The sequence below is a fragment of the Calypte anna genome, chromosome 2 (genome assembly GCF_003957555.1).
Source record: "Calypte anna isolate BGI_N300 chromosome 2, bCalAnn1_v1.p, whole genome shotgun sequence".
In the NCBI taxonomy this organism is placed as follows: domain Eukaryota; kingdom Metazoa; phylum Chordata; class Aves; order Apodiformes; family Trochilidae; genus Calypte; species Calypte anna.
In genome coordinates this window covers 85187604-85309499 of record NC_044245.1, presented here as the reverse complement: position 1 = coordinate 85309499, position 121896 = coordinate 85187604, and the positions used below count along the sequence as shown (strand labels likewise).

General features: G+C 38.9%; 2 protein-coding genes and 1 long non-coding RNA gene across 3 annotated transcripts; all 3 read left to right on the top strand.

Moving 5' to 3' along the window:
* Positions 1 to 498: 498 nt before the first annotated feature.
* On the top strand, positions 499 to 7717 carry LOC115597926. Its single transcript, XR_003987257.1, has 3 exons — positions 499 to 571; positions 3082 to 3164; positions 7597 to 7717. It is a non-coding gene; the product is annotated as an uncharacterized LOC115597926 (long non-coding RNA).
* Positions 7718 to 8896: 1179 nt separating this feature from the next.
* On the top strand, positions 8897 to 16040 carry FRRS1L (ferric chelate reductase 1 like). Its single transcript, XM_030445519.1, has 5 exons — positions 8897 to 9104; positions 10784 to 10868; positions 11347 to 11485; positions 15154 to 15400; positions 15868 to 16040. Exons 1-5 carry the CDS (start codon positions 8897 to 8899, stop codon positions 16038 to 16040), a joined length of 852 nt encoding a protein of 283 aa, XP_030301379.1.
* A 16126-nt stretch (positions 16041 to 32166) lies between these two features.
* On the top strand, positions 32167 to 113838 carry TMEM245 (transmembrane protein 245). Its single transcript, XM_030445493.1, has 18 exons — positions 32167 to 32784; positions 44015 to 44132; positions 44532 to 44633; positions 45490 to 45597; positions 50353 to 50565; positions 55513 to 55682; positions 60454 to 60477; positions 66865 to 66969; positions 68258 to 68340; positions 70489 to 70579; positions 71362 to 71460; positions 74539 to 74670; positions 83577 to 83699; positions 87459 to 87604; positions 103190 to 103290; positions 105135 to 105309; positions 107744 to 107938; positions 108948 to 113838. The coding sequence occupies exons 1-18, from the start codon at positions 32167 to 32169 to the stop codon at positions 108991 to 108993; spliced, it is 2649 nt and encodes an 882-aa protein (XP_030301353.1). The 3' UTR covers positions 108994 to 113838.
* The last annotated feature ends 8058 nt before the right edge of the window (positions 113839 to 121896 follow it).

The following is a 121896-nucleotide window of genomic DNA, read 5'->3' as shown; positions in this document are numbered from 1 at the left end:
CAATGCCTGTGAGAGTGTTCCTCTGTGAAATGGGGCAGGATGACTCTCTCTGTTAAAACTACAGTGCTGGGGAAGAGCTGGAAAAGCTCCTTCTTCCCCCACAAGGCTTAAATACCAGTACTGCATCTCAAGCCTATTGGGTCTTCCAGTTCCCTTATGAGAAAGGCTACTGGGTCCCTCCTTTAAATAATGGGAAAAGTAAAGCTAAAAAGTATTTTACAAAAAAAAACAAACATGTGACTTCGCTTAGCTGTAGTTCTGAAGGTCAGTTTCATAAGCTTGGAGCCACTGGAAGCTGGAAGAATGCATGCAAGTTTTTAAAGGTAAGTGGTTAAATTGCCTTTTGACAGTTGCTCCCAAAGTAGAACTCAAATAGAAAAGAGAAGATAAAAATAAACATTGCTCAGCCTTTCATTCATTGCAGGCTGTCAAATGGGACAGGTGCTGTGGAAAAACACATGTATGATTGTGTCAATAGAAGCTGAGTCACCATGCAAGGGCAGGGAACTGGACGGAGGGGCTGGCGTGACCTTAACTTCAGCAACCTTAACTTCAGCAGAGCTGGTCAGAGGTAGGAGTTTCTTGTGCTTTGAGAACTTTCTTTGAACTGGAAATGGAAACCCAAAATTTCCCATGGATAAAACTTAAAGTATCCAAATGGTTTTATGATGCTGCTAAAATGATTGGATACTGGAAAAAAATAATTAGGAATATAATAAGAACTGTATTATGTTGAGACTGAGCAAAAGGCTAGAATCAAACAAGAACTCTGATTCCCTAAAGAAAGTAAGAAGGTGAAACCACTTTAAAAATATTACCAATATTACTTCACTACACATGAGAGTTTTGATGAGTTCTAGGGTTTTTTTGTTGTGTGTTGTCTTAGCAAATGTCTCTAAAAATACTCCAACTAAATGCTGTGACATTTCATGAGCAGTGCCTTTACTTGCTATGGCCAGGAAAAGCTGTGCTGCTTTGCAAGCACTGGTGCCTCACAACTTTAACTCCATCCTTGAAGGGCTACCTACAGCTGGAACTGTAGCAGCATCCAGTCCCTGCCTGATAGATACCATCCCACCTAGAGCCTGCACAATCACAGTGTTCCTCAGCCAGTTGTACAGACCTGTCCATCTGGGACACCTCTCTTCAGCATGTGGCCAGGGTACAAAAGGGAAAAAAAAAATTCTCTTAGGGGATGTTCAGAAGGAAAATCAGAGGGCAGATTCCAAGTGTCTTCTTCATGTAGCAAATACCACCTGAGCTGCTTTCTTGTCTGTGTTCAGGGGCTGTGCACATCTACTTATACTTAGAAAAAGGACCTAACCCCAGCATCACCTGCTTTGGTGAAGCTGTTGGGTACCAGCACAGTAACACTGTCACTGCCTGTGAGGAGCAGTGAGAAAGCCTCAGCTTAATGATTTTTTATTGCCTGCTGCCACCTTTCAGGAATGTTGACATGTGAATATTTGACAATGGCAGGGAGAGGGCTCTGTGAACATGCAGGTGAATTGGATGTCAGAACAAGGGAGTTTAGATTTCTCTCCAAATACCAGATTGATGTCTGGATTTTTCCCCTTGTTTTCCCTCCCCTCCTCCCCCCTTGATGAGCATTGTTTTCAATAAATGCTGTAAAGACTGTTTTCCTGGTTCAAACTGGCATAGCAACAGCATCAGAACACAACTCAAAAGCATCATCTTAACAACATACTGAAATGGATTCAGCATTTATAAGATGCTCTCATTTGAAGTCTAAGGGAAGGGGTTATTGTGTGGAATACACCTCAGGCTGTTGGAAACCTTTTCTCCATGCACATGTTGACTGCCAAATGAAGATAAGCCAGTTAAATACCTGTTCTATAATTAGGTTATTTTCCTTGTAAACATTTGTACGAAAAACATTGCAGTAACCTTAGGATATATTATGTAATTGCACAGTAGAAACAAGAAAAGATAAGTTTACTATTATTTATTGCTGTTGTCACATGAAAATCTCAACAAGAACATCCCATTTATCCATGCTACAATCTTCTTGGTTAGTAGAAACAAGACACACAACTGTGGTTAAAGCTCCTCTCTAAAGTAGGCAAATTCTCCCCTGATAACCCTCAGCTATGATGTTTTTACCCACATACTGATTGTGATAAGTGTTTCTAACTTAGCCATTATGCAATATTTTGTTCTGTTCAGTAAGACTGTTTTATAAAACATTCCTGCATTCTAGTATCTCTGGATAAATAAACCACGTTGACCTCTGTCTTCACTGGCACTGCGCAAAATAAAATCTGACTAATTTAAATATCAGTAATTACTTAAATTACTTATGATTACAATATCAATTTTTTATAATAGAAAATTATTCCGATATAAAATATTACATATATATTTAGAAAATGCCCTGATATATGATATACATTACATATATATAGAATATCTATTATCACGCAAGTAATATGCAATACACTATATTATGTATTATATAAATATATACATTGTGTATTATCATATAATATTGTATTATGTTTAATATTATAGCATTAAATTATTACAATATTAATCAAAATGTCTCTTTTTTTACTTAGTTTACAAGAATCTCCGAAGTATATATCCAAGATCCCCCAGGTTGCTTGCTGCTATTACTCCATCAGCAGCCCTATGGGGTTTTCTACATCAGAGCAAATTGTTTTATGCCGAGTTCACCCCTATATCCAAGGTTCAAAGACCCTTATGCACCTCGTGGATGTTAACAGATCCTGCAGGCAGGCTTTTCAGAGGCTCCCTGTGACCAGTGCACCCCTTTGGTACTCAAAGCCTTCAATATTATTAACTTCCACTTGTTTCAAACATGAGCACTAGAACAGATTATTTTAAAGTCATTGAGGCCATTTGTGCACCTGACTCTGCCATCCAAAGTAGAGAAGATACGGAGCATGGACATCCCTTCAGGTAATTATATTCAAAGAGAATGGAGTCAGACGATGGTCAGAATTTGCTGATTTTCCTTCAGCTCTGTGTAATTCACCCTCCTCCTGAGAAACCTTTACCTCTCTACAGCTTAAACAAAGGCAAATCTGTCTCTCGCAGCCCCACAGATGTTTTCCAGTCATTTGGGTGCACATCTGGCTGAGCCCATTCCTCTAATGGCCGAGGACTTTCACAAAGTGAAGGTAAAGAGGCAGGGGTGCAAGGGTTGCCTCAAGCTCCCTCGGACTGGCTGCAAGAGTTCATCTTTCGGGTTCCAGGCTGACCGTGGGGCCCTGGACTGTGTCCCCTGTGTCCCCGCTCCAGCTGGCAGGCGGGGATAAGCCCCGTTTCTCGCCCGGGCGAGAGGGAGCAGCTCGGGAACCCCGCGGTGCCCAGCTCCCTGGTGCCCCGCGGTGGCGGGCGGCTGCCACTGCCGGAACCGGCGAGGGGCCGGGACAGCCGGACCGGGCCCCGCCGCAGGACTGGGCGACGGCTGAGGGCTCGGGAAGGTGCCTGGAAGGGGGGACAGGAGCCCAGCCCCCGACAGTGACTGACAGCACCTTCCCCGGCTGCATCCTGCCCACCGCAGGCCTGGGTGCGGGATGTGTCCTGGGGAAACTCGCCTCTTTTTGCCCCATTTCTTCTCTCTCCTCCTCTGCTCGCCTTCCCCTTCCGTCAAAATAGAAAAGTTTTGCTTGTAGCTGCGACCTAATCTGCATATCTCATTTGTAGATCAGATAGAGCCTGTATTGCAACCCAGCCCCCCCCCCCAAAAAACAACAACCCAAAACCGTGGAGGAGGCACTTGAGTGTATATGGGGAGGGAGTAGCAGGGGAAAATGGGTGTGCTCCATCCCAAAGCCAGACTTGGAGTGTGTCCCTGGAGCCTGGGGCCTGCCCTTCACCTGAGCTCTAACATCCCGAGGAGAAAGAGAAATTCCCCTAATCCAGGAGTCTGGGCTGTTTGAAGCAAAGCACCCACCCCCATAGCTTTTATCAGGAGGGGACAAGGTTTGAGTGATGGTCCCTGGGTTCCTCGGCAGGAGCTGCCTCAGTTAGGAGATACAGAAAACAACTTCACTGCAGAAGTGAAAAGCAAGACAGAAGGAGCTTCTCTGATGATTTCTCACACCTGCTTACATTCACCTGGAAGACAGGGGCATTATTATTACTATATAGAATCAGAGTAGTCTGAGTATGAGCTGGGGAAAGGCTATTTGAAATTACTGGTTTCCAACAGACAGAATTTACAAAACTTTTTATCACAATTCTTTGGATGTAGTCTCATGAAGAAACACGGTTTTATATATATATATATATATTTATTAATTTTTTCCTTATTTCCAAGTTCTTAACTAATTACAATGAAATTACATTGTCACACATGGAGTTAATTGAATTCCGTGAGTGCTAAATTCTTCAAAACATTCCTACCTAAATGAGCTCTTTGCTAATACAAGCTGAATTTTTCAGCTGTCCAGGCCAATTTTTGCACAATAAGTAAATGGTATTTATGCACTGGGAGGCCTCAATGTAATGCCCTCTATTGCAAGTTCTAATAAAAGGCTGCTCTATTTTGGCTCCGTATTAGAATAACACTATAAATAGCCTCTTTGTAACAAGAACTGTTTTAAAAATGTGAAAAGTTTTGCTCCAAAACCTCCTGGTGCACATTGTGCCACCATCTGGCAGATCTGGCTTTCAGGAGAGATTTACCTCTCAGAACTGCATTCACGCTGGGGCAGCAAAGGGTGCCAGAGAGGTAAAAAATTGCAATCTTGGGAGAAAATACAAGCTGCCTGATGTAAAGGAACACACACACACACAAAAAAAAAGAGCTGCAGAGTTTTAATATACCTTGGGAAGGGTCCATAGTGCTTACTGAAGCAAAATGCATGCTGATATAGTGTGATATAGTGTCTTAAGATATTGCTGGACCTAGCCTTAGTCTTTAGATTGCTGTATGCTATGCTTTCGGTAAAGAATCTGGAGACATTGCTTTTTTCCTACATTAAATTAATTTTATAGAAAGAGTGCTGTTGTGAGCAATATTGGCAACAGAGGCACAATTGCCCTTGGAGCAAGACCAGGTACAAAACTCAGTGAAGACAGAAAAAGATTTACCAGTGATGAGCAAAAGATGATCTTATGATCTAATGCAGTTTTTATTTGGTTTATAACGAAGTTAGAGTTTATATTTTCTTGCCTTTCTCCAGAAAGCAGTAGCAGTTCTCTTGAAGCAGTACCATCCCTCCAAAAAGCTGACTTATCTCTTTGTTTAGTAGCACACACCATTTTCCTCTGTACTGTCTTGTTTTTTCTAAGGCATTTACTTAGTTTTTTCTTTTTTCATAGGTAATATTCTTAGTCAACTGGCATTTGACATTTTTTTCTTTTGTCAATCCATTTTGTACAACATTGTGAATAAGGTCCACATGCAAGACATGCCTAGCATATTTTCTCCCATATCTTAATCTTACTAACTAACACAGCAAGCATGTTTCTGTAGAGTCACAGGAAGTTAACTAGAGCACATGATAAATTACTATTAATGAAATCAGGTTGATTTCTCAATTTCTAAAATTTGTATTGTTTAATACATGAAAGCTCAAGATAAATTACTGGCAGAGTTGATACATTCCCCATATTGAACAAGATTGTGATAAGGGTTTGAGAAAACTACACACAAATTACAAATTCTGCTTCAGGGTACTGCAGTTATTGTAAGAAAACTTCTGTCTCAGGAGCCATTTTGTTATCAGCACTGGTGGATACATTCTGATTTTTCAATGCATGTCGATTTGATGGAAATAACCAGGAGCACTAAGCTTGAAGGAGCTATTCCTGAGGCACAGATATGCTGAGAATGGGACAGGGCAGTATGAACTTAGCCAGCTTCAATTTTTTGGGGTGAGGCAGGATGAACTCATCAAGAGCTGAATAAGGAATTTGAGCCTCTTGTAAGAGAACTATCAAAGGGAGAAAACCTCATGCACAGCAGCAGAAATCAACTAGATGGATCAGGGATCCAGCCTAACTGGCCACAGCAGCAGGGGGGCTGGCAGAACTTCACATGGATAGTCCCAAAGGAAGAGTGGGCAAAAAGGATGCAGTGTTAGGGGTTCCTGTAGCCTAATGGTCTGCCACCATCATTGGCCTTTCCCCACTCCTCCCTTCATTAGTCAGGCCATCATCTTACGTGACTGCTGAGATTTTACCCTTCCATGGGAGCTGCAGTCACACCTAAGTAATGCAGTTAGAGACTCTGAGACAATATTTTTTCCCAAGTGACTTATTTCTTAAGCTTTAATTTCTAGTTCAAATACCACAAAACATGTAAGCCTCCAGGAGAAAGGTGAATGTTGGGTGACAGAGCCAAGAGAGGAGGTAGGATGAGCACCAAGAGATGCCTGGGGATAAGTGCAGTCTCCAGCTCTGGGAAGATCATTAAACTAAGCCCTAGCAACAGATAAATGACCAAGTTAGGGAACAGCTTTAACTGTGTAGCAACTTTGACTGCTGGGTTCTCCTAAGGCAGGAGATGATGGCACATGAAGTGGTGTAAATGAAGACATCTCTACTTCATCAAAAGCAGGAGGACTCTGGCTGTCAGAGTGAACATGATCTGGCGTGTATGTCCTAAGAAAGGCATTACCAGCATGTACAAGCTGCAAAGCATGGCATGCAGAAAGTATAGATATTAGAAGATTAAGGCTGCTCATATAAATGCATCTTAGTCTGCTATTGTTTGAGGTTTTTTTTTTATGGCAGCCTTAATCACTTGATCAGGTAAAGACCTTCCCCACAGAACTGCTACTGCGTGGTAGCAGTATAGTTGCAGTGCTTCCTGCTTGCTGAAAAATGAAGGTACTCATTAGTGCTCCATCAGTCTCTATATAACATTGTTTCCTATAAGCAATCTGTTTCTGCAATATGGATAACTTTCAGGAAAAATAAAGGGGCTTTAGGTGAAAAAAAAGGTGTCTGGAATTACTTTAATTTCTAAGGATTTCTTAGGAGGTAGTCACATGCAACAGGGTCAGTGTCTCAGCCATACCTTTACCTTAGAAAATCATTGTAGCTCCACTGTAATATCAGACATTTAGCTTAGCGATCAAATTTAAACTGATAGGTGTCATGTAGGTACACATAAGATATGATAAATATCCTAAGTGTTCACTAGTTCTGTGAAGCATCACCTCTATTGTAGTGGGCTAAAGCTGGTTTCCAGGGAGGAAAAACCAGCATGCAGCTGACAGCTGTTTCCTAGCTGAGCAAATGCTTCTTCACAGGCATCTCAACTCTCAGCCAGCTATCTCAAAAAGGAGACAGGGGGCCTTCATCAGTCTTGATTATTGACAGAAAGAATAAGCTGTAGTCATATTTTCCTGTTAGCCCAGTTTATAAGGGTTGTCCTATTGGCTTTTTTTTTGTTCATTTGTTTTCCTCTGGCTTGGTACAGTTTGCTAGGCTCAGTGAGGTGGGAAGAAGGGAACCATTACCTGCCCTTGATCTTGGTGTTGCTCTCCTATAGCTTTTCCATATGCTACTATGGAACATGTTGATTTTCTATTACACCAAAATTGCTTTTACACCTTATTTTTTACACCTTTGTGGATGTTCCTCTATTTGCAGTGACAGACAGCATTCTACTCCAGTGGACTAAAGTGTGGAGATGTGAAGTAATCTCCTCCACCTAATGCAGCTGAGCACAGTCTGGTATTACAAGCAATTACTTAGCCCAAGAGAATGAATTTATCCCTAATGCAGCCTAGGTCTTGGGCAGTCTCAGTGTCCCATCAAAAGTTAACTCAGTTCAGATATTAATACTAAAAAGTAAATATTTAAATTGAGGGTTATTTTAATTTTCATAACATTGTTGACTGTTGCATCTTCTGTCTCTCATCCTCAGTCCCTCCCTCCTTCCCCCACGATGTTTTGCTGAATTTTCTTCCAGACTGTCAGAGTATAACCTTGCATAGCAATATAAAAAAAGAAATTATAACCAGAAGACAGTGATCCAAACTCAAGGAAAGTGCCATTTCAGTGAACATGAGGCACCAAAGGTCACTGTTTCTCCACCAACCCGAAGATATCACAACACAATGAGAAAGCAAGCATATCCCCAAAGCCAAGCTGTAAGTCCTGCATCAGACATGAGTCCAGGCAAGGCTGTGGGGGCACAAGCCAGGTTTTCTTTCAGGTCTGCCAGGTTTTGAACATATTTGTATCACTGCAGTTACATATAGCATGAAGTACAAAGCAAGAACACACAATCGGATAGCGAATGCTTTCTAGCGTTGGGGTTTACCTGAAATGATTAAGTTGCACTGTGCCTTCAGTCCGGTCTCAGAAGTCATTAAAAGTAAAAAAGAAGAAGAGAGATGAGTTCGCCCAGCAATTACCTAGGAGGATTTACGACCTCCTCTCCAAGCACATGCTGGGAGGTTTTGGTGTATCGAGGCCACGGGGAGGTGGCCAGGGACGGCTGATTCTGCTCCCCTGGGGGATTGTACACTGGCCTGAGGGAGGAGATGCCCCAGCGCCGGAGGGGCTCCGGCTGGCTGGGGTGTGCTCCCGGCCTGGGGATGGGGAGAAGCGGGGATCTGGTAAGTGGGAAAGGCCGTGGTACACCCCCTGGTCCAGACGGGAGGGCTGAGCACTGCCAGAGCTCTGCCCGGGACGGGCTGTGTGTGACACCGCACCGCCCTCACGCACCGCTACCCCTGGCATCCCCCCTCACACACCGCCCCCGCACCTTGTCCCCCAAACACCCTCCCGCATCATCCCTTCAGCCACCCCCACAGTCCCTCCGGCACCGCCCGATCCCGGAGTCGGCTGCGCTCCGCCGCCTCCCTCGCTCCGCCGCCGGCAGCGCAGGAGGCGCGTTCGGGCGCTGCCGGCGCCGCCGCCTCTCCGCCCCGCCGCCGCCGCCATGGCGGTGCGGAGCCGCGGCTTTTGGCGGCGGCTGCTGCTGCTGCTGCTCCTGGCCGGCTCAGCCGCCAGTCCGGCGGAGGAGGGCGGCGGGCGGCGGGAGGCGGGCGGCGGGGAGCAAGGCGAGGAGGCGGCGCAGCCTCACCACGACTCCTCGTACAGCACCTTCGCCAGCGAGTTCTACGACCTGCGATACCTCTCCGAGGAGGGTGCGGCGGCCGGCGGGGCGAGCCCGGCGCGGGGAGGGAGGTGGGGGGGGAGGGCCGGGCCGGGCGGTTGGCGGTGGCGGCTAGCGGTGGCGGTGGCGGTCGGCGGTGGCGGCGGTTCAGCACGAAGGCCAGCGCCCGCCGCCATCTTCCGCCCGCCGCCGGGGCCCGGGCGGCCTCCAGCCCTGTCTAGGGCCGGGGCCGAGCCCTCGGAGAGGCGTCGGTGCCCCCTTCCCGACGGCCAGGCCCTCCGCAGGGCTGGCGCCTTGCTCTCCCCAGGCCCCGGCATCTCCCCCAGGCGGGCCGGGACAGCCCGCGCCGGGAGGCAGAGCCGGTGAGCGGGACCGGCCGGTGGCGGATCAGTTTCCAAGGTGCAAAACCCCGCTTGAAAAGCCTTGGCTACTGACTTAAAATGCGACTTTTTTTTTTCTTTTTCTTTTTTTTTTTTGGTGGTTTTCAAAATGCCCTATGATGCTTAAGTAGCAAGATATATAGTAGTTGAGTCTGGGGTTTGTAGCTTTTTTATTTTAAATTACAAATGTCGGAATGCTAGAACTCAAATTTTGTGGCTAAGCTGTGCTGAAAATCAGTTTGATACATTTGACAAAAAGGGAGGAGTTAGAATATAGGATGTCCCTTGGCCAGTCTTTTGTTGATGCTCTGCTACAGGCTGCAGAGAACATTTTGCCAGCTTTACACGTTTATGCTGGGTAATTCACCGAGGTCCCTGACATGGTTAATGGAGTGGTAATTACAAGATACTTTCTCTCTCCATCAGCACTGTCAAAAATCTAGGAAAGCGTATCAGGGCTCCCAAGTGGCTAAAGTTGTGTAGGTTTAATGTTTGTTTGCAGGTGCTGTAACTAACAGCAGTGTTTATGTCCTATTCAGTGCACTTTCAAAAGACTTTGTAGTTTCACAGACTAGCTCTGTGTTTTCCAACTGGCTAAGTAGAATGACATCTGATTAAATACCTATGTTCATGCAACAGACATAAACTTCTACAGGTCAAGACAAAAGGTCTCTTCAAGTGTCTGTGCTATGATACAGGAGACAGGGGACAGCTTGGAGTCATAATTCTGATTGTCCAACTCTTCTCAGATGTTGTTGCAGGTCATCACTGCAGGCAGTTCCCCATTTTGATACTTTTACCTCTTAATTTGATGCATGTTTTATTTTACTTCTTAGTGGAGAATGTATTATGAGGTCCTTTCAAGTATCCTACAGGTCTCAATCTGGTGCCCTGCATTTATACTTAATGCTGTCACTTACAGCTAAGGAGTCAGATTTAGTTCCCTTGATGGTTTTTCTGAGGGCACTAAGAGTGCACAAAGAGATAGCTGAGGAGAGATCCCGAATTGTTATCTGACTGTGCTATTTCATGTTCCTGCTCCTTTCGGTTAGCTTTTGTTCTCAGTGTTAGCAAAGCCATGCTCCAGTATCCTTTCCTCTTCTTGGCTAATGGAGGAAACGTGGGAAAAGTTTTGTTTTCAATTATCAGTGTTATTTTTGTATCTGGATCCAGGACCACCTGAGCAAGGGAATGTGTATGTGACAAAGTAGTCCCTTATCTGAACAGCTCAGTTACCAACAAAGTAAATCATGTTGGAATCCTTCGCTTTGGCATTTTTACTTTTTATTCTTTGTATTTTATTTAGTAATTATTTATCCTCATTGCACAGGTTACCCTTTCCCTACTGCCCCTCCTGTGGATCCATTTGCAAAAATCAGAGTGGATGACTGTGGAAAAACAAAGGGATGCTTCAGGTCAGTCTGAGATACGAGTGTAGACACTTTTATTTTTGTAGATGCTGACCGATTGCTTTAGAGACTATATAAATGTCCATATTAATTGTAAGAAATTTTTATTTTTTAATAATGTACTTTATAATGTTATGTACTGTCTTATTTGAGGAAACTGGGCTATTTAGGAATATACCTTAGTTACAGACCTGCAGTTATTCCATGTGTCTTGTATTTTCATGAAGCACTTCTGAAATCAGGACTAGGAAGGTCAACAGAGTAATACTGTGTTATTAATTGCTTGCTATAGTGTTTAAATACTATACATTTAAGCACTAAAAGAGTAATAATCACAATTCATGGTACTTTTGTTTAGCATAATGTAGTGTGCTTTACTATCTTTATATAGAAATACTTTCTTTAGGTTTTTTTCTTGCAGAAATATGATTCAGTTCCCCAGCAGGAAATTGCAAAGCAAAGTTACCTCTATGTTTCCCTGTAGGTATGGTAAGCCGGGATGCAATGCCGAGACTTGCGACTATTTCCTCAGTTACCGCAGAATAGGAGCTGATGTTGAGTTTGAGTTGAGTGCCGATACTGATGGCTGGGTGGCAGTGGGATTTTCCTCAGACAAGAAAATGGTAAGAGATGTACAACTCTTCCTGTTGACAGTGTGCACACTTTTACATGCTAGGATGTAAGTGGTTTATTTTTGATCTGTCAGAAACAGAGCATGTAGGGAAAAACTGACTTGCTGAAAACCGTCTCTGTTGCCTCCCAGAAAACTACTTCGTCCTTCTTAACATGCCCTTTCCAATTTTCAGTCAGAATTACAGAAGTATTCTGGTTCCCTTCTCAAAGTTCTCCCTTCATATTCATAAAGCCCTCAGGAATAAGCCAATTCATGTGGAAACATCCTGTCAAGTTTTATGTGAGTAGTGCTTGGACAAAAGGAACACCAGAAACTAAATGGCACATAATTTTATTCTTAAGTAAATCATCTCTGGCTTCCAGTAATATAGATACAGCTTTTGCCATTAAACTTTGGAAATACTTTAATATTTTGGGGTTTTTTTTTCATACCTGTGTGTTTATTCCAGAGAAGCCACAAACAAGTGACAAAATGACTACCGCTATTTTAAATGTACATGCTCTAGACAGCAATGTTGTTGAGATTTATTCTTTTGTCTCTCCTAGATTTTATTTGAATTGGTTTTATGCTTACCCCTGTACTTACTGTTCCATTCAATAGCTTCCCTTTTCATTGTTTGTTAGTGAGAAAAAGAAGAGCATATACTGTACAGACTTTAAAAAAATGATCAACAGTTGACTGATGTAAATATGTTTTGTCTGTGATCTGCAGTAAAATGTTCAGGATAAAAATGCAGTTCACAGTGTAGGTGTTCATATACAGAAACACTCCTGGGTATTTTAAAAAATGCCCAGCCTATAACCTAAGCCACAAATCATAGGGCAGGAGTGTTTCTGGTATAGTTGTAAGCAGTAGTCTGAAAAAAATACAGAATTTAGAGGTCCTAGGCTAGGACCCACAGAAGTCAGTGACAAGACGCACACTGGCTTAATAGCAGTGTTATTAGACCCAAAATAAGAAACAGAAAGAAAAAGTGAAGGCAAGTGATGTTTTTCAGTCATTGCTGTGTGTTTTAATGTAGCAAGATAAATAAACCAAATAAAGCTGGCAGTCTTTTGTGTCATAAAGGACAATTCGTAAGACACAGTTTATTTTTGATGTTATAAGGAGCATTTTTCAGCCAAAATCTGGGAAGAGTTCACATAACTGGCAATGCAAGTAATCAACAGTGTTTTTAAAGCATCTCAGCATTTTTAAGTATTTGGCCACAAGCTATCAGAGGTTGTATTACTGGTTTATAACTGCTAATAAACTGATTATAAGCTGATTATAACTGATTATCCCAGGGTCCCACTGCCTGCACCTCATCAGTTCCTTGGAAAGCACCCATTACATTCCATCCCAGATACACCCAGCATCATGTTAGGTCTCTGCCTACAGTAAGAAGAATAAAGTAAGTATAAAGTAAAAGGCTTTGCTTCCAGTTTTGCTGCATGTGCAAATTAATGCCTATCAGTCAGATGGGCTAAACCAGCTAGCACTTGTCTTCCTTTATTGTTCCTCTGCTGACTTCATGCTTTTTCATAACTTCCTGGATGTTTTGGTGTCCTGGGATACAGAGGCTGCAATGGTAAAATGGCTGTGGATCAAAACAGCTTGGCTGTGAGAAGTGGGCTCTACCATGGAGGCTCTGATCAAAATGGTGTGGCCTGGATACCTACAGAAATTCAGGAAAAAAACTGATTCTGTGTCCTCAATAGACTTTTTTTTTTCAAATTCATGTGACCTATTTCTCTGTCTGAAATACCAGCTTTCTTTGCTACTTGCAGGCTTTTGTGCCTAGACAAGGTTTTGTAAAGTCAATCTATTAATTGCAGTTCAGAATGCTTTTTTCTTGCCTTCTTCTTTTCTATGTGAAAACAGCTTTATTTTCGCTCCTGTACTTACGAATGATGGATTTGTACTCAGATGTATAAAAATTAAAATTGGGAAATAGGTTCTGGAAAGCAAGGATAGGCTCAAGACAGAAGCTGAAAAGGTTACCAGCAGTAGTGCTAAGGTGCAGAAAGTGTTCAGTTATGTGTTTAACCTGGTTGTCCCCTTTTTCCCTCATTTTCAATGCATCTTTTACAAACCCACACAGCAATATTCTCAGAGAGCTGAACTGCACCCTTTTGCTCTCTTGTTGCTGTAACAAAAAACTCAGAAATTATGCTAGCAAGGATTGTATCTATCATCAGCAGGACATATTAGGAAGATTAGTATTGGAGAAGTAGGACCTATATTCAATATGGCACTGATACCTGTGGCAGTGGTGTTCAGTAAAATGCCATTCACCCAACCTGCAAAGTGTTTTTATGGCTCTAGATGTAAGTGGATTCTATGAGGTAGTACTCCTAAACTTCATACTAATCCCTGCATGATGCAGTGGGTGCTTTACCACTTTGGCAGTGACCTTGCTTGACTCTTCTAGCAACTGGTTTAATATTTCTGTGAATGATTTCTACAAGCAATTTTCTACACTTCCTGCTGTCCATTGTTTCTTTGCTTGATTGTAATGCTTGGTAGCTGTTGATACTCCACGAAGCAGCACATACTGATTGCTCTTTTCTTGTATCTTATGATGTTCTTCTGTATTCTGTTACTGTATGCTGAACATGTTTCACTTTATCTTGAGATACCAGAAGAGATGCTCCCTTACTTGAATGTGAGAAGAGATTAGAAAAAAAAGACCACAATTTATGCTATTATTTGCCCTTATTTAGTAGGTTCATCTCCTATATCTTACCAAACTTTGCTGGATTTCTGGCCATGATTTGATGCAGTGGATTTTGCACATATCAGTGGTTCAAGGCCGCCAGTTTATGAAGCAAGATCCCAGAACTTCACAAATTACAATAGAAAACAGCCTTCCACCAATCAATGGTGTGATGACAGGGTGATATAATGTCTTATGAATATATATATGTAGTGAAATAAGGCAACCAGGTGCCACTAATTGCCAGGTAGTGGGCATGAGCTTGTGTTAAGCCCACCTGTGCCTGATTAGGGCGGGCCCCCACTGTGCATGAGCAGGATTAGGGGGCCAATAAAAGGTGAGGCCTGAGACACAGGCTCAGCTCAGTCCTGAGCAAGACAGCAGAGAGGTCAGTTGCTCTTGGAGCAACAGCACTGATCCAGGCTGGTTAACCCTGAGGGCAATAGACTCAGAGCACTATTCGTGAGTCTCTGCTGGAACACCTGGTTAGACCTTGGAGCGCTGTGCCCTAAAAGAGGTTCGTCTTGCTACATATACATGTTAGGTAAATTAACTCTCTGAAAGATCCAAATGAGAATTCGAGATAGTAAGGGTAAGTAAATAATACTATTTGCTTTAATATGATTGAAGACACATGGTTAGGGAAACAAAAATTTAGGTATATGTAACTTAGAAGGAATGAGAGCCCCAGGTCTTGGTTAGTTTTTAATAATCATAAAAATCATAGAATTGTCTAGGTTGGAAGGGACCTTTGAGATCATCAAGTCCAACCCTTGATCCACTACTGCTGCAGTTACTAGACCATGGCACTGGGTGCCACATCCAGTCTCTTTTTAAATATCTCCAGGGGTGGAGAATCCACTACTTCCCTGGGCAACCCATTCCATAAAAATTATATACATAAATGAGTCTTTGTGAGACTTTTGTTCTCTTTCTACCAATATATTTTTCCCATATAGGGAGGAGATGATGTCATGGCTTGTGTTCATGATGATAATGGAAGAGTCAGGATACAGCACTTCTATAATGTCGGTCAGTGGGCTAAAGAAATCCAGAGAAATCCTGCTAGAGATGAAGAAGGGGTTTTTGAAAACAATCGTGTAACGTGTCGATTCAAGCGTCCTGTTTATGTCCCCCGAGAGGAAACCATCGTAGACCTGCACTTGAGTTGGTACTATTTGTTTGCTTGGGGTCCAGCAATTCAGGGTAAGTTGATTTCCATGCTTCTGACAGAACTGGGGAGCCAAAACTGATAAATGTCTTTCAATTACAGTATTCTTATTGGACCTCCTTTTTTTTAAATGACCTAAAATTCTGGTAGCAGTAGGATTAAAACAGGCACGAACAAAAACCCAACAAATAATAATCCTACCTGTTGTGGGTTTTTTGTTATGTAGCTATCATTCCCAGTCCCAAAAGATAAATTTAATTAAGGATAATTCATAGCACAAAGTCCTGATTTCCTTTGAAGGATGTTCGTCATTTGCTTGAATTCACTTTATTTTATTTAGAAGTTCAGTTTCAGAAAGCAAAGAAATTATCCTATTCAGTGACAGTGTAATATTGCATGCTCCAGTAGATTTGAAAATTACTTGGCTTTCTACCTGTTTCTTTGCTAAAGTTATACAAAAAATGCACCTGATGTTATTTATTTCTGCCCTTACCTATTGAAGGTTCTATAACTCGTCATGATATAGACTCACCACCTGTATCAGAGCGTGTTGTCAGCATTTACAAGTATGAAGATATTTTCATGCCATCAGCTGCCTATCAGACCTTCTCTTCTCCATTCTGCTTGCTTCTCATTGTTGCACTGACCTTCTATTTATTGATGGGAACCCCATGACCGATGGAAAAGAGCAAGAATTTGTCAGTGGAATTTTCTCAGGATGGACTGCTATACAGATGGACAATGCATTTTTCTATTTGAATTTATATCACACTGCCATCATCATCTAGCTGCTTTTGATCATAGTTAGCTTCTCAGAAGAACGAAATAACCATCTCCTTTGAGTGGCAGAGTGATGACAAATCATTTAGGAATAATCAGTGAAAAACAGAAGAATGTTTTCCATGCTGTGACTGCTCACTTAAAGGAGACTTGTAAAATCAGTATGCATGTGTGTGTATGGGAGGAGTGTCTGTATGTGTGTCTAGGCAAAATCAGTGATGGACATCTTATCAAATAACAAATTGCCTTTCAAATTGCTCCCAAAAAGCAAATTTGCAGAAACATAATGCTGTTTGGTAGTTCTGGTGCAGATCGCACAACTCCAAGTGCAATTTCTGAACTTTAAGTCAGGATACCAACATTGCAGCATAACACCTGCCCTTCGGTAGTGGTCAATTCTCCCAGATTTTTTCAGGGTTTTCAGGGTTTGCTTGCTCTGATACTTGCCAAAACTAGGCTTGCATAATCAATCATTAACAAGATTTTTTTTTTCCACAGAAAAGAGGTGATGAATGGTTTTGTAACAATAATGTTTCAACAGCCTTCTTGACAGAAATGGCTACTTCTTTAATGTTTTATGGTGGAAAGTTATTTAAGCAAGAGGAGGGGAGAATACAGTACTGTAAATTCTCCATACATAAGAAAAACACATGTACACCACAGAGAATATAGAAGTTCTTAACAAGCCATTGGATGCCCTCACAATGGATTAAATTAATTTTGCTCTTTTTGTGAAAAAAACATTAATATTGCCAACACATAAATATGTCTTTAAGCAGTTGTGTAGTACTACAAAGTAATCTGGTTTTCTGTGTTGTATGTCTGTATATCCTGATCTTATTAAAGATTAATATGGGCAGCTGGTACTAGCTTATAAAGAAATGGAAATATAATTGAGATTTTTTTTTATAAGGAAAGAGAGGGATTAATAAGAAAACCACTATCTTTAGTTTCATCAAACCATTGTTAAAATGTAGTTACTGTGAAAAAAGATGAGCTAAAGAAGAAATACCTTAGACTTTTTTTTATTAAAAAAAATATGAAAAAAGGTAAGTGCTAAATATTACCAAAACAGAAAGTATCAAAAGGGGTTTATGAGCCACAGAATATTATGAAAAACATAGATTTCTTGTAGAGAATTTGTTATTCATATAATAGGAAATGTACATGTAGTAGTCAGATGTGCTTAGGTAAAGTTGCTCTTTCATTTCACAACTTGCACTAAGATTCTATTTACATAGAATTAAAATTTGGATTGTGCCAAAGTTCTATCTAATGTGGTACACTTGAGGACTCTGTAATATCTGGTAAAGTATGTGATGGACCTAATTTCTATTTTCATTGCTGCACAGAGTAAAAAGATTAACTAGCTTTGGTGGGTTTGGATTATTATTCACAGTCTGAAGTTTGTAGACTAATTTTTAGGCTCAGCATTCTTCAAATCTATGCCTAAATTATGAATTGGGTTTGAAGATTAATTTATCTCCATCATAAACGCTATCCTTATTTCAATTGAAAGATTGCTTAGAAACATACATTTCCATACATTTCTTTAAGAATTTATTCACGTAAAAGTTCAGGAGGATGAAGAGAAATTTGGAATGGAGTGAACTTTAGAACTGCATACAGTAGTTTTATTTAGTATAAATTATTTCTCTCAAGTTGGATAACTTACTCATCTAATAATCTAATGAGGATTACTTTGTCATAATGATGATCTTACTCATCTATCATCTAATGAAATATATAGTATAGACCACCTGAGAAAGAAGGTCTGCTTTGGTCCATAATGGCTGTAAAATTTAGCCTTAAGATGGGCTGAAGCAAAGAGCTGAAGCCTTGGATAATGAGTTTTATATTCTGCAACCAGGTTCAGTGAAGAAATCATTAGGGGAAATTCTTTGTGCTAATTTGTAGGCAGCTGAGGTAGTGCAGTCCCTTCTCAGAGATCACAGCTATTTAAAGTAGCCTCAGGGTTTCTTTAGTTTCTGGCCTTGTATTAGTTTCATATATTTACCTGATTACCCCCTGAAGGGCTAATCTAATAATTGAAAGGTACTGAAGTAGGATAGTAACCCATTTTGGCTCCTCATTTCTTTTTTAATACACTTCTGGATTTAGGATAGTCTGGCTGGACCCAGGCACAGGGGTATAATAAAGTTAACACCTGTAGAGCTGCTTTTTGCTTACATGGAGTCAGGTAAAGTTTGAAGCTCAGGCTCTAAAACAACATCACATTCAGAGCAGAGGCAGAGCTGCTTAAGGATATGTCTGCTGTAAAGAATAAAGTGGTTCAGTCTATAGCCCTACCCATGTTTTCAAAGAGGATGAAAAACACTTTTTTTTTTCTTTTCCTTTTTCCAGTTTGTCAGTGTGCTCTTTGGTGGTTTTGTCATTGTATTTTTCTCTTGTTGAAGTATTAGCAGAAATGTGAACTTGTGTAAAAACCCAGGCTTCAAAGTACTTAATTAGCACTAATTATTTTTAATCAAATGGGAGGAAATAAAAGGCCAGCAAAGAGCAGAACTAGCTATTGTTTAGCATTTTAGTATTGAGTTCATCAGAGAGCAGCTCTTCTGAGTGGGTAACAGCAGGAATATGAGATTGAAGTTGACAAAGAAGGTACAGTGTGTAAAAGTTACTAATCGGGAAGAAATGTAAGATGAAAAAAACATAAATGAAAAGACTTTAACTCAAGTGGTGTTTAACTTGGAAAGCCTTTACATTTGAGTGGACATAGTAACTTGTCATGGAAGATATTTTGGTTTTTGTGTGCTTTGTTGTTTGTTTTTTTCTTTTTGGTATTGATAAGCAAGACTAATCTCTATTATACAAAGCTACTGCAAAGTAATTTTTTTTCAAAGTAATTTCAGGTGATTATGGCATTTCAAATAGGTTGGGGTTTTTTTTTTAGTTTTTCTAAAAAGCAGGTGCCAACACAAACTAGAGGAAAAAGTCTGCTTTGGAAAAGGAGGCAGATATTTCCTTCCCCAAATCTAGTCATTTTTAGGTTCTTTATGGTGACTACTAGCAAGCAGCTGTTAAAGAACACTTTTCCAAAGTGCTTTTATTTTAAGAATTACTTGCTGCTGAGTGACCTAATACAAAGGTACGGTGGTTAGAAAGTGTATGTGTTGAGTATTGTGTCCTTTGGAAATTTAACTTTGCTAATTAGAAAGATAGGACTGGCAAAGATTGTAAGGCATTCATTGATATTCATGAATTTGGGCTCTCCATGCAGAACAAAATCCAGATGTTACTGTTACTTGTTACACTGACCATGTTATCACCCTCTGCTCATTCTGTACATCTTATCTGGAATTTTTTACACATTCTTGCTATCTTGTTAACCTGAGAAACCCAAGTTTGGGTTAAATGCTGTCACAGCTGTGCTTGGCACTGACTTTTCCAGTCTTCAGGGATTAGAGAATGACAGGAGCATGCTGTACATTAATGAAAATAGCAAACAGTATGACCCATCCTACCACAAACCTTCAAACAGGTGTATATTGTTTTGCCAACCTGTGGAGAGTATTTTTACTGAGTGTTAATATCTCATCTTCCCCTGGACAGTACCATGCTGCTTGTCACTAACCTATGTCCTGTCCCTTTTTCCTCAGATGCCTTATGCTATTTAGCGAGATGATTCTGAGAAGTTTTAGCCCAGCTGTGAGGAGGAGTTAGTGGGTAAGGAGGGCTGATAGCTGTCTTCATGATTATCCAGGTCACAATTAAAAATCTGTGTCATTGATGATACTCCACTTTTCTGTATGCAAATGATTGCTAGAAATTTAAAGGAAGATGCAGGTCTCCCTATTTTTTGTCTGTCTTATCCTTACTTTCTCATCTGTTTTGTGCATGACATGTACAATGAAGCAAATTATTCTCCTTTGAGAGAACAGACCAGACTCTGGGTCTTTCTGATCTCTTCTGGGGCCGCTTGAAGTTTGCACAATCATAGAATCATAGAATTGGCTGGCTTGGAAGGGACCTCAGAGATCATCGAGTCCAACCCTTGAACCACCATTGCGGTTGCTAGACCATGGCACTGAGTGCCACATCCAGTCTCTTTTTAAATATCTCCAGGGACGGAGAATCCACTACTTCCCTGGGCAGCCCATTCCAATGCCTGACTGTTGTACTTATACGCAAACTTCTTAAATTTAATTAGTGTTTAAATTTGTGACTGGTTTACTGGTTTTGTTGATTTGCTGCACCGATATGTAAGCCGGTGCATACCTCCTGCCCCCTCCCTCACTCCCTTTTTTTTTCAAATACATTTCCAAATATTTTCCCCAAAGAAAAATATTGGGTAATATCTGTAGGAGACGGAAACATATTTCACATAATTCAAAAAGGTCTAATGTCACTTCAGAGAAACCTATTGTGAGAGAGCTAATATTTTATAGAGAGTGTGACTTTGCATAGAACCTTAGGTTTAGGATAGACATGGAACAGGCTTAGATGGTACAGTTCTTGTGGTGTTTCATGGAGCTGTGTATGTGCATAACTTGCATGAATTGGCATCCTCTGTTTCATCCCTGACTTCACAACATGTGATGAACCAGCAAAGCTTGAATGCTGCACAGTGAGGTCTAGGTGACAACAAACAGGTTGAGACAGAGGAGTAAAGAAATTGGTAGTAAGGCTGAATGACAAGGAAGGGTTAATGATTTTGGTATAGTGCCTGGTTTTGCCTGAGTTTACACGTGGCAGAGTACATCTGGCACTCTTTAATCACAAGAAAGTTATTACTTGATGTGAATGAAAGGAACAGAGTCTGACTTAAATGCAAATGTAACTTTTATAGAGGCCCTAGCTGTGTAAGGGCTGGTGTGAGCACAAGGTCAAAGCATGCCTCAAGATGTCTATTGCCATCAAACTGCCAGGTAAGAGCAGGAGGCTTGATCTTGCCTTCAGAGGTATGAAAACCTGCCAAGATGCTGTGGACAGAAGTGGCATTCAGCTGCAGTGATGTACCTACCTGCTGGCTATTTGACAGACTCCTGCTTCAGCAGCTGGGATATCAGAAGGTGGAAACTCTACCTATGTCTTTTCATAACAGCTTTCATTGTATGTTGTTCCCTAATTAAAATTTCATGCAGTGTGTTAATGCAGATCTCCCACAATCTGCTCAGTGCAGATATGGATTTAATTGGAAGGCTTTAAAAGAAATTTTCCCGTTTCCTGAGTAAAAAAAATTAATAAAAAGAAAATAATTTAGTGACTGTATGTCAACTTTTCACACTTTCTAAATCTAGTTATGTCTGTGCAATTTATATGTTGAGGGCTTCTGACTTTTCAGATACAGAGTAAGATATATGTAAACCTTCATTTTCTAAATGTTTTATTAGTATGCAAAAATGACTTAAGTAACTTTTTTTTTTTTTACAATGGAATTGGTAAAAATTTGTATGCTTGAACTTGGTTATTAGCTTATCTAATTTGGGCTTGGATAGTGAGGCAAAACAGTATAATTTTGAAATGTCAAGGAGGATGTGTGCAGCTTGTGGAGCTGATAGGTGTGAAAAGGCAGACTGAAAAGACATTTTCTTTGAAAAGCTGATCTGAATTGGCAATAGCAATTTATCTGCCATAAGGAAAGGGGCAGAATTTTTACTTGCAAATAGATTAAATTGCACTCATGGAATATCTCATGTTGGAAGGGACCCATGAGGATCACTGAGATCAACTCCCTGCTCCTCTCAGGACCACCTGAAACTAAACCATATGACTAAGAGCATCATCCAGATGCTCCTTGAACCCTGATAGATGTGGTCCTGCGAGCAGAACCTTTTCTTAATGTCCAACCTGAACTTCCCTGGCACAGCTTCAGAGTCATTCACAACTGTTGCTTTTGCCCTAATTCTGTTTTTCCTAAGTAAGAATGTTCCTTCAAACCAGCGTGAGGCTGGAACATGTGCAGGACTTCACAGCCCATATTTTAGAACAGCTGCTGCTCTGTATAGGTTAGTTTTGATCAGCCATTGGTGTCTATTTAGGAATGTCCTTACAAGGTGAAATTTTATATGGCACTCCTAAGAAACGTTCTATCAAGGTCTTGTGTCAAAGAATTACCTGCTAGCAGTATTTTTCTGAGCTGCTTCTTACAGAAATACTTACAAAAATTCATGTTTACATACTTAAAGAAGCAAGTGAATTTTTCAAAAGTGCCAAGCAGCTGCAAATCTTTTGTGGCTCCAATGCCTACTCAGGGCAGTGAACATTTTATGGCAAATAGTGATTGCAATGTGTTGCCTAATTTAGCCTGACATCATTCTTCCATTTCATAACATGCTTATTAGTAGAGGACTGAACAATGGAACAGTTTTCTTAGGTTGTGTGCCAAGGAATGAAAATATTCTTGCTGATTGTTCACAACAGTGATTAGCAAAGCTTAATGGAAAATACTCTTCTCAGAATTAATATTTAAGCAATGTAAATTTGCTAGGTATTTTTGTGTGTGTTCAGTCCCAGATTTACATGAGAGTTGAAAGCAAAAGGGTAGACTCTGCTTTGGTGATAAAAGAAGACAAACCCCCAAATCCTGTATGTTCCCTAACTCTTACCTTATTTTAGGGAGAACAAAGTGATCCAGAATATATAGAAACCCGAGATGTTCCCTGCTAGAGTGTTATGTTTGCAGTTTTTATACAGTAAATTTGTGTCACCTTTTTTGGTAACAAAATTAGTCTTAGATTGTTATTTTTACAACATTTTTTTTTTCCAAAACAGATAAAATAAGGGTAAGTTCAATAAGTCAAGTAAACACTGCCGCATAGAGTATTAGGGTAAGAGGAAGGGAAGCACAGATGCCATATTTAAATGTAGAGGGGGAAAATCTTGTTATTTAAGTACAAAATTGGATATGTGGTTCTGAAATACTGGACTGATCACATATTAAGATATGATTTCTTTTTAATTTTTTCAGAGTGCATGATATGAAGCCAGTGATTAAAAAGTGGAAATAAAAAGAAATTACCACAACAAGTTTTTTTCTAAAGCTGGAAACATCATTCAAGTCTTGACACACATAGTGAGAGCTGAAATTCCAAACCTATTAACTCACTAGAAATATGTAATTGTGGGACCTTGGTATTTGTACATGATGTCCCCAGCTTTTCATTAGGCAGATATATTTTGTTAGTGTATTTGAAGCATCATGAGTTCTGTTTAGGTTGGAGAAGAGAACTGGTATGCCTTGGTATTTCTGATTAATATACTCTGACATCTGGTTTGCTTTAACCTCTTTGCCAATAAGCAGGCTGTTGTAACTGTGTTAACTCTTGCCAGTTTGTTTTGTATTACATGAAGCGTAATGTTTGAACCTGAAATGTCATCTTTATCTTTTGGCTTTGTTCAGCCTTCTTAAGACTAATCATAGGTGAAATAAGCAACTTGTAACTGTAGTGCTGAGTGGTGTTCTACGTTCTTTATGCTAGGCTCTGTTCTGTATGCCAGTATCCAGCATCCATGTGGAGTCAATGAGCATTTGGTCTGGGAGGAGTGCAGAACTGGGGTTTTGTAGTCCTGAAGCAATTATCAAGCTCCTCTGTATTTGTACACTAGTCTTTTCAGAAGGATAATACTTAATGAATACATAATGGAATTATGGTGACCTACAGGACTGCTTTACAATCAGTGCATGCCCTAAAATACTGCTTTGTAACATTTGTTTTATACTAAGTGTTGGTGTTCAAGTGAGCCTTGTCAGCTATTTGACAGTGACAGATGACAATATTTATAAACCTGTTATAATAAATGCCTTTTTAGTCTAAGGAAATGTGTGGTATGGTATTTATAAAGGGGGGAAAGGAGAGGTCTCTGGGTCTGGAGAAGTCTGCTGCTGCTCTGGCTTAACAATTCCTTTCTGTGCCATGGGTCAGAATTTGTTACCCTGAGTAATTCTGCCTAAGTTGGGTGACTCCCTTCTGAGGGGGACAGAAGGCCCCATCTGTCGACCGAACCCATCCCACAGGGAGGTCTGTTGCCTCCCTGGGTCTCGGATTAGAGATGTTAAAAGGAAACTCCCTAATCTTGTGGGTTCCTCTGATTACTATCCACTGCTGATTTTTCAGGTTGGCAGTGATGAAATTATCTCAGGAAATGTAAGGACAATGAAAAGGGACTTCAGGGCCCTGGGACGGCTAGTTAGGGGATCTGGAGCGCAAGTAGTGTTTGCCTCCATCCCTCCTGTAAGAATGGGTGGGGAGGTATATAGGAAGAGTTTACAGGTCAATGAGTGGCTAAGAGACTGGTGCCAAAGACAGGGTTTTGGTTTTTTTGATCATGGAATGCTGTATGAGACACCTGGCCTGGTGGTGGCAGGTGGGATGCACCTGTCCCAGAGGGGGAAGAGGCTTTTGGGGCAGGACTTAGCAGGGCTCATTGAGAGGGCTTTAAACTAGATGTGAAGGGGGAAGGGGAGAAAACTGGGTCTGTTAGGGACAAACACAAGAATGAACCAGTGTCCGAAGGCAGGTGGTCTAGGGAGGATTTAGTCCCACCAGTGTGCTCTGCTTGTTTCCTGAAATGTCTGTATGCTAATGCACGCAGCATGGGGAATAAGCAAGAAGAGTTAGAGGTCTGTGTACGGGCTAAGGGTTATGATCTGGTAGCGATAACAGAGACATGGTGGGATAGGTCACACGACTGGAATGTGGCCATGGATGGTTATGTGCTTTTTCGGAAAGATAGGGTAGGGAAGCGAGGTGGTGGAGTTGCTCTTTATGTGAGGGAGCAACTAGAATGTGCTGAGTTTTGTGCAGGGGCTGATGAGGGGCAAGTTGAAAGTTTGTGGGTAAGAATTAAGGGGCAGGCTGGTGTGGGTGATACAGTTGTGGGGGTCTACTACAGACCTCCTGATCAAGGCGAGAAAGTTGATGAGGCCTTCTACAGGCAGCTGAAAGTAGCCTCACAACTTCAATCCCTAGTCCTCATGGGTGATTTAACTACCCTGATATCTGCTGGTTGACTCACACAGCCAGCCTTTCACAGTCTAAGAGGTTCCTCCAGTGCATTGACGATAACTTCTTAATGCAAATGGTGGACAAGCCGACTAGAAGAGGAGCGCTGCTGGATCTTGTACTAACCAACAAGGAGGGCCTTGTTGAAGCAGTGGTGGTCAATGGCAGCCTTGGCTGCAGTGATCATGAGATGGTTGAGTTCAGGATCCTGTGTGGAAGGACCAGAATGCCCAGTAGGACCAGAACCCTGGACTTCCGCAGGGCAAACTTTGGCCTCCTCAATCAACTGTTAAGAGAAATCCCATGGGACAGGGTGTTAGAAGATAAAGGGGCTCAAGATAGCTGGTCAATATTCAAAGACCACTATCTGCAAGCACAGGATCAGAGCATCCCTATGGTTAGGAAATCCAGTAAGGGAGCTAGGAGGCCTGCATGGTTAAAAAAGGAACTGCTGGGAAAACTTAAGTGGAAAAGGAAAATCTACAGATCATGGAAGGGGGGGCTGGTCACTTGGGAGGAATACAGGACTGTCGTCAGAGGATGTAGGGAGGCAATTCGGAAAGCTAAGGCCTCCTTGGAACTTAACCTTGCAAGTCAGGTTAAGGATAATAGAAAGGGCTTTTTCAAATACATAGCTAGTAAAACTAACACTAGAGGCAATATTGGCCCACTAAGGGATGAGATGGGAGCCCTGGTGACAGAGGATATAAAGAAGGCAGAGGTGCTGAACACCTTCTTTGCCTCTGTCTTTACTCCTGCAGGGTTTCCGCATGAGCCCCAGATTCATTTAGCCCCAGAAGTAGTCGAGATAGATGAGGAGCTTGACATAGTAGATGAGGATTGGGTTAGGGATCAGCTGAGTAATCTGGACATCCATAAGTCGATGGGTCCAGATGGAATGCATCCAAGGGTGCTGAGGGAACTGGTGGAGGTCATTGCTAGGCCACTCTCCATCATCTTCAGTAAGTCATGGGTAACAGGAGAGGTGCCTGAGGACTGGAGAATAGCAAAATGTCACTCCAGTCTACAAAAAGGGCAAAAAGGAGGACCCGGGTAACTATAGACCGGTCAGCCTCACCTCCATCCCTGGAAAGGTGATGGAACAACTTGTTCTTGTCGCTATCTCCAGGCATATCAAGGACATGGGGGTCATCAAGAGCAGTCAGCATGGTTTTATCAAGGGTAAATCATGTTTGACTAACCTCATAGCCTTCTATGAGGAAATTACTAGGTGGATAGATGATGGAAGAGCGGTAGATGTGGTTTATCTTGATTTCAGTAAAGCATTTGACACCGTCTCTCACAGCATCCTTGTAGATAAGTTGACCAAGTGTGGGTTTGGTGATCAGGTAGTGAGGTGGATCAGGAACTGGTTGAAAGGAAGGAGTCAGAGAGTTGTAGTCAATGGGGCAGAATCTGGTTGGAGGTGTGTGACTAGTGGAGTCCCTCAGGGGTCGGTACTGGGACCAGTGTTGTTCAATATCTTCATCAACGACTTGGATGAGGGTATAGAGTGTACCCTCAGCAAGTTTGCTGATGACACTAAGCTGGGAGGAGTGGCTGACACACCGGAAGGCCGTGCGGCCATTCAGAGAGACTTAGACAGGCTAGAGAGTTGGGCAGAGAGAAACATGATGAAGTTCAACAAGGGGAAGTGTAGAGTTTTGCATTTGGGGAAGAACAACACGATGTCCCAGTATAGGTTGGGGGCTGACCTGCTGGAGAGCAGTGTAGGTGAAAGAGACCTGGGGGTCCTGGTAGACAAGAGGATGACCATGAGCCAGCAATGTGCCCTTGTGGCCAAGAAGGCCAATGGCATCCTGGGGTGCATTAGGAAGGGTGTGGTTAGTAGGTCAAGAGAGGTTCTCCTCCCCCTCTATTCTGCATTGGTGAGGCCACACCTGGAGTATTGTGTCCAGTTCTGGGCCCCTCAGTTCAAGAAGGACAGGGAAGTGCTTGAAAGAGTCCAGCGCAGAGCTACGAAGATGATTAAGGGAGTGGAACATCTCCCTTATGAGGAAAGGCTGAGGGAGCTGGGTCTCTTTAGTTTGGAGAAAAGGAGACTGAGGGGTGACCTCATCAATGTTTTCAAATATGTAAGGAGCGAGTGTCAGGGAGATGGAGTTAGGCTTTTCTCAGTGATTACCAGTGATAGGACAAGGGGTAATGGGTGTAAATTGGAGCATAGGAGGTTCAAGTTGAATATTCGAAAAAATTTTTTTACTGTAAGGGTGACAGAGCCCTGGAACAGGCTGCCCAGGGAGGTTGTGGAGTCTCCTTCACTGGAGACATTCAAAACCCGCTTGGACACGTTCCTGCGCGATGTACTCTAGGTGGCCCTGCTCTGGCAGGGGGGGTTGGACTAGATGATCTTTCGAGGTCCCTTCCAACCCCTAGGATTCTATGATTCTATGATTCTATGATAAGTGAGGCTGGTCATAGTAGCAAAGTAACAGATGTGGGGGACTGTTTTTTTTCCCCCCATCATCAGATTCACAGCAAAGCTGCAATTAAATGTATTGATCTGTATTTTAACAAAGTATTCATCCAATTGTCATTTCCTGTAAGTAAGCTGAATGTAGAGTCCCTGTGGTGACCTCTATGCTCTGTTTTTGCAACTTATTTGATGCAACTATAATTAAGCTGCCAATATTGCAAATTTGGGTGTTCTTTAGCTACTGTAGTCACTGCCCTATTTTTTGGCCAGACAGAGCATCTCCTGAAGATGTCAGAACAGACTATGGAGAAAAGATGATGAAATTATATTGGAGATGGGAACACACAGGAAGCAAAATCAGCTGGAGAAGTCTCTCAAACAGGGATGCTTCCATTTCTGAGAATTCTCAAGGTTTGAGTAGATGTTTTAGCTCAAACAGCTAAGAGGTGGCTCAAGGCACCAAGAAATGAGTTGCCTTTGCACTTTGTGCTCCATTTCTTGTTTCTAGTTTTGTTACCCTGTAGTTGCAAGACTGCAAGGGTAGCTGCAAGAAAGGGTCTCATGAGTGTCAGCTACTTGCGCGCTATCTAAATAAACATGATTAGCAGAGGCCTTAAATACACTCAGTTGAGGGTCCTAAATTTGTCCTGTGCTGCATAACATTTGACAGATTGGTAAGGCATTTTGTCACAAACCTGATGAGGCTAAAATATCCTTCTGTTATTCAGACCTGTATATTCCACTCTTCTTCCATGCATGGAGCTGCCATGTGGGATAACCCTGTGGGACACTGCTCTGGGTTTTGTTCATAGCAAGGTCTTACTGGTGCTGTGCTTTGCATGCTGGCCCACTGAGTGAGTGTTTTCATAGAGGAATCATAGAATCAACTGGGTTGGAAGGGACCTCAGAGATCATCAAGTCCAACCCTTGATCCACTATCGTTGCAGTTACCAGACCATGGCACTGAGTGCCACATCCAGTTTTGTGTTGCTGCTGTTGACTGCTCTGCCATAGCACTGAGTACTTCATTCTGCCTGTGAACTGAACAGTTCATAGTCTTCTACCTGAGTCACTCAAGTTTCAAGTATAACACTGTGGAAAATATACCAAATACTGCAACTGAGACACTGAACAAAGTTTTATTTGCAATAATGTTAGTCACTGACATAGCCACAGGGTACAACCAAGAGCTGGTTGTCACTTTCCTTTGACCACTGTTTAGTAAATGAATGTTTAATTTGGAAACATTTAATCTTGGCAGTTGATACATATAAAAGACTTCCTTCTTTAGCCCCAAATGCAAAGGTATGTGCTATTGACTGAGATACAAAGTTTGTATCTTAATGATGAACTTTAAGGATTTTATTTTTTTTTTTCCTTTGGGCCTGCTATTATTGAAACTATAGTTGTTTGGATAGGAGTATTTTTCATTCATCTGAAAAGGATATTACTTTTTTATTTAGCTGAGGTGAATTAATGAAGGGAGATTAACCTCAGCTGAATGTTGAGTAACGGGTTAAAATAAATCCCAAGCGTGCCTCGAGCAGGCAGACCGATTTTCTAACCACATAGGTCAGTGCTGACACCTTGTGGCTTTGTTAGTGAGTTATTTCATAGTTTTGCGTGGTTATTGCAGTTAAAAATCATCACTAACTTGCTGTTGCAGCATTGTCTGTCTCTCGTTGTTCATGTCCACCTCTGTAACCAGTATTTTGGGATCAAGAACAGTTTATAACTCTGGGCTGTGCTGACTGTACATCGAGCGACCAAGAACTGTGGGTAACTGGGATCTTTTGGAGGGGACTCAAGCTTCAGTGCACAAAATCACTGGTGTTAGTGCAGCAGCAAAAGTTACAAGTTCTCTCCTAGAAGTTAGAACCTCATATTTTCCTCTACATGAGAGCACCAAAGATTATCAATACTTACCACGCAGATGTATACTTTCAGACACCATGCATGTTTTCTACATCAACACAAAAGCATTCCTCTGCTTGAGAAATTCTTCACCCTGGAAGAATTACTAATAGCAAAAATACACCTAAAGGGACTGTTGGAGAATTTCTGTTAGTATAGGACCCTGAGGTGCTCTACTTACCAATGTCCATTAAAAATGCCTAAACCACCATGCATCTGTGCAAGTTACACCTAAGTTGGCATTTAGTCTAAAATAAAATATAATTTCAAATTGTAAGCAATAGCAGCTGTTAAGACTGCAGTCACTGCTTGAAATCTGTTGTGGAATAAAGTTTTCAGAGCCTAAGGGGTGTGTCTTGTGAAGATCATGCATCCTCCCTCAACTATCACCTCAGAGACAGTTTTCTGATGTTTACGGTCATGTCCCTCTTAATAAGTGTTCATGTTGTGGTTACAGATGAGTTAGAAATCTTTATTGGATTGTGGATTTGTTGTTGGTTTTTTGGTTGGTGTTTTGTTGTTTGGGGGCTTTTTTTGTTAAGGTTTTTTTAGATTTTATTTCTGATATGTTTAGTTTTTAATACCGAATAGTGAAACTCAGAATTGCAAAGGAAAGGTTTTCTACAGTATGGATCAAATCCTCAGCTTACATAAATCATTATTTATAGCTTTACTCAAATCAAAGAGGTGACATTCATTTCCATTCCTGAAGAACATGACTGCCTGAGTCTGTTAAGAAAAAGCAAAGAAAAAAGGATTTCTCCATGAAGACTTGATTTGCTGGCATTTCTGTTTAACCAAAAAATCTGAACTCCCATCCATCTTCCCTTGGTGTAAAACTTAATTTACATTTGCTAATTACACTTTAGTGCAATAAATGCATTATAATGAGCCATAAGAGTATTTTTTTTTTTTTTTATATTTCCTCTGCTCTGCAGGAACTGGAAAGGTTCAGGTAGTGATGCATGCTTGTTACCTATTTCAACACCCTGTCAGGAAGCAGATCTATTGGATCAAAGAGCAGGGAGTGACCATAGCATTTTAAGATGCAGTAAATGTTTCCCATGTGGACAAATGCTTGTAATGCCTTGTCACCATCGGGATCAAACAAGGTACCTGCAGGTATTTACATGCCTTGAAGTACTTTGAACCTACACATGATATGTTCAGCAAATGAAAACCAACGTGCTGCAGGAACCAAGAGACACTTTTAACAGCATGGATGTGTGTAACTGGCAGGAAAAGCTTTGCAACACAAGGAATTTGGGACTAGATAGCAAAAGCTCTAGGAAACCAGCAGCACACAGTTCCACCTACAGCTGTAGGATGTAACAAGATTACAGGGAATGAGTGGAAAAAACTCTACCTTTCCTCCCTGGGATGATGATAGGGAGAGGTCTCAACTATATTCTATTTGTCTTTGTATTACTCTGCCTTTAAAAGCTGGGCTGACAGTTGTGTATTCCCTTTTTATAAATAAAAAACAATTGGGCTCAGGAGAACTGCAGCTTTTAGACATCTGTATTGTGCAAGAAATGTTCCACCAAAGTCCTGGTATACACAAGTCTACCATGAAGTTATGTAATTTTAAATGTTCATGTAAATTCTAAAAAGTGGGGGAGGTGGAATAAAAATCCCTCATCTCTGCACTTTTCACACGTTCAGACATATGCAAGCCTTGTAGTATGAAGAAAGAGGAAGGTATCTCTGTGGGGTTTATGATAGTATTACCAATAGCTTTAGTACCTGATGAAGTGTTGTGTTACACTGTGAAAGGAAAACTTTAAGTAGCACAGAGCCAGCATTACTATGCTAGTTTAAATGTTGTGGGTTTTAGCCCCTAGAATACTTGCTCAGACAAAGCACGTTTAGGAAAAAGGCATTTGGACTACCTGTAAAATGTTAACTGTCCCCATCACGCATGGATACAGAGGTCTGGTTTATGTCAGATGCAGGAAATTAGCTCCTTTGTAGAATATTCGCAAAAAAGCTCCCAACATTTGATTCAAATAATATCATAAACATCAGGTCTAAAAAAGAGCAGAGCAGCTACTTTTTTTCAGTGGGCCTAATTCCCAGTAAAAGTGCAGATGCCTCCTTGTTACTTAATTTGATGCCAGAGCAGGTTCAGACAAGCCAGAATTCTCCAGCCTAACCAGTTCTGCTCTCCACCTTGCAATGACACTGCAAATTTCCAAATATTGTCAACTTCCAGAAACTAAAGCAGCAGTAGGGATGGGAGAGCATTTAAACAGAGCTGTTTAAACAGCAGACTATCGCTATCACTCCTGGGATGAGGACACGAAGCAAGCTGCTGGGCACTTGGAAGCTTCAGCCTATTGGCAATTTTCTTCAGCAAAAGTAACCCAGGCGCTGGAACGCCTCAGCCGGCACTCCGTCGGTACCCCCAGCGAGAAGGGAGGAATTACGGCTCTTCAGGACACTCCGTCAGGCCCTGCCGCGGGGCGGGGCGCAGCCGCCGGTTCTCTCCGAGCAGAACTACATTTCCCAGCACCCTTCCCCGCCCGGCTGGGCGCACGCCCGTGCCCGGAGCCGCACGGCAGCACTACAGCCCCCGACAGCCCCGGCCGGCCGCCTCTCCGCGCCCTCGCCCGTGGCGGCGGCAGGAGCGGCGGTTTCCCCGCTGGCAGCCGCGGCCGGAGCCGCGTCCGTGCCCAGCGCTGGGCGGGAGGGGGCGGGCGCCATGGCAGACAGCGGAGAGCTCCCGGCCGCAGCCCCTCCGGGCTCTCCGACGCAGAAGCGGCAGCCAGGAGACTCCCCCAACTCGGGTGCCGCCAGGGCGGAGGGCGCGGCGGCGGCCATGCCGCGGCTGCCGCTGGGCGGCCCGGGCGGTGCGGCGGGGATGTCTTTGCCGCGGCTGGAGAAGCCGATCAAGCAGGCCTTCTACAACACCGGGGCACTGCTCTTCGCGGGGCTGTGCTGCGGCGCCGCCGTCCTGGTCTACTTCATCCTGGAGGCCTTCCTGCGGCCGCTGCTCTGGGCTGTGCTCTGCGGCACCTTCCTGCACCCCTTCAAGAGCTCCCTGACGGCGCTGGGCCGCCGTTGGCTCGGCCGCCTCCAGCGCTCCCGCACGCCTGTCCTGCTGGCCGCCCTCCTCCTCCCCATCTGCTTCGCCAACTACGGGGTGGAGGCGCTGGGCGAGCAGGTGCTGCGGCGGCGGCGGCTCCTGCTGCTCCTGGGTGCCGGGGGACCGCTGCTCTACGGGCTCTACTGCCTGGGCAGCTCCCTGGGCGTGCAGGTGCTGCTGGCCCAAGCCGCCCGCCTCATCTGCCAGGGGCTGGACTACTTCAGCAGCCAGTGGGTGAGTGCCCGCCTCGGGCGGGAAGGGGCTCCGGAGGTGGCCGAGTCGCCGGGGTGGGGGACGCCACTTTCCTCCTTCGTGCCTGGGAGGGGAGGCGAAGGGTGGTCTGTGGCCCTCACTTCCCTCTTCCCGCTTCCAAGCCTGACGGCGGCCGTGGAACTGCCCTGGGGGGCGGCTGCAGCGCCGGCCGCCATCTCACTTGTTGCTCCGGGGAGGAGGAGAGGGTGGGGGGGCGAGGCGGTAGTTTGTAGTCGCAGATTTAAAACCGTAAGGCACCGGTTTGAAGTTGACATAGCCTTTTTTTTTTTAATTATTTTATTTTCCTAACTGTAAAGGAGGCAGAAACTCTCCTCACGACATGTGGGTGTGACTTTGGCCGCGGCGTTGCGTTGTGTTGCAGGGCACACGGCTCTGCTCCGGGGATGCCGGGGCTAAACCGGCAGCTGTCACGGCAACGCGGCGGTGTGGGGCAAGGCTAGACTTCACTGTAAAAACTCTGTGTAAAAGACCTTTAGAAAAAGCTCCCGAGTTACAATCCACGGCGTGGAGAGCTGCTCTGTGTGAGTGGGTGCAGCTGGAGCAGATAGGTTTTCTCGATCAATACTTCATGTCCGTAGGTTAGCCATGCAGCAGGTTTGAGATGCTGTTAAAGTCAAAGGTAATTCTAGTGAGGTCTTGGGCAAACATCGCCTCTTGTTGAGCTGTGAGACGCGTTTTAAGTGTGGAGGAAAAGCAGATCAGCTCCACACGTGAGTTGGGGGAGGTGGGGGAGGAAAGACATCGTGAGGCTTGTTTCTCATAGTGCTGATTTATTCTGAAGGTATCAAACTGCAAGCTCCGCTTGAACGTTCAGAAGTATAGCTGTTTGTTTAACTTTCAATTTTTACTTACAGTAATAAAGATTGTGGGAGATTGCTTTTTCCTGTGTTGTTCGGTATGTAGATGAAAACCTCTGGCAGTACTAAATTTTAGTTATAAATGAAAGTGCAAAAAAATGCAACATAACTGAAGTAAATGACTATGCTGAAAGCACAGAAGATCAGAAGTTTGTACTTTTGACAAGGGGAAATGGCGTCAAGTTGCATCAGGGGAGATTTAGGTTGGTTATCAGGAGAAGCTTCCTTACAGAAAGGGTTGTTAAGCACTGGAACAGACTCCTCAGGGAGGTGGTTGAGTCTCTATCCTTGTTTAAAAGTCACCTGGATGTGGTGCTTGGGGACATGGCTTAGTGGTGGGTCATCAGAAATAGGGTAATAGGGTTAGGATGAGGTTGAACTCCATGATCTTGAAGGTCTTTTCCAGCCTGAGCAATTCTATGATAAAGACCGATGTAAATGTAAAATGATATACGAAGTTGGTTTAATGGAGATACACATGGAGACAGAAGTCGAGAACTATCTAAGACTGGTCTCTTCGTCAAGAGAGAAAAACTGCCAAGAAGATAAATTACTCTAGAAAGATTGTCCAGGCTTCTGATTTTGAATTATACATGTTCTTTGAATACTATTTTTATTTCTTTGGTGAAGCCAGCGTAGTCTGATATCTTGCAGAATTTTGGAGCTGTATACTGGAAACAAAAAAAGTAATAGGTCTCCTGAATGTACTGAGGAAGGGTATTTTTAGCTATTTCTGATGTGAATAGGATTGACTGGAAATTGTCTTATGTATCTTGAAGGTAAACAATGAAAGAGAAGATTTTCTTGGCTTCATATTCTGAAGTGTTGCCCTATGCTGGAAAATATCAGGGGAGATGAGTTTCTGGTCTGCTTTGTCCTCAGAAAAGTATTTAATACTGATTAGACAGAGACAGACACACTGTTTTCATAAAGAGGCAAGATACAGCCATCTTTACTTTCAGCTGAGTGATGGTAGAATCTAAACATGGCTTTATTACTAGTGGGAAGTTTAGATTAGTTGCCACACCATTTACTTGGTAAGCTCAAGACTTTCCGTAGCATTGGCCTACCCACTTTATTTTTAACAGATCAGTGACAATGCTACACTAATGGACATCACTTAGTTGTGTCCTTTCTTCAAACAGGGTTAATTGAGCTAGACTTAAATTTAGTAAGTAAAAGGGTACTAAGGGAAATGGCACTGATTGAGCCTCTTAACTAGGGTTGTAATGCACTGCTGGATGCCTGTGCCTGCTCAGTGCTATTACTGTAGCAATGTCTACTTTTTCTTGTGTATCCAATACAACACTGACGTTCATTGGTGTGCTGTAACATTTTAACTGGGCAAAGATAGTGAGCTCCCAGAACACTTCTGATTTGAGTTTCCTGGGAGGATTTTGGATTTGTGTCCAAATAACTGACCGTGGACTTCATTATACAAAGTAGATACAGTGGCTTTCTAAGCAAGCTGTCTGTGTCTCTTTCTCAGGCCCTATATGAGAGAAGAGCTGTGGGATTCCCTTTGTAAAGAGCCTCAACTCGACCTGGCATCACCTATACTTTTTACACAGTATTTTCCTATTCCATTTTTTGTTTTAACTTGGCTGTTACTTGATTTGTATTATCTCGGAGCTCTTATGGTATAGCTTAATTTTATCCATGCTGCTGAAGGGCCTTGAGCTGGATCAGTTAATAGTATCTGCTTTAACTTCAGTTAATCTTTTTTAAGCCCTCTAATTGCTGTGTTATAGTATAGTGCAGGACTCAGTTTCCATGTGTACTGGCTGCTTGTTAGCTGTGCAGAACTTCTGGATATTATGAATCAGCTTCTTCCATTGTACTGTTCTTCTCTGGGATCTGAATCTTCCACAGTTCCTTCTGTATGTTATCTTGCATGATGATTACAACTGTTCTTGCTTGTGGATACTCTGTATGATAAGCAAAAAGAATGGTAATTTAATTTTTTGCACTGTTTCTTTTAGCAGCCCACTAACCTAAGCTAGATGTCTGTGTTTTGAAATATTTTGATATGGAATAATTTAATTAGCATAAAATAAGTAAATTTTACCCTTAGAAACCAAAGAACACTTTCTTGCCAAGAATATGGCATATAAATAATTCATTAAAAGCATAGAAGAGATGAGCTAATGTGGCATGTTTTAAGTGTGAGACCAGTATCTGACTAGAATAGTGCATTTATTTGTTCTAATTTGCATCTCATGAACTATGAATATCTGTGCTCCAGCCACCAGCAATTCTGCCTTGAGCCATATATTCTTATTTGAAGCTTTGCCCCATCTGGATGGTGCTTCTGCTTACCGAGAGGAAGAACATGCATGGTTGCCTTCTCCCTTTCTGATTCCCTCTGACGTACTAGAGAATGCCTGTCAGCCTGTGATTTGGGCTACAGCATTTGAAGAATAAGTCCAAGAACTTAGGATTCTTGTTCCATCATCTCCCTTCCTTTCCCTTTGTGCTTTACAGTTCCTGCATCATCTTTGAAGGAAGTTGCTCAAGAAGTGTGGTGAGCTGCTGGGCCTTGCAGCTGGGAGCTGGTTATAAATCCCAGATCAGTTCCTTGCTCTGGCTCTGTGGGTTGTTTACAGGAGTTTTGTCTAGAGAACATGCACTTTACATGAACATGTTACACATAATAGAGAAGGGGGATGTTTTTTTCTATCTTTATTTCTTGGAAAGGGAGCTTGTCCCATAGTGGACTGAATGTACCTTGACATGTTTATATGCTATGGCAATTCCAGCATGGTTACCCTTGCGGTTAGTGTAACTTCTGAGGACTAATCATGGTCTGCTTCCTTGTCCTAGTTTTGTAGGAAGTATGTTTGTAGCCATCACTGTATCTAAGATATGGAAATTCCTCTCCTTTGTAAGTGAGAGTTCAACCTACTTTTGCCTGAAATTTTACACACTGGTAGTAATATACAGGAAATGCCTCAGCTATTGGTTGCTTTTTGTTAGTTGGGTTTTTTTGTTTGTTTGCTTGTTTTTTCTTCAGGGTTCACATGCTCATATTAATTTAAAAAATTATTAGTTTGTAATCCTGGCAGAAATTAATTATACAGCTGCTCTGTATGGACTTCGAAGTTCATAATGATAAATTGAATCTGATATAATCATAATTGGCAGAATTCTCTGGAGTGAGCTTGGTTACAGGGCTGTCAGTCTTTCTCCCATGCCTACTCTTCTTGTCAGAGTTAGTGGTGAGGATCAGAACTGTGTGTGGTCAGAATGGGAGTGAGGGTCTGCGTAGTTTTGTATTTCTGACTGCACTAGGTAAAAGTACTTTTGTTCTGGTTGTGTGTGTGCAGTTGGAAGACTTGATCAGTGGGCAAATCTAGAAACACTGTTTTCTGCAGCAGCTACACTGGAATATTGTCAAAGTAGGAGTTGTCTGTTTTGGCAGGTCAACTGGACAACCACCAGGGAAATCTCCATTTGGGTTGGCACTGGGTATCAGCAGTCCCCAGAGTAACCCTTGCAGACTGAAATTCTCAGACATGCTTTGGCAAACATTTTTTGTTAGAGGCTCCAAGATGCTTGACTTCCTCAGTGCTATTCAATATAACCTGTGGAGGCAAAAAAGCATCTACATTTTGTCACGTTCACCTGATGGGGCAATTTCTTTTCAAACCAAAAAAAATATTGAGTTTGACTATAATGTGGGAATACCTCTAAGTGAGAAAAACACCATTCTGATTTTTGAGGTGCTTATAATTTCTGGGTTTTTTTTAATAATATTCTTTTTATTTCAGATCGTGTTGTTGTTGGTTTTGTTTTGTCTTATTTGTTGGTTTGTTCTGTTTTTCTTACCATTCTTTTTAGAGCAGGCTTGTGGTTTTCTAAAACTTTCCCATAATAAAGAAAAAAACAAGCCCAAAAAACCAAAACAAAGCCCAACAAAAACAAAACCAAACCAACCAACTGAACAAAGAAGCCCAAAACCCACACCTGGAAAAGTCCTAAAGTATACTTTCTGCTGTTTATAATAATCCTTTCATTATCTGGTATCATGGCTTCTAAATAATACAGCCAAGTACTGGCTGTAAACACATCTAACCAAAAGCAGAGTTTTTAATTTCTTTTCACAACTTGGTGGAGATCAACCATGTAGAGACCAACCAAGTGCAGCTTATTTAAAAACATGATGGGGAGGAAAGGGGAAAACTGAAATGCTGAGTGTTTTCCACTTTTGTTTTTCCCTTCCACACCCACCCTTAGTTTTAGAAGAAGCTGCTGTGAGGTACCTTTCTTGAAATGGCTTAGGAGCTTGTTTAGATTTCTATGCATTAAGAACAGCCCTAGGCACTAAGCTGATGCTAGCCTTAAGCCTAATGTTATATGCTACATTACTTAGTTTTGATGTTTATATGCATGATCTGAACACAGTGCTATTTCTTTTTGTACTGGCTCTGAAGGGAATGGTTATTATGGAACTGTCCAGCTAAATTTTAACAGTGTTTTGTGTAATTGAGGAGGTGAAGAAGTTCCTATGTTGAGGAGCCTTCTCTTGTGGAAGTGTCCAGATGAAGCATGTCAGAGGAGTGGTGCTGTGTCTTCAGGGAGAGCATACGATGTGCCCTTTACAAGTGAATCTTGAAAAGTTTGATTTCTGAACAGCATTTGCATTGACAGGAGTTTCTCATAACTAACATTTGTATTAAGGCACAAAAAGTGAGCTAAATGAAAAACATTTTTAACATCCAGAGCTGCAGTCTTCTGGGTATCTTGGATTTAATGCATTTCCTTAAGTTCACAGTGTAGGAAATTAACCCTTGAGTGGCAGCGTTGATGTTGATGGGTGCTTCCCTCCTAGCACAAGATTCCAGTTTTAAGTGCTATTATCCCTTCTAAAAGCTGTAGTCTTGCTAAACACCAGGCTTGTGTTTCATGTGGTTTAGCAGTCTGTGTGTTAATGCCAAGCATATCCACATGAATATATGTCACAGTTGGGAGTTCTAGAAGAAGCAGAACTGGTATGCTGTTCCAGTCCTTTGCATTTAGGACTAGGAGTAACCCAGTCTGTCAGGTTTAAGGTTATTTGTGTTCAATTAGGAAAACAACCCAGGATGTTGTTTACCTTCTTAGGTAAGTGGTGGCTTCCTTAGTGAAGGGAAGAGGTGGTTGAGTTTGCTTTGAGATGGAAAATAGAATAAAGAGTGATTAGTTGGTCATGTTTTGGTGGGGTATTTTTATTTTATATCTGTTTGACAAGAACTGCCTCCATGCTACGTGAAGGGCTGTTACAATTCATTCATTCTGCCAAACTCTGCACATTACAGGATATTTCCTCTTGTGTACTGTGGAATATACAGTCACATGGAATCTATTTGGTTTCTGAAAACTGGATTCAAATTTACATTTACATAATTTCTCACCTGTTTCCTTATAACTTTTTAATTGTTTTGAAAACCTGTTTCAAATGAGCAAAGAAAACATTCTTTGTGCATAAGGGCAAGCACTGTTTGGCTTTTAGTAGTGAATTTAATGCCTCGTGTTGCTTCATTTTTCACATCCAACACTGTCCTGCTCAGCTTTTGTGATAGGTTTATCTCCTGTCTCCAGGCTTCATTGCTACTGAGAGAAAGGTAGAAATAATGAACTGCTGTCATATGATCACCTCTTCAAACAGCTTTGCTCTGTGCAACACTGTTTCAAAAGTTTGCAAAAGTGTCAAGTGAATGTTTGGTAATGTTTTTTAAGGATTTCCTATTTTAAGAAAAACGAATGAAAATCTCTACAGATGAAAATTTTATTTTCAAATGTTAGAGGAGTGGATAGATAGTGAGGTTGGGCTGGTTTTTGTTGATGTTGTTGTTTGGTTGTTTGGTTGTTTTGTTTTTTTGTCCTAAGCTTGGAATAAACTGGAAAACAGGAAACTCTTTGAATTGGATTTGTCATTTCATCAAAAAGCTTTAAACTGAAATCTCAATTAAAACAAAACAAACCAGAAAGCTGTACCATGGAAGTCTGTACTAGACGTGCCCAAGAACAGACATTTTTCCACCAGAGTCACAGCATGGCCGAGTATATGCCTGATCTTTTATCTCTGAACTAAGAGGAATGACTCTTTCACAGAAAGAAAGCTCTACAGAAAAAAGCATGATCTTTCAAGAGCTTTCAGTGTCAAGGGACAACATTGTTCTGTATTCAGAATACCTTCAGATGTCATGAACTAACTTCACACCAGCATTTGAGTTCAGTTACTTTGCTTTATCATTCATTTAAGGAAATAAAAATTATTGAACCCAAAAAAAAAAACAAACCCCAACCCAAACCAAACCCCAAAAAGACCACGCCTAAACCAAACCTTAAAAAAACTTTGCTGTATTATTTCCAAGTGGGAAAGAGAGCCTGCAAAAAAGCCAAAACTTTGGACTGACAAAAGGGAGAGATTAGGTAGCTCCTGACTTCTGAAAAACTGGACTCTCTTGGAAGGTTGGCCAAAGAAGTAACTTCAAAAGAAGTAACTGCTGGCTAGTCTATTGAGTCTTCACTGTTGTGTTTACCAGGGCATGGTTTACATGAAGCAGGTAGGAAATGCCTTCACTGCTGGAGGCTGAGTTGTTGGGGCAACATTCCAAAGAAGGCTGAGTTGTTCTGACAGCTTTGCTACCAGTGAGGAGCTGTTCTTGCTCATTCCACTTCTGACACACACTTCAGTTGCCTTGTGGTTGATGCCTGTCTTACCAGTTTGAATCTGTTTAGCTGTAAATGAACTGAATTACAAACTCTTGGGTTTTCTTCCAGGTAGTGATTTTTTAAAAATTATTATTTATTTATTTTTAAAATCAGCTTAGGGAGCTTAAGGTGGCTGGCTGAATGTTGAAGCTGGTGTGCAGAAGAGGTGGAACTGCCTGACTGGGCAGCGGGAGAAAACGAGCTGCTGTTTTCAGAAGCAGTGAGCTATTACATGAGCTCATCTGTAAAACCTCTCCCTTAGAGATGAATTTGCTGATAGGAAAAAAAAAAGGGAGTGAACTGTGTAAATAAAGAATTTTACTCTTCAATATAAATCAATAGACATTTTGTCAAGAGTTGAGTAGTAAGAAAGAACTTCTCTTCGAAAAACGGGGCTGTAGTCAAAAGAGTGCCTCAGGTTTTCAAATTGTCTCAGCTTTAACTGGAAACTGACTTTCATTAACATTTTGATACATTCATACTGATAAATCCTAGTCTACTCAACACTAGAATTTGAAAGAAAAGTCAAAACACAGAAGCAGATGCTTGAGCTTAATAGGGAAGCTGCTAGGGCGTAATTTTACCTCCAGCTGGCAATTTAAAGAGAACTGAAGCCCTTCAGACTTGCCTAGAGAACTCTGAATCTGGCCTTTTATATTCAACACTGCAACCCAAAAGTTGCAGTGTTTAACCTGGTATTTAACAGGTATTTAATCTAGGAAGCAGGCATTTTTACTTTTTATGTCTAAAAGCAAAACAGAGTTTTGTCTCATTTGCAAGGGGCACTACAAAATGCAAAGGGTGTGTGAAAAATGAGGTCTATGCTGTCTGTTCAGACAGTGAAGATGTGATGGAAGACAGAAGAAAAAGCTTTACCGTATTAAACCATCCTAAATCTCTCATATATAGGTGTTGTGCATGTCTGTAAATATAATTGTGATTTAACAGGCATTAAAAACCTCAGTGTACATGGTGAAAGTTGGGTATTTGCAACTGACTCCAGCTTGATAAGTTGTTCATGGCTGCTAATGCATTCTGCAGTATCTGAAGTGTATTAGTTACCTGGTTAGCTGTATGCTCTTATACACCAAACTTAAAAAATTATAGTTATTTTGGTTTAGCCTAGAATTTGTTTTCAGTGCAATAATTACAGTAGCATATTTTTAATGCAAGAAAGCAGCATCTTTTTTTTCTTCATTTCCATGGTGTCATTTGTTGAGATGAACATGTAGCAGTCAAGAGACTTTGTATGCTCATGCTCTTGGAGCCAAAACCTTTGGAGACCATTCAGAAAAAAATTGAATGGGAAAGGTTATATAATGTGCATTTAAAGGGTTAAGAAGAGGAAGAAAAAAAAAAAGCAGGCTGTTGCCAAGTTAGTATGGGATGAAATCCTAGTCCATGTCAATTTAAAGTTAATTTGCTTTGTCACTTGCTTTCAGCTATGAATTGTTGGAGGCAGGCTACCCAAGTTAGAGAAGTAGGCTACCCTAGTTCCCATGCAGTGTGTTTTTTGTAGAATAGGGAAGTGCTTGGCCATAATACTAACCAAGAAAGATCTGATTGCTCCTTATTGTCACTGAAATTAAACCTCTTGCACCAGTCAATTGGCTACATAGTTTTGGGGGTTTTTTCTTTCTTTTTTTCCAGGCTTCAGAATTGTTGTTGTTTGATCTCTCAAACAAGATGACTTATTTTAAAATAAGCTGTTTCTGTACAATAGCAATGACATACCTTTACTTGAGTCATGAGAATTTCTGAATTTTTGTAACTTACAAAACAAAAAATACTGAATCCTAAACACTCCAAAGCTAGCTTTTAGGTCAGCTACATGCATGACTGAAAGTCGTGCAACATGTTTTGCTTTGTTCACTGTTAAATGAAGGTATGTGCTCTGTTAGCCTCCTACTTTGGGCATACTTTTACTCAGAAAATTTAATTTATCAAGCTCACTGAGTCTTCTATTTGTTATTTTTCATTAAATTTAAAAGCTAAAAACTGGTTTCCTGCAATATTGAGCATACTAAGATGCTGTGTGGCTGATGTTAGGGAATAGGATAGCATCTTCATGCTGAATTATCTCTTGGAATTATAGTTCTGCAGTGACATGCCTGGCGACTGAATTTGCTAGGAAGCTAGAGTGTTAAATGAGTGTTGCTGTGCATTTCACATCTTTTTTTTTTTTTTTTATACAGTTGTTTATGACTAGTTTGAATGTCAGAGTTGTGTTAGATTTAGAAGTTTGTCTTAAGTTCACATTTGCATTACTCAGCTCTGTTGATGCAAAACTGAAAATAGATAGCAGTGAAAAGCTGGACTGATCAAGCTCTGATGAGAAAGATGAATATGAAAAGGGTTTGTTCACATTTCTTAAGTGATTTTTAAATTACCTTCTGTGTATGATCATTCGTCTGAAGTTAACAGGGTTCTTCAGTGCTTGTCTGCTGAATTTGGTACAATCAAATTTTCCTCTACACTGATTAGATACATGGCAGTAGTAACACAAACCTGCTTTTTCACAGGGTCTGTTGTTTCTTCAGCTTGAGTGGTACAGTGCAAAGAGATGAGAGTGCTTTTGGTATGTTCTGTGTGACTGCTTTTTCTGTGTCTCCACCAGTGTATTCTTCTTAAAGTGACATCTGTCTGGTTAAGCAAATGCTGTTAATACAAGTTCTGTTTAAACTTCATTGGGATTTATGGATTTATTAATGTAAATTTGAAGGTGTCCTTAACTGGTTTTGGATGGGTAATATTTCTTGACTTTGGTCCAGAAATGTTAGGATTGCTTTGATATGTTTTTTTCTTTAAGAATGCATTAACGAGCTTTTATTTTTACGTTCTTTTATATTTCTTATTTCCTATCTTTTGTTGAATAGCAGTTTTTCACCTCTTTGCCTCTTCTGGATTCTGCTTTCTTCTTTTCAGCATTTTTAATCCCAAATTCTTAATCTTGTGATTTATGCAGCAAAACCAAATGACTGCATCCGCCTCTTGATACATTGTCATGGTCATTTTTCTGTTGTTTTTTGTGGTTCTAGTTAAATACTTGATAAAATTACTTCTCACAAGTCACTTAAAGGCACGATTCTTTTGTGGACCAGCACTGGTGAGGAACAGCAGTTTTTATTGTGCTTCCTAATGACTATCTTTGTCTTAAAACCCCTTTTGTCTCTTTGGACTGAAACACAGGAACCTGGCAAGCTGCTCTGTGTAGGAAGGAGTGGTGCTCTGCTGGCTTTCTCTCCCTGTGGCTTCACTGGTGCCACTGGTGGCCCTGTTTCATTTAGGTTCCCACCTTTCAATAGTAGTTCCAGAGTAGTTGCTTGGTCTCCTCTTCAAAAACATCTTCCTTTGTGGTTTGTGTCCAGCAAAGTGTGTGTCCCCTCTCACACTGGAGCCATAGTGAGGGCAGACCAAAGTCAGCCTCTCCTTATGCTTCACACAGATTTTACATTTCTCTTAAATGGAGCAAAACCTCTTGACAGATCTGAGATGTGGGCTTCTTAAAAGAGTTAGAACCTGACTTCAGTTTTGTGTGTGACAGGGGTGCATGCATGTTTGTGTATACACATGCATCAGAATACAGCTCTGTTGTACTCCTGTATTTATTCATACCTCTGTGTATCTTTTTGTTAAAGATATGGACATTGGTAGTTGGTTACCTGCTGATGGTTTCATTCAAGTGGAATATAAGCACTGAACGATACTTAAAAGCAGTCTCTGTCCCTGTCTGGATTATGCTGCTCTTTCATCTAGGTGAGTAACAAGAAGTTTTTAGTCTAATGTGTCCTCTGGAATTCTGTTGTATTGGAAAGCTACCTGCTTGCTCTTTTTAAGTTTCTATAGTGGAGTCTTAGCTGAGATACAGGCCATTTTATCTGCTCAGTAATTCTGGCTGTGTGTGGCCTAATGAGAGTGTTTAAAGATAGCTTAAAGTCACTGAAGTTAAGAATAGTCACTTGGTTTACTCATTGAGGAACCTGTTCACCTGTTTTTTCTATTCTTCCTTCCCATTAAGGTAGAAAACTTTCCTTTACAATACTTTTCAGTTTCTGCCCAGATTGTTTGTTGCTGATATTGTGCTTTTGCTTGGGTAAATGTAGACTTTATTAATAGCGTAATTTCTCGTGTAAAAAAGTCCTTTGTATCTTTCAGCTTCTGTGGCAGGTTCTTGGAGGATTCCTGTGTTTCTGGTAATAGTTTTTCTGATGACTGTAGGCATGTTACACGAACAGCAGAGTGGAAAGGACTCTTCTGGTAAGGAGAAAATCACTAATTTATTTATTTGTTTGTTGATTTATTGCAAGAATTTAATGTAAGATTTTTTGTATGTTTGTTTCAAAGAGGTTTACGCATGTGAATGCTTTACAGAAAATCATCAGCATGGACTTAAGTTTCTTTTCCATTGCAAAGAAGTGGCTCTCATTATCACATGTGAAGTTTCAAGCATAGAAGAAAGCCTGCAAAATTTAACAACACGGGTTAATTTTGAAAGCAATGAGCAATATAGGTTTAGTAGCTCCTATGATATTGAATATGAGAGAAACAGATATAAACCCATTGAGCAAATTTCTTATATCCAGTCACTCATTTTTAAAATACCAGTTTCTTGAAACTATGGTTTGTGTTTAGACTTTGAGAAAAATAGGTTTTACCTGTTGGAGTCAATTCAGCATAGAAGTAAAAATTGGATGTTCCTTTCTTGTACTAGCTTTATGATTATTTTGGGAAACTTTTTCCTACCTCACTATTTTAGGTTTTTTGAAAGTTGTCATAATCTTGGTTAGTAAAATTGATTATCTGATCTAGAGATTTTTAGATTAATCAGACTGCCATTAACTGTGAATGACTTGATTGGTAGCAAATCATTAGCAAGCAAGGTGCTAAGCAAGTAACTGGTTTCTTGTTTTGGCTCCAGGTGTATTGTAGTACTAAAATTAATAGCACTCATTCCTGTGTGCCTGTATTGACTGCATATAATACATAGTAAAAATTAACAGTGTCTATCCATATAATTTCTGTTGCTTGACAACTTCAGTGGTTGCCAAGCAACAGATACAATATTTTAACAATTAATCTTCTCTATATTTACATACATGTATATATTTTACAGGAGCAGAGCTTCCTGGTCAGATGATTTCCATTGCTGCTTCAACAATTGCCATGGCAATTTCAATGACAGAAGATGAGTCCAATAGTGAACGTTCCTCACAACCCTCAGGTGACTGAATACTCTGTAAGAAAACATTTGAATTTGCTTTCAAGACATGAAGTTGGAAAGAGTTAAGAACAAATTTCAGAACAGCCCCTCTTGTCTTCATCCTTTCAAAAATAGCTCATTTATACTTACCTTATCAAACATTCATATCTGTTACTTTTTAAAACGTTGAGAAAACAATAATATAAAAGCTTTCAAATTATAGTTCACATGACTGTATATTTAGAAGGCCTGACTAGAAGAATTGTTTGGCTTTTTTTCAGAACGAGGGTATTTTTTTCCTGTTTTTTTATTTTTATTTTTTACTTTTCCTAGCCTTCTTTTGATCTGTTAGCATCTGCAAGATATAACTGGATTTCTGGACCAGGTACATACAGACTAGAATAATTTTTGTGTACATCACAGTGAGAAAAAACCACATTGTTCTCTGCTTAACTATGGCGTGCTCAGAGTCTTTCTTATAGTGAGTTTACCTGACATTGTAGCTTGAGTCACGATACCTTCACTTACAATAACACATCTGGAAATCTGTAAAAAATTACTTGAAAATTGCAAAGAATGTGTTGAGATGTCCATCACTGGTTTTGGATCTTACCACCATTTTTCTGTGTAGGCCTTGGATCAAATTAAATACTAGAAAAAGAAGCAATTACGCAGATCTCTGGAAATTGAAAGGTTTCACCCCTTTCCCATAAGTAGATGAAGCAGGTCATTCAGCCTGACAGAATATAATTTCCAAAACTTCAGTCTGAAATTGACTGTGTCTAAAGTTGCTTTTTGCATCCTTTTGGTCATCTTTGTGTGGGTCTTCTGTGTGAATGGTGAGGAAATACTATTTTTGTAGAGCAAGAGTTTTTACCTGTAGGGTTAAGATACTGTTACTCATTTAGTTTACTTCTGCAGTGATTTTTGGATGTTTTATCTTTCTTTGGAAGATTTAATGTAACGTGCATATTTTATGTAGTGTAAGATTTTGAAAGTTTTCATATCTTCAGGCAGGTGGATAGCAGATTTCAGGATGAGATCTTCTTTCTATTCTAGTTATGTTAGTGATTGTCAAGGTTGATTGTCAGTAGCAATAACAATGCTTATATTGTATTAAATCAGTTGCAGAACAATCAATGCTTCATGTTTTTACTGCTCTCTTTATTATTAAAATGGTTAAAAAACAGAAGGGGAAACAAGCTGTATTGATTTTATAGGTTTTTCTGAACACTCATATTTTTCCTTATTTTGTTGCTGAATGTTGTTATTGAGGGGTGAGGAGTTTAAGGATACCACTGTAAGTAGTCTGACTTGTTCTTCCTTGTGTCACAACAATTTTCAGAGTGTAGAGCATATGAGAAGCCTGCAACTTAAGAAGCAGATCCTATTGCAGTATATTGTTCCTTCTTTGTAGGCAAGATTCTGTTGTCTTGTTGGCTCAACATATGGAAGATACTGAAATCTTCAAATGCCACTTACTCTTCCTTCCCTGCCAGCACCCTTTCTTTGGTTTCTCAAAAAAAAAACACCCCCAAAACACCAGCCTTACTTTTCTCTTGAAATTACAGAAAGATGTAGTTACTCATTAAGGGTTACCTTAATCCTATTTTTCCTATCCTATTTTTCTGTAAGACTGTTTCATTAAGAAGAGGAAAATCACTGTTTCATCTAACTCTGAGGCTTTTACTCTGATACCCTGTTCCATAGAGATACAGATAGTTGCCTTCCTGTTTATGCTGCTATTCCTTTTATTTAAGGAGAGGGAGAATAATAATTCAAGAAATAGACTTAGCAGAGAACATACCATGTAAAGAAAAAGAATGTCTTAAGACAGCCTGCAAAAGGGACTTTTAAGGTTGTTTTTATTATATTTAAATAAGTACCATACATTCTGATATTACTAGAATTCCTTTTTGGGTATTATGTTAACCATTTGGGAAAGACTGTCATATTATCTTTTCTTAGAAGATAGGTGTTTTTCAGGTTTCATCTATAAAAATATCCTGAAGCACACTTGATGTGGTTTTACAGAGCCTGAAGTTACTGTAAAACAATATTCTGATACTTCTTTTTTTCCTGTTTGTGTCGACAAGGAACTCATGCCTTGGTTTGCAGAGCATATCTTGCCAACAAAATGTCTTTTTTACATTTGCAAAGTTTTGTGGGTGTTTAGTGTGGCTCAGCTTTATGAACAGGCTTACAATACAGTCATATGAATGGCAGTTCTGATGCCAAGGAGTTTGTCATGAAAAGAATACAGGGTCATTGGCAGTGCCAATTTAGTTTGGCTTGAAGTGCCATGGAACTGCATTCTGAAAAAAGCCTCCTTGTCTTGGGAAGCCCTAGGGGCTTTTAATATTTCTTTTTTTTTGTAATTTCTTTTTAATTCATTCCCCACTCCCCCTATCAGCTTTTTCCCATCTGTGTTTTGCATTCTGTGTACAGTCTGCTTAAGTTAATAGGGAAACTGTAAGAGAATATGGTAGTATAATTGGTACTAGTCTTAGTATTACTGTTGCTATTATTTTAATTAAGGTTTTCTTCATTGCAAGAATATGTTGATCAAGTTTTTCAAAGCAGGAATATTCTTTTTTGTTTTGTTTTCATAAAATGACTCTACTAAGGGCTTTTGGGGCAAAAAGCACCAGATAACTTTAATCTTGAGGCACAGAGTTCAGCATATTAAATTCCTTTGTTTTTTCTGTTTTGGCCTTTAGTACTCCATTTCCTTTGGTAAGTATATGAGTTTCTGCTTGTTGTCATGTGAGTTCTTATATTTATTAATTCTGGAGCAAAAAAAGTAAAAGGATAAGTGTTCACTAAGTTGAATTTATAGGGGAGAATTCTTAGTTAGCAGTGCACTATTTTCAATTTAAATGTGTTCCTTTAATGCATTGTAAGCTAGTTATTTTTATTATCTGCCAAAATCAGAATGAGAAGTATAGGGTAATGATAGACCCTCTATGTCTTAAGACAAAACCACTGTCTTTTCAGGAAAACTTCTGTTTACAGGTAACTTACTCAAAAATTAACTTTTTCTCCAAAATGTAGTTTGTATGATAGGGCCAACCTTCATCCCTTTGAGACCTGGACTGATTAGCCAAGAACCACTCCATCTGATGCTTCTGCTGTGTTCAGCTCCTTGCAGAGTTCATTCTTTAAGGCTGCAGGCTGTAATTCCTTTGAGAATATTCTGAAGTTCCACCAGATATGTTACCATCAACCAGCTGGTATTTCTATCATCATCCCAGTATCTTATCAGTTGAGTGAAACTAGATCTGCCTTATTATATTAGTGTGGTGAGGGAGTGTTTATGAGGGCTCTAAAAAGAATTCCCTTACTTGTAGAACACCAGTGCAGATTTCTACAACAAAAGAAGAGTGTTCATCCACTGTATGAGGCTGCAGAATTTGTCACTTACCACTACTGTACACGTATGACAAATCTGTCTTGTCTTTGTGTACATTCTAGCTGTCGTGCTTCAGGCTAGGAATGGCTTTAGTGACACAATGCAGCTAAAACTGCATGTGTGGGACATGAGTTGTTTGACTGATAGCATGTGGTGTATTGTAATATCATTTTTACAGTTTTTCTTCATGAGAGGAAAGTGGTTGATGCTGATGTGGCACAGGACAAGTGAAAAAAGTTGTTTTCATTGCTTACCTGCTGCAGTATGTACCAATGTAACTAATTGCCTTTTATTCTTCACCAGAGAGTAACTTTTCAGGTTTCCTCGTGTGTGCATTTTTCTGAAGTAATGGTGTGTGGGAAGTGCATGCATTTCACCACCAGCATGCAACCTCAGTAAAAATTAATACTGATTTGCTCAGGAAGAGGTTCTGCATGCAGTGACTGAAGATGCATTTGGTGTCACCCATGATAGTCTTGTACTAGGTAGATGAGCCAGCTAAGAAACTAAGTAAATAAATATGTTCTTTAAATGATAGTTTTAATCTGGGCAGGATATTTTTTGTGAAATGTCTACAGTTTATTTACAAATACTTTAACACATCAGTTCACATCTTAAAATTCAGTTTCATGTTTACTAACTTAGGAATGAATGTATGACAGCTTTTGTTACCCACTAATTTATGCTTGCTATTGCTACTAAAATGTAATTTAGGATCACAGTATGATCCTATTTGGAATGTGAGCATTCAGAAAAACTGTGGTAAGAAATCGGTAAGATACATGCTTCCTCTTCAATGTGTGCTGTATTTTTTTGTTTGTTTAAATGAGCTACAAGCAAACCTAAATTTATTTTTGAATACTTGAAGTGAAATCAAAGATGTGTTTTAAGTCTTCAGAATTTTTTTAGAAGTGAATTACACTTGTTTGTCAGGGTTTTATGGTATTTGATAAAATATATTTGGCTTGTAATTTACCTGCAGCTGCAGGGTAGCTTCTCGAAGACTGTAGCATCTTCTCTCCTCTTCCCAGCACTGCTTGGCATAATGTTGCATGATGTGGGAGAGCTTACACAACCGTGTTCAAGCTTTTCAAAATTCAGATAAGTGCCAAAGCTGTCTCTGTTTTTTAGGGAAATTGAAAAAAAAAACAACCCAAAAAACCCCCACCACGAAACAAAACAACAATCCTCTTACCACAAAAGGGAAAAAAACCCCAAAAAAACAAAAAACAAACACAAACAAGCAAAAAAACAGCCAAAAAAAGAGCTTACATTTGTACTAGGGAGCATATTCTGTTCTGTGGCAGAACATTAATAGAACATTAATGTGATTGTTTCCACTTCTTTGTTTGCATTTGTTTTAGGAGCAGCAGAAGGTGACCAGCCTCCACATGCTTCATCATCTTTTTCCAACACTTCATCCTCTTCTGGGAGCAGACAAAGACCTGAGATTGCATCTTTTCTTAGAAAAAAGAAGACTAGTGATATTTACTTTGTTACACTTGTGTGGGCCATTGTAATTGTCCAGATCTGGCTAAATTTCTGGATCGTGCAGCTACTGCCAGTGCCTTTTGCAGGTAATAATACAATTATTAGAAATGTATGCTAGATGATAACTGCCAATAACCTTTTGGCTTTGTGTTAAATAACATAGAAGGAAAGACCTTCTGCTGGTATGAATTCTAATTTAAAACTTCCTCAAGATTTTTTTTTAAGAAAAGAACATGAAGAATGAAGTAAGGTTCTTGAATATTATTATGTCCTTGATGAATTGTAGCTTCAAATAAGGTTGATGTGCACTTTCTGTTACCATGTGATGCAAGACTGTAAAACTGCTCTGTCTGATGACTGTTATAGTTACCTGGAATAATTTTGTGCCTTATTTTTTCATTACATGAATACTTTTGGTGTAGAATGCTTTGTTTTTTTTCCTTTTGGTGTTTTGTCTGTGATGTTTTTGCATCTACAGATGAAGAATATTGTAGCTTTTATTCAGCACTGAAGTAAAGCTCATGCCAACTTTTAATTTCCACTTAAAATCAGTTGATAGGCTCTGTGAACAAATGATAAGATAAATTTAGTTCTAGTTCTAGCTCTGAGGTTAATTAGCTTTGTTGCTTCACATCTATATACTTCCCTTATTTTACATATTAAACAAGGAGTAGTTACAATAGCCACCTAAAGAGCTTGTTTGAAAATTGAATGCCAGTTTTTCCAGTGCTCTTTTGGGGGGGTGAATAGGGAAGATGGGAACTCTGGAAATATGCATGAGCTACTCTGAATCTGAAAACACTTCCTCCTATCCCCCTACTGTAAAGAAAAGGGTGAGTTTTATCATTTGCTTGGATTTTCTTAAAATTCTAGTTAAAACACTATTTTTCAGCATTTTTAAAATGTATCTAAAACTTAAATGTACTTATTTTCCCTTCTATCAAGTGTGGTGGGTTAGGCCCAGCTAACAGCCAGATACCCAGAGAGCCACTCACTCTTTCCCTGTCTTCCAGTGTGGACTCATCCTTGAACTGCAGACCCTTGGGGAGATACCAGCTCAGGTATCTCCTCATCTTTAGGTTACAGTCTCTTCAAGAGGTGCTTCTGCTCCAGCCAGCTCCTCCACAGGCCATGGTTCCTCTGAGTGGAGTGCCTTCTCCACCATGGGGCCTTCTACTCCCCTAGACTTCTTATCCCCTCTGTTCCCTCTTCTTCTCTGTTCACTTATTCTGCACTCCCTCCTTTTCTCTTTCTCCAGTGTTTTCTTCCCTTTCTCAAGTGTATTTTCACAGAGACACCACGCCATGCCCAGCTCAGCTTTAGCTTGTGGTGGCAATCTCGTAAAGCCAGTTGGAACTGGCACAGGGCTGCCCCATGGAGGCCTCCCCAGTGGCCACCCACCTCCAAAACCTTGTGATTTACACACAATATGTAAAGCTGTTATAAACCATCAGTTGTGCACAGGGAAATCATGAGTGTGGGGCCCATGCTAACAGGTTTGAGGAGCTCTGAACTCTTGAGAAGCATGGTGAAACAAACAGCTTCACATGTTCAAACATACATTTGGTGGTGACACCACAGCAGCAGCTAAAGGGCGATGTGATTGTCTGGAATAAAAGTAGCTGAATAAAGGGTGAGAGAGGGATTTGGGTTTGTTTTTTTTTTTTCCCTCTCAGTGTAGTTGCTATGGAAAAACTGCCCAGTTTTTGCTTATAGAAGCCGAGTTAATTTATTGGAGAGAGAAGTAAAGGATTGAATTAACCATTGTTTAGAAATACCTACTTATGTGGTAGGAAAAATGGGAGCAGTAGTTCTGAAGTTAGGCAGGGAATGACTGTTTTTAAGCTTAAGCCAGGCAAATATAGGTTAAAGTGCACATCTATAACTGAAATGGATGGGTATTCCTGTTGTCAGTCACTACCAGAACTTGTACCAAAATAGAAATAAGTTTTGAGAATATTTGTGGTGTGTTTCCTGTACTCTAGGCCATTAAGGGTCTTTTCTTGGCATATAACTGTATAACTAGATCACCACAAAAATATTATGGAAAGGCAGTATAATGATCAACAGAGACAAATTTAGAATGATGGATGGATCATGTTAAGTTTCAGAAGGTGGAGAATGATAACCTGGATTGTCAAGAGAGGTGGATTTAAAAAAAAAGTAGCGGAAAATAGGAAGACTTGGCAGCAGGTTTCTTTGCAACTTTAAGGACCAAGTTTAAGGACCACTTCTGAGACCTTAAGGGAAATCTTGTTAGTACCTGAAAAAGCCCAGAAAAACTACCTCTAAAACCTTAAATAGAAAAGTGTTCATTTCACCAGACTTCCTCATATTGGTAGGCAACATTCCATGAAGTAGCATTTAGATTATTAGAAGTATTTTGGTGCCTTTCATACTTTTGCATTAAGACTTAATATGCATTTTTACTTTGCTAGATGAGATGCTCTTTTAAAATTGCTTAAAGTGGAGGCTGGAAAAAATATGTTGTATTTATGCTCTAAAATGAAGAGAAGAAAAATCACTTGAATTCAAAAAAACTAAGCAATAAACCAGGTTGTGGAGCACTTGTAGCAATTTCTTCAGTGTCTGGGGCCTGGACTCCTGTTACTGTCTCTTTTCAAGATCTTTCATTTAGTTCCTTGCTTGTCTGTTCCATCGTTTTTAGTTCTGTTTTTGTCTTCATGAAGTTTTCTGCTTCTTGGGAATACTTGGAATTTCTTATTATGCAGCCTTTCTCTTCTTTAATGCATGCATTTCTAGTAGCAGCCCTTCCTTTAGGTTTTTCTTTCTTGCCTCTTTTTAACATAATATTACTTCCAGCTGTGTGATGGGCTGAAGAACCTTCTAGCATCACTTTTCAATGACTACACTCAGTTTCTTTAGGAGACCATAGAATCATAGGATAGTTTTGAGTTGGAAGAGACTTTAAAGATCGGATTAGAATGCCATTTAAAATATAAGTTTGCCGTTTTGCTGAAGAGCAGTTCGTGTATTTAGCATCGCTTGCATTTCTTTACATGAAATTTAATCCCACGTGTTAGGTGCTGGCACTCACACTATTTCTCTGTGTTTGCCACATGACCTTCAGTAGAAAGGTGATTGTTTCTTCGAGAGAGTAAATCCCATGTTTGCCACATGGTGGTGCCAGAGGGTAAGGAAACCAAACGGCTTCGAACAAGTGCTTGAATTACTGGCATCAAGAACTCAACCTATTACACAAGTAACACATAGGCTCGTGGAACTTTCATAAATGTCCTGTGGATATTACACATGTCCGAGGAGAAGCATAATGTGAGTTTTTGAGGATAAGGGAGTCATGTTGACATTTGGCAGTAACTAGTGAATCTAGAAAAAACTAACTTTATTAAAAGCACATTTTAATATAATTATGGGCACTTCATTATCAAGTTTTGCTACAAGTGCAGTATGATTGGGGGAGTGCTACTAATGTTTTCACAGAAAGTGATTTTACTATGTAAGTAGAATTTTTAGTAATGACTAGTTTTTTATCTACATGTGACATTCACTGTTACTGAGTTCTGGATTAAAAAAAATACTTGAGAGAAAATATGGAAATTATGTGATTCTGTTGCTAATAGTTTCATTTTTTTTTCATTTAGAGCTATAGTTTTCAGTATTTGGGGATGCAGTACAGTTCTGTTTAGAGGTTTGTGTATCAGTAGTTCATGGCAGAACTGGGTTGTGAGACATTGCAGTCCCTTATTGCTACATAGAATAATTATGATCCTTTCAGTTGATGAATCTTGTAATGATTTTTTTGTAACTGGTATGTTTGCATCAGTGCTCCAGTAAAATCAGTTGTAATACAAATCTTCATTTGTAATATGAACTAATTAACTTCTGTGTTCTGCTGTTAGATTTTCTAGTGGCTTTGGAAGATGACTTTTCTTCTTTTCAGTGATAAGAAGATAGGCATTTTGAATAGTGTAACATTTTGCTTAATAAAAAAAGAATGCAGCAAATATCTTGCTACTTTTAAAGGTTTGTTAGTTTAAAAGGGAAGTTTTATATGTATCATGTTTCTTGCTTTCACATTCCTGATTGTGATGATTCACAAGCTTTGCACTCAGTAGGTGAGGGATAGAGCAGTGGCATCACAGACCTGAAACCATTAGCCTTACTCAGAAATCTTTGGGCTTTATTTCATGGCAAGTAAACAGACCTGAGCTTTCATTTCTGTATCTGTAGTGCTGGAAATTTCTAGTGTTGTTAAGTAGCCTTTTATTTTAGAGTGGATATACCTCATGAGTGTTGGAGAAGAGCCGTTTGCGGTAGCAAAATGCTGGTTTTGGGGTTGGTTTTTTTGTTTGTTTGTTTGTTTTGTTTGTGTTTTTTATTTGGGCTTGGGGAAAAAGTAGGCAGGCAGAGTTTTGGTTTTTTTAAAAGTTGTGAATATTTTTTCTTTTGTGGGGTCTGGAGGGGCAATATGGACTTTTCTGAAGCTTTGTGTTGTCTTCAAGCCAAGATAAAAAGCTGATCTCAGAGTGTTTTTAATGTTTAAAAGCAAGATAAATCTGTAGCTGTATTTCATTAGAAATGAATGCTGCTTTACTCTGAAACTCCACGTGGTCTGCTGTCAGTTCTTAAAGTAAACATACAGCTTTAATAGTACAGAAGGCACAGAACTCAAGAATTCAGGCTAAAAAAATTCTTTTATGTCTAAAGTACTGGTAAATTTGGAATGTAATATTGTGTAAAGCTGTGATAAATCCACTTACTGGAATCATAGAACAGCATCCTCATATCCCAGGCCTTGCTCATATCTCAGCTGCTTCATTCTGCAGTGTGCAGGTACCTTTCTTCTACTGCCATCTAAATTCCATGTGGACAAGAATGGGTATAAAATAATGGATTAGTTTTAAAACTACTTGAAAATTCTGCAAATGATCTATAATGGGAAATAAGACTGAAGAATCTTTTCATCCATTCTTTCAGAATGGAGTAGATGTGTGGTCTTGTGGTAGTCCCCTGCAATCTCTAATGCTTTTATTTCCTTCTTGTGGTTACAGTTTGGGCACTTAAAAAACTCGTGGTTCATTTTGGAGTTTTGAACTTCATGGCAAACCATTGCAGAAGTTGGTGGCAACTCGCTGAAAAATTTATGAAGGAACGTCAGGAAGCACTTGCTCCACGGCCCATCAGAGGGCTTGGAAGAGTCATGCTAAAGCTTGACAGTAAGGTATTTCTACTTACTTCCTTAAGCAGCCTGAGAGTTTGTTTTATTCTCTGTTCACTGTATGCTGAGATGCTTCAATTCTAAAGTAAATGTCTGTCACTAATGGACATGTCTCTCATGTAAAACTTTATCTGTTTTATGGTGTATTTTATACCATGTCTCTTCTGTCACAGTTGGCACTTAAATACACATTTAAAGTCCAGTAAATGATTACATGCAAAGTTTGACAGAAGTCACTTTTTAAATGTTGAGTTAGCTAAAGATACCTTATCTGAGTAAGGCAAACTTCTCATGGTTCAGTCTCCTTACCTGATTACAAAGGTTTGGAAATTAAACTTAACAAGCCTTAATCTTCAGGATGAACCACTCCTGCTTCTGAATTAAAAGCTTAGTTTATAAAGCAACACATTTTATTCTATAGGTAGGACCCAAACTAGTCTGAAGATACTTGTTTATGCTAAGTAGAAGGATAGGTGTTGAACAGTGGCAAGGTGGTACAGAAGGGAAGCTTTCTTCTGTAAGAGAAGAAAAATGTGGGATATTGTATTTGGAAAGGGCTACAGAATAAGGCTTTTGTGCTCTGCTCTCTTCTCCCCCACTCAGAAAGCATCCACTTTTGTGGAGTTGGAAAGCTCCATAAAACTTAGAGGTTCCTTCATTCAGAATTCTGAGTTTTGAGTTAACCTGACAGATTATTTTGTGTGTAATAGCTATGTAATAGTGTGTAGAAATATGCTTCTTGTACCTGGGTTGTTGAAGTATTCTCTGCCATAGAAAAAGCAGTTACTGCAGAGTTTCGTAACTGAAGAGCTGAACCTTTTAAGTGCAGTTCTCAGAGCATCTGTACCTCAGCAGATCCATCTGTGGTTTATAGTTCTGAATTCCTTAAGCCCAGATAGGGCTTAAGTTAAACATATGTCAGAAGGTCAACAAAAGTGGTAAAATGGCAGTAGGAAATAACTAACAGTTTCACAGGGTTCATAAAGGAAGAATCTGAAAAAGGAAAAAATCTTTCAGAACACAGCTGTGAGAAAGATAAAATGGGTTTCCAAAGATAAGAGAAAGGATTAACTTGCTTGGATCAGAGCTGACATTGTACAAAGCTTTTCATGAAAAGCTTTTGTTTTGTAAGAAGACTCTTTAGACACTACTGCATGTACCACCTTTTATGAGTTGTCAATTTTAGCATCCTTGCATTGCGTAACTGTATGATGCTGTATCCTTCCCAATTCCACTAAGTCTTTTCTCCTTAAATAAGGTAGGGCTTTTGCCATAATGTGCAGCAGAACTTCCCACTCTCCAGCTTAAATTTAAGGTCAGTTTATATTCATGTTGTTCTTGTCTAAGCAAAAGAACAGTGCTGGCACAATTCGTTTCTCTGTGCTGTGTGTACTGAAGCAGTTCAAACTCTTCTAGCCTTTATAAGAAAGCTACTTGATACTCCCCATGATTCTGTTGTCCTCTTTTGTGCCTATTCTATTTACAGTTCATCTGGCTTTTATAATTGGTGGCTGGAATTATATGTGGTCTTCCAGTGCTTGTCACACTAATGCTTTTGAATACTCTGTGCATTGTAGGATCACGGATGAATCTTAAAGATAAGAGAGCAGCAATTGGGCAGCAATTCCATGGATATTGGCAATTGTGATTTTGAGGGGACAGGGAAAGGAGAGGATTGAAAATTATATTCTTGCATGTTTTTAGAAAGGATAGATGAGCTGCATTTAAATTTAATCACCGAACACTTTGGCTTTAGTAGGTGCTATTGAAGAGGAAATATAAATATGCAAACACAAGAGAAATTCAGAGAGTAAATTGTTAACAGCTAAGTTTTTACATGTGTGTGTGAGAAACCAAGATTGAAGGATTATTTCTTTTGCAGCTAGATGTTTAATTTCTTAAATATTTTATTTTTACTTTCTTTTCTTGGGAGCTGAAACTGCTTAGGGGGGATATTTTTTGTTTTCTTTTGTTTTTGTTTCATTCTGGTATTGAGTCAATTGGAACCTGAATCTCAGCATCAGCATATGTTGGGGTTCTTAGCTGAGTACAACCAGCCATTGGCAAGGTCTGTTTCACACAAATACAATGTATTACTAGTTCTATCTAAAATGGTATGACCTGTTAGGAAAATTCCAGTTTTGAGTAAAAGGTAGTGAGAAAGAAGAGGACATCTTAGAATGATATGTCTTTTTATGGCAAATGACATTTAGGAGACTGGTGTAGATGATCTGGAAAAAAATCCACTGAGAAATTATGCAAGAGTATTATTCATGCTTACGAATAATTAAGCTTTACTGATTATGTCTGTTTCTTAAATGAAAGCAATAAGAAAATAACATCTTTCTCACTTCTCATCAACCTCTGGTTATCTTGGAAGTGCAGACAAATTTGAATGGAAGAGAAGTTCTGATCAAGAGGAAGGAAAGTGGGGCATTTCTCTTCATTTTCTTTATAAACAGTAGGTAAAGCTGTGCCTCTATGTGCAGGCCTGGTTTAAATGTGGACTATGGAAATAAAGTGTCCCTAAGTGTATTCTTCAGTCCCTGGTGGCACAGTTACCCCATGGAGCCAACAGATGCAGCAGTTCAGATTCAAGAGACTTCCTCTAGAGGAGGTTGGACGAGATGATCTCTGGAGGTCACTTCCAACCCCTAACATTCTGTGATTCCTGGGGGAAAGAGTAGGAAGATAGGATGTCATCTTAACAGATATGGTATCAGATATGTTTTTGTCAGCAGTCAAGAACTAGTAATTTGCTTCACTGCTAATTTTAAGAGACTGCTATCTTTTAAAATGAGACTATAATTTTGATTAGAGTTTGCAAGGGAGTTCAGCAACATTGGCAGTTGCTCAGCTGCATGCATTAGACTTTTATGAATTAGGATGTGCTAGCATTTTGAATGAATGCTTTCTGGGAGACTTCAGTTATATGCTTTTTTTTCTAGTTATAGAGTACTAGAATTTTATATATGGAGGACTGTAATAATTGGGAAAAGTCAAGGTTTGATTCTTCTGGTTTAGAACCTACCTAAAGCAAACACAGAAAACGTGCAGAATCTCTACCACTGCATATGTTATTCTCATAGAAACATAGTTTTTTAAAAAATGCTGGGAAAATGGCTGTAGCCTTAATAATTTTGAATGACTTGAAGATTAGAGTTAAGCCATAGTCTCTTTTTATATGTAGATTGAATGCATTTGTAGAACTAATTAAATATCAGTATTAGTAAGACAGTTGGCAGGTAGAGTGTCCCAGATACTGTCTTAAATATTAACAATAAAATAATTATTTCTCACATATAATGTTATTTCCTAGTTAGCGTATTTATAGTCCAGTTCCAAGAGGCTGAAATTTTAGAAAAAATACCAGAGACTTCTTTTCACATTTTACTACAATCTCAGGCTAGTAGAGCTCTAGCTTTTGTTTTATTGGAGTTGCAAGGTGGAAAAGTAGAGCCATGAGATCTGTGGCTTTTTTTCCCCAAATTAACATATTGTATAGTGGCTTTCAATTTGCAGAAGAGAAACTGAAGGCAAGAGAATGTTGTTGAATCAGTAAACAAGTTTACCTTTTTTCAGTAATAAATTATTCTTCAGGTAAGAGGTAAAATAGAAACAAATTTCAGAGTGTCAATTTGAGGCTTTTGAAGCACTGTCACTGCTTTCTATTACTGTAATACTTCTCATGCTAGTAAAAATGGGTACTTTGTGACATATTTCACTTTTATGTTTCCTGACGTTCACGTTTCTTTGTAAATCTGCTTCTAGCTTCTGATGTCACTTAAATAGCATTCTGAGATTTTAAAAAATTGAAATGTTCTTTCATTGGGAACTAATATAATTTCTGGCAGCTGGTGGAAATACTCGGTTTATTGAGCACTCAGTGATCTTGTTTTTGGGGAGAAACACTTAATCTTAAGTCCACACAGATGAATAATAGTATTAAAGTTTTTAACTGTTGTGATTATGCTGCTGATTGCTAATGGTTAGAATTAAGAGTTGAGTCCTACATAAACTATATCCTAAAATGGATGTATTGAGCAGTGTAGGTGAGAACTAGTAAGGAAAAATAACTGTAGTACAAAAAAACCGAATTTAACTGTTGTAGAGCCTTCGTACAACCAGTAAAATCAAATGAAATCCATAAGTTTATTTGATTTATGACTTGCTATTGCATGTTTCAGATTGAATTACTTACTTGGTGTGCCATGGTATGTCAATGTTGTAATATGCATGTGGTATTCAAAATAATATACAAAATATATTTTTGCGTCAATAAAACTCAACTCAACTGTAGTTGACACAATAGGAGTGTTTTGAAATACACAGGAAACTGCCTGAGTGGGAGTATTAATGCAATGAACAAATACCTGATATTAAGTTTTGGTGTTTCAGTGAAGTGCTTTTCTTGGAGAACTTTTACAAGTCCTGCTCTCAAATGTTAGCTACTAGTGCAATTGAACTGGAATTGCCTAGATTATACAGATAGATCTGCTAATATCATTAAAGTTGTTCTTGTTATATCCCTCTTTGTTTCAAAAAGTGCATGTTAATAGTAAAATCTAGATCCTTGTGTTAGATGTTATGATCTTTTCTTCCTATTGCAATTTACTGTTGTGTCTGGAACAATTTCATTTTCGTTCTGTGGATGACTTTGCCTGCCTCTCATTGCATTTTTTTCCCTCTCTATTACTGCATTTTTCAATAATTTTCCACTGTGTTCTTTGTCTTTTTTTCCCCTTTTCTTCCATCTCCCTCTGCCACTGACAAGCTGTGGCACTGGCTTAATAAGAAGGTAAAGAAACATAAAAATTGTGATTCCAACTAATGGATTCTGTGCTATTGGGGAGTTGCTTTTTGCAGCATGAACTCTCTATAACATGCCTTGCTTCTTAGTTTTCTCTCCCAAGTGTCTCATTTCCAGCTCATGATATAAGCTACTGAAGGTCATATAGTCCTACCTGATCTCATCTTCTACTAAAACAAGTGCACATAGTTAAAATGTTTTGTACAGCAGAATATTGCATTAGCCTTTCAAGTTGTAGTTTGATTTAGTGGCACTTGAAAATCAGTTATCTCCACCTGGCCTCCAGTAGTATGCATTGCAAAACCAGTTATCTTCTCTAACTGAATTAACATGGAGCTGCTGAGGGTGAAGCACAGTGGTAAAGCTGTGAACCTAAGTACTTGCAGGTAGTGCACTGACTGAAGGCAGTTCATCTTTTACATTCATACATGGTCTGTAAACCCAGTGGAATTCAGTACAGCAGGGGGGAAATGAGAAGACCCCTGGTCTCAGAGCTGCTGAACCTAGCAGTAGACTTAAGGGAAGTGAGTAGAAAAAAAAAAATTAAAAAAATATAATAAAACCAATTTTTATGAATGTGTATGATATGTTTTGTAAGACATGTACTCCTCAGTTCCCATGGTTCATCTTAGTCAGGTAGGGATAACTACTCTTCTTCGGGGAATTGTCATCCCAGTAGAAGTGAGAACAGAACTGATTTAGCCCATGTCCAGCCCTATGAGTGACTGAAACCTGGAGAACTTCTCAGAGCAGTGATACCTTTCTGAGACTGGGGTTAGTGCCATTGCTTCAGACAAGACAGAGCTGGACAGGAATGCCTGTAGCATGTGTACATTTGCAGCACCCGAGTTCTAAAGGTGCACATGTATGTGATAAAATAGATGAAAACAAAGTAATGAGTGAAGGAGAAAAAAAATCATCTGGAAATGGGTTATGCTTCCAGCAGCAACTTTTATCCTCACTTTCCACTGCAGCAGGAGAGTCAGAATGGTTACTATGGTTTTATCTGCAGCAACCTATCCTTTCCATTCAGTAGCTGTCATGGTAGAAACAATAGATTTGCCTTCCATATTGTGAAAAGCACCAGAAATACTGACATTTGGAATGCTGCTGAAAACAAGCAGAACAGTAGAGCGTGCAGGCCATGGGGGCACTGGCACAATTCTCTAAAAAGTTCTTGGAAGCAACAAAATGGGACTGCACATCTGGCATCTGCTGTGAGTGGTAAACGGGGAATAATGGTGCATATAGCATCCAGGCAGAGCACCTATAATGAATTTGGGAAGTATGATCTTCAGTACTTATCAGTGAATTCAGGGGTTACACGATGGGGGGCTTTCTGTGTTTCTGAATAGGAGAGTGGAGGTGCTTGCTTCATGGGTCAGTTGCAATTGTTCACTGAGGGGAAATTTTGAATGTTCTTTGCCCTTGAATGTAGTTTTGTTGTTTTAAAAATTACATTTTTATTTCCTGATTTGGAAATGTTTGTTTTATGAGTGACTTATGATTAGTAGAGATGTGCAACCATTGCCCTTCATAAACTGTTTGGCTGGGTAATGGTTTGTTAACAGAGTTCAAGTGAATAGCTGAGTTCAGTGAACCATAGGTGTTAAGTCTCAACTACTTTTTTCTGGCTCTGAGTTTGTCATTTGCACGTTTGAAAATGCATGAATGTAGATCAATTTCTTCCTTAAAATTGCTATATTGCAAAAGTAATATCCTGTAATTGCTTTTAAGTCTAAAATGTCTTAATTTTATTTTTAATTTAGAGATTTGTATTTACTGAACAAAACCCTGTGAATATATTTTCTTAACAGGAGTGTTTGTTATTTTCCTGGGAGGTCTTTCTGAAAACTGCTGTTTTGATTCATAATTTCATAAGAAGAGAGGTTACATGCAGTGCTGATTTCTGTGCATGATGAAGTAGAATAATATTATAATAAAGATGAGGGAAAAAAAAAAAGGAAAAATATGATGCAAACTGTATCAGCTTCTCATCTTCTTGAGGGTTTGTTTTGTTAGTTTGTTTGTTGGGGGTTATTTTATATTGGTTTGGGGTTTGGGGTTTTTTTTGTGTGTGTGTGTTAATTATTACATTTAAAAAAAAAAACAAACCAAAAACTCTACCAGAGGCTAAAAAATGAGATTTGTAAGATAGAGCACTGGATGCAGTTAAAAGGTTACTTTCTTTGAACCTTTCTCCTTTTTGCCTGTCTTTGAAGGGAAATAGTTTTGAGAACACCAATTCAGAACCAGAATTTTCTGATAATCCACAAAGAAACTAAAAATACCACCTAGAGATGGCAGCGTTCAAAATTTGAATTGATTATCACTGCCTACTGATAAACCTTTTTTCCTTCCTCTTCTAAGAGCTTTTATCAAAGAGCTGCTTGAAACATTTATCTGGTTTGGTTGGGTTTGGGTTTTTTTTTGTTGTTTTATTTATTTAATAAATAGAGTATAATCACAGTTTAATATGATATATATTGCCCAAAATATAGAATAGGTTCAGTTGGGCTATTATTTTTTATTCTTTATAACTTTATCTATTGCAGGAGTCTTTAGAAAGAAATGCTGAATTATGCTGTTTCTGTTGGAGAGACATGGGCATGAATAGATTTGAGACCTTACCTAGGATGTTCTCTTTTCTTAATTAACTACTCACCTGACTCATTTCAATATAAGTATGAGATGTGTCCTGACTTAGTCTGCCCCTTGTTCTTACCAGATGATATTAATAAGATATCCTTAAGTAATAACTGAACTAAAGGGATATGTCAACATGTCTGAGAAGTGTCTTGTAAAAAAATCCTGATAGATAGTGAAGCTGTTCAAATAAAAGAAAAAACCTCAAACAGCAACAGTCCTGTTGGTAATTTCATGTACATTTAATTGGAAGTTCAACAGATGACTGGGTATGCTTCATTGTGTGGTTAATCCAGTAGATAAAACCTATTAGAAAAACTAATGTTCTGATAGTTATGCAGTTTGATACATGTGAAAATATGAATTCATAAATTATGTATCTTACTGCATAGTATGGACAGCATGTCTATGTAGTAGGATTCATAACTGTTAAGCATGAGCTGGAGTTCTGTTACAGCTCAGTGTAATACACTTGGTGTGATCACCCAGAAGTTGAAAGCAGGGAGAACTTGGAAATTATTGAGAGGCATTTTAACTGAATGCACCTCTACAGGTTGGTTTGTTTGTTTGGGTTTTTTTCTGTGGTGAGCTAAATCTAAAAAACCTTTCAAAAGTTGATACTTTTCACTTCAAAACTATGACAATTAGGAATCATTTTCTGTAGACAGTCTGTCACAAATCCCTGACATTTCTGTTTGGTTTTACAAGTGTGACCTTCTGTAGCTTAGGAGCCTGGCTTTCCTCTACCTTTGCATAATTTTGGGTGTTGTGGCAGCATCAGCTTCCTGCTGTTGACTAACATTTAGATTAGAAGCTTGGAACTGAATTTAAAGCTTCATGACCTCTGGCTAATGACGAGTATTTAGTCAGTGTTTGTCTTTGTGTGCATGCCCATGGTTTACAGGAAAGCTGTAAAGGGAGGTCTGACAGGGTTGGGGGTAAAAATGTAATTTGGACCTGATTCAGTGGTAAGTACAAGCCCAGAGGGATTTAACAGCCCAGCTTTACCTGCAGTAACACCTGTGCATTATTTAAGCTTGAGTGTGCAAAGTGAGTGCTTCCCAAGGAAGTATGGTGGGTAACTGTAGAGGAAGGAAGGGAAGTTCAGTAGCAAGCATATTGAAATTGAGGGAGTAAACATGACCCTTAATGGATGTTGTGCATCTACTTTTACTTCTACAATACTCAGTGCAGTTCAGCCTTCTCCTGGATTTGTCTGTACTAGTTGTATAACTTGGATTTCCTTAAGACTTGTGGTGAGAAAGGTAACTGCAGGACCTGCAGGCATACCAGAGGGGGCTTTCATCTAGCTTGCTTGGCTTACCCAAGTAAATAAACACACAAGATGGGCTTGGATGGCTGAGGCTGCTGCCTGTACTGTTGCAACATCAGTGCTGCCATTACTTGACTAACCAGATTAAAGGTAGTTAAGGCTTTACATGTGCTGTATCCACACCTCAATGGCAGTGTAGGCACACTCCAACCCACGGGCAGCAGTGTCAAGGGAAGATCTGCTTTGGTCATGTTCCAGTTTAGAGAAGGTCCTCATTCTCATCTTTTGGAGCTTCATCTTCCAGTAGTTGCTACCATGGTGAAACACCTAAAGCATCCAGCATCAGCTGTACTGAGATTTCACCTACTGGATACCCCTCATACAGTCACAGAGGCCAACATTTTTGGAAATCTGTGACAGTGCCACCTGTTTCTTGGATTCAGCAAGTCTGATTAAGGTGCTATATATAAGACTAACTAATGGGTTTCTGTGATCACTACCTTAGAAAGTGAACAGCAATTAGTTTGAACTTAAGAAAAAACAAGGGCAGCTTTTACTTTAGTAGCTTCATTTTGAAGCCCGTACTACAAAATTTTGGTCCCCTGGCCATCCAGTGTTTTCTAGTGATAATTTTTATTTCTGACCTTTAAAAGAGGGGCTTTTATTTCATGCCTCTCTTGCATAATCCTTAGATGCCTGTGAGGCTTGAAAGGGCACAGAAAATCCTGTTTTCAGTCCTATTGCCAAAGAGGTAACAGCCCCATGTAGTGGCTCCCCAGAGATTTTCAGAAAGCTTCAGTACTGCTGCAGGCAGGTAAACTCCCTCCAGCCCTGGCAAGGCATTTCTGATGGCTGAAATATTTTGGCACTGCTAAAAAATATTAAAAATACCTGGGAACAAAGATTTTGCAGATTCTTTTCAGTTTCTCTAAATTCTTTTCTGCAGGTCATAATATAGTGCAGATTTTGCTACAAAAACTTGCTGGCTTAGCACTTATTTCTTTTAAAAGGATTTTGCTTTATTCCAGTTCTCTTCATCATTCTGAACAACAGTTTCTGAAATGCTGAATATAATCCTTGTGTTAATTTAGATCAAACAGGGACCTGGTTGTACAAGAACTTGAAAAATAATTGCTTAATGTATGTTGTCTGCTCAGATGCTACAGGCTGAGTACAAAAAAAGAATCCTTACTTTTTTTTCAGGTGTTAGAACCTCAGTATTAACTAACTAAATCAGCACATAGCAATTTGCAGAATTTTGTTGTTCCAGGGCAAAATTTACATGTAGGGTTAGGGTAAATAACAAAGAAAGAACTAATGTGAACCATGAGCAAGCATATTGGTAGGTTTTTAAGATCTCTACCTAAAATGTGCCAACCTAATCACTGAGATACAACTTGTACTCACTTGGAATTACTTTCATCTTCTGCACGTTGGCTTTGACCTCAGTTCTCTTAAAACACAAATTTTATGACTGTACTTCTGCTGCTGCATTTTCCTGCAGTAATGCCAGATGGAGTCAAAATAGCCTTGGTATTTGAACCACAGAAACCAGAAAAATTTATTCAGTCATACTCACATGGGCTTTCACAGGTTTTTATGTAAACAGTCAATTTGTGTATGAGATAAAGCTCAGTTCACATTATTATTGAACACTTTGCAAAGTCACAAGGCTGGGCAGTTGTATTGTTTTAAATGACACGATCAGAATTTCTCTAATCTTAAGCAGTATCATTATTTGTTTCTGGACTTGTACAGAATGAGTCTTTCCATAAACCAGCAGAACAAAGCACATGCCTGTTTACTTTATCAGTAGGTTTAGCTGATGCATGTTTAATGCTGAGCATCCTTCAAAGAGTAAAACTGGATAGAAATAGTCAGTACTGAATAATTTGCCTGAAACACAAGAATGCAGAAAACCTCCAGCCCCATTTCACTTTAGAAGCTGATAAGCAGCTGTAAAAATCTGGTTGCTTGCAGAAATACCTTATTTGTTGTTTAGGTGGCTGTTAGCTATTCAGCTTTTACCATTATGGTTGTACTTAACAGCATAGCTTGATAGCTTCCAAGTCCTGTGCAGATGCTATATGTAAGTTTCCAAGTTGCTGAAAAACAAGAAACTAAGGCAAGTATCTAGGTTCATAGCTGACACGAATGCTAGCTTCTCTAGATTTAGTAAGTAACCTGATTTATTGCTTGCTTTTCAGAGAGCTTGCTGTGTCTTGTGGTAATGTGTAAATGTTGTTTGCAAAATCACATGTCATACCATGGCCTTAATCATGCTAACATTGCTTGTTAATTGTTCATCTTCAAGCTTGGACATAAATGCTGTTTGAATAGAGCCTGATTCTGCACTCTTGAGTGTAAATTAAGATAACAATACTGTTATATAGCATTGTTTTCATTAAAGATTGATTTACATGCTATGATTTGTTTTTTCTTTTTTTTCTGCACAGATGATCATCTGGTTGGAGAAAATGCTAGATAAAATAATCAGCATTTTCATAATATTTTTGCTAGTGATAGGAACCCTTCTTCTAGCCCTGCTCCTTACTGCAAAGGTACAGTGTGCTAAGGAAAGTAATTGTAGAGCTCATTTTAAATGCTGAAAGATTTTAATACAAAATTGTGTAGCTTTTTTTTTTTTTCCTTTAGCAACTCAGTGACTTGTATTTGAGCTTGTTACCACTTGAATATAAAAATTCCTATATTTATTTAAATGCATATGTTTATTTACATATATGAGAACTTATATATGAACATTTGGAAATATGAGATTTATTCTAATAAAAGAATTCCTAGATTCTCTATTACAAAACCAGATTTGTTTTGCATCCTGTTACACTTCTTGTCAATGTCAAGAGCCACTTAGAATTTTTTCTTTTCAATTTACCTTGCATCAGAAACATCTGCAAAATTCTTAAGGTGTATTTGCCAATTTGTTAGTGTAATTGCCTGCAATAACCTCCTGGTATCCTGTTTTGAGTGTAAATGTGCTGAGATTCTTGACCAAATATACTCTAAAAATTGATTTTTGTGTTGTGATTTGGCTTTTTCTCACCAGAAGAGGTCACTCATGTACTTTCTTTTATTTTTCTTTTTTATTATTATTATTTTACTTTTAAAAACTTTTTTTTAAATGGAGCTATATTCATATTTGAAACAGTTAATGGAGTTTGAATGGTTGACTTGAATTCACTTACAGAACAAAAATCAGTGAATTCTGATGTCAATCTCCTTTTTCCAAAATGTAGGCTTATATCATGTCGACTACTTACAGTTGAAAGCTTTGAAAGTTGTGCAAATATACCTGTCTAAACCTTCCTTATATTCATAAAAGAAAAATTAAGATATTTATAAGAGCTGTCTTTTATGATCCTTATGGAAGAATTAATTTGGTGAAGAACTTCATAGCATGGTTGGTCATGTTAGAGCTGAGCATTTATTAATTTTTCTACTGCTTTGATCCATGGCTTAGAAAGCTGTATCTGAATTGTGCTTTGTATTTTTTAGTACTTTTCTTGGCAGCACTACTGTATTGTTAGAATTTTTCTTACATTGATGAGATAATAGCAAATGGAAATTTAAATCTTACCGGTCACATAGTATGTGACCAGAGTTGTCATTCAGGCTGATAATTATTTTATCAATTGCTTTTTTTGGGCTAATGGCGCTTCATTCTTTGTAATGAGTTGTCTGTGTTGGAGGAGTTACTCTCTCAATGTACATGTACAAACTGGTCACCACCCCCCTGAAAAAAAAAAAAGGAAAAAAAAAGAAGCCTCTCTGAATGTAGGTAGAATTCTAGTTTCCATTGCATAATATTTCTTCTCTTTATATTTAATTTAGGTACATCAAGAGAGTGTTCACTTGATTCAAGTCACAAGCAGCTTGATCAATGAGACAGTAGCCAGTCACCCAGAATGGGCAAAGTAAGAATGCTGAAGTTAAGTGAATACTATAGGGTGGATGAACAAGCTTCCAGGTGCTCTTATGCATAGTTTTTAACGTAAAAAAATCCCCTAGGTGAGCAGAAATGAGAGTGACTGTTGCAGGGAGATTTAAAAGCTAAACACTGACAGCAGTAGTGCTTATGCATTACTCTAGGGAACTGCCAACGTGGTATCTCACTTGATGACTGATTGGACTTTGGTGGAGAAGGACAGCTGTATAAACTTCTCTAGTTACAGTTTTGGAGAAATACTGGCATAGCGCAGATAAAAAAAGAGGTGAAAATTCTTTTGGCCTTTACCTGTTAAAAAAAAAGCAGGTAAGAAAAGCAAAGCAAATGAAGAAAAGCAAAGAGTGTTCTCTGTAGCAGGCTGGGAGATGAGAGCTGAAAAACTTGTTCAGTGTGGAGAGCTGATTACAAAATGCCTTTGAAGGAATATTTGTCACAGAAAATGTTCTTGGGATGAACCGAGAAATGAGAGTGGAAAGAGTGGGAGATGGGGAGAGAGCTTTGTATGAATCAGTTGGGAAGGGTTATTCCTAAGAGTAGATGTGTGTAGTGTATGCACTGGGAAGTTTGTAAGATACGGTCTATGTAATGATTAAAGCAAATGCCAAGGCAAATACTAAGGAGGAGAGAAGATTTTGAGAAATTTCTAGAGAAGAACAAGGGCACAGTGGTGAGCAAAGAGGTAATTGCATGAACAGCAGAGGGGCAATAGGTAAGACTGAATTTTTTATGTAGGGGAGGATGTTGTAGTTTGCTTTCCTTCCACTTCAGATAAACAGACATTGACTAAAGGCGAAGTCCAGGCACTTACCAGAAGAAAAGAATTTCTCATGAACAAGAATGGTAGACTTTTTTTCAAGGGCACTTTCTAAACAAAAGCCATGATGATTTAACAAGTTTTAAAGTGCAAGCTACGTTATAAGAGTGAAAGAAATTTTCAAAAGCAGAACTAAAATGATGCAGTCAATAAATGCTATAGTAATATGCACTTTAGCTATACTTAAGTAATTACAATGAAGAGAAAACACTTAAAAATATGTTTATTTCTTCATGGCCTCTCTTGTGTTGTCTGGCTTTCCATTTTGCTGTAAGATGGAATGAGCTAAGTAGGATTAATGACAACCAAAATTTGATTGTCAGAAGCTTATTCATTCAGTATCAGATGAGTAATTAGAAGGATTTAGCAAAAAATCTTCTATCCAATCTTTGCATCCAAATTGGAAACATACAAAACACTATCTTTTAATTAATTAGGAGTAATTGCACCTCTTGTCAAATCCATCAAGCTCCACCAGCCTTCAGAACCTGATGCTCACGGTATGCTTGGTGGTGAGTGAAATGTCTTGAAATTCAATGAAGAAGATTTCTAAAGGGTTATACAGACATAAAAGCCTCCGTGTTCATCTTCAGTCAGGTGAACAAATACAGCAGTTTCATTTCCTGAATACTTTCTTATTTTGGAAGGGCTCCAACATGTGCCATTGAATCAAGATGTAGAAAGAAAGTTCAAGGAGAGAATGTGTGCTCTGTATTCACAAGTGTTAGAATGCTGGCAACTCGGTAGGACCCTTGCTTGAAAGCGATTAAATCTGAGAGCTTGCTGGGGACTTGGAAATAACAGGTGCCCAATCCTATTGCTTCATCTGGTCACTTTTTCAGGGAAACTGCATTAACAATTTACATTCAATTTGCAAGTCAGAAGATTGTCTTTGCAACTTGATGAGACTGCTTCGTAGTATATTCAGACAACCAGAACACTTTCAAAGAATATAATGTGAATACCACATATCCATATTGAAGAGCAGATCTCTTTTGAAAAAGTTAAGATACCAATTTAACCACGGTTTCAGGAGCCTTGGGTAATTCCAAATGCAGTGATGTGCCCTAGGTTTAGTTGTGCTTTACTTACAGAAAGTCTGTTCCTTGATAGGTGGAAGGAAATACAGTCTAATTATAGTAAGTTTGTATGTATTTAACCGCTAGTTGTTGTTTCAAAATGTTAACTTGTAACAAAAATGTTACTTGTAGTAATGTAACATTGTACCTGTGTTTTAGGTATAAGAAAATGTATGAAATAATGTAGCAGTTAACTCTCTTTTCCTTCTTTAAAAATACCTAGTTGGCTCCCAGAAGCTCAGGTCATTCAGAAGGCTCTCAATTCAGCAGCTAATAATGTATACCAGTATGGCCGAGAATGGATTACACATAAGGTAAGAGTGAGCTCCCTCACTTTTTTTAATGTTTTAATTTTTTATATTTTGTGACATTAAAAATAAATGTTTAAAGGTTTTCAGTGAGTCTTTTCTGTGTGAGTAATCGTTCTGTTGATAGATCTATTCTTTCCACTGTATTTTGTGAGTTGAAGGAAGAGTGTGAGTGATTTCAGTAGTCTTTTCTGCTCAGTAGTCTTTTCTGCTCAGGTGACTGAAAAATCTGTCATCATTTTAGTAAGATCACCAGTGAAAATGCATCAAATAAAGATGAGTAATTGTTTTCATCTGGCTTTAGCTGTCCAGTTGTAGGCAGTGTAGACTGTTCCTTTTTCTCCCCACCAGTGTTGTAACTTATAGGTGGGCTGTGTATGGTAGATTGGATTTTTTTTTTAAAATCATAGTTTAACTTTCTTCAACAGAATTTACAAAGATTCTTATTTATATGTTTTGATATCTAGCGTACGTCTCAAATTACTTTAAATATTTACTTTAAACAAAATCAAGGATTTTTGCATTGAGCATTTTAGAGAGTTACTGTTTTTCAAGTGCAGAAAGAAGTCATCAGCTTAGTGCAGCAGAATTTTTTTTTACAGATACAAATCTTCATGTTGTGAACCAGGTTTTCTGAAGTATGTGTTCCATGTTGATACTTCAGCTTTTCTAATAATTTGGCTTTAAGCAATGCCTTTGCTGACAATGTTATTCATCTGGCTTGAAGTTCACCAGTAAATGCCAGCTTCATTCTGTCCTGTATAATAAAAGATTTCTATTTGTTTTAGCTCCATAAGATCTTAGGAGAAAAAGTGAATAACACCGCTGTGATTGAAAAGCAAGTGCTAGAGCTCTGGGACAGGCTTTATCACTCTTGGTTTGTGAAGGTAGGTAACTTATTCATATGGTATTTAAATACAGTATCATTTAATGCTTTGAGGTAATTATGCTAAGTATGCATTTCTGAGAAATGCTGAGTAAAGGTCTCAGTAAAAAAAGTTTTTAAAAATTGAGAGTATAAAGTAGATCAGTCTACAGTTACAGTTTGAGTGCAGCCAGAACTGTGTCCTTAAGTAGTTGTGTTATTATGTATGCAGTTTAATTTATGCTTTGCTCACTTTTTATACTCAGTATTTCACAGTTTAGAGCTTTCAGGTGAATTTTTCTGGTCTCATGGGATTAGGAAAAGAAAGCAGGTATTGTGCATGATTTATCTAACTTTTATTATTTAATTTGAAATTTTGAGAAAGTAATTATCCTTTCACTAGGTTTCCGACCATGCATTTTTACTGGCTGTACTAGCCTCCCTATAATGGATTCTGCACACTGAATCCTGAAAAGGTCATGAGAATTAAATAATTTTCATGCTTCCAGTGTTGTTTGCCTTTCACAGGAAAAAAGCAAGCAATTTATCAGTCATGGTGCAATGGAAGTATCAAAATTCAGAAGTCATACCCCTGAAATACTTTTCTATATTTAAATAATTGCAATGACAGTTCATCTACATTTTTCTTTATGCAGTCATTTTTATAGTACCTCTAAAGTTCCAAAAAGATCTCTGTATTAAAAGAAGTAACAGAGTTTCAGTATAGTAGTCAAAATAGGGGGGGGGGGAAGAACCAGTGTCTTTTTCTGACAAGATGATGTAGAGGAGCATGTGGAGAGATAAAATGGCACTGTTGAGGAATACAGGACGACTGAGGAGAAATGAAAGCTGTATTTACAATACATTTTGCTGGCCATAAGTACTTGGGAGTATTCAGTGTTAAATGCTCGACCAAGAAAATTGCCTGCTTTTGATACAGTTATACTGACAAAGCTGCAGCTTTTACTGATACAACCTGTGTGTCAGAGGATCCCTCACACTGTATTGTTCAGCAGGGCTCTGTGTCACTACGTGTGCTGTGGTAATTTTTCTGCTGCAGTATGCAGCACAGGTTGTGTCAGTGTTCATTGCAGCTGTTATTGGAGGGAATGAGGCTTGCTTCTTGTAAATGCTGTTCTGATGGTGTAAGAAATAGCTTTCCTGGCAACCAGAATGGAAGAAAGCTGCATAAATGCACTGATGGTCACTGCCTATATTCTTTGAATTCTGTTCCCCTGGCTGATGTTTCATACTAGAGACCCTATGTTATTGGCATGTGGGCTGAAACTGGTTATCTGTGGGCTGCAGGTAGCTCCTCTGGAGCCTTTCTTTCTAATCTTGCCCCTTCTGTGGCACTCCATATCCACATAAATGTCTCATCTGAGTTCTTTTCATCTGGATGCTTCTTTCTATAGCATTGCAGTAGCCTTGCATTGTCCTTTGGTGTATCTGAAAACTGGTAAGCTAGGTGATAGTGCAGTGTGGAGGACATCTGCACCAGATCAAACTCTCTCCATACAGCTTTCAAGCTCCCCACCATCTCAGTTGTATTAACATAATAATTGCACCTCATTTTGAGACCAACATAGTGTTGCTGTAGTCTGTAGGTGACTGAAGAACCTGGACTCAGGTGATACTCTTCCATGAAAGCTGTAGAACTGAGGAAGAATTGCCAGCAAAATGTGAATTGAACCAATAACTGTTGTTTTCTGAGAAGATTGGTAGATGGCAAATGCTGCGTATTTTTAAAGGTTCTGGAGGTGATGTTTGAGATCAGTTACCATTGCATTTGTGTACTCAGTGAGGTAAAATACTAACAGACTAATGAAACACCTGGAAGATGATGGCATCACTCAGCAATCAAGGTCTTTTTCAAGAATAAGGTGCTACAACAATGTAGCTGCTGAATAATGGAGAACTTGAAATTTGTATTAATGACAGTGCTACAAAATTTGCAAATGATACCTAATTTTGCTAGTTAATGGTGAGAGTTGTCTTTGAAAATCGTATTGAGATTTTTGACTACTCAGATGTTTCTGCTCTAAATTAACTACCAGCTCAGAAGAAAGTTCTGTGTTGCTTAATGTTAAATAATGTTTTTAATTGTGCATCGTGAAGCATAGCAATGCATCTAGGGAGAACTGATAGTAAAGAGGAAATGTAATGCTCTTGAGTAAATCAATACAGGGAATTCACTTGGAGTACTACTTGCCATGTATTAAAAAAAAAATAAATATATATATATTATTATTTTGAATGCAGGCTGGTAAGATTAAAGATTTTTGCAAAATTCTACCAGAAGCAGTGGAATGCTTATATAAACATCAGAGCTGAGAGCTTGAGCCCTCTCTTGCTATTAAAGATTAGGATGTGACCTCCTGCGGTCAATGGGTTTGTTTAGACTTGCTTACAGCAGAATTTTGGCATCCTTCTCTGAGACACTTGTAACAGTTCTAGACTAAGTCAAGTAGTGTCATGCTGGTGATCAGGTGTGATTCAGTTGGAAAACAGTCAACTTCATACTTCAACTTCATAATTGGGGTGAGGCCACTTAAGGAATTAGCTGTTGTGTTCTTGGCCATTTCTTGTCTTGCTATGTTGAAATTACAAAGCTGTGTAGTCAGAATAAATCCTCCTTGCTTCCAGTTTAGCTTTTGCATGACTGAACATCACCATTGGAGATGTAGACACTAATTGTGAAAAAACTACTTGTTTTGGCTACTGCTTGTATTTTAATTTGTGGGTGGTGCTAAGAAAATTGTATGTTGCAAACAGTAAATTATGTTGGCACTAAATGAAATCATTACCTCTTTCTTGTGTGCTTTCATAAAGAGCAAGCTAATGTTTAACTGAGGTGAATCTGTACATTATACAGAACTGTAATTATATCGGATAATTAATATGGTATTCTGTAAGTTTTTAATTTTTCCAGTGTGCAGAGTACTTCAGGTATTGCTGAGAATGCCAGATAAAGAATTTCCAAGTCTTTAGATGTATGTTGGATCAGTTCCTCATTAAGAAAACACTAGTCTGTGAGTTTCTCGTATCAGTAAATGATTCAAATGTCTGGTTTCTTTTTGTGTTTGTCTCTCTTTTTAAGAACGTAACCCATTCTGGAAGACACAAAGGACACAAAGGGCACATAAACCGTCAGAACAGCTGGCTTGGTGACATTCTGGACTGGCAAGATGTTGCATCATTTGTTCATGATAACATTGAAACGTTTCTTTCGGTGTGTATATTTTGCCCTTATTACCAGATTGATCTCCTCTTTAACTGATAACTATTCCTTCTTGGACTTCCACTAAGGTTGTGGGTTCAGGTACATGGAAAATCATGGAAACACTGTTAGTATTACTTAAAATTACCTAAGCAATTATTGTAAGCCTGTTAGGATATAACCATGCTACAAGAAGAACTGATTGTGATGAAGAAGCCCTCCTCATTTCAGCATCTTCATTAACATTAGCTTGACAGACTTCTCCTAGAGAGAGATTGTTACAGTGGGATTACCTGTGTCACCTGCAAGCTAGTTTAAAATGCTTTATATAATGAAGTCTTGTCTTTATAAGAAAGAGACCAATTTGTCCAGGTTATAATTGAGGAACCTATTGAGGTTGCGAAAACAAAATATATGACTTTTTGTTTTGTAGTTTTACTATTTTTTTCCTTCAAATTATTATTCACTGAGTTGAAAGCAGCTTATTTTTTCTCTTCCTTTATGAAAGCTCTGTGGAAAATTAAATGAATATTTTACACTGTGTGAATTTCTAAATTAATGCACTGGGCCTTTCACCTTGTGAAGAGTAAAAGAAAAAGCACTGAAAGTGATCCAAGCTGAAGCATGTACATTTCTCTAAACAATTATAAGTTTGAAATGCTTAATATATAGAGTCAGTCCCTGCTATAGTTCATATTTGACTTGACCTGTTGTCATAGACTAGAAGCTTCTTTAGAGTTTTATTTATCCATTTTTGAAGAATATTATCTATACCTAACTTGCAGCACATTTCTGTGGATGCAATTAAAGCTGGTATTTTCCTGGAGGCAGTTCTTAGTTTAGACTGATCAGCGTGTGTTTTATCTATCCTCCCTCAGCAGCTGCTTAAGTGGTTCTGGTTTCCACCTCAGAAGATGTGAATATAGAAAAAGTTGGGAAAAACTTTTTATTGCAGTGAACTGATATTTTCTTCAGATAATGAATAGTGAAATTTGCTTAATATTTTTTCAGTGTGACTGTGAATGCTTGAGGCAGAGTTAAAAAAATGGACAACGCATCACCATTTAAAATCAGTATGGAGTTTCCTTTTAGGCAGAGGGACAGGAGGGGAAACTACATGATACTTGCTAGCCATGTCATTTAGAGCATTGCTGCACAGTGCTCAGAAACCACAATGATAAGTGTGGCTCAGTAACCTAAATAGGCTAGAATAATGCATAAAATATTTTAAAATAAATATGTAAAACTGAAATACATTGTTATTAAAATTTTACCTAGCTGGCATGTGTTACTTGTAAAATCTGGTTCAGAAGTTCAGGATAAAAACTGCCAGCAGTTGACTTGCTTTCCTGTTTATTTCCATTACCTTATTACTCAGCAGCAGCAGGGAAACACCTGCCCTTTTTCTCCATACACTCAGGTCATCAATGATACACTGTAAACCACTCAGCATAGTGTATAGCTCTAAATCCTGATTTTACATCCTTTCTGGACAGCATTTTCTTTGCTGGTTTGCTCATCCAGAATGTATTGCATAAATATTATTCACACTGATACTTCAAATTAGAATTGATGAAAATCTGATTTCTGTGGTTGTTTAGGTTATTATGATGAGAACAAGAATAGTTTATAGTTCAGTCTGATGTTTCTAACCAAGTTGCTTACACGTGTGTTGGGATACAATGGAAGCTTACTGTGTTAGGGATTTATGTTTTTATCAGAGTTTGAAAATCATCTTGGTATTTTGAAGAACAATTAGTTATTAGAATGGTATGCTAAATTGGGAAGGATTGTTATTTTAAAATATATGGGTGCTTTTGAAGGGTTTTTTTTCTCTTTTGAATGTAATATGCTTGTGTTTGGGGTTATTTTTTTGCCTTTTTTTTTTTTCTGTGGCTGTTCAGATAAAAATTTTTTGTAGTTAAGTGTGTTGTTTATGGTTGGGGCAGGTTAAAGATAATTCAAACTGTAGGGTGGTACTGCATTTGGACACTTGTAATCCATGCTAACCTGCAATTCTTAAGAATATAGCAAGAGAGGGTGTAGTCCTAAAACTGCTTTGACAGTTTTTTAAAAACCCAGACCATTTCCTAGAATTACAGAAGTGTTTTGGCTGGAAAAGACCTTTAAGATCATAAAGTCCAACTGCTAACCTAGTACACTGCCATTCCACCACTAAACCATGTCCCTATGTGTCTTTTAAATACCTTCAAGGTGGCATCTCAATCCCACCCCTGGGCAGGCTGTGCCAGTGCCTGACAACCTTTTCAGTGAAGAAACTTTTCCTAATAACCAATCTAAACCTCCCCTGTTACAACTTGAGGTTATTGGTCTTGTCATATCACTTCTTACTTGGGAAAAGAGATCAACACCTACCTTGCTACAGCCTCCTTTCAGGTAGTTGTAAAGAAGAGTGCTTAGGTCTCCCCTGAGCCTCCTTTTCCCCATGCTCAACAACCCCAGTTCCTTCAGCAGCTTCTCGTAAGATTTGAGATTTGTTCTCCAAACCCTTCACCAGCTTCATTGCCTTCTCTGGACTCGCTCAGAACCTCAGTGCCCTTCTTGTACTGAGGGGCCATTTAAAGACAGTCAGGTAGCTGTAAAGAAGTGTGTGTTGATATGCAGCTAGAGTGAGATTTCCTCCATTTTTGGAAAGGATAAACTAAGATTACACTACTTGCACATAATAAATACTTACGCATAGCTTGAGGCTAGAGTTTATCATAGTATAACTGCCTTGCCTAGCCTCTTGGCTTAGTGAAATGTTTCAGAATAGTATGGATTATTCTCTGAAAACACAGCTATTTGACAGTGTCACACTACAGTCACAAGGAGATAAGCTCCTTTCCATTGATGGAAATCATAGGAAATGTTAATCCTCTTTAGTAAGAGGAGCATTTGCTGTAAGAAAAATGTTAAAAGAAGACAGATGTGTTTCAGTTCAGGCTTTTCCTATAGTGGAAGAAACTTTAATATTAAAGAGTTGAAAGCATGTAATTATATCACTGGCATAGCTGTGCTGGAGAATTACTGGCATTCATTTAATTTGTAACAATATGCATTGATTCAGTACTTCAACTGTGAGTATCAGATAAAGCACAGAAGGCTTTGGTACTCCTCTCAAAATGTGGTTTTCATTAGAGAGTTACTAAGCTCGTTTGATGTACACAGACCTTTATTTAAAAATATTTCACTATATAAACATCTAAATTGCCTGAACATTTAATACGAAGATAAGATTTTCCAAATCAGTGGTTTGTATTTTTCTAAATGCTTTGGTGTTGGCAGCATGACTGCCTTTCAGCTTCTGAATTTTCCAGTATTCTTTAGAAGCAGTAGTATTATAAACTAGTTTATCCAGTTATATGTGTCTGAAGTAAGGTTCTTGGTTTGGGGAAAGAACTAGAGTGGATGCTCACTTATGCCTTGAATTTTGCACCTCATGCTCAATTCTAAGGTAGTTTTTCAGGTGAATGAAATATGCAATACAGAGCTAGATTATTAAGACTTAATTTCTGAAAAATAAAAAAGCCTCATTCATCTCCCACTCTCCTGCTTTTCCATTCATATTCTTTTCCTCCATGTCGTAAAGACTTGAAACCTTGAAAAAGTAAATTGCTGCTGGCTAAATTTGTGAATGATCACTCAGAAGTCCCTTGATGGTAAACGAGACATTGCTAATGTCTCCTTAAATTGATCTTTTTGCTTCTTGCAGAAGAATATTCATCATTCCAACAGCATCTGGTCACTCATTCAGAGATTTCCCAGGCAGGAAGACAAAAGACCTTCCATTAAGATGTACACAGCAAGCTTCAGCTCAGTTAGATTTCTCTATCTGTGCCTTCAGTGTGACTGATCTCTGTGTTCCAAATCAAGTCAGGCTGACACAGTTTCAGTTTCTCAAATATTTCACTGAGTAACCATATATCCTCATGTTTTCTCTGACCCTGAGAAGTTCTTCAGGTATACTCCAAAGTTTAGAGGTAATACAGTCCATTCTTTGGTAGTAATCTAACTACTGTGCATGGATTTTTTTCTACTAAGGTAAATGTTTAGAGATTTAATATTCTCTTAGTCATAATGGGTGTTTATCAGGGTATGTGAAATTAATCCTGGTGCATATTTTTAGAAAAGGAGTTGATTTTTTTTTTTTTTACAAGCAGAAAGTCAATAACATGATGCTGCTCTTTTCTGCTGCTCTTTTGTCTCCCATTTCATGTAAAGGTCCAGTAAGGATGTTCTTTCAAAAATAAAATCTTGAGCCTGGAAGGGGTTCCCCCAGAACTTTGAGTAAACATGTATTTTGAAATGAGCTTTTCATTGGAGCCAGAAGGCTTGGATCTGGTGAACACTGTATTCTTCTTCACAAAGTCCATTGCTTGTCTTTTCACTTAAAGGTTTATTGACTTGCTCCATTGCTGTAATTTTTGAGTTGCCAGGATAACATATCTTCCTGAACAAAAAAATAATTTAAGTGTATAGGGGGACGATTTTTTTCCCTAACACCTCTTTATGTCCAGTTTTATTCTCTTTGTGATTCTGTTACTGAATTCTAAAATCAAATTATGTACCTGTATTTACCTGGGTTCCAGAAGTTTGCTGACTTGAAGTTCTCAGCAAATAATTTGTTTAAGTCAGGTGCCTTTTAAACCTTGCTTTCAGATATTAGGCAGTTTTAAGTGACAAATAAGATAGCTTAGATGGTTAAGAACATTGAAGTGCAATTTTGATTTCTTGCCTGCTATAGATTGGAAAGGCACAGCTACTGATGCTGATGGTAACACATCATGACGTGCTGCAGAAGTGACCCTTGAAATCCGTACAGCTTCATAGCTCTTAAAAACTGATCTGTTAAGGCTACTTACAAAGCAGTGTTGTGGGAACAGAGGTGGCTTTTTCAGTTATTTAATAACAGTGATACTAAATAATTGCATAAATAGTCTAGTGCTGTGGAGAACTGGTCTGAGCTGACAAGGGGTTTGGGATTTTTTATGCATAGTAACTGAGTTCAGTAACTCAGTTGTGGTATGCTCTGGGAATCAAATGGCATTATGAACCCTTAGGGGCAGGTGCATGTAATTTGTTTTTCTGACTTAGTGAAGTATCGGAGAACTTTCTGATACAGTATTTAGTAATGATTAATGTCTGTGTCTGTCCTCTCATCCTAGTGATGAGCAGCATGTGTCTTGAAATCTTCATGGGATGTGCACATAAAGAGGAACTTACTCATTTAGCTGTAGATGACTCCTAAAAGATGAACTATTGATTTCGTAATACATACTGAAGATGAGTGAAAGGCACTATCTGCACCTACTCTAAAGCAAATACTAAAGATAACTAGTTCAACAGTGCCAATCAATGACTCCACTTAAAAGGAATGTGCTTCTGGGAGAACCTTTCCAAAAATAGAATCAGAATCATCATGGTTGGAAAGGACCTTCAAGATCATAGAGTCCAACCATCAGTCTTACAACACCTTAACCACTAAATCAACTCCTGAAGTGCCACATCTATGATTTCTTTTTAATACCTTCAGGAATGGCAACTCTACCAGCCCCCTGGGCAACCTATTACAATGCTTCACCACTCTTTCATTGAAGAAATTCTTCCTAATATCTGATCTGAACCTCCCATGGTGCAACATTGTCTCTCATCCTATCACTAGTCACTAGGGAGAAGAGGCCAACACCTGCCTCACTACAGCCTCCTTTCAGGTAGTTGTAGAGAACAGTAAGGTCTTCCCTCAACCTCATCCTCTGGGCTGAACAGCCCCAGCTCCTGCAGCCTCTCCTTTTAAGACCTATTCTCCAGGCTCCAAAATATGGGTTGAACCACCTGATAACTGCATTCGAACTAACTACACTTATATAGAATCATAGAATCATAGAATCATAGAATTGGCTGGGTTGGAAGGGTCCTCAGAGATCATCGAGTCCAACCCTTGAACCACCGTTGCGGTTGCTAGACCATGGCACTGAGTGCCACATCCAGTCTTTTTTTAAATATCTCCAGGGACGGAGAATCCACCACTTCAGTGGGCAGCCCATTCCAATGACGGATCACTCTTTCCGTAAAGAAATTCTTTCTAATATCTAACCTAAACTTCCCCTGGCACAACTTAAGTCCATGCCCTCTTGTCTTGTTGAAAGTCGTTTGGTAAAAGAGCCCAACCCCCACCTGGCTACACCCTCCTTTCAGGTAGTTGTAGAGAGCGATGAGGTCTCCCCTGAGCTGCCTCTTCTTTAGGCTGAACAACCCCAGTTCTCTCAGCCTCTCCTCGTAGGGTCTATGCTCGAGTCCCTTCACCAGCCTGGTTGCCCTCCTTTGGACCTGCTCCAGGACCTCGATATCCTTCCTGAACTGGGGGGCCCAGAACTGGACACAGTACTCAAGGTGTGGCCTCACGAGGGCTGAGTACAGATACTCCTGATCATCAGCTCCTTAGCTAAATCTTAACGCTTGTTTAAAGTGTTAAATACAACCTATGCTGGAGGAACGTTCTTTTTTGAAGGAAACTTTTCCAGCCCCTACCAGATCTATAGTGTCTTGTAGCAGATGGAACAAGCCCCTCTTCTTGTGAACCACTCACCAGTACCAATGCAACTGATGTCCTGTGAGTGAGTGTGTGGGAGGCAATTAATGACAGATATGATTAGCTATCATTAGAAGACTGATAAATCAGGCCTGTTTTAATCTTTAAAACAAAATTTTACTAGGCCAGCTTTCGTTAACAACACACTTCATGTTAGTGAGTTTGTTTTCTTGTCTATTAATTGTTACTGTTATGTATTCAAATGGCCAGTTCTTAAGTGTCATATCCTATGTGACTGCCATTGCAGTGATGCTGTGTAGTTGGCACTACTCGCCACTGTCCTTCATGGCTGAAATGGACATCTTCATCCCTCAAATTAAGGAGCTTGTCCTTTTACAGACTGTTTTTTGTTTCTGAGCAACTCTCACCCCTTGAGCTCTGCTCTGGACTGCGTGCTGGGTGATGCTTGGAGCCATTACTTTCCTGGGTCATGACAAGTGCCTTACCCTGTTTGCATGTCTGGGTTCCTCTCCCTGCTTCTTTTATTGCTAATGCTTTTTCTTAATGCAAAAGTGTTTTTTTTTCTTAGCTCTTAAGGTTGTGTCTCTTCAATACCATCTTCCTCAGTGAATTTCTCCTGTTTCAGGGGGCTTCATTTTCAACCCGTGTCCCTATTTTCAAGGCCTTTCTTTGATTAAACTCCAGATCATAACAGGAGACCCAGGGAACCAAGCTACTGTTTACACTCCAGTTTCTAGTAACAAGCTTAATTAAACACCTGGGATCAGGGCCTTGCAGTTTGCATATAATTTATGGTCTGTTATTACCAATGGCAGTACTATTACTGAAAGCTGTCTGAAAGACTTTTGCTTTAGCTAGATGGTTCCCTCTAAAAAATTGGTCTCCTGTGTTTACAGTCTTCATAGTCTAATGTACATTTAATGAAGTCACCTGGTGCCTGCAGGAATTTACACCACTGCTGCAACCTCAGAATGAATTCTTACTCCATGGGAGAAGGAAAGGGACAGGTGCCAGTGGGAGAACCTTTTTCACCAGAATGTCCACTTCCAACCTCACTTAAGTTCTTGAGAGACTAGTAAAAACTGTTCAAAAGATGAGTCTTAAAATTCATAATTCCCATTAAATAGTAAGAATGGACTAAGTAGACCTTTCTGGTTTTGCTATCTGTTGTAAATCCCTGTCACTTCCCCCCGTACTTACTCCCTCCCAAATTTATGCTTAATAAATTATATTCTATATATTTTAGTTGGTTCCAGAGGACAGGTGATCACGTCTGCTCTACAAATGCCAACTAGTGAGGGTTTTTTTGTTTTGGGTTTTTATTTTTTTATTTGTTAATTGATTAAGATCTTAAACCAGGAGTAACTGTTACTAGTTTTGAAGTCTTCATTTGCAACCTTGAAACTGGACAAGGGCTTTAGAGTCAGAGCTTTTACAGTTTTGCCAGTTATATTAGTTAGCCTGAAAGAAAGTGTTTTTTTGTCTGTAACCTTGCTTCTTTTGTATGTTGAATCACTTTGGCTAATACATTCTTACTGTATTCCTTCTGAATGAAATATTTGTTATGAAACTACTGTGCATTGCGTTTAGGATGGGTGCAGTGCCATGCTTTTATGTCCTTACCATCTCATGAAGTTGCTACCCTGTTCAGATTGATGTCTTCATCCATACATAAACTAACTTGGTTGTAGTGGGTATTCTGTATTTAAAGGCATGTCTCAAAACTACTCATGTAGCTACTAAACAATCAGTTCCCTAAGCCAGTACAAAATTAATACATTGTTTAGCATTATTTGATCTGTTGTCCATAATTGTTTCCCTAACTGATGCATCCCTACTCAGAATCACAACTTGAGTAGTTGTCTGCAGATATTATAAAATTTTTTTATCTCATTAAAATAAAACAGTTTTAAAACAAATTTTTTAAAGTAGTAATTCTATTATTTGATTTGAAGCAGTCTTTAGATTTATTTCTACCTCATGATGTTATTCCCTGTTCTTCATGTTTTAGCATCTGTGCATTTGAAAAGATGACTTTTTTTTTCCCCAAACAAGATCTGATGGTGATGCTAATCACAATAATAAGTGTCATTGCATCCAGATTTCTTGCAGTTTTACAGAAATAATTTGGAGCATTGAGAGAAAAATTCTAAAACCTTATAACCATTTACCAAGAAACTTGTCTCTGGCAAAGTAGATGCTTTCACTTGATATGATCTGCTGTAATTTAGAAGTGAGGGAAGATGATGTTTTTTGAAAAATGTCTTCTTAGTATGGCTTGATGGAGTTGAATCACTCTGTAAGCAGTTCTTTGTTGTAGCTGATATGATCCTGACTTTGTCCTTGCTTCCCACTCCTTTTCCAGATCCTGGAGTCTCTCTGGATAGTGATGAGTCGCAATGTGAGCCTCTTGTTTACTACAGTGACAACATTAGTGACAATTCTCTTCCATAGTGGGACAGCTCTTCTCAATTTTGTGCTTTCAGTGGTAAGTAGGATGTCATGGTCTCTTTTACTGGAGGAACCTAATTGTACGTGTTGTAACGATGAAAAATCAAACTTCAAGCATGGAAAACATCTTCCAAACTTACCTAACACCAAAACTCTCTAACATTTCCTAACTTGCAAATCAGTTGCTTGAGGGGCATTCTAGGCAAAGGGCAAGATGTGTGGATAACTTCCACATTGAGGACCTGACAGTCTTCCTCTTGGTCTGTTCATGGGGAACTTTTTGTGGTCTTGAACCTGCTGAGCTGTAACTACATAACTATTGAAATCTCATGGCATGGCCTTATAAGCATATCCTGCAACAAGCCAGTGGTCTCTGAAGAGGCAAAAATTGTTACAGGGAAATGTCAGCAAAAATATTTATTGCACAAGGATTACTTTGTCCCCTTTTTTAAATGTTGGTTGTTTTTTTGGCTTTTGTGTTTGGTTTATTGTTGATTGTTTGTTTGTTTGTTGTGTTTTAATTTAACTTCTGTGAGCTCTCTTAATTGCTGAATGTTTCCTGAGCAGAGTTAATTTTCTTATTAATGTTATTGCCCACAACAAGTAGTATTCTTTGATGCCTTTTTATTAAACGTGCTCTCTTTAAAAGATATATTGCTTTTTTGTGTGTTATGCAAACTAGATGTTTATAATTTCTTTTGTTTCTCAATGCTACAGCTGTGTGGACTAATTTGTAATGGTAGACCTAGCTTTTTAACTTCTGTCTTCTCATTTGCTGTGATAATAGTTAATTAAAATAAAAATCTCCTAAAATAATCTGTAATAGGTGGAAGAGAGCTCAATGCTTGTGATCATACTGATCACAGACAGTAGGCTGGGACTTCTTCCTGTTTTAGCAAAAGAAAGACTGATCCTGGAAGCATAACTGAAATTCATGTCCTGGTTCTTAGTTCAGGATAAAAAACATTTGTTAGAATGCAGAGTATTTCTCCAGTTTGACTTTATTGCCTTTGTTGATGCTTGCTCAGGTGAGAGGTATTTGTAGACAAAGTTGCAAAATTGAAGTAATGTTTAACAGCATTCCAAAGCAACTGCATAGTGGGTTTTTTATGTTTAAGGAAGAACAGTTCACATTAAGACTTAATTAAATGGCCTGAATTAATTAATTGAATTAAATGGTCTTAATTTGGAGAAAATTACTACCACCTAATTGTGTTGTTCTCTAGCTATCCTTCAGATAGTGAAGAAAAGATTACATGGCAATACTTAATTTTTTTTTCCTTAGTCCACAGCTTCACCATTGATGACATGTTGAAAATGATGTCTTAGAAGACACTTGGTCTATCCCCTATCAAAGTAGAGTATTTAACGTTTTGGGCTGTAGAACAAATTCTACAGCAAGAAACAGCAGTCCATAAATGGTTTAATAATGTACAACTCTTAATATTTTGGAGAGTTCCTCTTCATAGTTATCAGCAGGATCTTGAATTGCTGCTTAGGAAGCAATCTGGGTAATGTTTGAAATCTCAGCCTGTAAGAGAGGTCCGAAGACTTTCAGACTCTCCTTTTCTGCTGAGTGTGCTATTGAGGCTATTCTACTTGTCTGAAAAGTCAATAAGCCACTTGATGATAAATTATTATATTCCGTGACTACTGCTTCTTTCTGCATATCTGGACCCATAGAGCTAAAGCAAATATGTTAAATTTCCCAGAATGCCAATAATCTAATACTCAGTTGTTTTTAAGGTGTTGTGGTTCTCCCTTAATAGAAAGTGCATCTTCTCTTAGTAGAAATTTAGTTAGGTTTTATTTTTTCCCTAGCCTGTAGTTTAGTTTAACACCATTTTGTTCCATTGCTCTTCATCCCTAGCTGTCATTTTAGCTTGTACAGTTCAGGTGGGTATTTATATGTTGGTATGCTGCTACTCCTTAGGAAAGCAAGATTCTTCTGTGAACACGGGGGAAAAAAACAGTTTTTCCAGTCAGTACGGGTGCTGTGTGTGTTGCCACCTGAAGTAATCCCAACCTTTTACTCATAGCCTGCCTGAAGTCAGCCCTCTGTGTTTCTCAAACCACAGGGAATTAAGCTTTGTCTGCTTGCTGCAGTTAATGTGATCATTCCCTGGGTACCAAATTCATTTTAAAAGGCAACATCTTCAGAAGTTAACTGAGGATATCCTAATAAAATCTAGTAGAGCTGTTTTTCACTTTGCTTTTTGTGGTGTCAGATACTGTAGCAGATACTATACCTGCAGCAATATGCTGCTTTCTGTGTTGAAAACTGCATGCAAGAAGGATCTGTAGCTGGATCCCAGTGGAAGGGAGACAAAACCACCACCTGAATGCCTACTTCAGAACAGAGACTTCTGTAGAGAAATCAGGAAACATTACAGTAGCTTAAGTGAAGTAGTATTTTACAAAGTATTTTCTACAAAGTAGAAAAATAACCATATTTGCAGCAATTCAGGGGATACAAAAATCTGATTCAGCTTTTAAGACTTATTTCAAACTGTAACAAAACCATAACTGATATTGGCATTGGATTATTTCCTGTTAAAGCAAGGCCTAGTTCAGTTGTTTTTTATAGGATGTCAAAAATTAATAACAGTATGCTGCTTAAACATGCTGATGTAATGACTTGCTTTAGTTGATAGGTTGGTTTATCACCTAAGGCAGAAGCTTCACACCTGAGAAGATGGAATACAGCCTAGACCTACGTGTGGTATTTTGGAGAGGGGTCATAGTAGCTGAACAGAAGGGTGTGACTTCCAGGTGAAAGGCTGGTAAAGTGGGGGGAAGGGGTAGTAATATTTAACTAAATATAAAGAAATTAGGAACAGAAGCAAATGGATTGGAATACTGCATTTTTTGCAGTCTACATTTTTTTTTAAATCATATTCAGAAAGAGTTCAGGAAAAGGGGGTGAGGTGTCTACAGACTGGGTAAAATGCCTTAAAGTAAGAGACAGAGGTCAGACTGTTTGACTTATCAGAAGATTAAGATGTGATTTATTCTAGCATACAAGTAGGCAGGAAGTAAGGAAGGTGAAATATTTCTTTTTAAACTTGGGAAGAAGGAAAAGATCTAAGGCTTGTAGATGAAGGAAATGGAAGCGATAGTTCACCCTTAGAGCATATAGAGTGGATTTTCCTTATCCAAGGTATTCTGTTTCAAGCTGGACACATTTCTGTGGTGTATGTGTGGCCAAAGAAGTTGCTGAGCACACTAACAGGAAAACAGTGGACTGTAACATACAGGAAGCTAACACAATCTGATTCTATCTTTTTGGTCTTTAAACTGAAAACAACTAAAGTGTCATCACTTCTGCTGAGGCTCATCTTCAAACTCTGAGAAGGAATACTTAGTTAGGATTGCCAGCCTAATAAATATTATGAATATTCTGCTTGTGAGATTTTGTTTATTCATATCTGATATTCAGCTGTGTAAGGATTCTTGAGACACTCAGATTTATCTGATAGGTTTTGGTTTCATTTTTAGTTTTGTTTTAGGAATAGGTGTTACTACTCAGCAATTCTTTGATCTGATAAACATGCTGGAAAAAACCCGCATGATCTAGTGATGACTTCAGGAAGAGGCCTCACAGAGCTAGAAGTTGCATCATGTTTAGTTAGCTCTTCCTGATTTTTGTGGAGTAAGGAGGGAGAAAATAAATTCTTCTAGCTCTGTGTGTTTCTCTAAATCCACGCCTGTGAAAGTTCAATATCTGAAGCACATCTGAGTACCACAGCTCTGGAAAGTATGGCATTTTAATTTAGAACTCCAATTTATTTTGCAGGTGATTTTTCTGACCACACTGTTCTACCTGTTGAGTTCCAGTGATGAGTACTACAAGCCAGTAAAGTGGGTGATAAGCCTGACACCTTTGTCTCAGCCAGGTCCCTCCTCAAATATAGTTGGCCAGTCTGTGGAAGAAGCAATAAGGTATGTTGCTGATTTCTTGCCCTTTCTGTAAAATTAGTTTTTAAACTTGATGTTAAACTACAAATACTTACCAACTACAGCAGCTTATGTTTCAAGGCAAGTTGGAAACCTAGGAGTGATGATTTTTTTTTTTTTCCCCATTGATTGCTAAGAAAAGCAATTTGTTTGGACTTGGCTAAAAAGAATTACAGGTCTGTGCTGTAGTTAGTGCTAGTATTTTATATAACTGATAGACCCATAACATCCCTAGTCCATCAGGAAGCAGTGTGTTTGCAGCTACATTGGTACTAACAGCTACTGCAGCTCAAGTAGGAGCAGGTTCATACAGCTAAACAGTTGAAATGGAGGACCTGACATCTGTACTATACACATTTCAGAGTTATTTAATTTGAACTATTTTTAGCCTCATCTTGGAGACTAAGTACCCATTTGCAGCTGAAGTATGTTAGATATGCTCCTGGACTGCATCTTCTAGTCCAGTTTCATTTGAGAGAAAATAATTTCCTGATCTGCTGGAACCATTTACACCAAAGGTAACAACAGGGGAGCACTCTCCTTATCCTGCTTAAAGCATTTCTGTAGTGCACTTCTGGAGTGCATTTGCAGTGTTTATGCTTAGTTACCACTCCTATGTGTCACCTCTAAACTACTGCAGTAATTGAAGGAGGATTTTTTTGTGTGTTTTTCAATATAGCTCACTCAGATGTCACAATAAGGCAATTTTTAGGGTGGTATAGTAATGTAGTTCATTGATCACAGATGAAGCTTTCTGTCAGCTTTCACGTTAGCAGCTTAAAGCACTAATATGTTGGTAATGTCATAAATAGATTTTAAAGTATTGGAAGTCATAGCTCACTTTTTAAAAAAAGTTGATGGACTGAGCAAAGTCAACTCCAAATTTTATGCAGTCATTGTCCCTTACACCACTGCTTTACATGTCATGTGCTTACATACATGGATAGACTTTAAACTGGCAGTGTATTAAAACTGCTTTCCAAACTCATTGCAAAATATTTGACATTATTAGATGTACTTTACAAGTGAGTTCTGTTATCTTTTGTTCAATTCAGCTGTTCTGGGTACATTTTAACAATGGGGAGGTTGTATCATGCATAAGATCTTGAACAACTATAACTTCTGTAGGCATTTGAAATGAAGAGTCAATCCAGGTGTAGAAAGCAACAAACCTGGACTTCTGTCATAAGTGACTTGCCCTTCTCTTGAGCGACAACTTTTAAGTTTTTATTGACCACATGGTTAATGCCTTAATTCTATCTTTTCTGAAGAACTCAGGCAGATTTAGAAACTGAAACTTGTGGCACAAATTATTCTTTTTAGCTGTAGGTGTAGGGAAAGTATGTCAAAAATAAAATGCTTCTCCAGGCATGGGCACTCTGCAAGAAGGAAATGTAATTCATAGTTTATTAGTCTGTGACAAAGGTAACCCAAGAGACTTGTCACAGTTTAGAATGGTGGAAAGAAAGAAAATAGTGTTTGAGGAGGCACAGGAAAATGCATAGGAAAGAGCCAGCATGCATCAGTTACTGCGAATATGATGATAAAAAGCCAGTGCATAGAGCATATGGAATGTGAAACTGCTGGTCATATATGAGAGCTCAGATTGTGTGTTCACTAAGGTAGCCTCAATCAGCAATTCAAATCGTTTGCTTAGAGTAGCCTGTACCTGGTGCCTTATTTTAATTCTTTGGAATGCTTTTTCTGAGATTTTCAGAACTTCTTGCTCTAATTATTTCTGCAGTTGAGCCTCTAAGAAGTTCATAGAGTTTGTCTTCAGTTAAGTAGGACTTTCCCCATGTGAACCCATGTTGGCTGTGACCCATGACTCATTCTCTCTCACATTTTTTTCAATTACTCCCAGATTGACCTCCATAATTTTACTTAGCACTGAAGCAAGACTCATAATTTGAAAGTAAGAAATTCTGGAATTCAGTACCTTGGTTATGATAATTTTACTCCATAAAAAAACCCTATTATTTAATTCCTGGTACTATAGCCTAAAAAATGCTGAGTGCAAGACACCACCAAAGCACAGATGTGGCCATGGAAAAAGAAAAGTTTCCAAGAAACCTCCTACTCAAAGACAGTGACTGGGAGAGGTCATGGGAGTGCAGACACAGTTGCCAGGGTGCCAAAGAAGAGAAGATGAAAGCATTTTTATTCTTTAGTTGTTTTTAATGTCCAGTAATAAAGCTGAAACAGGCTGGGCTGCTGATAAGAGAGAAGGTCAGGTGTTCCTGCAATGCTATTGAAGCCATATCATGTGAGGGAGCCTGAGTGTCTGGAGTGCTGCCAGGTGCTGAGGGTGCAAGGAGCAGCTTTGTGCTGCCCAAAACCAAGCTGGGCTCCAGAGACAAGAGCTGCATGGCCTCAAACAGAAAAGTGTGGTTGATTGCACTCATGGAATGAGGTGTTTTATAGTTCTTCCTCTTCTGCTGCTGCTTCCTTCACCTGTGCTGCAACAGCTGGATGGAGGCCAGGCCCTCTCCTTCACTCTCACCCTGGGCGTGATGCACAAGAGATGGAACATTTTGGCCAGGGCTGGTGGTGGGGGTTGGAAAAGAAGGGTCTGTGAAGGCCTTGGAAATGAACAAGGGAACTGTTTATTGGTGGGAGAGGTTGCAGGGGAGCCCATAGGAAGCCCAAAGATGTTCCTCCTCCTCTGCTGCTTACCCTTCTCCAGGCCCCTGGGGGGTGGCTGCCGGAACCGTCTGTGTGCTGCCCCACGGCAAGGTGGGTGGCCCGGCCCCTCGCTGCTCTGGCTCCTGGCAGGCAGGCAGGCAGCAGCCGGTGCTCCACAGCCTTCCCTGCTGGGCACAGAGACAGGAGCTGCAGGGCCTGGCACAGAGACACCAGGGCACTTTCACTCACAGCTGGAGGGGTCCTCCTCTTCCTTCTCCTCCTCTGCTGCCTCCCCTTCCTCCTCCTGGAAGGTGCCTTTCTCCTCTGGTTCGAGGGTGAACTGTGGGTCAGGTGTGGTGGCTCCTGCTTTTATAGGGCAGGAGACCATTGCGATGTCAGCTGTGGCTGAGGTGTGGCCAAATCTGGTGGGTTTGGACATGGGGTGTCCATGGCCTGGAAGATGCCCAAATGTGGGAAAAGGAGGTCCAGGGGCTGAGCACCCCTTTCCTGGGGCTCCCTCTCACCTGCCGTGTTGCTTGGCCAAGAGGAAGCCCAACCAGCCTGCACAGGGTCTCTTAGCTCTCTGGAAAGAACTGCTGATGGTCAAGTGTTGCATAATTCAGCCTTTCTAGGCTCGTCCCTAGACAATGAGGCAACGGAAAAGGCAAGGGCTTCTTTCGTGCTTGTTTGGTCTTCCTGATGTTGCAGATAAGATTTTTTTTTTTTTTTTTTTTTGTAAGCCAGGCATTTATGTTTTCGTAGATGTCTGCCTTTAATGGAGTTTCCCAGTTCCTACAGTGAAGTCCTGCCAGACAACAATCCTCTAGAAGGGAATTAAGAGTGTTTGGGCAATAGAGCAAAAGCATTTTTTTAAACTGATCATAAACTAGTTTTTCCAATTTGAGTTACTTTAATGATGATACTCTCTTATCTTTCTTAAGTGTGCATTTGTGTGTACTTTGTTTCCATATACCACCATTGCTTTTCCTGATGGGTTGCATCTTGGGGAAGATCTGTGAGGAAGATCTTGGGGAGATCTGTGATGATTCTGTATAAAACATTTTTAAAACCTGTGAGGAAGGTCACTATCAGTGTCATGTTTTCTGACTGATATAAGATGTAATGGTGTTTCTTCAAAAAAAGAAACTCATTAAAAATTCACAATCCCAAATTCTTTGGTGGAATTTTTTGAACCACTATCAGCAAATTAAATGGGAAATAAAAATTTAGGAAAATGGTAATTATCCCTAATAGTGCTAATGCCCCAGTAGCAGAATATCTTCTGTCTCCAATAGTTTTGGTCTTTCTAGATAAACCTAGTTGGTTTATCTTTTTTTTTCCTTTATTTTTCACACAAATTTGCATCTTTCTCACTGCATTTTATACTTTCTTGGTGTGCCCACGCTTCATTATTATTTTTCTTCTTCTTCACAAATGTTCCATTTGTCTTTTGACCTTCTTCATGTCTTTTTTTTTTTAATTTTTTTCCCATTCTCTGTATTACATAAGTCAGCAGCAGCACAAAAATGTGATGAATTCTGAAGGTATTATTGCATCTTCATTGTGTACAAGAGCCTCCCTTGAATAATGGTGTTGTTTAGTAGCCTGTATAGTAAACACATGAGTTTCTTTCACTTGAACTACTGAAGGTCAGCTACAGAAACCAGCAGAGAAAGGGAAATAGGGAAGGAACTGGTGAGTCTGGCAGAAGGGTTATGCCAGAGTAGATTGAGCTACAGGAATTATTTTGGCAGCACTTCTCAGTCAGAAAGATCACTTGCTTTAGAAATGTGAGAATCTAGGACTGGTTTACTGCATTTAGATAATTTTATTTCTCAGTACTTGTTAGTGAAAATTTTCATTGTAATGATATTAATAATGTAGTATTTTGAGGTCTGAGGGGAAATAATGATCTCTGCATATCACTGTGAGATTTGCTTTGTTCAGAAAAGATCCTGTAAAATTAAGTTAGTCAGTATGACACCTACGTCACTGCAGAATTAGGAAAATTATATCATTAACCCCTGAAATAGGGAGATGGTGCTCTTTTTTGTTTGTTTGTTTTTCCCCTCCCACCCTGAATGGATGAATCAATAGTTCTCCAACTCGCAGGTCTCCAAAGTAGTAGCATGCACACCTTTGCCTGAACCATTTTCCTTTCCCTGAGCAGCATGTCGTTCTCTTCCTGAATGCACCATACCCTTCTTCCCTGAAGCTCCCATTCTGCTTGCTCTGGTGGAGATATTGCACATTACTAAGTTGCATGTTGTCACGGCCTCAGTGCAATTTAGTGTGTGCGATACTTTCACATGAGTGCATGCACACGGGTATGGCTGTGGCTTAAAAGTTACTGCAGCTTTCGATTTCGGTGGGGCCTGATCACTTTGTGAAATGGTCTTGAACCCAGATGGGTATTTTGAGTGATGCCTTGAGACCTGTGTTAGTGGAAGTTTGTTCTGTAATGCCAGGAAGATGAGTATTGCTTGTTTTCAGTCTGAGAAGGGTTATCATTGTTGGCTTCATTTTCTTCATTGGACACGTACACCTCAAATTTGATGAGATTTTTTCATTGGTTATGTAAAAGTTACATAAAATATTAGGTGCTTCTAAAGATCATATCCTTTTCATATCCTTAGTTAAATTTTCCCATAAAGTTAAAAAGAAATCTGAAATGAAGAAAACCTACAGTGCCTTGATGGCTGAAATAAGTTCTTACTGGGTTTTCAACTTTCATGTCCTGATATTTAAAGAGATGCAAAATGAGCTACCATGCAAACAAACAAACAAATCCCAGCTGTTTAAGCATCTAGCTGGTTTGCTGTGACATACTGACAATAATGATGGAGAAAATGAGATGGTGATACAATTCCCACAGAAAACAATAATCTTCCAGCATGTCAAGCTAATGCTTAGAAAAAGCAAAATGTGTGATCTTGTTTATTTACTGCAACATTAATAATGTCTTTCAGATTAATTTTTCAAAGACAAATCTTAACTGTTTATGTTTTGACTGAATTTTGCATGCAATGTATGTTCTCTACTAGCAGGAATATCTACTGCAGAAATCTCATTCATCACAGGAATGCACCTAACAGCACCTTACTGCAATTTTATAAGCTCTACTTATAGTGTATGTTATGACATGGGAAGAGAATTTAAAATTATTCTGTCCTAATAATTTCCTAGTCTAAAAATGTGAGCAACAGATACTTTTTTTTGGTTTTTTTTGTTTAAAATCACACAAAGGAAAGCTTCAGTTGAGTTACTGGAAAAAAAAACTAGAATGTATTGTACGACTCTAGAAGAGATGCTGCAATGTTGCAGTACGTTTGCAAAATCAAACTAGCAGTAGCTATAACCTGAGTAATATTTATTTACTGATTGGTTTAGTAGCAACAACTGCATGACTTGCTCATACCAGTAGTTGTTAATATTCTCCTATATGCAAAAAAAATTTAAAAATAAATATGTCTTTACTTATATTTCCTTTGCTTTTATATCAAAAAGAGCTGTTCTTACTAAACACAGCTGTCTATATATTGCTTTACAGACCCATAATCATTTCAGAAAATAATTGACTTGCTCATGCTTAATCTCTCTTCTTTTTCCAAATTTACCTGAAACTATGGAACAACGTTCATGAATGTACACACATAATTTGGGTCAAGCAAGTCACAAAAGCTGTAGGAGTTTTGAGTTACTACCTCCAATCTGTGAGATTACTTAAAAGCATAGTCTGATATAAAACATTTGTTCTCTGCACTGTGCAGAGTGGTATAGTATATTTTCAAACACATGGATGGGTTATTGAGGGCATCCTTGGTTTATATCAGGCAGTTCCAGTACTCTGCCATTTGCTTCTTTCATATTCCAGATGGCACATTCTGTGTGTTCTAACAGCAGCGTCTCTTGGTGTATTTTTGTAATTTGTTTTCTGTGACTGTCCAATTTGTTTAAGACTGATGCTATCTGTAAACATTTAAAGGCTGTGGGTTATTGTGTGTGTGTATGCATAAACAGATTTGCATGCAATCTTCAAGAACAATGTAACTACATTGACTCTTAGATACTAATCTAATTAATTACTACTATTAATAATATAGTTACATGTTGCACTTACACAACTGTGTATATGTGCTGCTTTTTTTACAACACCAACTTTTTTAAACAATTACTTGGATGCCAGACCATACCATCTTTATTTGATTGAAAGTTTAGTTGGTATGTGACATAGACTGTTATCTGTAAAAACAGATGCTTGCATCTGGAATTCAGCTCAGCCAGGTAGTTTTTCTCTTTGCTTCTAAGGCAGGCCTCATAGCTAACTTGAAGGGATGCAAAGACATGGGTTGTGGAAAGAATCATTGATTATATAGGAAAGAGATCTTCTATCAGGCATTAACAACAATAAAAATATGCTATGAGAACTATTATTGATGTTATATACTTGCAATATGTAATAATTCATTATGTGTGTATTTAATGCTAATGTACATTTAATGGTTAATGTACATCATATTAGAACCTTGGTTACATTTCTGTTATTTAAAAAGCAATTTCATTGTAATGTAAGAAGAAAGCATGAAGGCTGATAGAGAATTTCACACTTCAAAGACTTAACATCACAGTTTTAATTTTCTGAGTTTTTAATCATCTGAGGTCAGATTATAAGGTCCATCCATTATTTATTCTCTCCACCAGCATAAGCAGGCAAAATACCCTTTTCTCGATGCTTGTGATCAGTAATTTTATAATAGAATCATAGAATCATTTTGGTTGGAAAAGGACCTTTAGATCATTAAGTCCAACCATTAACCTAGCACGCTGCCAAGTCCACTACTAAGCCATGCCCCTAAGCACCACCTCTTCTGAATAAATCCAAGGACAGTGACAAGCCCTGTTCCAATGCTTGAGAACTCCTTCTGTGAAGACATTTTTCCTAATGTCCAATCCAAACCTCTCCAGTCACAACCTGAGGCCATTTCCTCTTTTTCTGTCACTTGTTACTTGGGAGAACACCCACCTCACTACCAACTCCTTTCAGGTGGTTTTAGAGGTCTCCCCTCAGCCCCTTTTTCCCCAGTTCCTTCAGCTGCTTCTCATCAGACTTGTTCACCAGACCCTTCACCAGCTTTGCTGCCCTTCTCTGGACATGCTCCAGAACCTCAATGTCTTTCTCTTAGTGTGGGTGGGGGGTCCAAAACTGAACACAGTAGTCAAAAGCGTAGCCTCACCAGTGCCGTGTACAGGGAGACATCCCTAATCCTGCTGGCCACACTTTTTCTGATACAAGCCAGGATGCTGCTGGCCTTCAAGGCTACCTGGGCACACTGCTGGCTGACATCCATCTGGCTATTGATCAACACTCCCAGGTCCTTTTCTGCTGGACAGCTTTTCAGCCACTCTTCACTAAGCCTTGTAGCTGTGCCTTGGGTTGTTGGGACTCAAGTGGTTGTTGGGACCCAGCCCTTGCCCTTGTGGAACCATGCAGCTGCCCTTGGCCCAGCCTGCCCGGATCCCTTTGTAGAGGCTTCCTGCCCTCCGGCAGATCAACACTGCTCCCCTGCTTGGTGTCATCTGCAAGCTTACTGAAGGTGCATTCTATCCCCTCATCCAGATCATTGATAGAGGTGTGAAAGAGAACTAGCCCCAGTATTGAGCCCTGAACAGACTGGGAGTTTCTCAACACAAGAATGCAATGGATCTCAAGCTTTATTGAGTCCAGTAAGCTGTTGTCTTCGTAGATGAGCTTTTGAAACTAAAATGGGGATCTAAAAGTGTCCTATCCTTAAAAGTGATGTGGAGAACAGTAAATGTTCATTGTACATTGCCAGTGTGTGCCGGCTGCTGAGAAAGCTCGAGTAAGGTCAAAGGGAAGACTGGCTGTACAGCTTAAGAGCAAAGTGACAATGTCATAGGAAATGAGAAACTATTCTTTGGAAAACTCAAGTTTTACTTAAATGAAAAAACCAGAAAGTTCATAAACTTTGGCAGATAGAAACAGACCAGAAAGGAACAGGGGGGGGGAGAGAGAGAGTTTGCTCCATTTGCTCAAAGCTCCAGCAGAAGCAGGAAGCACTCAGGAGGATTAAGGGATGACAAGGAGTACTCAGAAACAAGAAGTCTGCTGCAGGCTGTTGCAGAGGGGGGTGTAAATTGATGCTGTGTTGTTCTTTCCCATTAAAGTAAGCAGATGGAGTCACATTGTAAAACATTTCTCATGGGTGAGCTGCAGCAGAGTATCTCAGAAATTACAGTGACCGTAGAAGAGGTTGTAGAAGAAAAAAGACAAAAATAGCAATAGCAAATGAATGAGAGTGGGTGATACTAACTCACCAAAGGAAACTCAAGGGCAAAATTTAAAAGAAAAAAAAAGAAAAAACGTTCCAGAAAGTACAGACAGGCAAGCTAGATATTAGTAGTGTGCAGGCAGGAACTAATGTTAAGGACATACTAGCAACTGGTGAACATGATTTAGTTGCAAAGAAACAATGGAGTTTTCCTAGAGAGAAGTTTGGTCTTTTTATGTTTTTTGAAGTGATCAGCAAACAAAACCACTAGTAAGTTGATATGGCTGTGTTCTGCTGAAGTTTTTCAAAGGCTTTTTACAGCATCTCTTTACAAAGACTTTCAAGGAAATTAAGTCATTTTCTTAAGCAGTTTTCTGCGTGGATAAACACTTGGAAGAGAGGGCAAGAATAAGGGATAGTGTTGAGACAGTGACCTCTACTGTCCTGTCTGCTCATAACTGTCCTGGGAAAGAAGAGAAGGACACCTCATTGATACTGCAGAACTATTTGAGCTAGTAAGGATGAGTACTGATTTTGGAGTTACAGCAGTACTGTAGACAAAGTCAGAAGACAGCAATATCTTTGTAGGAAAATGACTGATGAAAGGACTGCACAGGGTGAAAAGAAGTCCTAACTTCACATATGACTGATGGCCTTTGTGCTGTTACCAGTCATAGTAACCAGCAACAGACATAGACAACAGGAACTCAGAACAGTACTCTCATTGTATGAATTTGCCAATACCCTGAATTATTGGTGCTATGCTGTTTCTGCATCTTGGAAAACTAGAAAGGGCAGTAAGGCTGATTAGAGGAATGCATGTATGGTGGCAGTTTCTGTATGAAGAATGACTGAGCTCATTTGGACTCTGGCCTGGAAGGAGGGTGTTAACACAGCTGAGGTTTGCAAAATCAGAAACAGTATGAAAACTGTATGATGACTGGGGCTGGACTGCTCACAGTCTCTTCCCACGTAAAATCTTGGGATCATCAAGAAGCAAGCAGGAAGTTTCAAAACATAAGTGTACTGGTTCATGTGACAGACAGTAGACAGTGGGAAAGGTCTAGCCAAAAAATGTTGGGGTTGCAGCAGCTTGTAGAATCAGACAGGGCTAAGAATAAATACTGAGATTTACTAAATACACAGCCTGCTCTGGGTTCATTATACCCCCTGAGGTGGAAACAGAGGCTGGAAAAATGTTCAGGGGACAGTTAAACGTGTTTGTCTTAATTCTTTTGTTCATTTAGTGTCTGCTTCTGACCTCTGCTGGAGGTGGAATGCTGGCTGGACAGGCCTGCTCTGAACTAGTTTGGCTTTTTTTGTTATGTTCAAAGATGTTTAGAATGTTTAGAATAGTTGGGCGTTGCACATAGTAAGCATTGTGGTTCTGTTCTTGAAAAAAATCTGAAGTGTTAGAAGTAGTTGATTCAGAAATAACTAATGCTTTCAAATATACTTCTCAAAAGACTAATATTAAGTTTACAAACTATGGATAAGCACACTCAAATATTAATTCAAAATTATTTGAAGTATCCTAAAGTAATAATCAGATACAAAATTTCTTGCGAGTTCGACTATATGTCAATTGTTATTTTTCAGAGAATACGTGTATTTGGCTGTTAGAGAAGGAATCCTGTTTGCTGCTGTGTCCTTGGGGCTAGTTCTCACTGCTTCAAAGTGTGAAGTTCGGATACAGTCACAGGAGACCTGTCCTGCCTAATGTCCTACATTACCAGATGTAATATCTGAATCAGTTACACCACGTTAAGGACCTATGTTTTGTTCAAGGCTGTACCACTTCATCTGACTAATGTCATTACTTGCCTCCAGATGTTGAAGCTTTTATTTCTCTTTGTTTAATGATTCTTAAGGATAAATTAATTTCAGCAACAACAGTTGAAATCTTGTTACAGAGTTGACTCTGAAAAGCATCTGTGTATTTCTCTTGATCCTGAGATCACTGTCAAGAAACACTTCCCGCCACTTCTGCATTATTCATTGCCAGAATGTATCCTGGTGCTCTTTTTTCATATGTAATTTTAAACTGAAAAATAATGAGAGTCTTTTTTATTCCTAAAAGAACAGAACCCTTCGAGAGTTGAAGGACAGCTTAAGAGCTTTTTTTGCAAAAGAACTTCTTTCAGTCATTTTATTCTTCAGTGTTCTCCCACTGATCCCTTGAAATCTGGGGGATCATTGTAGGGGAATAATATTTTGGTCCTTTTTAAGGTAATGGCTGTCCTCTGATTTTCAGTGCTAGCTTGACTTCTGCAAGATATCTTGGTGGTGTCTGAAAGCAGATAATTACTTATTTGAAGTTATGGGGACACTAGTTGTTCTAGCTGGGATAGGAGCACTTTGGCACACAGAAGAGTTCCTGCCCTGCAGTGGTGAGCGTGCTGGTGTAACGCAGCTATTTGTGCCACTCCTTTTTGAGTTGTATGGGTACAGAGAGCTGAGCTAGTTAGTTTAAACCATCCACCAATTATTAGCTGAATTAATGATAAAAACTGCCAATGCACTTAAAAGAGACCATGCTGGCAGGTAGACAGAGGAAGGGAGTCTGAGGCAGAAATGAATGCTTGAGAAAGAGGAGCGAGAGGGCTCTTTTCTTGTGGCAGTTCTGGGTTAACTTCATCTGAAATAAATTGTGAAGCTCCAAAAAAAAAAAAAAAAAAAAAAAAAAAAGAGTAGCTGGAGTTTCTTGTAGCATCATTTTGAAATAGTAAATTCTGCAAACAGGATAATTTTTCAACAAAGATATAGCTCAATCCTTCTAATGTCTAATTAGATAATACAGGGACATACCAAACATCAGTGGTGTAAAGAGGATGACAAATGAGTGAGATTTACTTTTTTTACTACTATTTTTTGCTTCAGGTGTTTGTTATAAAAATTGCATTTTAATTGGATTGTAAACTATTGTACAGTTTGTAGCATATTTTGTGAAGTATTTAGGGAAATGCTAATTTAGGGAAATGCTAATTTTTGCAACTGCTTCTAAAGATTAAAAAAAGTCACTTTTGTATAGTTTTGACTCTTACACCCATTCAGTGGCCAGGGTCAATATACTTCCATTACTAATTTAGTAATCAATAATTTAGTAATCTGTCTCTGAATTAATATATGCTTGCTCGGATATTTCTGAAAACTCCAGTTCTCATAATTTCAGCCCATTATGCTCTTCTTTCATTCAGTGCTCTGGGAATAAGAGATCTAGAAAATAAAATTAGCTATGAAGTAAAAAAAAAATAGAATGCTCTGAGTTGAAGCTTGAGGTATGTTCTGCATCCCAGGAGTCATCACTTTTCTGTCTCTTTCCTATGAAATGAAGTTTTTGCAACATTAGCTTGAAATTTTTGGAATGTCACCATGTCATTCATGATGAACAAACCTTACCTGGAGGTTCCGTGAAATGATTCTGAATTCTAGTGGACATACATTTAATGTAACATAAAATGTGAAGCTGTAGAATTTCATGGCAAATGAGTGAAAGAGAAAAAAAATCCACTAATACTCACAAAACCCATAAAATGAAATGGTGGTACTTTCCCTTATGAAATCAACAAGAAAATTCTCTAGCATTTCAGTGAAGTAGAAAGAACTGTAGCAGAATAGTACTTTGGCCAACTATGCAAAAACATTTGACAATTTGACAGAAGTTTCTTCATTTTTAATCTGAATAATATGAAGCATGACCCATATTCTTTGATTTTTTATAATTTTTTTTAAATTATACATGCATTTGAAAGCTCAGCAAAATAGAATATGTATGTCTAAATATGCCTTACACCAGATTGCCATGAAGTGCTCATAAATTACAAATTTGCAAATGATGGCTTTTGCAGGTAAAGTAGTTCATCCAGGCATGGAGCCAAGTGAGACGTAAACAGCAACTGGCTTTTCTGATTTCTGTAACATGCAATTACTCTTGTATATATAAAAGGAACGTACACCAGTAACATATTAAGAGGTGAAATTAATTTACTCTGGTAATTTCTCCAGGAAGGTCTGCATTTTACAGATGGTAAGAAATTAATTCAGTGTTTGCACTAGCACACCACATCATCTTTAAGAACTGGCATGACAGAAGCAGTGCAGGTGAAGCATACTGTTGATGAAGATGCTGGTTAGTGTTTTCAGCATTATTTTTTTGGCTGCCTTAACCATGAAGTCAAATAGATATAAATTCACAGAGAATTTAAGTTATGATTCTTAGTTCTTCTGACAGAAGTAAGAAACAGGAGTCTTCAAAGACTGTCATTCTCCTGGGCCACACTTGCCATCAAGTAGGTTTCCCAGTGTATTTGTCTGACTAGTTGAGGCAGACACAAAGAAAAGTGAAGGACATAAGGAGAATGAAAGTAGTTACAGCCTCTTCTCACTTTCTGCTTGACTGCTGGCAGCTTCTCAGCCTCTCAGCACTGCATGATGGCTTTTCCCTTAAGCTTATTAGTCATGTGTGCTAGATGCAAGGAGCTAGAGAGATGCTATACTGTTCTACAGTCTTTTTGAGGTATATGGTATTTTGTTCTTGAGATGTATTATGTATTAACTTGCAGTTGATGTGTGAGGTTTATTATGCACTTAAAACTTCCAGTGGGTGAGTTTGAAATAAGGTAACTTTAATTCAGCAGTCATTTGGGCATCTATGTGTGCCATTAAGAGGGAAAGGAGGGCAAAGATATGCAAAAAAGGCCCATGGAAGTAATAATGAGGATTGTGTCCACACTGTGAGCATCTTGGAATTCTTGCTGGTAATTTGGAAGAAAAGATTCTATGTAATAGTTCAATAGCAAAGAAAGTAGTTTTGTTTTTTTTCTAGAAACTTCTTTATCAACTCAACAGAGGAAAGAAACCATGCTTTTAGAGGCTTTAGTTCTGGAAGGAACTGTTTTCTGTTCAAGCCGTGCTCCTCTTTGAAGTGTAGTGAAAGCCTTTCCACTGGAGCCATCTGGCTCCATTATTTCTATTGCATGTCTTGCTGTCCTGTCAGCCCTCCCGATAAGAGTTCCCAAAACTGCAGAGCTTGTAAGAAGTGTAACTAAAACCAAGAAAAGTAAGCCAGGAAGTTACGATCAGCAAACTTTGCATTTATATTTGCTAAGAAGGTGTATGTGCCACCAGTTCTGCAATGATGGAACCATAGAACAGTTCCAAGGAACTCAGATTTGGTTACTTAAATCCAAGCTAAGAATAGTGGCTTCAGGAAACTTCTTGCCTTTCTCATATAAGGGTGAAAAACTGGCATAACGCAATGGTGAGATATACCAGTCTTAGAGTATCCTTTTCATAGAATCATAGAATCCTAGGGGTTGGAAGGGACCTCGAAAGATCATCTAGTCCAACCCCCCCTAAGGCACAGTTTTCAGTTCAGTTCTGGGATACTACGCTTGTGTCAGTGCAGTGGTGCTGTAGCACTTAGCTGCTTGTTTGCTGTCTCATGAACCTGGGGTCACGCTTAAGAGAGGAGAACTTTGTTTTGTGGCCTGCATGTGTGGGACATAGATTCAGCAGGACTAATTTAGATTACTTGATGTTGTTTGCTTTTATTAATGTAGCCTAGGAAGCAACCTAAAAGCTAGGAATAGAAAGCTCTTGAGGCTAAAATCCTATCATGAATATGAGTGCTTTATCCAGAAAGCTATGTAAGTAGCAGTAGAGTTTAAGCAGCTTGCTACACTTTGCAAGCCACTGTTTTAGTCTGATGATGATGAATAGGTATAGAAATTTAAGTAGATAAAAGAAAATTAATAAACAGGTAAAAGTGGAAAAGGGCAAAGAGAAAGTAGTTTGTGTAGAATGGTACTGTTTCCTGATAGATAAAAGGTTATCTCTGATAAAGGATGTGGTCTGATGATTGAGCAGTTTCTTTCAAGGAGTTTAGTGAACAATGAAGAACAGTCTGGGGTTTTTGTGTCTAAATGCCTTACATGACAGGTGTGATGGATGCATATTCCTTTCATATGGAACAAATGCATAAATGGTTCAGCGTTATGTTTTGAGTTGTGTGCCACAGTTTTAGCAGTCTCTGTGGTCAAAAAAATTAGAAGACAGAATTTGCTATTCCCTGCAAAGGGGAGATAAAAGGAGAATAAAGACGAGAGACTTAAAGTTGGAAATAAAAAACACTGGGAACAGATTTACTAGAACAGGGGAAATGCAGTAACAATACATAATAAAGAATAAAAATACAAACATACACAACCCTATCTCGATGCTGTCAGGGATAGGTGGCTGAGGGCCCCTTGGAGCAGAGCCGCCTCAGGAGAGGGCTCCACGGCTCTTCCCAGCACCCGATGGATGCGGATTCTGAAGAGCAGGGGCAGAGCTGGGGGTGAAGGAGCGCAGGGGAACGAAGCGAGGAGCGGGCGATAGAGAGGGGGCTGCGGCCTGCCCGAGCTTGAGAGAGGATGGGCGGGGAAGGGGAGGGAATGGACCCCGCTGGGTTCCGCCTTTCTTGGATCCTTCAAGGTCTTAAGCTCATCGTTAGGTCCTCCTTCTCATAACTATATAGTTCCTCAAACTATGACGGCAGTGTTATTTGTAGCACAGATGGCTTTGCAGTTGCTCAAAGCAGCTGGCATTTCTTTATAGTTACCGGAATGCATTTGCCAATAAAACTTAAGAGAGTTGTTTCTTGTGATTGTTTTAGAGGTGTATTTGATGCTTCCCTCAAAATGGCTGGGTTCTATGGACTCTACACTTGGCTGACTCACACTATATTTGGAATTAACATCGTTTTCATACCATCAGGTAAGTATTTAAACAGTCACAATCTATCTGTAGATGATATTACATATTTATTTTACAAGATCAATCGTATTCAATGTTGCTGCTAAGATTAGTATTGAAATTATTTTAGAGAACATTAATCCAGAAGCTGGCAACTATTTGAGTTGCATAGGCCATCTTAATATGGTTGATTTGTGCAAATGTCTTAAGAAAGTTTCTGATTACAGGATTGACTGCTTTTTTATCGTAACACCCAAGTTTGTTGATGAATTCATTATGTGGTATGAACTTAATAAGTATCTAGCTATTGTTTTCTTTATTTCCTGTTCAATAATAACCTCATTTTTATTTCCTGTTCATTGTTCAGGACTCCACTATGAAAAGAGCATAACAAGTTTAATAATTTAATGCTATACATTGTGGTTCCAAAGAACTTCTTAGCATTGATTGATTCTTCCAAGTTTAATTTAAACTACAATAGATCTAATTATTCTGTGACAACAGTACAGCTTTTCACAGCTCTCATTCTCAGAATCTTTAGGCATAACTATGCACCTATGTAGTGCTGCTGAAAACTGATTCCAGGAGTGTTTCATGATGGCCATGGGCAGGGCGCAGAGAAGTTCCTGATGGCTGCCTTACCTCTAAGCCTTCCCTTTTTCTGGTTTCACAGCACATCTCTGCCAGCTATTTTATTTCTCATGTCTGTTTCTTTTGCTGGATCTAATTCTTTCTCCCTTCTGTTCAGTCCAAGACTTTCCAGGTTTTAGCTTCATTCTGTCTGTCTGGGCTTTTGCTTTTTTCATTGTTGACAGCTGCTAATTTTTTCAAGATGCCTACATGCAGGAAGATGTGGTATCATGCAAATGCACCAAAGAGACATGCTTCTTATTGTTAGTACTGTTGCCTGACTGTATTACCAACCCCTGGTTTTCTGCTATTCTTTTAATCTTAGCTTTAAAAATAGCTAAACAGTTTTCTTTGAAAAATCTTCCCTGTTTGTTTTTTGCCTAACTTCCATTAACAGTTGTAGTAGTAGTACATTAACAGTAGTTAATTTTTTTTAAGTGTTGTACCTTCATATATGAGGGAACAAAAGGGGAAGCCATAAAGCAACAAAAATCAAATCAATAAAAAATCAAATTATAGGAAATGGCTGTATTATAAAGTGCCATATACCTTAAGAGCATTGGTTGTCATTAGACCTACTAAGAAAATAGTATTTCTTTTTCTTTTGGCTGCATGCAAAGTCTTAAAAGTTTTTGCTTTCTGTTCAATGAGACCAAAAAAAAAAAAGAAAAAAAAAAAGTTCTGTGCAGTAAATTCTAATGACAGCAGTACTGCATCACTTTACGTTACAACAGGTAGTTGCATATACATCAGAAGGGTGCATATCTGTGTGTTCATGTGTTCATACAGAAATACAAAAGTCACGGATTTTATATTGGACTGTTTTCTCATAGTATTATCTGCATTATTATGGCTGACTGCAACAGATCCAGTAAGTTATGAGACCTGTGCTTGTATACTTTCTTGCACACAGCTGATGATTTGTAGTTATGTAAAAGTTCGAAATGGACATGATGTGGTATAACTGAATTTTTCTGAATTGGTGCCTCTTTTGGAAGTAACTCTTTATGACTGACAGCTGGGGAAGCTTTTCTCTATGGGAAATAGTGTAGATTTCTTTTTTTCATAAACCAGCATTAAAAACACCAAGAGCCTTAATGTGACACTTTTTCAGTGCCGTATTTACAACAGCTGATAGAAGATGGGCAACCAGTGTGGTAAAAGTGTCACAGTTTAAATATGTGTGAAATACATTCCTCTGGTCTTTTTCTCACCTCTGCCTCTGTGTGCTCTAGCATTAGCAGCAATCCTTGGAGCAGTGCCATTTCTGGGGACATACTGGGCAGCCATTCCTGCAGTCCTGGATTTGTGGCTTGTGCAAGGACAGGGATGCAAAGCCATTTTGCTCCTGGTTTTTCACCTCTTGCCAACCTATTTTGTAGATACAGCAATTTATTCAGATATATCAGGGTAAGTACATTAAAGATTTTTTTAAAGTTGCTATTGTATAAATGCTAAACAATCATGAATGCCTTTAATTAAACTTGCTTTTCTTCAACCATGTGGAACAGTACCTTCAGTAGGTGTAGTGATAGTCCTACAGAGCTGGCAAAGATATGAACTGTCAAGTTTCTTATGTGCAGGATGTGTTCACAGCCCTGTAAAAGATACATGGAAGGTTGCACTCCTCTAGTCACTGCCTCTGTCTTGATCATCACAGACAATCCTAGTAAATTGTTTTAATTGGGAACTTCTGGGGCTGTTCAGCCTGAAGAAGAGGCGGCTCAGGGGAGACCTCATCACTCTCTACAACTCCCTGAAAGGAGGGTGTAGCCAGGTGGGGGTTGGTCTCTTTTGCCAGACGACTTTCAACAAGACAAGAGGGCATGGTCTTAAGTTGTGCCAGGGGAAGTTTAGGTTGGACATTAGAAAGAATTTCTTTACGGAGAGGGTGATCAGACATTGGAATGGGCTGCCCAGGGAAGTAGTGGATTCTCCGTCCCTGGAGATATTTAAAAAGAGACTGGATGTGGCACTCAGTGCCATGGTCTGGCAACCGCAATGGTGGTTCAAGGGTTGGACTTGATGATCTCTGATGTCCCTTCCAACCCAGCCAATTCTATGATTCTATGATTCTATGATTCATGGTCCAGACTTAGATATTGGTACTAGTCTCTCATTTTTGCTAATTTTTATTATAGTGGAGTTAATGTAGAATAATAGCATTAAATGTTTCAGTTCTCTGTTTACTTATAAATTAATATTTTTGTTCACCAAGTACTCTGTTCAATTACTCTGAACAGAAAGAGCCTAATTATAATACACACAAAAATAACAGTAATTTTCATAGACTGTGGAAGTATTTATTTTGCATGCAGTAAAGCTAACAGGTTGAAGTATAATCACATCATGAAAATTTTTTTCCAAAAATTAATTGTGGATAAAGTTGAAGCTAGTAACTATTTAACCAGCCTGCTTATCAGAATACGTTTTTAACTGTACGGTATGCAGGCTCTGTTTACTATCCAGAAAATACATGTAGCAGGAATAGATTTTCTGATGGTATAGCAAAATTTTATTCTTCTCATTAAACAGAATAGTAAGCATTATGCTGTCTTGCAAATTAGATTAAATTTATTTGAAATAACTATAATTAGGTTTTGGAAGGTTTTCCAAATGCATTGCTTTCATGCTGTAGTCATGTTTCCATATGGTTAATTTAGTAAACTAGCCAGAAGAAATTTAAGATGATGCAAATGCTTCTGGGGAAACAACCAAACAAAAAACTGAAAAAAAAAACCCAAACCCAAAAACAATATTTGAAGGTTTTAAAGGTCTAGAAATTAAGTGTGTCTACTGTTGGAGAAACATAAAACTTGCAGGGCCAAGTCTGTCCCCTTGGAAAGCATTCTGGCCCTACCAGTAGGTTAAGTTTGATCTTGGTAAGACATCGAGGTGTGTATGATGTAAGAGATTATGTTTCATGGTCTTATTCCACACACAATTGGGGTGAAGGCAAACACTGCCAGTGAGGTGGGTGGAAGTCAGACCATGGCAGAAACCTGGCAGAAACGGCAGGAGCTGTTTTAAGCTGTTTTTTTCAACAGTAGCTTTTCTTATGTAATACCACATTACTGTCATTATTTTAGCTATAACAATTAAGCCCCATGAGCAGGTTTGTGTAAATGCTGTTGATATGATTCATGTTCTGCATCCCAACTGAATCACGGAAAAGAAAACTGAAATTGCTTACTTGCTGCCATAAGAGCTCTTATCAAGAGATCCATTAGCCGCAACTTTTCTGTAAATATTAATATGCTCATAAAAATCTTTTGGTTTTCATCTGAAAATGCTAAAAGCTCACAATAACAAACATTCAGTCTGAGAGGTTATTTTGTAGCAAAATGAGAGGGCATGAATGTTCATTTAAAGAATATATGCTAACTGTTCTTTAGTAGATGCAAGTTGCTACCATCGTGTAAATTAATTTCTTTGCTCAGGGTGCTCATACTCCATGTTGCTAGTTTTCTTAAAATTTAATAATTTGTGACCATAAAGCATGAATATTCTTCATAATCAATCATCTTTTGCTTATCAGAACAGAAATGTTTTTGCCATTGGTTTGTTGTTCAGACATTCTTCAGCAGATGTCTATGAAGTAGCTGTTCTATCGTTAATATTACCAGCATTGTGTGATATGGAATGCTGTTTGATCTGTTGTGCAAGTGCAATGCAGAACACAGCTTGGAATATTTGTGCATTCATTCAGGCAGCAACTTATGGTGTAAATATGGGTATCTATAAATAACTGTGTCATTTTGTTAAGCTTAATTAAAAATTATTATTTCATAATTGATAGTATTGTTGTTTATTTAATTTTATTCTGCTTGTGCCATAATTCCAGAGGTGGGCATCCTTACCTGACAGGTCTTGCAGTAGCTGGTGGAGCATATTACTTGGGACTGGAAGGAGCCATCATAGGACCAATTCTACTTTGTATACTTGTGGTTGCTTCCAACATATATAGTGCCATGTTGGTGAGTCCAACAAATTCAATACCCACTCCCTCACAAGCAGCATGGCCATTACAAATGCACCGGTAAGTTGTCTTAAGAGGCATGCATTGTGTTTTTACATGGATCAGTGTATGTGTGGATAGGTATAGAGAGCATGTTCATGGGTTCCAAATATGAGTGTACAGACATACCTGCATGCATATTGAAGTATTTGGGGAAGATTTAGTTATAATATATTCTAGAAATCAAAAATATGATAAAGTAAAATACTCACTGGAACCTGTAAACTTGAAATGTTTGTTTAATACCTCTCAGCTTTGTACTGAAGGGTCTTTTAGAAAATTCCCTGATAATACCTCTGTATCTATAATTTATATGTTGCCATTGTGCTAGGAGATAATTGAACATCCTTTTGTCTGTGTAAAACTATGTTCGTTAGTATCAGTCACTGTTCATTGTTCTTCAGAGGCCTGCCTTGAAATACTGCATTTTTATGTGTTACTGTATAATACAGTAAAATATAAAGAAACATACCTGAATTTAAAAAATGAGGTAACATTACATGGCACTATTCCATTAAAAGTATAGTCTTGATTAATCTCTTTGTTGAAGTTACCCAGTATGGAATATAGTAATGTACCTTTGCACTGTACAATTAAGGAATGGGAGGAATAAACTCCTAATTGAATACTTCATTAGAGCTGGAAATCGCATTGTGAAGTTATTAATGGCAGTAGCCATTTAAATGTCTCTACTGTCTTGTTCAATTACATAGGTTAGCTCATTACAGATATATCTAAAAGAGGATTCTCTGCTTGTCAGAAATAATCCTTTGCTTCATTCACATGAATAATGTTGTCATCTTTCATATGGGTACTTATATAAAAACCACTAATTGGACCTGTCTGTATTCTCTGACTTGTACAAGTTATGTTCCAAGACTTCTGTATAGGCTGTAAATAGAGCTTCCCACAGTACACACAATCTGCATGTGTTTTTCCTGTTTCTTTTGCAGGAAACTGGATGTTTGTAATCATTCAACAAACTTAAGCCTTACTTTTTTTTTTTTTTCTTCTCTCCCATGCCCCTCAGGTCATCTAGAGAGAGCCCTGAGGAGATAAAATTGGCTGCAGACTGATGCAGGTGCTGTGCTGCACCTATTGAACATGAGAGAATTGCTGTCTTCTATCCTGAGTTCACAACAGCCGTGGCCTCCCGTCTCTTCCAGCTGTGCCTAGGGCCAGCTCACTGGGAAGCATAGTTTGAGTTTTAGGAGAAACCACTTCTCAAACATCTGCTGGCCTTACATAATTGTGCACTTTGCCTCTTCGAGAGAGAATGCTGACTTCCCGTGGCTTTGCATTCTGAGACAGACTTCAGCTGCCTTGTTGAAGACCTTGAAGGCATTTTGTCTTTCCAAAAAGAGTGGTTAAGTGGACAGATACATCCACTGGAGTAATTATCTGCTGAAATGACTAACTTGGGTTTTATTTATTGGGTTGTGTCATTAAATGGTAGTAGGTTTAAAGGAAGCTAATTCCAAAATATTTTTTTTAATTAATCTGGGGGCAAAAATGATGGAAACCACTCATTGTTAAATGAAAGTAGAATATAGTTATTTGTTGCTCCTGAAAGTATTTCTTTAGAGGCTTTGACCATTGTCTGTAACTAATAATAACAAATATTATCCTCCTAAAAACCACTTCATGTTGTTGGAGAATGGTATTCCTAATAGCTTCCTGAAATGAGGATATATGCAATTTGTTAAATTTCAGTTTTCCTCATATTGAAATAAGAGGACTTGTTTAAATAGTTCAGATCTTGCCCTCATGTGAAATCTGGTAGTGTTTTGCTGTTCCCCCACCATCTCAGTGGAGTCATCTTGTCAACGAAATTTCATCAATGGCCATAAGTGTTCTTCAGAAACAAGTAATGTACAACTGTTACATGTATTTACAGTAAAAGGAAGAAGTTAAGTGAAGATTGGTGGATAGCTTTCAAATGCTATGGCTGAGTTCAGTTGACTTTTCAGACAAATGAAAGTTTATTTGTAATGAGGGAGGGGAAAGAGCATGAATTTTGTTTTAGTTTAGCATCTTTTTTTTCCCCCTGTAAGTCTCTAGCCAAATATACAATAAAATACAAGATATATCTTGTATATTAAGATATATCGTAGTAATAAACAGAGTTCTTAAGTCCCTGAAATAGTGTGTTGCTTAGGTCATAACATCAAACTGCTCTAGTCCTTCTCTTCCATACATAACTTTGCCTAAATTGCCATTTTTATGACAATTAAGGCCTTTTGTATTGATTGTTAAAATATTTTGACAAAATGGATCTTTGAGGGAATCCTTTTTATAAATGATACAGAGTTTCTGGCAGGAAATTCATACTTGAACAGCTTTCCCATGAATACAGTGAGGCCGTAGGTACAAAGTAGCAGATACACATGCTTAACCAAAGAACCACCTTTCATTTTCTAGTAACTTCTCTTAAATTTATTTCAGAGTTTAGCTGATAATGAGTTATGCAAAATACAGGCATGCCTTGCATTTATTGTTGACAGTAATGAAATTGTTGGAACAAAAATCTGTCCTAACCTAGGGATAACATTATCAAAGATTGTGTACAAACAGCTCTCAGTTACTTAAATGTCGGTTTTACTTTAATTATGGAAGTTCTGATAGATTTGGAATTCTCCTTTTGCCATGGTGTTACATATATTTTTACATTCTAAAACTACATTGTCATAAGAAGTGTTTGGAAAGTTCCCTGATAGTTACTTACTAAGCAAGAATGTCTTGGCATAGGTTTTTGCAGTAAGCAAGCTGCCTATTAAGATATATACACCTACTTCTCAGATTCTCAAAATAAGCTGCTGCAGTTTATGGAGGGTTTCAAGCTTGCTGGTTTTGCACTTGAAAACTCACAGATGTGTGTTTGGAGGACAGACTCAGGCTTAATACAGTGGTTTGACTCAAGTTCATTGCAATACAGAAATATCCCATCTAATATTTTAAATTCTGGAAGACCCATGCGTCAGTTCTGGAAGGATGTATTGCTTGAATAAAGCAACTGTCATGTGTTTTGTGGAACATGTAAAATCTTAAATGAAACACATTTTTTTAATTGTTACTGGTTAAGGTGGAGGATGGCAAGAACCTGAAGCTGTTCCTGAGTATTCCTGCAATGTTCTAACCAACTTGAATGAGACCATGATACTTGGGAAACTTTTTTACTGAATTACTTTTTTTTAGTTCAGAATTGTGCACTGAAATGTTGTGTTCTCATTATAGCTCCTTGTAGACAGCAGTTAAAGATTACTAGCAAGAGATGAGCTTCTTTAATGTATTTCCAGTTTTCCATTGCTCCTTTTTACTTACTGATGAAGACAGAGCTATTGTCCATGTTTTCTATCTTAGTTATTTCTGAGATAATATTTTTCTCAATGTAGTCATTTTAAACAGTCATTGTAAAACATTCTTTTGTTTAAGTTTTCCTCGTCCCCCTTCACCCAACTGCCTTAGATCAAAGAAGGTTCTCTGCTGTGAAGATTGAAATGGTATTTCAGACACAGTTATCTTTAATAATGGCAAATCAGTAAAATCAGATGAGATTATGTGTTGTTATTTTTCATCTGTTCCTTTCCCAACATGAAGAGAAATTCTAGAGAATTCCTACCTTATGTAGTGGTGTGAGGCTTCGTATTGATGTTTCCCACTCCAATTCAAGACTTACTATGTACCACCCTTGTACATTCTTCCTCAGTAAATGTAACTTAAGGAACTCCTGGTTCATGCCATGCCTGATTGAAGAACGAGTTGTGTGGTTCAGTCGTAGTAAATTAACAGAACACTGCCAAAAAGAAATTTTTAAAAAAACCCACAAAATCCAGCAATCCCTTCTTAGAATATGAAATAGTCACTGAATTTTGTTATGTTTAAAAAAAAGAAAAAAAAAACAAAACAGAACCCCTTATGAAAAGTGTACCTTGATTATTTGGGGGTTGGTTTTAGTGTCTTATTTTATCAGTAGAAATAGAAAAACTTGTCCTTAAATCGTTACCAATCCATATTCTTTTCTGAAAAGACCTAGTCTTTTTAAGATCAGTTTAGTTTAGATCAACCTCACGTTAATGTGAAAACAACCACATTGGTCATTTTGACTTCTGGTAACTAAAAAACAAGCAGCAGCTCCCTAAGATAAGCTTTTAGGTGGCCAGTTTAAAAAAAAAAACAAACCAAATGAAGTTGGGGAAACTCCTCACACCCCCTTTTCTGTAGTGGCATTAAATTACCATTTTCCTAGGAGAGACCATCTTTTTTGTAATGCTTATAGGCAAGAAGTTGATAGTCTTTAGCTTAATTGTAAACAGTCATTCCAGGAGCAGATATTTACTTGTATTTAGTACGTTTAGTACTCAGTTTGAACAAAACCAGTTTAGAGCTCAGAAGGAGTGCTTTTAGCAAACCATGACATGTGGTATCATGGTATTGTAGAAGTACAAATGTGCCAGGTTTTGAAATTCCGTTCTAGCAAGTCATGCTTGTTGCAGTGCCAAAGGAATAGTGGTAGGTGGTTTTTTGCACTAAGTTAGCCCTTCCTCCCCTTCCTGTACCATAGCAGAGCTAGCAGAAGTGAGTATGTGCCAGTTTATAGCCCAGCATGTTAACTACAGGTGACTGTAAATACTGGCTTCATTGAATACATGAAGCAACAAACTGCAATAGCCAGAATTTCATTTTGCCAGCCTTACCAAAGTATGGTAACGTTCAGCCCAGGTGCATGGTTACTGTCTGGGAGCAATAATGACTTCTTTTGAAAGGCTGCTTTAAAAGACAAAAAAAAGTTTAACATTGTAGTCATACATAGAATATACATTTTCCACAAATTAAGTTGGTAAATATGTATCTAAGAACGGAGACAACGGATATTTCCTTGTGCAATTTGTAGCTCATCTAGTGTACGTTTAGGCTTGTCTGATTTCAAAGACTAAATAGTTTTTCTTCAAAATTTTGAGAGGCACTGGTGTTTAATTTATCAGTGATTATTCGATAAGGGAATCCATAAACTGTTCAAATAAAATAAGAAAAAAAAGCACTGCATAGGGAAAATTTGATGCTGTCTCCAGTATTATATACACATTTTGGGTATCACTGTAACTTCTGAAAAAGATGTATGCCTGCAATGTTAAACACAGTTTCTCAGGCTGCAAATACAAAAGTGGATAAAATTGTTCCCTAGTAAAAGCAGCAATAGAATTGCTGTGCTGCTAATCCCCAATACTGGTGACAGAATACTGCAAAGAGTGCTGCCTTTCCTACAAATTTAATATAATAAGGATGGGGAAATACCATTGTTCTACTGAGACTCCATAGGTTGTGTCAGTGTTAGAAGATGCTCCCACAATTGCCTTTATTCAAATACTGCATTCAAACTATATTGGCTGAAGTTTGTTACTGCAGGTAGTGCCACCTTTATGGTTCCTACCTTTAGAGACAGCTATGATTTTCTTCAGAAGTTGCTGAAAGAAGTTAGTATTCATTATACTTAATAATCGAGGTAGCATTCTTCTAGACATGCAGTTGTTTGCCTTGAAGTTTGCAATTTAAAAAGAGAAATACTTACAGTGATAACTGGCATCTCTTAAATGCATGAATCTTTATAAACTCTATCTTGGCTTATATTTCAAAGAATTTCTTATAATTTCTTATACTTTTTGGTGACGCATACTTTAGCAATTCCTGTCTTGTTTTTATTTCTACAAAACTAAAATTGCCTAAAACTCTTAACAAATGTTAGTGAGGGCTTGATCTTTAACCTGATCCTACTTACTTTTAGGAAAATACCTAATGCTTTCTGGTAAAATTCTCAAAAATTGCTTTCAAGTTACAAAATTGGAAATAATATTTTAAAAAATCACAGTGTGGAAAACGAACTTCGTATTTTGAAACCAGAAATAAAGCCACAAGTTATGAGTATATTCTGGGAGCCTACATAGGGTTTGTAAATATATATGTTGATATGCAGCAGTATCTGTCTTGTACAGACTTTAACTGAAATTTTGTCCTATCTTTTTTTAAATGATATATGAAAACAAAATAGTTCCTGTATATAGTGTAAACAAGCAAAATTTTTTAGAATTAATGTTTACTTGATAAATGTCATGGAAGTGCTAAGCAAATACTGACTGGTAGGGTGACAAGAACTGTTTTGTTGGACTTATTATAAAATTGGGAAAAGCTGCTCTTCTGTCTAGTAATCTATTGCTAGAAGATTACTGTTTCTGAAAGTATTTGCACACATCTACTAGAAAGCTGCCAAAAGTAATAGGTCACAAAAAATGTCCTCAGTTTCCGCTTCTCTTAACCTCTTCCACACCTCATCTGGTATGTTGTTTTCAGTCTGGTTTCATACATGAGAGTCTTGCCTCATCATCTTTTGGGACTGATTCCAGGACCTGAAGGGCATCCTGTAAATGTCTGTACTGAAGTAGCATGCCCAATTCAGGCAGGAATTTCTTATCAGCAATTAAATGCATCCTTGATGTGCTCTGCATATGGATGGACTTGAACAAACATAATTAATTTTGTATTGAATTAGAGATTATTCTTTGAACATGTAGTAATACCAAAGCTATGTTTGAATTAGAGGCAGGGCATATTTGATTGCAGCAGGATGCATTTGCAAGGTAATAATGGCAGTGACTGTTTCAGTATCTGGGTTATGCATCAGAATTTTCATCCTGATGGTTTTAAAGTAAAAATATTGATTTCTCACTTTTTGCCACTTGACTACTGTGTGCCATGATCCAGTGAGAACCTAAAGTCAAAGTAACTTTTCATGGTATTGGTGTAGAGTAAATTTAAAAGGCATCACAAAGTTAAAAAATAGCCACAAAACAGAAATTCATTAAGCTTAAGAACTGACATCCAGGCCATAAGATTGGAGAAACAAAATGTAAATTTTTGGCCTGTTTCCTGACAGTCTCAGCACAAAACTGAAGCTTCTTTGAAAAGTATCAGTAAAAAATATTTTTGAGTTGTTTATAACTTACTGGCTGTGTAGGACAATGTTTTGTCATCATTGGTATGTTCTGCAAGCATACAGTTTATTCACATTACCTTTAAAAATTTCTATGCTTTGGTGCTGGTTGGAAAACAACTTTTTATGGTAATAGTTAGGTGTTTACCTATATATATATAAATATATATACAAATATATATATATATATGATAACCAGTGTTTGGTGTTTTGGTTGGAAGACTAGGGAAGGTATTTTTTTTCCATTTGATTAATTTTACCAAACCAAATCCAAATAAATTTTTTACATTGGGTCCCAACACTTGCTAGACCCCACTCATACCTAACATCAGATCTTTTGCATTATGGCATGTGGGTTATTCTAAAGCATGCATTCATCCAGAATTTTGGGGGATTTGGAGCAATAATTTCTCTTGTCTGTTGACACAGATTGTATCTGTAAATGTACACGTGATACATCCTGCAGAATGGAACTGTGTTCAAAATGGTTATAATTTGTTCTGGTATGGTACCTGAGTTTGCATGTATAACACTGAAAATACAACCCCTATGACTGTGTCAGAACAAAATGTGTGAGTTGAGATTGGGAAGTAACTTGTGTAGACTGCAGAGGTATTTAAATAATTTTGATTGTATGCACCAGTCCTCTTCCTTAAAAAAAAGAAAAGGAAAAAAAAGGAAAAAAAAAAAAAAAGAAAAAAAAAAAAAAAGAAAAAGCTTTTTCTAACAGGTTTAAGAAGCTTTTCTCTTAATATTGTATTCACACTGCAGTCCTTTGTAAGCACAGAATGGTTAATATATTTTGAAATAAAATTATGATAATGTAAAAAAACCTGAGTTTGACTTGAATGATGAGATCTTTGGAATGAGCCAGAAAGGAGGCCATTAATCTGGTGAAGTAAGTGGTTTGCTGGAGATGAAGTACAGATGGGGCAGTAGATCTGCAGTCCATGAGCGTAATTCCTCTCAGAGAAGCCATACTTTCTACATTTTCCATAGGGTAAAGAAGGAAGGCCATGTGCCTCAACAGTAACTTTGGTTCAGCTGGCAACATATTACATTGCATGCAGTAATGCAACCATACATTCAAACCCTCCAAAAGTCTGAGTTCAGTACCTGTAGGTAATTTGGGTTACTCCCATTATGGCTTATACTCTGAAATGGAAATGATTGTTTAGTGTCCAAGCATAATTTTAGATCCTTCTATTGATGATAAAGCAAAAGTGATTACATTTTCTCTGCATGACTGCTCAAACCTTCTAAAAAGAGATGTGGTTGATACTCCATCCCTATTGCTGTTCTGTGTCCAGACTCATCACCTTGAAGTAATTCATATAGCACAGGCAGTTTTAGAATCATAGCATTGTTTTGATTGGAAAAGATCTTTAAGATCATCAAGTCCAACCATTAACATAGCACACTGCCAAGTCCACCACTAAACCATGTCTCTAAGCAAATGTCTTTTAAATAACTCCAAGGATGGTGACTCAACAACATCCTGGGCAGCCTGTTACACAGCCTGACAACCATTTTGGTGAAGAAATTTTTCCTACTACCCAATCTAAACTCCCCCAGCACAACTTGAGGCTATTTCCTCTTGTCCTGTCACTTGTTATTTAGGAGAAATGACCATCCCTGCTCTTGCTCCATCCTCCTTTCAGATGGTTGCAAAGAGTGATAAGGTCTCTCCCCTCAGCCTCCTTTCCTCCAGCCTGAACAATCCCTGTTGCCTCATCTGCACCTCCTAAGAATTGTGCTCTAGCTCCTTCAGAAGCTTTGCTGCCCTCCTCTGGAGACATGTCCTTGTAGTGAGTGGCTTACTGAAAAGTAATTGTTGGTAAGATTTTTATTTTTTTTAAATGAACATTAAATTCTTTTAATTGCAGTCTTCTGGCATCACCACTTGTAAGTATAGCAATTGGCATTTTGAGGAAAAAAACCAGACATTCCTGTACACCTAGCTGACCTGAATCCAAACACACAAGGAGTAACAAAGAAAATATTATGAGGAATTAAAGCAGTTTAGAAAAACACAGATGTGTGTCTCGCTTGTGTTCATGCTGCAAGTGAAATATGCAATGTAATTCTAATCTATCAAGTGTAAAAAAAAATTGAGCTTCCATAGGAAACATTGTTTCTTGTTACCTTTTACTGAAGGATTTTTAAATCCTTTGACATAGCTTTGTATCAAACATTAAATAGCTTGCTTCTACTGTCCCAAATCAGAAACTCAGTGCAGGATCTCATAAAACAGGACAAAAGGGTTGAATAATATTGATAATTAAAGGGTTGCTTCATTGTTTTTTTCCAGGTTGGGTGCTTTCTGCAGTTTTTTGTGACGATAGGGATATCAGACCTGCAGTGAGAACACTATGATGCTCCAAGAGGACTACGTGGCATAGCACTCTGTTATAAGATTTTGCTTTTTAAAAAAAAAAACAAACAACACAAACAAACAAAAACCCAACAGTGTACAATTCACAAGGTATGAATCATGAATTCACAAGGTATCTAATCATAGATATGATTTTATCAAAGGAAATAGTTGTGTAGATTCCTGTCAAATAAAGGTCCTAAAAGGAAAAAAATCATTTTAGCCCAAGGTGTTCCAGAACTTTTTCTCATTTAAGAGAGTTCAATTCTAGTAATTTAAATTACAGCAGGTAAAAAAAAAAAATCACAGCTTCCTGCTCTGATGTCTTGATTAAAATCCTAAAACCAAAATATACTCCCACCAGGAGGCAGCAATGTGAGATTTCCTTTAGACAAATTATTTATTTCTTTTTTATTAATGCTCTACAGAATTTTTCAAAGAAATTCTGTCCAGTGAAGGCCAAGGCTGATGGCTTCCATCAAATTCTGGTTTTGCTGCAAACTTTCAAGAACTGAGACAGTGGCAGGGGAATTCAGAAGCTTAAACACTGGGAAGGAACATCAAGTATTTCTTGTATGCTTCCCAGTATGACAAGTAATAAGTTATCTCTTTGCTTTACAAAATACAGTTAGTAGATAGTTGTGGCTAGACTGTCACCGATGTGCTATTGCAGTCATTTGAGCAGTGCTTACAGTACTCTCATTTTTCCATACCTCCTGACAAAACATAGGCTGCCTCAATAGTGTAAAACCAATTTATTTGTGGAGATTTAAATGAAATATTTTTTTTTTTGTCTCACAGATAAAATAACTTTTATTTTCTCTATGGAGTATTGCCAGTGATTGAAAATTGATGAAGTCCTACATGTTTTCCCAGCTGTATTTATCCAAGGAAGTGTCCACCTTATTTATGCCCATGGGTTCCTTGTCAAACTACAGAAATTGCAATTAATTTGCTTCTCTGCCTGCCATCAAGACTTCCATTACAGGCATTATAAAGCAGTTGTTGTCTCCTATGTGAGCAAATGAGTGTCTTGTCATGACAAAATTTCCAATATATTTAATGCTTTGGTCAGAATGAACTACCTTGAACTGAAAGTAATGACAGTGTCCGAAAGAAGTGACAACGAAGGTGAATTACATACAAATACATCAATATGGAACCCCCAGCACCCCTGAGCTGGTGATTACTCCCGACCAGGAAAGTCCCGCACCAGACTCAGGAGCAGATGGGAGCACCCGAGTCCAAGGTCCCAGAACAGCCTGGAACAGCCAAGCGGGTCCTACCTGCGGAGGCAGCAGCAGGTGACCTGTCTCACTGAAGGATGCTCTTCTCAGGTGAGGAAACAAGATGCGAGAAAAAAGAAACAAAAACCAAAGACGCAAACAAACAGACCCCACCCCAGCCATAGAAGCCCCGGGCCGGGCTCCCTCAGGAGCCATTTCACACTGAGCGCCACGGGCAGGAGCGCTGTGATTGGCCCCTTGGGGTCACCTGACCCGCCCGCCCCTCTCCACAGGCACAGCCGCCCTCCAGTGACCATCAAACGCCGCTTGCCCTGAGGGGCAGCACGTGCGGCGGCCGATGGTGGGGCTGTGCGGGGCCATCTTGAGGCAGGGGCTGAGGGAAGAAGGGTCCTGGAGAGGTGAGGCTGCGTGTGGGGTGAGGGCATGGGCCTGCCTCATGTCCTCTCTCTTTTTCCTTGTGGCCTTGTGAAATGGAAGCAGCCCGTGGGAAGTGTCCATACCACTCCTGGACCGGTTCTGGATTTGTCTTTTGGCACAGCCAACAGCTTCGTTTAATGTTCACGACAGTTCTAAGCTGTTGAATATCCCTTGTTGCCCAGTGATGGTTGCATTTTACAGCTGCCTTTCCCCACTGAAGAGGCTCAAAAGCAGTCACGGCTCTGCTGATTGTCCTGGCAGTGCTGGCGCATCAGGGTTTTATTAACTCTGTCAGACTCATTTTGACCATTGATGGCGTTAATTACCTATCGGGTTTCATTCCTATTTTCCTTTCCAGGCAACTTTCTTTTTTCCCCAAGTACAAGATACTAGCAAGCAAGGGAAGCTGTTTTTTGTGTGTTGGTATACATTCATGCAGAGACACAGAATGGAGTAATGGGCTAAGTAAAGGTCAGATCTGGAAAGGGAGCTGAGGCTTATATGCCCAATATCACAATTGCTATGATGAGCTACTGAGTTAATTGCAATCCTTGAGGCAGCTGAAGTTTGTATCTGTATGCCTAAATTTGGGCTGTTGCCTCAACAGACAGTTAATTGCCATTGTATTATAAAATGCAGCCAATACCGGCATTATATATGGGGATTTTTTTTTCCCTTTGTAAAGGAGCCTGGTGGCTTAACTATTCATAAGGGATGCAAGTCAGTTTACTGCTTCTGAGAGCAGCCTGTCTGGAAGAGGATCCTAACACTTGGTTTTGCCTCTCTGATGGCAACATCATTTAAAGTAAGTGAACTTATACCTAGGCTAGAAACTGATGCTCACTCTGATATAATTGCTAGTTAAATATTCAGTGTCTAACTGAACACCATCAGATGAGAAGGAAACAGCCTTCTCAGCTCTAGATGGAAGAAGCTTTGAGGAGGAAAGAGTAATGTTTTTTGTCTCTTTAGACAGAGTATTTCACTTTCTTACATAGGTGTTCAGACCCATAACAGTTCAGTAAAAAGGGGCTGGATACAACCTTCTTTTTTTCGGATGTTGCATAAGAAAGGAGACCTGTTGCTCTCCACCAGAAATGTTCTTTTAGGAGAAGGTCCCTAAGCCAAAGAGTGCTCCCCAAGTAGTTGGGGAACTGTTGCTTAAGCAATAGGGAGAATGGATGCAAAATATACCCTTGGCATAAATGTCCAGTAGATAATGCTCAGACTATGTCTGTCTGTATGCATTGGAGGAGAATGTAAGAAAAAAGCCAGAATGGTGTGAGTGAATTATTTAGGGGTTATTCATTCAACTTGCCATTTCCAGAACATCCACTTGGTAGGTTCCAGAACAGTCATGATAGCATGGGCTGTGTAGGATACTCCCTTTTCAGCAGTAGGTCTCTTTTCATGGGAGACTAAACTTATCTCACAGATGGGTTAGAGTGCACAGTTAGAAATTAAATTCCTAATGAAGATCTACTTGGCAGATTACATAACAGAAAGTTGTCAAGACCTTCATGCTTATCAGGTTTTCATGTTGCTGTTTGCAGCTGCGCTGATGACCAAAATCTTGCAAAGAATTTTGGTATTTGTAAATGAGGTTTTCATTAAATCAGGAAGTGAAGCTTTTGTGCCGTGAAGAAAATGGAACAAAATTAATATACAAAAAAGTTCCCACTAGAAATTACAAACTTTTTTTTGGAAACTAAATTTAGATTTGCTTTAATTTGTCATTGGTCTCAGGCTGAATATTGAAGCAGTAGTTGTGTCAAACCCATAATTATCACATGAATATTCCTCACCAGTTACCTGAAATGTTTGATGGGAATTACACATTCCTGTGGGGAAAATTCAGTTAAGAAGCTTCTGAGAGGAGGATTACCTACACAAAATTTTTAATTGTCCCTATTAGGAAGATAGAATTGGTTCAGAGGACATGGGAGAACAACCAAAGAAGGGCAGCAGAGAAAAATATATTGCTGGTACATTCTGGGGTACACCAGGTTAAAACAGAAATTTTGTCTCCTCTTCAACAGGCAAAAGACATGGCGTCGTTCCTTGGTAGGCTTCTTGTTTCATGAAGCAGAAAGTCAAAACTCTCATTGATTCTGCTCTGAAAAATCCTAGGGATTACTCTGAGCCTGTTGATCTTCAGGGTCCTTTTTGTGGTTTTGCTTCCTTTAGATGAATGCTCCTCTATGGTCAGGAAGCAGCAGCAATGCCAGCCCCAGGCAGTGTTACTGTGTATTGCTATAGCGGCTGTTGACTGAGAGAGAGATGCTTTGCATACAACTTTACGTTTATATGGCAGTCTAGAGCTCACTTTGAGGAAAAGAAAGGATATTTCAAGACTTTATGCTTGCATTACTCCACCTTGATAATTTTGACCTAGACTAATATTGTGTGGTCAAGTAAACAGAGTTAAAATAAGAGTCTGGCATGTGGTGAATGGTAAGGATGAATACCTGCATATTAGAAACCAACAAATTCATTGAAGTCAGCCTTCCTCTTTAGACCAGTCTGGAACAGCAGCTGAAAGAAGTATTTAGGCAAACTGTTAAAACAAACAAACAAAATCCAAAAACCAAAACCAACCAACCAACCAACCAAACAAAAAAAAACCCCAAACAAAAAAAATCCCACCAAAAAAAAGAAAAACAAAAAACCACCCAAACCCAAAAAGAAATAATATAACGCTTAACTACACATACAGTAAATATGAATAGTTACTTGTGAGCAAAGGTTGTAGCCACAACACATGATTACTACAATAGTTGATAAAATAATGTAATATGATTGGTTATAGAAATGTTTAAGAAGTATGCACAGACTTCAGTAAACAAAAAGAGAGAAGTGATATTGTAAGAATCCCATTAATGCTTGTGTTTAACATGCACAGTACTTACTGCCAGTCATTATTAAAACTTCTGATGATACAAATCAAAGACTACTTTAG

Excerpts from the sequence above, each read along its gene's own strand:
- FRRS1L (XM_030445519.1), top strand. The coding sequence starts at position 8,897 with ATGGCGGTGCGGAGCCGCGGCTTTTGGCGGCGGCTGCTGCTGCTGCTG. Across the intron at positions 9,105-10,783 it reads GCGATACCTCTCCGAGGAGG|GTTACCCTTTCCCTACTGCC; the intron begins GTGCGGCGGCCG and ends CTCATTGCACAG. Across the intron at positions 10,869-11,346 it reads AAAACAAAGGGATGCTTCAG|GTATGGTAAGCCGGGATGCA; the intron begins GTCAGTCTGAGA and ends GTTTCCCTGTAG.
- TMEM245 (XM_030445493.1), top strand. The coding sequence starts at position 32,167 with ATGGCAGACAGCGGAGAGCTCCCGGCCGCAGCCCCTCCGGGCTCTCCG. Across the intron at positions 44,634-45,489 it reads GAGTGGAAAGGACTCTTCTG|GAGCAGAGCTTCCTGGTCAG; the intron begins GTAAGGAGAAAA and ends TATATTTTACAG. Across the intron at positions 107,939-108,947 it reads TGGCCATTACAAATGCACCG|GTCATCTAGAGAGAGCCCTG; the intron begins GTAAGTTGTCTT and ends CATGCCCCTCAG.